Source organism: Dreissena polymorpha, chromosome 14, assembly GCF_020536995.1.
Source record: "Dreissena polymorpha isolate Duluth1 chromosome 14, UMN_Dpol_1.0, whole genome shotgun sequence".
Classification (NCBI taxonomy): domain Eukaryota; kingdom Metazoa; phylum Mollusca; class Bivalvia; order Myida; family Dreissenidae; genus Dreissena; species Dreissena polymorpha.
This window is the reverse complement of record NC_068368.1, coordinates 47,174,680-47,296,575: the sequence shown is the minus strand read 5'-3', so window position 1 is coordinate 47,296,575 and position 121,896 is coordinate 47,174,680. Positions and strand designations below refer to the sequence as shown.

At 36.0% G+C, this 121,896-nt stretch overlaps 3 protein-coding genes and 1 long non-coding RNA gene across 5 annotated transcripts; 2 read left to right on the top strand and 2 right to left on the bottom strand.

Annotated features, from left to right (window-relative positions):
- Nucleotides 1-5,198: 5,198 nt before the first annotated feature.
- On the bottom strand, nucleotides 5,199-6,499 carry LOC127858545 (NFX1-type zinc finger-containing protein 1-like). Its single transcript, XM_052395759.1, has one exon. It carries the CDS (start codon nucleotides 6,478-6,480, stop codon nucleotides 5,257-5,259), a length of 1,224 nt encoding a protein of 407 aa, XP_052251719.1. The 5' UTR covers nucleotides 6,481-6,499; the 3' UTR covers nucleotides 5,199-5,256.
- Nucleotides 6,500-7,563: 1,064 nt separating this feature from the next.
- On the bottom strand, nucleotides 7,564-8,707 carry LOC127858546 (NFX1-type zinc finger-containing protein 1-like). Its single transcript, XM_052395760.1, has one exon. The coding sequence runs from the start codon at nucleotides 8,611-8,613 to the stop codon at nucleotides 7,564-7,566; it is 1,050 nt and encodes a 349-aa protein (XP_052251720.1). The 5' UTR covers nucleotides 8,614-8,707.
- Nucleotides 8,708-35,201: 26,494 nt separating this feature from the next.
- On the top strand, nucleotides 35,202-84,419 carry LOC127858544 (cytoplasmic tRNA 2-thiolation protein 1-like). 2 transcript variants are annotated; one of them, XM_052395757.1, is made up of 13 exons: nucleotides 35,202-35,325; nucleotides 63,129-63,252; nucleotides 63,676-63,794; nucleotides 64,233-64,289; nucleotides 64,753-64,810; nucleotides 69,274-69,351; nucleotides 71,758-71,799; nucleotides 72,579-72,628; nucleotides 73,019-73,149; nucleotides 73,535-73,593; nucleotides 77,070-77,129; nucleotides 79,482-79,606; nucleotides 81,859-84,419. In XM_052395757.1, the coding sequence occupies exons 1-13, from the start codon at nucleotides 35,269-35,271 to the stop codon at nucleotides 82,129-82,131; spliced, it is 1,233 nt and encodes a 410-aa protein (XP_052251717.1). In that variant the 5' UTR covers nucleotides 35,202-35,268; the 3' UTR covers nucleotides 82,132-84,419. The 2 variants fall into 2 exon arrangements, with proteins under 2 accessions (XP_052251717.1, XP_052251718.1); XM_052395758.1 differs by lacking the exon at nucleotides 81,859-84,419 and adding an exon at nucleotides 80,080-81,796.
- On the top strand, nucleotides 37,884-38,936 carry LOC127858554 (uncharacterized). The gene is made up of 2 exons (XR_008038964.1): nucleotides 37,884-38,302; nucleotides 38,771-38,936. It is a non-coding gene; the product is annotated as an uncharacterized LOC127858554 (long non-coding RNA).
- Nucleotides 84,420-121,896: the final 37,477 nt, after the last annotated feature.

The window sequence follows — 121,896 nt, the reverse complement described above, 5'->3', positions numbered from 1 at the left end:
TATTATGATCACTTGATCGAAGTCTGAATCGACCTTCACCAGTTGGGAACAGCTCTCTGATGGAAATTGAAGAGGCTTCACGTGTAGTTCTGAAAATGAGCACGAGCATCTTGAACATTCCACGTGCATGTATAGGGAGTCAGTGCAATGACCTGAGAATCTTATTGATTGGTTGATCGTGCGAAACATCAGAGACCATTCTGGCTGCTCGAATTTGAATTCACTGCAGTCTGTCATCCTGATATTTCGGAATTTCAGTGAAAAGACCGTTGTAAAAGTCTAAATGAGAATGAATAAGGCTGCGCACAAGGACCTCTGCAGTTTTTTGTGATAAGTGCCATCGAATGATTTTAAAAATTTAAAATTGCGCTCGAGCGATTTGAGATTTTCTTTCGATGTGCTGCTCAAAACTTAAGGTGTTGTTCATTTGCACACCAAGGTTTCGGAGATGATCTACACATTTAAAATCACATCAATACCTTTTATAGTTGACACATCTGCATTAATCGATTTTCGAGATATTTGGGTTTGTGGTACTCAATGTTGCTTTTGCTTTTTTATTTTATTATTACCTTCAGATTTATGCTCATATATAAAGTCCGTTTGTGTGGCTTCACAGGAAGCTTCTAATGCCAATTTTGCATTTCTTACTCTAAGTAGATACAATCTCTTTCTTTGCAGATACTCCGTTGTATCATGAATAGTCAACTCTGTCGTTAGATATTTTGGTCTTGAACTTTTAACAGCATTTTCGTCTTTGTTTACCGGAACTACCAAATAATTACTGACGCTGGGAGATATTGTAAATTGTTCATTACAATTGACATGAACTTCCTTGGACATCGCGAATTCCATTGGTGAAACGGTACTTACTGCGTCGGAAAATGTTGCGATAGTTTTAGTTCGTGCATTTCGTGATCTGTCAAGATTTCTTTCAAATGGCACGGAAGTTGAGTGTACATTTCCAAATTCGCTCGGCAGTTTAGATACTACACCATGAGCATTATGAATCCCATCTAACGCTATGTTAGATTTCGGTGTGATTTCACAATAAACTGATTTGTTTCTGTCGGGAACACATACAGGTGTTTGTGTTGCTTCCATCATCGCGACCGCAACTCTTTTTTGTGATGTACCATTATTATCCATAACCGGTTTTGGTCTTGATGGGACGAACCTTTCACAATATTTGTTCTGGTCTATGACATTTGAAAATTGAAAGCTTGAGGCGCTAAAAGCTTCTGGCTTTGTTTCATTTTTCTCTGCTAACGTGTGCTTTTTCCGAGTGCGATCCCTCGTTGTGTCATTCAAACCTCTGTTTCACGTGATTCGCTTGATGTATATTTACTGCTCCGTGATATTGAATCTATATCACGTTTTTGGTCATCCGGAAATCTTTTTGTCACCAATGGTTCAACTGTTTTAGTAGCACACGCTGCTTCTGACAACAATGTTCGAGTTGATATATTGTCTTGCCAATCCGTCGATTGGGATTCAACTTCAGTGATTAACGTTCGCCATGTCGATTTGCCTTTATTCAACATAGCAGCACTAGATTCTGAATCATCAGAAAAGGTTTTCATAAATTTAGAAAAATTCGAAGTTTCGTCAGTAGTTGGTGCTACTGTAACAGGTGGATGATACGCCACAAATTCAGATGTATTTCCAGTGTCTTTGTTAGTTTCAATATTATGTGCGACTTGCTGTCCCAAAGCTGAAAATCTGTTCGTGGCTTCAGTATAAATATTCGTTGCATTGATTGATATTGAATTTTCTTTACCGCTTTGTGGCCTTAAACTCTTCATCGCTTCGTGTACTGTTGAATAATTGCGTGTCGGAAAATGTTCTCTTGTTGTTCTTATATCACTTGGCGCTTGCCAAGACCGTTTGAGTTCAACAATTGTGGGCGTTTTTAAAGACATATTCACGACGCACTGCGAGTTTCGTGTTATGTCAGTTGTCTTTGTTAGAGAACGTGTCACTGGTGTTAATGTTTTATTTTCGGGTAAAAGTGAATGGTCACGTCCAATTTTAAGTGGAGAGTTAGTCGCACGCGAATCTGTTTTCAAATATTCTGGACTTTCATGATAGTTAGCATTATATAACAAGTCAATATCGGATTGTCCAGCAATTTCTGTTTTAGATGGCGATGGGTGCGTTATTGGCATGCAGAAAGTTTTTTGATTACCTGCCTTAATATTTTTTGTCTCGTGGGATGTCCTGGTTGGGATACAATTCAATGATTCTGTAGTACTCTCATCTGTCTGACCCCGTATTAATGTCATAGATTTTCCGATAGAAACTGTACCTGGCTCATCTTTTTGATGTTCTACACGTTTGATATTTTTTGCAATCCCAAGTTAGAAACATTTAAAGGTGTTTGATGAGATTTAACGTCATGATGTGTTCCTATCGGCATTGATGTTCGCGTATCAATACGTTTAATGGTTCCTGAAATTGAATTCCTTGTAGATGTTTGTAACAATGTATTCGTACTTTCGTTTTTTGTTGAAAAACTTTTTTCCTTTTCTGTGACAGCATATTTTGCATGGGAGTCAGTTTCTATATCATATGTACTTTCCAAATATTCACTTTTCCTAACGGCATTTGTATCTACAGGATTTTCATTAGTTTCAAGCTTATAGTTAACCTTGTTAAACAATTGAGTTAAAATTTCTCTCGGTTCCATTCCTAATTTTTCATTTACGGACGTATTTTGATATTGGCTGCTTGACGAGCTGGCAAGATTCGAAGATTGATTTTTAGTTTCCGGATTAAGCGACGAAACAGGACCAGGTCCTATCGTATTGTCAGCATCAGTTGTATCTGACAATGTTCCTTTCATATCACGATGTTTATTAATCCGCGCAGTAAAACTATTTTCTTGCTCAGGCGATCTAGGTGCAACTTTGCTGGTCAGAACTCGCCCTATCGTCGTGCCTTTATGAGCTGCACTGAAGGTATCTTTTGCATTTTCTGAATTTTCAGAAAACACGTTTTTACCTTTCATAAGTTTAGAAAAGTATAACGGTTCGTTAGAGGTTTCCGTTTTTTTAATGATCCGACCCTCCGTTAATCAGGGACTGAATCAGTGGAACGTGACACCACTAATGTATCTTTGCTGTCAGGATGGGTAGTTTCAATATTATGTGTCACCTGCTGTCTTAATGGAATGTTCTTGTTAATGGCTTCAGAAATAATGTTTGTTTCATTGATTGACATTACGGTATTTCGACTGCTTGGTGGGAGGATAACCTTAATCGGTTCTGTAGGCAGTTTTGTTGATGAAGTTGTGACCTTTCGCGCATTTTCAGTTGTCTGTGTGAGCGACCGAGCCATTGGTGATGTCATTTTCGATTTGGGTGAAGGTAAAATGTCTCCATTATTTGCATTAGATTTAGTTTTTCTCATACTTGCAACCTCTGTGGGTCGTGCTGTAGATTCCAGACTCTGGTGCAATGACGGTTTCATTGGTGCGCTTTCTGATCCGTCTAACTGGTCACTCGAGGTATCTAAACATTTCGTGTACTTAATGTGTGTTACTGGGGAAGGTTCAAGTTTCGCTGAAACTAAGAAATCTGGTTTGTTTACTGCACTGGGTCGTTCTGATCCTGCGGAATTCATGACAGTGCTTACAGTAAACGAGGAATAGGGGTTGCGTCAGTTTGACCACGTGTCAAAGTACCTTGCATTTGTTTTAATTTGTCGATGTTATTGTGACTGGACCTCACAGTTTCAACTGATTCTGCATTTTCACTTGGCTTTATGGGTTGACGGTTTGTTAAAGTTTTATTGGCATCTATTACACATGAGTGTTCATCCGTTTTCGTCTTTCTAGAGACGGTTGACTCTTTGGTGTGTAAACTACCGATAATCCCACGTGAATCTCCAGATTCTAATTTTGGCTTCAGTGCAGATATTTGGGAATCGACCTTCTTTTTCAACAGAGAGCCACTGGTGATTGCAGAAGTTAATTCACTTGAAATTGTTTTTAAATATGGGAGTAAACAACCATCAAATAAACGAGAAGAAATCGAATTGAAGCTTACATCTAAAATATTATCAATGTATGTACCATTTCTGCCATATAAGAGGTTCTTCAGAGCAGTGAAAGTTACACTGATTTGAAGACTGTCAATTTCTTTTGATACTTCCGCCCAGAACTGTTTTGTTGAGCTAAATTGGTCGGACAAAATCACATTGCGGAGAATATTTAATCCTAACACCCCATCAACACTCACACTGACATAGGAATGACTTTTCATTTCGGATTTTGTGATACATTTGTCAACTTCAGCTAAATCTAGAAGTTTATTTATTCTCTTTACTGTTCTGTGCAATTCGCGCAATTTTCCAGCTTGAATTTTCTTATAAAAATGTTCGCACTCTTCCTGTGATAATAAACCATCACGCTTGACCTTTCCCAGCATAAGTAAAACTTTATTTTTCTCTTCTTCAAAACTGTGTGGAATTTGTATTGATGTTTCACATATATACTGCCTTATCATTTTCATTTTTGACGAATAACGTCCAATGTCAGTTTCAATCCGTTTTCCACAAAGATTGAAAGGACAATGTAAAGTCACATCTAGCTGAACAGAATGCAATTTAAACGCATTACTTTTATCGAAATATCCAACCTCAAATAAACTACGTCAGCATGAGAATATTGTTCATTCCAATTTCTTATCAAATGCTTATTGCATATTATGCAAATACAATTTTCACCGCATAAGCCTTTGCACGTATGTTCACATATTAGCACTTTTTCGCATTTCTCATTGCAGGGATCAACAGAACATATCTCGAAGCAGCTATTCTCACACTTTCTGTGTTTACATTTATGCGCACACTTCTGCTGACATGGGTTACATGGTTCAGAACATTTCTTATTAAATTTCAAATCATGACTGCAAGTTGTTGTGCATTTTTGTGAACAAGGTGGACATAATTCTTCACTGCATGGAAAAGTACATTTATGACCACATGGGAGCGTCTTGTCACAAGTACCTTTGCACTTTTTATGAATTTTGCCACGAAAACATGAGCCGCATGTCCCTGACCATGGATGTCCACATTCATGAACAGCCTTGCATTTTACCGGGCATTCTTCAGCTATAATATTCGTGTAACACTGTGTTTTCACTTTGTGGCCACAAGGCAAATTACGTATCACGTTCTTTTCACATTTCTGATTGTGTGCATGTGAATTACACGTATTGCATATCTGATCACAAGAGTGACCACAAGGCAAAATTACTTCACAGACTGCATTGCAAATCCCGTGAACGGGTCCAAATGACACGGAAGTTCTGCCAAATGACGACACATCGGAATAACTTTCACAACCACAATTTTACAATCTCCACACTTCTGATGACATTTTTTTGTACATTGATGTCCTAATGTGCAGTTCGGGTTGATTTTCTTACATGGCCTGTAACATGTTACATGTTCGTGTAGTATGTCAACAACATGACAAGACCTTGGGCAGATGTGTCCACAGGGTAGGTATTTTCCACACGGCTTGTTGCATCCACCAATAGGAACGTTTTCAAAATCGTGTGCAGTTGAGGCATATGTATACATTTCTGGATGATTTTCACATCTTAGTGTTAAATATGGCTTGACCAAATTTGCTTTTCTCAACTCTACGATTATTTCCTTCCATAGTTGACTGCTTCTTTCAAGCAGTTTGAAATTTCCAAGAACAAAAAGACCATATTTAGCCCTCGATAGCGCAACGCATATCCGATTTTCAATACCCACAAATCCGATCGGGTTTCTCTTACTGACATTGATTTCCAAACTGCTTCGAACAAGCGACAGCACAATTATGTCATTTTCCTCACCCTGGAAATTATCCACAGCTGTTATTCTTACCCCATCAAAAACTGATTTTGGCATTTCATTGCGCAGTAACAACACTTGTCCCATATATGGAGTAAGTATAGTTATATTTTCCTTTGGATAACCTTGATTTAGAAAATATCTACACAGAGCGGAAATGTATCTAGCTTCATGTGGATTTAAGTAACTTGTCGAATCTCCTGAGAAATATTCTTCCTCTTCATGGGTAATAAATTGTATATTTACATCAACACCTTTTACTTTATCATACCTCAATACAGTTTCGTGGTCGCGTAACGTCGGGTAAAGCTTTTCACGACGCAATAATTTTGATATCTCTGGGCGCATGCAATGCTGCTCTTCAAGAGTTATACACGGAACCCCATTTCTAACCATCCTCTCAAATAAAGATATGTCCATTTCATATTTTTTGGCAAGTTCATATACTGTCGTAGAAGGACGTAGTTGTTTGTGGTCGCCAATCAGTATCAAATGCTTACAACTGTCACCCAGAGTAGTTACTATGTGTGATTCAAGAATTTCCGCTGCCTCTTCGACAATTATTATCTGTGGTTTTACCCTCTGAAGTATTTTTCTGTACTTCGCTGCCCCTGTTGTTGTCATTCCCATAACAGTAGACGCTTTCAAAATTTGAACAGTTTCAAAATCACGAACTTCTTGCAAACTTCGTTTTTTAACGCTCCTCTGTGTTTTTGCAACCAGTATGCATATAGATCCAACCTTTTGTCTTTATCCAAAGACTGAATACTTTTGACATTATTCACGCCGTCTTCAGACATGGGTCTAGCTTTATTCAGCAAAGCTCTCACTCTCCTTGCATTTTTTTTCTGATCAAACACGTGGATCCATTCCTCATTACTAACATTCGTTTGTTCCTCTTTATCCTTATCTATTTCTAAGTTAATATTTTTGTAGTGAACATGAAAGTCATCGTCGATGTCATCTAACATTCTGTCTTCTTCCAAATCATCATCTTTTATTTCATCACTGCCATCAATGGTTTCACTTGCATACTGTCCTTGAAAATATTCGATTGCTTCTGTTATTTTATTTAAATTGTTCATGCAAAGCCAAACGTCCAAAATATTTTCTTTTGGTGATTTTATATTTCCAATTAAAGATTTAAGCTTTATCTGGGTCACTGGATCAGACAATCCGTTTTCAAGCTTCTTTAATGTTAGCAACCTAGACAACTCTTCCGGTTTTATCTTTAACGTGTTGATGCATTCCATGTGCATTGTCTTGTAAATTTCAGCTCTTTTATATAGGTCTTTGTTTCCAAAGTCATCTATTTCATTAAGTTCCGACATTGTCATTGGACGAACTTCATCTAATATGAATTGTATCCATCTTTGAGTTATAGGAGTCCTCGCATCAGAATCTAAATGCATTTGATTTCCAAATGGTTGATATAATAACCAAGTTTGTAGCAATGTACTGTCATCATCACCTTGCTCTTTATTCATGAGTTCAAATTCTTTAACATGTTTTCCATTCATAAACGGTTTAAGAGCAGAAAAATTAACTACTTGATAAGTTGTTCGTTTTATCTGAGCGCTTATTTTTTCAATTTCTCGCTCACTCTCTCTTAGTCGAGCTCTACAATCTCTTTCACTTTGCATCACTGTGAATGAACGTTCTTTCTTCCGACGCATTCTTTCCTTCACGTTGCGAAGAATGAAAGGTTCCAGACTAGCATTTTTTGCACCTCCCGCCGATTCTGATAATACCATTTAGATCACAAACCTTGGCAATGCCTTCCAAAAACTGATCTAATGCATGATTTGTATAACATACCACCAATAGAGGGCTTGCTTCTGTCTTCGTTTTCCAAAATTCACTGTTTTTCAGGAGAAGCTCAGTTATTTTTAAGCCAACAAATGTTTTACCGGTTTCAGGTGGGCCCTGAATAATGGAGAACTCTTTTGTGATGGCAGTTTGAAGGGCATTGTATTGTGAGTTGTCTAGACCTAACTCACAAGCTTTAGGCCAACGATGTGTGTTTAACACGGGGTATTCAACAATATTGTTAGTATCTTTCATGAGCGGTGAAAAATTGTAATGTGGACTACCCAGACAAAGTAAGTATGATGGTGGCTTTATTTCAATTTCACAGTCTATAATGTATCTTGTCATCGGCATTGTTCCTTTAATTTCCTGCAGGCCTTGCAGGACGTATCTGTATGCTTCAAAGTAGGCACTTGTTTCGGCCATAACAAATGACTGATTTCCATGGTTAGCTAGCACACCGTCCTCAATATTTTCCAAATGTACTTCTAGTGTACCTTCTCGTAGACCATTTACATCTCTCTTGGTGATGGTTGCATAATGAACGGTGTCAAAATTGTCAACAGACAAACAAACCAGTGAACCATAAAGAAGTCTTTTCGACGAAGCCCAATTAATCGCGCCAAATTGTGAATTATCAAATTGTATCACATGATTTATGCCTTGTGCAGGACAAACTGGTTGCATTATCTGCACAGTTTGATATATGCGATTATTCCTTAATATTTTAACGCTTATACCGTTTTGTATACATCCCCTATACTCATAGATACCTTGACGTAGAGGTTGCATATAATCTTCGCGCAACAAACGGAACTGAATATCTAAATATGTATCGAGACAATCATACTTTCCTTTCGTCTTGTTTGCTCTTAGAAAAGGTAGCTCATTTAGGTGGATATCTTCAAGTTTTGGGAAAATGCTTATTGTCCTAAAATTATTTGGTGGAGCCATCTCATGATCAACATGTTTGTATACAGGTCTTTTCTTTGCTTGTTCTGTTTCCGTAAGACGTTCATGTCCTGTTTTCACTAAATTGAACACTTCTGTTAAGTTTGTTGTGTCAAAGTTGAACTGTGGATATTTGCTGGCATTGACTTTAAAACAAATATAACTGTGTTGCAGCTTGGCAAGGTGACAGGAAGAATAGTCATAAGCGCTTGAAGGAATTCTGAAATATCATTGAGAAATGGAGCCATCTGCTGTGTATTAGTCCATAAAATGTTTTCGCTTTTGTCTTGCATCTCTATTTTCCCCCAACAATTGGCTGATTTTAGGAAATAACACTGGATATAACCTTTCTAAAAACTCTCTCAAATTGGATGAAATAGATGACTTAAAGTCTTAAAAGACATCGTCTGCATTTTCATGTTCACATATGTCTTTCAGTCTATGAAACCGCATTTCTCGCTTGTCTCTCGGTACATTTGTATCGGTCCATTCAACGCGGTTTAAATCTGTCGCTTCGTGTGTGACATTAAAACAACGTGAGTATCGTTGTCCACGAAAAGCTCCTCGTGTTTCACGATTTTCATGTCGGCCGTATCGACCACGTTCTGGATATCTATGATGTCCATTCGCACTTTGTCGATCGTTGTTATTGCTGCCTAGAAAACCTCTGCTCGGAGCTCTTCCTCTTGGTCTTCTTCCAGAATGGTGTCTGCTTCTACTTCTTCCACGTCCTACTGGAGAATAAACATCTTTTCCCCGCTTATCTGTGTCAAATTCTTTATAGAATATTCGACCCGCTAGTGTTTGTCCGTCATAACCTGTTGCCATTTTGCATGCTTTCTGGAAAATATGTACATGCACGTTAAGACGAGGTAATTATTAACAAACATTTACCAAAAACAGCTTTGTTTACACATCCCGCGATAATATAAGAAAAATAATCTTGTTACTAAACATAAATACTCTTTATATTCAATGCGAACTTACTAAATATACACATGTTCAGCCATTATGTTAAGTATTTTAATAATTGAATACATTAAAATAATACATAAAAAACATATAATGAATGTCTGTTATTATATTGTTTGATGAATGCCGGGTATGTATTCGTATTAATATATTTACTTAAATCCCAAATAAATCTAATTCAACTTTTAAACTTCCTTTCGTTCGGTTATTTTATCACTCGAATTTCACGAGCGTATAATCACATGGCTACTCGAATTACAGTCACGCGATATACTCGTTTGTTCATTCATTGTGCATATTTGATAAACAGCCAGAAAAGTGTCCAATAACTGTTTATACAGCTGCTGTTGAGTATGATACACATACACAGTATTGCACAAATTTTAGATTAATAACATAGTAAATTCTTTGTACATTATTATCTTTTTGAAAACATCCATGTCGTTTGTAAATAAATTATTAATAATTAGATACATACATGATATACTTTAGAATCTATGTAGATCATGCGGACATGCATAGTCAAGCATACTACCGTTATCGATAGTTTAATTTATACTTTAAATGTTCTATTTACATACCATGAGACAACGGTCGAATAAGATCAACAGAGTCGCTACGTTTTTTGAAAATATGATATTAAGTATATTTAATTCATACTAACATGGGATATACAATAATATTTTTAATTTTTTATTGTGCATATCACTCGAGATTAAAAAGTTAAAAATACATGTCGTTGTTCGAGAATAAAAAAGATTAAAGTTCATGGACGCAACGTCGTCGATGTTATTTTGCACTATACATGTATTCATTTATTATTCCTATACTTGCACTGTCAATATAACATGTATCTAATAACAATGTTTGTTTTCTTTTTTGTTCGGTCAAACAACAGATGGAATAGTTTTGGTGGACATTTTACACATGTTGATCGAAAATTTCAGCTCATTGAATAATGTATTTGTTAAATTGTGTGGATGTTCCCTTCAAATCAATGATACATTTTCGCAATGTGGCTCATTTATAATTTGTCCTTGCAAACCAACGCGGCTCACTTTTCGAAAATATACAATATTCCATGTTTTGATTGTTACCTGTACTATGGTGCTGGATCCAGTTTCTTTCTGATTCTATAAAGTCCGCTTCTCCCCCTAATGCTATTCTAATGTTGTTTAGATTCACTTCCGTCAGAAAACCTAAATAAGTAATTGTTTTGAAAACATGGTATACATCTAAAGTGTTTGAGTTTTTTCATCTCACAATTATCCGTGTAAGCTTCTACGAACACGGAATAGTTTTTCAATTTTTTTATAAAAAATCATTTCGTCGGCAGGTATATATGTTATTTTTATAATTTGAAGGTCAACTCAGAGTAAACCATGAATGCCAGATGATAACGAATCCTAAACCGAAAAGATTAATGTAGTTATTATAAAGCAGATAACGATAAAAACATGTCCATCTTTTTGATACAAGTATTAGATAATTAGTTATTTTTATTTTTATAGATTTAACACAACCTTTATGAGCTCGACAATTTTATAATTTCTAATATCGATAAGCATTTTCTGAAAATGCAGATAAGATTGCTTAATACGTGCGGAATAAATTCGAGCATGTCAGCAACGCAATTCAATAAAACAAACCCTAAACTTAACCAAGATAACTGTTGATTGACACAATTTCGTCGATTTTATTCTGCAATATATTATTTAATTATTTTTTGTACTATTTTACAGTGTCAATATGACATTTATGTACTTACAATGTTTGCTGTGTTACAAAATCTAGAGCATAAAATAGATGGTATACTCCACACGTTTTCTTTTAACTTTACACTCGTCAATCGTAAATCTCAGCTCGACCAATAGTTTTTAGATGGTCGCTTTAGCGACCGTCTAAAGTGCTTAGAGTAAAATTCAGGTCGGTACGGCCTATGTACGAGGAGCCCAATTCCCGCTTACTACGCATATCCGCGCAAGAAAGAGTTGTATAATTTATGCAAGAGGTTTGAGTTCTCCAATTACGTTTATTCACAATGGAAACATTATATTAATATCGTATTAAATGCAATAGTTTCGAATGGTGTTTTATAGAAAAGAATAAAAATACAATGATCGTATTGTACGTGTCGCGGAGGAGATTGTTTATGAATGTTTAAAATAGTCCACTTTCTGCTGCGTCTGCGTGACGTAGTATTTTCGCTCATCTCATTCATAAATCTGAGGCTGGCGATAAACAAAGGGGAGTCCGGGTGAGAATAACGCACTAGTATAAGGTTACGCTTGTTTATATTCACAACTCTCAATTAATAATACGTTGACCACGAGTTCAACAATTATTATAGGGATACGATAGACAACATAAAAAAAATGTTTCATTATCGCTGAAACTGAATATTAAAAACATTTCAATATAACAAGAATATTCTCTAAAAAATGTAGTCTTGCTGTTTTGAAATAAGGTTTGGAATTTTGGTTTCTAAATAACTTAATTCAAAACAAAAATTTAATTATAGTGTTTTTTTTTACTTGTTAGTCGCATATTTACCGCATTATAATAAGCAAACCATACATTAGTAAAATTCAATCTGCCTTCGCATATAGAAGGAATGGGTCCATTAGGTGCTGCGTTTCCTTTGCTTACTTCAGTTAGCGGTCAATTCTTTACGTAATAGAAATCACAAGGCCCCCGGCTTCAAAGGAATTGCGGAGCGTTCTTACATAATAAAAGTCGTAGTCGCATGGTATTTGCGTTTAGCGTCCTATTTCGTCACGTGGTTCTTTTTCGCGGGTGTTTTGGCATTCATGATATGAAGCTTTTAATAGATGCGCCTGGCGATAAACAAAGGAAAGTCCACGGGCGATAACAACGCAATAGGTAACGCTCTCACATACAACTCAATGACGTAGTACAGGTCGTAAATTGAGGCTGTTGATAGATTCGGGAAAAAGTTGACGCTTATTTATATACTCAATTCATAAAACATTGAACATAAGTTCAACAATAACTTCAGCGATACGATAGAAAAAAACAAAAAAAATGTTTCATAATCGCTAAACCCGATTATAACAAACAATTTAAAATAATAATACAAATGACCTGTTTCATAACCTCGTTCATGCTACTACAGCAGGTATTTCTGGAAAACGTTCTTTGGTTCTCAACAGATAGCGGCGATCTTTTGTATTTACGGGTGCTAGCAACGCAATAGTAGAAGGTTAATAGAAGGTTTAGCTTGTTTATATTCACAGTTCTCAATACATAGACAGTTGGATATGAGTTCATCAATTACTACAGGCATACTATAGGCAACCTCGAAAATGCGTTATAATCGCTAAAACCGAAAACAACTAAATATATTATATTAAATATATTTATAACAATACATATCTTTTAAAAATGTAGTCGGCGTATACGCTGACTTTGAAATAAAGTTAGCAATTTACTTTTCTGCATAAATAAATACAATTAAACAAAAGTTAAACTAGTGTGTTGTGTTTTTCACTTGTAAGCTGCATATTCACCGCATGAAATGTGTGTTAGCATTGTCAAACCACACATTAGTGTGAGTAGATAAAAAAATATACTACGGGAGAGCGCTTCATATGTGTCCTCATTTGCCTTGTTATGAGTATCTTTCTTCACTATCGAAATATATCGTATATTTATATTTGATTTAAACGCAGTTTTCTTTCGACACATTTAAATCACACGTCAATAGCGCCGTCATGCGAAAATGGGTCTTATGCGTTTCGGCAAGCGTTTGTTAAACCCAACATGTGCTTTTGCGCAGTCAGGCCAAAGGCGATGCTGTTCGCTTTAAAATCACTCAATATGTTATGTTTCTCCTTACCAGAAGGAGAGATAGCTGAGTGGGCTATTTATATGATGGGCGCATATGGAATAAGACCCATTTTCGCATGACGAGGGTCATTACAAATCTCATTGCGAATTGAAAATGCCACATTTAAGAACAATGCTTTTTGATACAAAATTGAATTCAAAATAGCAAATTTCTTAATAATGGCAGCCTATCCACACATTAAGGAATGATTTCTAGACGTGCTGACCAAGTACGGCAAACATTGTGGTATGATAATTAAACGATTTTCTCTTATCGTGACACTATACTATTTCGCTAATAATTGTTTTCTCATCTTGGAGGCGAAAGTGAAATTCTGCGAGATGGATTGTAACGCGTAATTGTAACAGGGCCAAAATTTGTGTCGTTTGAGCATACAGAGAGTAGTCCGGAATTCCTTACACTGAACAGTGCGACATCCTTTGAATTGAGCGCATACGCAGTGATGTAGCAAAAATTCTGAGGTTGTATCTCGAATCAGCTTATTAAATATTCGAAAATATTCATGCGTGTCTGTTGGCGTTATGTTAAAGTCACTAAGATGAAAACTGAGTAAAACAGCTATGCCTAAAAGCGCATTAGTGCTCTATACCTATGTTTATGTCAGCGTTGTTGACAACGTGTGAACTGCTCGGGTAACAATTAAAGCATAAACAGCAATGTTTATATTCTTTTATTCCTCCATATACAAGATACGAAGATTATTGTATATTTTGAATTTGTATATGGTGTCAAAAATCAAAAGTTTTTCATTATGAATTTATATTCTTGGTGAGATAGTCATTTGATATTAGAAAAAATATTCCTTTAATATGATGGTGACTGCAAATTTTCTTTATATTAAGTCACATTACCATTTTCATCATACTTTCTATGCTTTCAGAACTTCCAAAAAGCATATTGTTTTTATTTTGTCTTATTTATTTCTATGAAATAATAAGGATGATAAAAGGTGCACACAAAGCTCGACCCGTGCGCTATGACACACACTTTATAAAGTTGAATGGCGTGTGTTCATTTCAAACTTGCGATTGACTTTGAAAAATGAATTACGTGTTAAATTATGCAATAGCGAACATCTTCAGTGCCTTCAGCGCTTTGATTGTTATAGTGTGTCAATCATATATTTCCGTAATATGGTTCATGTAAGCATGTGTCCGTGTAAATCGACGCAGTTCACTTTTCGAAAAGTAAACAATGTTCCATGATTAGTAAATTGTAAATCTCTCTCTCTCTCTCTCTCTCTCTATATATATATATATATATATATATATATATATCTTTTGCCACAAGGATTGCTACTATCGGTTAAACAACGTATATATTCAACCTTAAAGAGCACGACATGTTTTAATTTCTGAAATCGATTAGTATTTTCTGAAATACAGAGAACATTTTCTAGGACTGCGTAATAAATCAATTAGGATTTTCTGAAAATACAATAAACATGAATAGGTGCGTACTAAATCGATAAGGTCTGTATTATGTCTGCAAACGTATACAGCACGATTGTTTAAATAACGTGTTGCATTCATAATAAGGAAGTGTTTATGTAAAACATTTACAACTGTACAAACACTTTAATCAATAAATTGGTACTTCCTACGTTTTATCCAGCAACGAAATCCCGTTGTTGTTTTGGATTAATAAACAATATACTGTTTTTTTTGTCGTTAAGGCGGGACTGCACGATTTTGTCAAATATTTATGAATTTATATAAAATGTGTAAAAAAAACTTATTAGACATGTATTTCAATATAAATTAAAATAAAAGTTAAGAAGAACATGTGTCGAAAAATGCGAAATAAGAAAGATATTTAATTCTGAAATCGAAAATGTCTGTACAGTCGAATTCGCCAGCATGTATATCATGCATGTACGATCTGAATCTAAATTTAGTTTTACGGATCATTTTAATTTCCTGCAACGATATCTATTCATACGGCACACGAACACTAACTCCGATCCTAATAATAAGTACGAATGCTTCGGTTATTGTAGGAAAATATGTACGAAATATCTTCGTCACAATCGGCTCGGGGCGCTAATTTGTCCTTGCTGCATTTTATGAAATTTGTCTTCAAGGTTTAATTTTTCTTGCCTTTTGTGTTATTATAACATATTTTTATCAATATATTACAATTTAACACATATACAAATCGTGCAGTCCCGCTTTAAAGCAAAATCTTTGCGAATAGGTTCAATTAAACTTTAATGTGTTTAAAGAGAGATATTCATAAATAAGCAATTATACTTTCTGACATATCCCATACATTAAAGAATGATTTATACAAATACTACTAATACACAGGACTACACTGTAAATACATTTCCGTTTATAAATACCTTCCATTTACACGAATACACGTACACATATTTCATAAAGCAAAACGATACAATACATTTATAAGTGTGATGTTGCTTGTGATATTTGATTTTGAAAATACGCAAATAAGTCAAAATTTTATATTTTTAAATTGCAATAGCCGAAATGTTTGTTATCCTTAGTATAAATTTTTCTAATGACGTATGAGAAGTTTAAAGTCTAAACATTTATATGACCCAAGAGTTCTTACAGAGCCGCGCACTGAGAAACCCAGGCTTAATGCATATGCTTAAAGTACCGAATAAGATTTTCTTGTTCCGTGCGCATAGGTTTATCAGGGACGAAACTTTACACGCTTTTATGGTATTTAAAATTGCGTCGCAAGAAAGTATCTACCGAGCGAAAATCCAGTTTAGGCGGAAAGTGTCGTCCCTGCACATGCTAATCTGAGACAACACTGTAAGGACATGCAATCTGGGACGACACTGTAAAGGCATGCAATCTTGGACAACACTGTAAGGACATGCAATGTGGGACGAAACTGTAAAGGCATGCAATCTGGACAACACTGTAAGGACATGCAATCTGGGACGACACTGTAAAGGCATGCAATCTGGGACAACACCGAAAGGACATGCAATCTGGGACGACACTGTAAGGACATGCAATCTGGGACAACACTGTAAGGACACGTAATCTGCCTTATTTCAAGAGCGCGGCTCATATTAATACTAGAGGAAAATGTTATATGTATGGATGATAATTCAATTCAGAATTTTAAATTAAACTGACGCATTAAGTTCTTTCTTTTGCTTTTTATGTTTCTTACAATCTGAAATCGTTGTTTTGAACAATAATAATTTTAAAGACATTTAAAACTTACTTCAATTTTAAGAGAATGCCTTGAACATATTCAACAAAAAACAGGATATATTATCTAGTTTAGAATTCATACTTTCTAAAGTTGTTAAAAAATTCGTGTGAGATATGTTTCATTCAAACGACAACTATTTAACTAGTTGTATTAAATGCGTATGCAAATACGTTCTTTATGTTGTTTTTAATGTCACGGTGATAAGGCGATTACCACAACAATTCCGCTCACCGTCAAAATTTTATACTTCTGACAAGAGCACCGTATCCTTCTGACGAAAAGAAACATGGCGGACGAAGCAATATCAGGTCAGCGGGTGACAAATTGTTTTATTAAAAGACACTGCAAAATGATTGCCACTTGCGAAGCACTCCATCGAATTTCTGAACCAATATGTCGTCTATTTAAACGTTTACCAGTCGTGAAATATTTAGAATGACTTTGAAATAGTGTTTACAAAAAGTCGTGTCGCGCTCGACACCATTCGTACTTGTTAGAAAAATGTAATAATCAGATTATTGTCGATATGTCAGACCTGATGTGACAGACTTAAATCATTGTATATATAAAAAGAACATACCACACGAACCTATTTGTTTCAATATCTGTTAAAGGCCTATTTTTGGTGAAAACATGCATCACTTACATACATATCGATGCATCGCGCGACACTGATTATAAACACCGTATTTATATTCCGTGTCACTGAAATTCGTAGCACCGCTAACTTCTGCACATGGTTTTAATTGATAAGCTCGAACGAGCCATCGCGAGATGAATTTATTTACGATAATCTTATTTATAAAAGTAACATGTCCCAGAATTGATCTTGAAAATGATGGCACTTCACCAAAGAAGGTTCACCGGGATCGATTGTCTTGCTTTCAGTACGTGGAGGGCACAAGTTTAAGTCTCATGTTTCAATTTATCTATATTGTTGTGGTAAAATACAATCATTATTGATAATAATTATTTATTGATTTCAAATTCATAATCTGTAAAAAAAAAGATGTCTAGCTACGATTAAGGAAAGGTTAAAGCAAATGCTGGTGTAAAACTAACCGAAGGAAATAATAAATTTAGTTATATATAGAGTGTACAAAGTGGTGTTGCATTGATTAAATTTACTGAAATATGAATTTTGTGTTTGTGGCCATAAACCAAAGATATATTCCAAAGATGCTCTCGCCTACTTATATCAGAAACAAAGGAGTTACAATAAAAAAAAACTTTTTTGAAACTGTCTATAGAAGCTTGTGAGTGCATGACTCCATAGATAAGACATTACAGCGCGGTCCGTTTTAACGAGATGTAAAGGGTTCGAATCATATACAGTTATTTCCGTCAAGTATTAAAAAAAATCATTGAAAACCAAATATTTTCAAAGTACATTGTAATATTCAGCACCCGGAGAAAAAAGTCTCCTTTTCTTGATTTTTTGGTTTGTTCAAACATATCTTTGAACGTCTCTTCCTTCTGACAGAAAAACTATCAGAATAAAGAGGTGCCAAAAAATCATAACTATGCGGTGCTTTTACGGACATTGTTGAGCGGTGTTCATAGTTCTATAATGTCAGTGTTGAGCGGTGCATACTTGCTAACACGTGTAAATGTAAAAATCACAGTTATATTCAATAAAACATTCCATAATGTGTCGTAAATTTATTCTTCTACCATAAAATACCGTTTAACAAAAAACTCTTTCATTAAAAATGTTTAAAATCTGCAAAAAATACGATTGTTCGCGTCGTGAGTCACTTTTTTCATGACATGCTCAAATTGTTTTCACTATTTTGAAGTTAAAAGCGACTCAATTTTGATGCGGTAAACGGCAATTAGATGTAAAGTATATACTTCGTTCGATGGAATATCTTTTTATTACCAACTTACCTTCTTTTCTCGTTTTTTTCTTTCATTTCTGGACTCGCTTAAAAGTTTGCGGCCATGTTTTTGACAGAAGGATACGGTGCTCTTGTCAGAAGTATAAAATTTCGACGGTGAGCGGAAAAGTTGTGGTATTCGCCCTATCATCGTGAATGTGTGAACACGTGCATGTATGCAGAAGAACCTGCTTACAGATGGGTATTTTCTAAAATTGACAGACTTTTGCAAAAATGCAAGCAACAACAGCAGAGTGCATATATTTTATTTTAGTGCAAGCAACAACAAACAACAACACTACGAAATAGTTAATATATCATTTATGTTCCATTAGAACGTATTCACTATTAAATGACAATCTTTCAATTTTAAAGTCCATTATGTAAGTCATTTCAACAATATATTCCAGTTTATGAACTAGGTACACGGACTTGAAATATTAACTATACTGTTTTTTTTTCAATTACAATAATTATTTACCATTGCTTTTCAGTGGAAGGTTTTAGCGTTTTCCAAAATGTTATTTATGAAACGACTTGCTTAAACGAATATATAAGAATGTCGCCTTTAATATTTTGAGCAACGACTTTTGGTATTAGTCAGTGGTAAACATACAAACCATATGACGATATTAACGATACACATTCACACACTTTTATATATTAATCGGTCAGTGCTATTTAATAAGGTGAAGTGAAAAGAGTAATTCCATCAACATTATTCGCAATAAAACTACGTACTCATACAATACAACGATCTTTTAGGATATAATTAAACATTAAAATGTATACACATGTGTATGCCAAATAAAGCAAGAACAATCACATCAAACAAGCTTTACATTCTAAACCTTAACATATAAATACAAACACGCATACACTAATTGTAAAATATGTATCAATAATTTGGAATGGCGATAATTTAATTAAATTAAAATAAAAGCGATCAAGAACGTAATGTGTTTACAGTAAAGATGTGAGTTCAAATGACATGCACCTAATTCCCATAGTTATCATAACCCATATGTAATCGCTACATTTAGATGCAATGTTTTAAATTCTAATGAATTTGTTTTTAAAGATTCACGTGCTCATGAATTTGTTTTTAAAGTTTCATTACCAAGCAGTCTCAAGTTAAAGTAACAAATGACACAAGTCACAACATATCTATAATTTTCCTTTGAAAGACCACAACTGTTCATAAGTCGGAAAATGTACACTATAATATAAAAGAAGTCATAAAACATTTTCATTTAAACACATTACCATGCTGAATATGATGTTTCAAAGTACCACTCTAGAACTAAAATACCACACAACACACATAAAATAAATATCTACAAAGGGGGCCATAACTCCTCATATAATTGAAAAAAAATCATCAAATACATTTTGACATGCTTATTTATGTCTTAAACTTTCCACACGTCAGCAATTATACTTTCTATGGAAAGATAGACATTCGCAAACCTGTATTCCACTACGACCTCAGTCTGATATTGATGTCATAACAACTATTACACAGTAACTACGCTGTCTTTTAAATAAACACAATTTAAGTATATGCAATAACACAACGAAAGTAACTGCTCTTTCTTATGTAGTAGATAATAATGCAATAGGAAATGTATGCACGTCATGTTAACAAAATATGCTTTACACAAACTATGTACATACACACATTGCAAATGTTCCTACAATAAGACAGTCAGTATAATTTTATTTGGTTCTTATAAAATTTAACACTGACATACACTTCGCATCCATACAAGTCCAAAAGGTGATAACAAACAATATTAACCGAAACAAACTATGTTTGAAATGAAAACACAAATGTACTCATAATCAAAACAAAACAACACACAAGCTTAACTGTTGTGTGAAAGAAAGGTAAAATCTAATATAACTGTACCTTGCCACAGGAATGGCTACTAATTCCCAATGACGCTTGTCATATTGTTAAGTAACTTATATGTAGTAGATGTACTTAAGCTTGTCGAAATAGGTACGAGTGGTCTGAAAAAAACCACACGGAAATAACATGAATTCAGGTTATTTTTCCACATACCGAGTTTCTTCAAACTAATTTTTTTTTTAAGTTTTCGCAGGATCCAAATGTTAGGTCTCACTTAGTTCTGTATTATAGCAACATAATGTTTGTCTGACAAAAATATTGAAATAAACTGTATATCCCAAATGATGTACTATATACACATACCGATTTTAATAAATGTTTTAAATGTATTCATAACAAGCTTAGTTGAAAGGAACATTATACATTTGTATACAGAAAAATCTTCAAGGTTCATATCATCATACACAAACCTTAACTTCAAATGCGCATATATACATAATGGACTAATATAAATTAGGTGAACTAACACATAACTTAAATTGGTCGAGAACGTGAGATATCGAGTTTTATCAGGAAACTATAAAAGTTAGTTTACGATTGGCGACATAAAAATGCGTAGAAATAAATCGGAAGCCCGTGGTTTCTCATCGACATAATTAATCATAAATGAATAAGAAGGCTATGGAAAGTAATTGGTTCGAATAAATGCCTTAATAATAGTTGCGTAAAATTTTGTTCAAAATTTCTTCGGCTAGTTTTGTTCTTTTATGAAACAGACTATATATACCACCATTTGTATTGTGCAAATGACCATAGTTTCCAACAATTTTAACTCAGTACCCAGTTTGAGTTGTTTTTAATAGAAGTAACATACACAAAAGTGTATCAATTACACAACAAAAATTTAGATTTTAACTTTTTTTTTATTAAAAGGAAACAAGTAGAATAAAAAGCTGATTGATTGATATACATGCATTTGTTAAATTTCATATTGAATAATCGTATACATACATTGCAGTTTATTTTCGTATCAATATGAAACATTTGAATAAAGATATACATGTTTGTCCATTATATATTCTACTGACATTAAATGATATAACTTACTTAATGTAATTACACGAAAAATGAATACATAATATGTGTACATGTTTTAACAATTTAATTTGAAAAACGCAGGTTGACTAAACTAAAAAGGTCAAATGAATAAAATGTGTTTTTTCGTGAATTATGTACAAGCCACAGTTAAAAACGTATGATGAATAAAAAATGCGTCTTATTGTACGTAGAAAACTTAAGTGATTTACCTATAACTATCAACAATACCACATTCTCTATTTGATATTGCAGCGAATGTATGCATCAATTTCAATTTCAAATCCAGATCATCAATTCTACATCACCCATTTCTCAATCAATTTGAATTTTAAAAATGCACTATTGTGTGCTTGCATTCTCCAGGTATATTTGTACTGATTTTTGCTTTTTCAATGTCAAAGTGAGCTAATCATGCTTCACGCTTACAGGCGCAACCTCCAAAGGAATTAGCCCATACTTGGCTTTGACATCAAAAGACACTTAAAAACAGCCTGACTCGTTTCACCTCCAATGTAATATGTGTCATTATCAAAAACTTGTCTTTACCTTTACGATTTATTCAAAGTGGATATATCATTACAATAAATATTTTAGATAAAACAAGATGTGTTTGTGAAACACAATGTCCCCCTATATGATGTTTGACCTTGAAGGATGACCTTGACCTTGTGAAGGATGACCTTGACCTTGACCTTTCACCACTCAAAATGTGCAGCTCCATGAGATACACATGCATGCCAAATATCAAGTTGCTATCTTCAATATTGCAAAAGTATTCATAAAATAAGCGATTTGGGCCACATATATTTGACCTCTGACCTTGAAGGATGACCTTGACCTTTCACCACTCAAAATGTGCAGCTCCATGAGATGCACATGCATGCCAAATATCAAGTTACTATCTTCAATATTGCAAAAGTATTTATAAAATAAGCGATTTGGGCCACATATATTTGACCTCTGACCTTGAAGGATGACCTTGACCTTTCACCACTCAAAATGTGCAGCTCCATGAGATACACATGCATGCCAAATATCAAGTTGCTATCTTCAATATTGCAAAAGAATTCATAAAATGAGCGATTTTGGCCACATATATTTGACCTCTGACCTTGAAGGATGACCTTGACCTTGACCTTTCACCACTCAAAATATGAAGCTTCATGAGATACACATGCATGCCAAATATGAAGTTGCTATCTTCAATATAGCAAAAGTTATTGCAAAATGTTAAAGTTGGCGCAAACAGACCAACAGACCAACAGACCAACAGACAGACAAGGCAAAAACAATATGTCCCCCACTACTATAGTGGGGGACATAAAAACATAAAAAGTGAAAAATAATTACCAATATGAATAAATTATACAATAATTTACATTTTTACACAAAAGCTTTTAGAAAATATACTTATTGTGCACGCTGCTTATTCCAAAACTTAAAGTAATTTAAATACTCAAAATCAACAAATATTTCGTAAAATAAAATTAACCCTTATAGCCAAAATGTCAATCCTAGATGTGGTGTGTTAACAAAGATTTAACGAGATTCAAACTGCTCTTTTTTGTGGTACACTTTATTCCAATTTAATTTCCCGCAACGATATCTATTCATACGACACACGAATTCTAACTTAGTACATGAACATGTGTTGAATATATTTTCCCGCGAAAAAGGACATTTTGTCTCTTGTTAAATCTATGTTACCAGACCACATCTGGCGTTGAAATTTTGGCTATTTCTATGAGAAACATTGATTTTTTATGTGTTAACTTTATTTTTCGAAATATTGTAAGAAATATTCGTTTGTTTTGAGGGTTCATGTGCTTTTAAGTGTCAATATTTACTATACTGTATGACTGTTAACCAGTTATTAACCACTTATATCCTAGATGTTAGAGTATCAATGTCCCTTCTACATCAATGTCTTCTTCATTATCATCCACATATGCATCACTCGCAAGTTCATGTTCATTTTGAAACGGATGTTCCACAGGGTAAGCTGTATAACGTTTATCTGATACCGATCCCGCATCTACGAATCCTTCAACGCATTCCTGTCTATTGTAGATCGTAACTGTTTTTTTTTCTTCGGGGGTTGACATTTGTCTATTGAGGGGTGTAACTGTCTCTCCAGGAGATGACACCATTTGTTTTACTTTCAATGATGCTTGCAACTCACAAAGTTCCAATTTTGACTTGAGTTTAAAGAACGCTACGTTTATGTCCAGATTTGAAAGACTGTTATCAGAAATACTCGAATGCAGTGTACTTGAAACTGACATGAGTTCAGCACTTAGATCGTTGTCAAATCCAGGTGAACGTATAGCTCTAAAGCTAAGATCGAGAACTTGTTCTACGGCGCTGTTCCCTTTACTATTCAAGTGTTTCTTAAGAAGACAAAACTTCAAACAAATTTGCAGTCGCTTTATTTCCCTTGATACTTCTGTCCAGAACTGTTTTGTTGTATTCATTTTTTCAGCCAAAATCGCTTGCTTAATGTCATCTGCATTCAACACACCGTCAACACGTATACTTTCAATATAACCACTAGATTTAGCGTCCTCAATTAGTTTTACAACTTTATATAAAGGCTGTAGATTGTCTAGTCTTTTGCCCCAGATAGATAATGTACTGTTGTTTCCTGCTACAATTTGTCGATTGAATTGTGTATATTGCTGTTCGGTTAGAAACCCAACACATTTTAGGATGTTAAGTTGACTACCAATATTCTTTGCCATTAATCTGACATCTGATGCTTGCAGTCGCGTGTTTGTCTGAATGATATCTTGCTTGACATCTTTTAGTCTTGCTGAATAACGTCTGATGTCAGTCTCAAACAGCTTACCACACAATCTGAACGGACAATGAAGAGCCAAATCTTTCCTTTCAGGGCGTGCCTTTGTAGTGATATGCTTATCCAAATATCCTACCTCGAATATGCACTTACAGTCTGGCAGCTGCAGGAAAACAGCATCCTCTGTAAATTCTTCTTCAGACTCATTTCTAATTAAGTGCTTGTTGCATACAATGCAGAGGCATTTTTCACCACAAAGTCCTCTGCATAAATGTGTACATTCCAACTGTTTTCGACATGTATAATTGCACGGCATAACGGAGCATTTCTCGTGACAAATATTCTCACACTTCCCGTGTCTACACTGGTATAAACACTTACGTTCACATGAATCACATGGTTCGGAACATTTTTTCTTACACTTTACATTATGACTGCAAGTTTTTTTGCATTTCTGCGAACAAGGTGGACATTCTTCTTCACTACATGGAAATGTACATTTATGACCACACTTGAGCGTCTTCCCACAAGTACCTTTGCACTTGTTGTGTATTTTTCCACCAAAACACGAGCCGCATTTTCCTGAACATGGATGTCCACATTCATGAACTACATTGCAATCAACTGAGCACTTAACACTCGCGATATCCACGTGACACTGCAATACCTTTTTGTGACCACATAATAATTCGCGTGTCACTAATTCTTTGCATTTCTGACTATTCGCTTCGGATTGACACTGCATAACCATTTTGTGACCACATAATAATTCGCGGGTCACTAACTTTTCACATTTCTGATTGTGCGCTTTGGATTTACACTTAAAACATGTTTGATCACAGGAATGCCCACATGACAAAATAAATTGACAGGCTTCTTGGCATTTCCAGTTAAATGGGTCCATGTGACATGGAAGTTTTGCCACATGACGACATATGGGAATCACTTTCTCAATCTTAACAAAACAGCTTCCACACTCCTGATAGCATTTTCTGGTGCACATATGTCCCATTGTGCAGGTGGGGTTGATTTTGACACAGGGTTTTTGACATGTAACAAACATGTGAGATTTGTCAACGACATGGCAAGCTCTTGGACAGATATGCCCACAAGGCAATTGCATTCCGCAAGGTTTGTTGCAGCCACCATTTGGAACACTAGTAAAATCATGTGCGCTCGAAGCTGTAGTGTACATTTCTGGATGATTTCCACATCGAAGAAGTAAATGACTTTTGATAGAATCGGTTTCTTTCATTTCTGAAATTATTTCTTCCCATAACTGACTGCTTCTTTCAAGTAGCTTGAAATTTCCAATGACAAACATACCTTGTTTAGCCCTTGAGAGCGCCACACATATCCGGTTTTCAATTCCTACAAAGCCTATTGGATTTCGCTTTCGCGAGTTGCCTTCTATACTGCTTCGTACTAAAGACAACAGAATAATGTCATTTTCCTCTCCCTGGAAATTATCAATTGCTGTTATTCTTACTCCTTCAAACAAAGATTTTGGCATTTCATTGCGTAGAAGCATCACTTGTCCCATATATGGAGTAAGAACAGTTATCTGATCCTTTGTATAGCCCTGATTAAGAAAATATTTACACAAAGCTGCCAAGTATTTGGCTTCGTGTGGGTTGCAATAACTTGTCGACTCTCCAGAACAAGATTCTTCTTCTTCGTGACTGATAAACTGCATATTAAAATCAACTCCTCTGACCTGATCATATTTAAAGACAGACTCGTGGTCTCGTAATTTTGGGTAAAGTCTTTCGCGACGCAACAGTCTGGATATCTCTGGACGCATACGATGCTGTTCCTCAAGAGTAACACATGGAACATCATTTCTAACCATTCTCTCAAATAATGATATGTCCATTTCATACTTTTTAGCAAGTTCATAGACAGTTGTTGATGGGCGCAGTTGCTTGTGGTCTCCAATAAGTATTAAATGTTTACAATTTGTGTTCAATGTAGTTATGATGTGCGATTCAAGAACTTCTGCGGCTTCTTCAACTATGATTATTTGTGGTTTAACTCTTTGCAAAACTTTTCTGTATTTTGCCGCACCTGTTGTTGTCATTCCCATAACAACTGACTCTTTCAAAATGTGTGCAGTTTCTAAATCACGAACTTCTTGCATACTCGCTGTTGCTATTCTAAACTGATCTTCGTGTACCTTCACAGCGTCTTTCAGAAATGCTCTGCATTTTTGCAACCAGTAGGCGTAAAGGTCTAACCGTTTATCTTTATCCAAATCTCGTATACTTTTCAGCCTGTACACATTTTCTTCTGTCATAGGTCTCGCCTTGTTTAGCATTGCTCTTACTTTTTGTGTATTCTTTCTCTGTCCAAATACGCTTATCCATTCTTCATCGGTTATTTTCTTTTTTCCCCTTTTGTCAGCTTGAAATGGATTATTTCTTTTATAATCAAACATAAAGTCGTCATCCATATCATCTAACACTCTGTCTTCTTCCAAATCGTCTTCATCTGTTTCACTATTTTCATCAATGTCTCCACTGCGCTCAGAATGTCCCTGAAAATGATCCATTGCCTCTTTTATTTTTTTGACATCATTAGTGCAAAGCCATATGTCCACTATATGTTTAGGAGCTTCAATGTTTGCAGTTAATGTCTCAAGCTTTAATTGTGTAACTGGGTCCAGAACGCCTCTTTGAAGCTCTTCAAACGAAAGTAATCGAGAAGGCATTGCTTTGGCAATAGTTTCTTCCAAATGTGCCATGCATTCAACATGCATGGTTTTGTATATTTTTGCTTTTCTATACAGATCTATATTCAATATATCATCTATTTCATTCAATTCTGACATTGCAATTGGCTGTACTTCATCTAAAATGAACTGTTTCCATGTTTGCATGATATTTGTTTTGGCATCCACGTTTTTATGTTTTTGGTTTTCGAATGGTTGGAAAGCTAGCCATGTCTGGAAACAGGTGTTTTCATCAGTTATGTTCATTTTAATCATTAAATTAAATTCTTTTGCATGATTTTCATTCATGAATGGTTCAAGTGCTTTGAATGGTACAATATGAGAAGTTGTTCCTTTTATCTTAGCACTCATTTCTTCGATTTTCCGTTCACTGTCTCTAAGTCGAGCTCTACAGTCTTTTTCACTTTGCATCAGTTTGAAAGACCGTTCTTGTAGTTCACGCATTTTAGCCTTTACATTACGAAGCATAAATGGTATAAGATTCTCGTTTTTACATCTCCCCCCGATTCGAATGATTCCTTCCTGATTGCATACTTTAGAAATCCCTTCAAGAAATTGATCAAGAGCATGATTAGTGTAACAAACAACCAATATTGGGCTTTTCTCTAAATCAGTCTTCCAAAATGTGCTGTTTTTCAACAACAGCTCAGCTATTTTTAAGCCAACAAACGTTTTGCCGGTTCCTGGTGGCCCTTGAATAATAGCGAATTCTTTTGTTATGGCTGTTTGAAGGGCCTGGTATTGTGAGAAATCTAGACCCAAGTCAGAGGAGGTAGGCCATCGTTGCGTGTTTAACACGGGATACATTATGCCTTTATTTCGATCTTGAAGTAGAGTCTGGAAATCATATTGAGGACCACCGTGGCCAAGTAAGTAGGATGGAGGTTTAATGACAGTTTCACAATCAATTATGTATCTCATCATTGGCATTGTGTCCTTCAGTTCCTGTAAACCTTCAAGAACGTACCTGTATGCTTCGAAATAGGCGGTTGTTTCTGCCATCACAAATGATCCTGAAAGGTCAATTATTCCATCCCTAGCGTTTTCAAAATGTACTTCTATATTACCGTCTTTCAATTCATGAGCATTCCTCTCAGTAATTGTTGCATAATGCATTGTGTCAAAATTGTCATCAGACAAACAAACCAGTGAACCAAAAAGAAGTCGCCTAGATGATTCCCAGTTTAAATTCTTAAGATTTGAAGTATCAAACTGGATAACATGGTTGATGCCCTGTCCAGAACAAACAGGCTGCAAAATCTGCACTTTCTGATATATCCTAATATTTCTCAAACGATTTATACTCAGACCATCTTTAATACAACTTCTGTACTCGTAAATACCCTGCCGTAAGGGTTGCACATAATCTTCCCGTAACAAACGGAACTGAGTGTCTAGATAAGTATCTAGAGAATCATACCTTCCTTTCGTCTTGTTCGCTCTAAGAAAGGGTAACTCATTGATATGTATATCGTTTAGTGTCGGGAAAATGCTTATTTCTCGGAAATTATTTGGTGGGGTCATATCTTGTTCGCCAGTCTTGTATACAGGTTTTTTCTTTGCTTGGTCAGTTTCAGTACGTCTTTCATGTTCTGTTTTAACTAGACCAAACACGGCTTCTAGGCTTTCCATGTCAAAGTTCAAACCAGGAAATAAACTTGAAAATTGTTTTAAAACTATAATGATAGTGTTGCAAGATGGTAGTGTGGAAGGAATGGTCGCCATAAGAACCTGAAGGAATTCCGAAATGTCACTTAGAAATAAACCCATCTGTGTTAGATTACTCCATATAAAATGTGCACTTCTATCTTTCATCTGTACCTTGCTCAAAAGTTGCAATATCTTTGGAATTAAGACGGGATGAAGTCTTTCTAAAAATTCTCTTAAATTTGATTCAATATCAGACTGTAATGCAGGAACAAGTGCTTTAAGTATGTAAAGAGCATTATCCTTAAAATCAAAAGATTTTTCTATCAACTCGATAAAACCGCTTCTAGACTGACTTAACTCCAAGAACACTTCATCAGGATTTCCGTCCTTGATGAGGTCTTTCAGCTTGCCAAACCTCATTTCTCTTTGTTCTCTTTGCGTTTTTGGCATGAATTGTTCTCGATTGTCATCAAAAGTTGGAACTCTTGCATTTATTTCTCCCGACTCTTTCAAAATGGACCCACGAGGTTGCCCACGGAATGCACCTTTTCCTCCCCGATGTCCACGGTGACTATAACGCCCAGGTTCTGTTTTTGTGGCAGATCTATCTACACTTTCAGCTCTGCTCTCTGCACCTTTTCCTCCGCGATGTCCACGGTGACCATAACGCCCAGGTTCTGTTTTTGAGGCAGATCTATCTACACTTTCAGCTCTGCTCTCTGCATCACCTAATCTTCCCCTGCTAGGCGCTTGACCTCTCGGCCGTCTCTTTGGGCGACTGCTACCTCTCCCGCGTCCGCGCCCTGGCCCTGATGCATTGTTTTCTTCGTCGGTCTCATCGTCAAATATTCTTAGCGCCAAGGTCTGATTGCTACCACCAGTCTCCATGCCGTTATTTGCTTCTGTAAAACACGCGTTTTTGTTTAATTGTATGCTAAATAATGGACATTAAAACCTAGCATTGGTACGAAATATAAACTATGTTAAAACCGACAAAAACTACCGGTACTCTTTAAATACTCGTGAAATATAAATCACAATATTCCATATCCAATCCATCCAATATAAAAAAGTGAAACTCCAGCTGCTGGAGCAGTATTGAATTTTCATTAAAAACAATTAGTTGGTCCTTTATTTAAGGCAAGTGACCGATTGCCCAAACAGTACAAAACAGCACAATACAGCACAATACAAACCAACATAAACACAAAATATGAATAAAGCTGGGGTCACCGCCTTGGAACGGTCAATGCAAAGCATTGGGGGTTTAAACCTGGTTATAGAGCGCTCAACCTCACACTTGGCCCAGCAATATTCATAATACATTTAAGTGTAAATAAAATTTAACGTCATAGCATTGTAACTCAAATTAAACAGTAATAAAAGGGAATTAAAACGCATTCAATTTAATTACTATTTAATTACTCAATTGCATTGAAGATACAAGAGTAACAGAATTACAACTTTTTGACGAACGATCAAATAAAACTATTAACAATTGTCAACTACATTCCTTCTTTATAGAAAAGATTTGAGAATGTAGAATCATAGAGTTAATATCTCAGATAATCATCGCGCAAATACAGGAAGAAGCAGCAATAATGGGTGTAAAAATTCCATATTACATAGCTTGGTTGTTTATGTGACTGCTAAACAAATTAAAAATAATTAAATCAAACAAGAAACGCCTATCAGAGAGAAAATATAAATAAAATGGAAAAGGCATGTAACCTGCAGGGTTTAGAATATTTTGAAACCTTGAACAATAACTACATTAACATAGTGGTAGTAACTCTTTTTAATAAAAAATATAATACATTATATATTCGGGATGCAAGAGGTTAACCGGTAAACCTACCGAAACGACCTGTTAACTGAAAACTATTCGAAAAAAAGGTTAACCTGTTTTGTTTTATTTAATTCATGGAATAATCGATTTAACGTTTTGCGTGTGAAATACTGCAAACTTGCGCTGGTGACCGGTTAAATCAACATGCCGCACCATCGATGATAATAAATAACGTTTCAAAAAACAAAGAAGTGAAGCAGTACATCGAACTGCGGGGAGTGCTTTGCATTGACCGTTCCAAGGCGGTGATCCCAGCTTTATTTTCCCCCGCCATAGGCGGAGAGATATTGTTTTGGCGTTGTCTGTCCTTCCGTCCGTCCGGCACTTTTGTGTCCGGAGCCATATCTTGGAAGTGCTTTGGCGGATTTCATTGAAACTTGGAATGAGTATATATATGGATAAGGATGATGCACGCCAAATGGCATTGTACACCATCTCTTAATAACGGAGTTATGGCTCTTTGTATCTTGAAAAAAATGCTTTTTAATCTCCGGAGCCATATATTGGAAGTGCTTTGGCAGATTTCATTGAAACTTGATTTGAGTATATACACAATGTATATGGATACGAGGATGATGCACGCCAAATGGCATTGTACACCATTGGATAATAACGGAGTTATGGCCCTTTGTATCTTGAAAAATGCTTTTTGTGTGTGTCCGGAGTCATATCTTGGAAGTGCTTTGACGGATTTCATTGAAATTTGGTATGAGTATATAAATGGATAAGAGGATGATGTTGGCGTTGCCCATCCGTCCAGAAATATTTGTGTCCACAAGTTTTTTGGCGGGGGATATCAATTCAACGAATTTGCTTGTTCTTATATGTGTTTTATGTTGTTTTGTATTGTGCTGTATTGTGCTGTTTTGTACTGTTTTGGCAATTGGTCACTTTCCTTACATAAAGGACCAACTAATTGTATATAATGAGAATTCAATACTGCTCAAGTAGCTGGAGTTTCACTTCTTTATATTGTTTAACAATATAAAACACTTTTTGTTTGCGAAAAAAAAGTGGTTAAAAGAAACAATTTTATCCAGATTTGAATTCATAGTTAAAAGCTTGTCGAGTTAACGTCGTATTTGTTTTATCATAAATTAAATTATTATTAGTAATGTACGTCACAAACATTTCCACCAGTACGTCTGAGGCAAGTTTTGTTTGAGAAAGCAAATTATTAAACTCATTAAATTAATAAACATGAATAAAAAAGTTATATAAAAATAAAATCATTAAATGAATCACTTATGCAATTGCTTGAAAGTTGCGCGGTACGGAACATTAACAATCATGCGAGTGAATTGTCAACCCGATGGCGACAGGTTGACATGGTGGTGTGAAAATAAAGTTTACAAACAACGTTTCCCAACAATTAAAAACAGGTCGTATTATTATCAAGGCTCGCAGCCGCTTCTGCCACAAGCTAGTGGACAGAGATATGTTTTACCAAATGAACACTGTTGTTTTGTGCATGTTATGAGTATACATGAATGTTTGCTGATCGGTTTGAACTGTGGGATAGTGTTGCACTAGTTTAAACAATTATTTAAAATCATTTTTATATTTTGTTAACTTTAGTTTAAAAAATTAAAACAGAATGAACAAAGAAACAAAACGTTATTGTGAGCAATTCAACCCGAACGTATTATAAGCGGCCCAACCAAGAAGAAATTAATGACACTTACAAATGAACAATGTGCATTTACGCACGAAAAAATAAATACAAAACAAAGTTAAATTTACAAAATTATTGAAATAAATGGTATTGTACATTATTAATAAACGGATATGTTATCAACGCAAGCGATCTTTATACGTACCGGTATAGTACAAGTACGAGCGTTATGACATGTTTAAAATTTACTTAACATTTTTACTACTAAAGTTTTTTCGGTTAACCGGTAAATAACCGGTTTCAGCAGTTAATGTTTTTGTAACCTCTTGCATTCCTATTATATATGTTTTATTAATACATGCTATGCCCCCATCTACTATCTGGTTGCAACGTTTGCTTTAAATGCAACCATGATCTTCGATAAAGTGAGTCAACATTTATTTAAACATGTGTATGCCAAATTGTACGTAAACTGAAACACGATATCATAACAATCTTTTAAGATACACGACACGTCGTGAACTGTGATTTAGTGGTTTATTGATCACGATTGCGGCACCATGTCTACCGTAGTCGCGTTCCCTATTTAATTGCAGCCTATGGCATTTTCCTAACAGTCTCAGAAAAATGAGGTTTCTTCTTCAATAAATAAATATAAATATTAAGCTCCTCAAAATATAATTGAGGCCGCGGCCCCTGGGGCTTCTGCTCCTACGATCATGAATTTATAAAAATATTGCTAAAGGTGTATAAATGCATAACCATAATAATCACATAGTTATTAAATAAGAATACTACTTACATGCCGGCTTTATGTTTTCGACCGATATTTTCCATCGACATGATAACAACCTTCAAAATGGTAGATCGTACAAAATAAACTTTCACGGAGTCGTTATTTCTATGAAATGAACTGCACAATCGAAAGTACCGGGTAGGTGTATTTGTAAGTTCAAAGTCTGATCGTTATATGCCCATCGTATTCCAAACATATCCCCTTCAAACTTAATTATAATAAACTAATTCAGCGATAATCGATAAACATGGCGCTTTTCAACTGATAACACTTCCTGAAATAGTAATGTTATTTTCTGAAAATGCACCGGCGCGACAACGAGGGACGTTACTCGGTACATGTAAACTTACTAGTCAAAGAGTTGTCCAGCCTTTCAATTAACATGTTTTGTATTTATTAATAAATAACTGAAATATTTCATTTAAGCTTGAGGTGTGTACACAATATCATGATGCGTTTATGATTAATGTAACCTAAAGCACGTACGTATGCTTAGCTTGCACAGATATTACATAAACTGTGAATATTTCCGCCTTAGAACGGTCGATGCAAACCATCGGGATGGGGCAAACCGTTTCAATGACGCATCGAACTTTACATTTAGCCAGTATTAATCCCCAACATAGAAGTGTAAATAAAAATATAGCTAATATCATTGTTGTTAAAATTTATTAAAGCAATAAAATAGATGTTAAATTTGATGTAACTGCAATTTGATTACTCATTGGTTTAATATCAAGCAGTGCAACGGAACTTGTAAACATAAACAGTGATTACTGCCTTTTCAAATAGTTTGCTTCTGTAATTCCATACTGAATCGCATTTTTCTTCTTTTTTTATTCGCGAATATAACATTTTATGACCTAGTTATATATATAGTTTCATTTAGATTTATTAAAACTTGCGAACGCGAAATGCATGTGCGCAAACCGGGTTCGTTTAGGTAGCATGGTTATTGTATCAAGTTTGTTAAGTGAAAATACAAAAACTTAAAATAATGCATAAACGAGAATATAATCTATTTCTTAGTATAATCTTATTATTCATTTTATTTTTATTGTTAATCTCATTTATTGTAGAGAATTGTCAATGCTAGTCATCAAAGTCGTCATATTCGATAATTGTTGCGATGACGCAATTGGAATAATCAAGAATGCATCTCGATTTGTTTCTTACTTTTATTTCTTGATCTATCATGACGCCAATGACGAATATGACAACTATGACGACTAGCATTGACGATTCTCTACAATTAATTATATTAACAATAAATATAAAATGAATAATAAGATTATAGTACAATAGATATGCGTTTTAAAGTAAAATATAATAGCAAACTGTACACTCATTAGGATAAAAGGTTTCATAAATGACAATTTGAAACATTTTCAATAAAGATCGTACTTCTTCATAATGATTTAAGTTCGCTAGAGCTACATCTGAATATCTTATACAATATTTATTACATAGAATTAATTCATTGATAATACATATTATAAATACCGAATATGATGTTCCCCATTTTGTGGACATCGCAAACGCCTTCCTTTCATAGTCAGCAATTGACTGTAGGAAGTAACGAAGTAGAAGTAGAACCAAATAATGTTGCTTTTAAAAGTGCATGACGTCGAACGGTGAAGCGTGAACGTGCGACGTCGCGGTAAAATATTATACATGATGGCGACATACAATGACGCGCCTGTTAACAATTTAAGCTTTCAAATTAAATCACATTGTTTATTTTTAAAAGTGGGATTGTTAAAGTGGTATTATGGGCATTTTTTTACTGTTGAATTGGGCTGAAAAGAATTAACAGGTTAAAAGAGTTAGTTAAAATGTGGTTACTGACCAATTATCTGCAATTCATCTTGCTACCAGTTGTTTATTAAAAGTATATTGTATATAATATATTTTACATGACTCGCCCAGTCCTCTAAGTCGAAATGATCCGTAAAACAAAATTGTGTCTTTGTTTCGTATGAACGAATCTGCACTAAAACTAAATTTAGGTTCACATCGTACAGGCATGATCAGTTGTCAAACGAAAGAACGGTTGATATTCAAATGCATTATTTTTCCGGGATATTGTTTAAGTATGTTGATGCTGCATTAACAAATATAAGTGTATATGAAGTGGAAACACCAAAAATAAACAACGGTTGCGATAGACACCTATAAACTGGTAGATGCCCATAATATCACGTTAACACCTCTACCAACGAGTTCCAGATTGCGTAAAATATTGGCTGAATGTAACCGAATGTTACCTAATATTTCCTAAGCTTCCGGTTTGATAGTATACCGACCTCGCATCTAAATGTTGCTCAGTAAAAAATAATAAACGTGATGCCAGCAATTTGCACCGTTTGCTCTAAAGGAGCGATCCTTAAAAGACCGAAAACGGTAATGATTTAATGGTGTTTATATTGTTAACATCTTCATACGACACGTAGTACATATTTATGTTTGAAGTACTTGGTTTTGTGTCCGGACAGCTTAATTTTCGGATATTTATAATCATTTTTTGTTATTAACTAATTTTTTTCAATCCGCATTAGGTCATAAATAACTAAGTTATTAATATATGGGGAATGTTTTTTCTCCTTATATGTTTTCAGATGGTATTATAATAGGAGTATTTAAATTTATACATAAACTAATGTTAAAAGCTGTCATAATTAACATGATTAGGTCACATTAAGGGTAGCAGGCTCTTTCGGCCCCAAGCTTTTTCGTCCCAGTCCCAAATTTCACGCTGATTCGGCCCCAAGCTTATTCGGCCCCAAATCGACCAGGCTTATTTGGCCCTATATTTTATTCAGTGATTTTTTTTTGCTTTATTTTGTTACGGCCTGTGGCATTTGGATTGGGAAAATTAGCGCGATAAACCATGAAATTGGGAAAAATAGCGCGATAAACCATGAAATTGGAAACATTATAAATATAATTATAAGAACAAAATAAAAATTACTAAGTTTATGTTTGACAGCATTTTTATATTATAAAGTGTTGCTTTCATGTCTTCTTACAACGTTTAGTTAATATCCTTCCACATGGATATTAAACTTGCAATAATCTATAGATTCTTCAATATACATGTACCATTATGATTTAATCATAATCTCTTCAAGAGTATGAATTTAATTCAGGATGTTTTTTAAAGCAAAATATGATATGGTGAAAACATTAACAAATTACAACTATTAACAAACACGCATTAGTGTTCTTGCTGTGTTAATGTTGTATTAAATGGAGCTAAAATAATACATTTCAATTGTTTACCTTTCAATATCTTGCACAATTGACATCCTCAGTTCAATGCTATTTCACCAAACTATACAGCGTGACAAAAATAATAAAGCAGAATATGCATATGAATCTGATTATACACAGATTCACAAACATATCAATCAAATCATGTTTGTCTCTTAACATTTTCGAACGATACTCATCTTAAATGCTTTAACTTTGTGAGTAAACTAACTCCAATTTCCCAACACAGATTTCCATGACGCACATTCACTGTGATGATTTCTAATAAATATTTGTTGTTGTTCATCTCAAAAGTAGTATTTTGCGTTAATTGACGCACACATTAAATTATCTCCTAATAACCATGTGATATCCGCTGTTAATTTTAGTGTTATTTATCATTTTCGCTGCTCATCGCAAACTTCTCGTCTGCTTTCCGCCATCTTGGATGTGTGTAAAAACAGGCGTTAACAATCGGGATACATCCACTAGCGCCGGTATCCTCTGCAATATAGAGAGAGATGGTTGGATAGCAACGTAAAATCGTATTCGGCTACATTCGCGAACATTCGTAAGTCGGTTGTCATTCGGCGAAGACTCGACAAGCTCGATCGGCACTCGTTCTACGAAATTAACGCTAAATGACAGTGATTTTCCTCCTTCTTTATAAAGTACCGGTTAACGGTACTTTCCCAATCGAGCGAAAATTCCCAAATTCCCTATCGGCATCTGAAAAAATCCCAATCAGCGTCCGAATTTTTTCTCAAAACGATCGAAAGTTTCGTAACAAAACCCAACTTTCGGCGAGCGAACAAAGAAAATCGTATAGTTGTGTGTAACCACGCGCTCGATTAATATCGGGTTTTATTATTCAGCGCGTTCAATCAATAGAGTCGTTACTGTTTGCGGTTCTTTTGTCAGGCAGCCAGCGTACTGTTTGACGTCGGTTTGAAACCTTATCGTAGTTTGAAATGCCCTCCAGCACTGCCTCTGTGGAAAGCTTGTTCAGTCTAATGAACAATCTTTGCACAACCAATCGGAACCGTCTATCACAGGACACATTGACAACTGTAATGATGCTGTGCAGAGAGGGATGCCAGCAACTGAGTGATGATCAAACATCAAAGATTGTTGAAATTTTCAAAAAAATGAAAGCGAGAGACATTGCTTTATAAGAGATTAAAACAAATAGTAATTGATTTTGTGTCTTCTATATAATATTTTGTTATTTATATCAACTTTATTACTTTAAGTAATGGTCATTAAGGCATGCCTGCAAATGATTATTTTAATGGGTATGTTCAATTAAGTTTGAACTGTATGATGTATTCAATAAGACCCAAACTTCACGACGCGATTTTCCCAATTTAAAGATTTCACAACTCGATTTTTCCCAATTTTGAGGTTTTCATGACTCAATTTTTCCCAATTGGACCGGTACGGGTACTTTTCCCAATTGGACAAGGAAAATCGCTGAATGACATTGTAATCTTATGGCTTTATTGGGAAAATTTGGTCATTTTTTGGGAAATTCTGGTCAGATTTTAGGGAACAAACGTCATTTTTTGCAATTGCGAAGCAGCCGATTATCGGTGGTAATTTTTGGCAAAAAAAATCATTGTTATTACACCTTTAAAACTTAATTCATTACAGCGGGTGTCAGATTAGCTAGCGGTCCGTTTGGGGATATTCAGGGTTTCCGCTGTCGATCGCCATTGGCGCCAATTGCGACAAAATAAAAAATCTGGCGACAAAATTTCGTAAATGGCGATTTTAAAAAAATCGTCATTTTTCTGCATTTATATTTTCTTAAAATGACAAAAGACGCTGTGTTTACCAGCCGCTTTACGGCAGTCGTAATACTATAGATTTCCATGATGTAAGCGATACAGCTGTTTTCAATGGAGCGTGGAGCTGACTGCATACTACCGCAAAGTGGCATGTTATGGTGATAATTGCGATTATCTGGAGTGTTGTTGCAAGTTATCTTAATTGGTCGGCAGTTTTATTGCATCAGAGATAAGGCAATATTGAAATATGCCGACTTTGCGCTTAAATGTGAAGTGTTTGTCACAGTGTTCGAAGCAGATTCAAGACCAGTAAATTGACAACAATGACAATCAAAAAGGTAAGTATCGATTGTTTTTAGAAAAATCGGGTGTAATTATAGAAAATAGTAAAACATTTTACATGTATTGGTTCTATTTAAACAGTGACATATTTCTGTTTCACTCGTCGAAATGGCAAGTTCAGAGTGTAAAACGACTTTTAAAAAGTGAACATTAGATTCTGCTAATTTTGAGACTCATTCAAAATGCAAACGTTCCCCTCCCTAACATTCACCAGCTAACAAACAAAAACCAAACAAAGACAGTTGTTTATCAGAATTTGATTTCCTTCAATATGATTTCCAACACACAATCTATGCTGTGTGAACTCTTTATATCCTCATCACTTATCAATTCACTCGCTACCGAATGTACTGTTTTAAGAAAGGTAAACATAGTTAAGCACATTTATATTATTCATATACTACACATTAATTGATTATTATTAGTTTAATATTAATATTATTTTTCCCTTTTTGTATTTTCAGAATACCATAGAGCTTATGAAGCACCAATACTGTGGCAACATATTCAGGCTGCTAAGAAGGTGTCAATCAACAAGAGTTACAACTGATTGAATGTGCCTTTATTTAATGAACAATTTTTAATGTGTTGTTATTATAAATACTACTGTTATTAAATCAATTCCTTTAACATACTGTAAATGCTCATTTTTTGGTATTATAATAACATGATTTTCATCGCCCAAATGTTGCCCCAGTGTGGCGACAACTTTTTTAATTCGGCGAAAGTAAGTGGCGACAACTTTTGAAAGCCCAGAGGGAACCCTGGATATTATATTTTGATTTTAATTGAAAGAAAGGTGTTTAAAATGATATATTGTGTTGTCGTTTTTTTTTTATTGCTTTTGATTATGGATGATTAAATGAAATTAATTGAAAACCAGTATCGTTTTACAAACTGTTACCAATGTATGTAATTGTTTTAATTGTTGAATTGTGGTGGCTTTTAATTGAATCGATTGTGGGTTTGTGTGTTTAATAAAATCTTTGATTGCAGGCCAGGGTTTTTTCCACTTTTTGGGAAGATTGTCCATGGCTTTGGAATTGGAAATTTTATTGGAATTTCATGTAATTGGGAAAATAACTTCATTAGCCTTTTTTGTTCCAAACGAAAAGTCCACTTATTAGGGAAATACTAAATTTGATATAACTCTTTATAATCATTCAAATTAAAAGAACAAAATCATATAATACTTTGTAAGATGTCATTGAATTAAAATTGAGATAAAATACCATAGACACTTCTTTCTAAAAAAAAATTTTGGGGAGGGGGAATTGGGAATTTTTTGCCACATTTTGGGAAAAAAGTATACTTTTTGGGATTGGGAACATAGCCAAATTTCGGCTATAAAATCGGGCCAAAAAAAACCTGCAGGCCTTTTCCGCCCTTTGCCACGGGTCCGAATTTCGGCCCCATTTCCAATGCAAATCTGGTTGTTTTGTTCCCAATTAAAAAAAATCCAAATTCCAAAAAAAAAAAATTTTTTTTTAACCTTTAAATATATAAGTTAACCTGATCCAGTGTAGAAAAGAGAAAAATACTGCATAATTAAATTATATGTTGCCATGAATTTGTTTTAAAAACAGTAAAATATGTTAAATTGATTATTTAAGACTTTCCTTACCATTTTCCCCAAAATCTGGTGTTTCGCGCATTTTTTGCCCCTCAAAAAAGGCCAGGCCCTTTCCCCAAAATAAGATAAAAAGTCCTGAAATTATCACACATGTTCATAATATTTTGTAAAATTTTAAAAATATATTATCAAAATAGTCGTTATTTACCAGTTAACGGCTTCTTTGAAATATAAGAAACACTATTTACATGCAATTATTTTTCCCAATTGAGCAAGTTTTGCGATTAATTTTTTTCTTAAAATGGGGTTATCACAACGCGAAATTGCCAAAATTCCAGTGTGGGGTTTTCCCAAAATGGAGCGGAAAAGGTCTGGATTACAGGTGTAAATAAATATTACACAAACGTTAAAAAGTGCAATTATCGTGTTCATTGGTATCATACATCATTTTTCTATCTATGTTTTACTTAGGCCAGGGTTCTCAATAAGAGCCGGCCGCGGGCCAAATCAGCCGTTTGACATCAGATTTTGGCCGGTTGAAATTTGCTCAGATTTGGAAAATCGGCAATTGAATTTTCGAAATTTGCATGTCTTTTCGGTAATTTGGTTACTATTTGCTTTTACCGGTAAGCATAACGTCTATTCATTACCTCCCTTAACGCATTACAACAACAACAATGAAAAGGCGCATTTTGGAATCGGTCAAAAAGCAGTAAGATATTTTGATGTTCTGTTCATCACATGTTCAGTTAAAATTTTACAAAAGTAATAAAGAGCTTTTTCCATTTATCTTTATTAAGTAAAAAAAAGCTAATATTCATAAAATGCACATAAAAATGCTCAAATTTAAGTGCCTGGTTGACCACTAAAATAGCCATAAAATGGCCCAAAATGCAGGAAATCAAGTGCTCAATTTTTAAAATTTTCAGGGGGAGCATGCCTCTTGGACCCCCCTAGTAGGCCTGTTGGTTTCACATTTGGGCCTGTTGGCTCAAAAGTTATTGAGAACCCTGCTTAGGCTGCGACTTATATATATACATGTAGTATTTTATGGGCTACTAGTTCTATAATTATGCTGTGAAATTTGGTATGATATTGGATGTTACTTGTGTTAATCGTAAATAAATTATAACAAACAGTGCAAGTGTTTGTGATTGTGAATTTGTGATCAACAAAATTATTAATAATTAGAGTCGACCTAGTTTGCATACATTTATATTTTTGGTAACACATGCTAACAATAGAATTCTAACTTCTCTCCCGAAATATTGTAAAAATGCTTTTTAAATAAGAACTGAGACATAGAATGCGAACATGCAAACATGGATTAATCTAATGGCCTTATTACAATTTGTTAATCTGGTGACACATGTATTTTACAATCTGATAAAGGTCATAAAACCTGGCATAGGTGCGGGTGCTAGTCAATGGCTTCACTCCATAATGAATTAAAGACGGGGTCGTAGTAATTAAGTGTATGCTGTCAATACAAACCTTTTTTTTACTCTGATTGCTTATGCAATTAAATTGATAATTGTTTTGAAAAATTATGAGGTTCGTATGTCAATTCACAAATGAATTATGATAGGGAATTTATTATTATTATAGTCTCATCCAATATTTACAATTTTCACAATTTTGCATATATAAAACATTAAGATAATGATGCAATACGGGTAGGTGTCGATGCAAACTGACTAGCTAAGATTTTCGACATAAAAATTATTTTCCTATGTAAGCTTGAACATATATTAACATAGTAAAATCGTTAACATGGTTATAATTTGCAATTTTTATTGTCAGTTAAAATTTAATGGACACAATTTTTCTGTAAGAATATTTTAATGCTCCAAGATCGGGGGATCGAAAGATCGGGGGTATATTGTTTTTGGCCTGTCTGTCTGTCTGTCTGTCATTGTGTCAGTCAGTCATTGTATGTGTGTCCCAAAACTGTAACCTTGGTTAAAGTTTTGCTATAACTTTTGCAATATTGAAGATAGCAACTTGATATTTGGCATGCATGTGTATCTCATGGAGCTGCACATTTTGAGTGGTGAAAGGTCAAGGACATCCTTCAAGGTCAAAGGTCAAATTTATGGCTTCAAAGCGGCGCAATGCATTGTGTTTCTGACAAACACATCTCATGTTTAATTATAATCATAAATCTACCATTTATAATCTAAAATCTACCTTTTTGTTACCTGTTGATCCGATTACACATCACACATGTATATACAACTTGATAAAGATCATACAACCTGGCATAGGTGTGGGTGTGCTAGACAATGGCTTCATTCAATAATGTATGACGGGGTAGGAGTAATTAAAGAAAACAACATCTGTTTAATGCATTAACGATGTGTATCACAACAGGAACAAGTGTATGATGTCAATTAGAATAAAAATGATTATTATTATGATGATAATTATGATGTTGATTATTATTATGATGGTCATTATTATGATGTTTACGATTATTATGATGATGAGTATTATGATGCTGTTGATTATTATGATGGTGATGGTGATAATGATGATGAATGATTATTATGATGAATGATGATTATGATGATGATGATTATGATGATGATGTAATTGAACTTATTAATAAAATGAACAATTAATGTGCAGTAAATACGATACTGTAGTGTATTGTTAAGAAGTGTGTATACGTAATAGAAATAAATTTATAGTTTGTTTTATTTTCAAAGCCGTCTCAGACTCTTGTATCAAGTTTATAATAACGCCTCATTACGACGACATACCCGGAGCAAAAGACAAGAGAATCTTTTTATGTCCCCCACCCACTATAGTGGGGGACGTATTGTTTTTGCCCTGTCTGTCTGTTGGTCTGTTTGCTCCAACTTTAACATTTGCAGTAACTTTTTCAATATTCAAGATAGCAACTTAATATTTGGTATGCATGTGTATCTCATGGAGCTGCACATTTTGAGTGGTGAAAGGACAAGGTCATCCAGTGCTCCAGCTATGATTTGAAAAGGGCATGGGGGGCTTTTTTGTCAAAAGGGCACTTTCGACTCGCAGTATATTGTCAAAAGGGCACTTTCGACGCGCAGTATTTTGTGAAAAGAGCACGTTCGAGCGCGCGGGTGTTTCTGGAATGCTCCCTATTGCATTTTAATTTATATGTTATAAATAATTGTATTATTCCCATTATTGTTAAACCATTCAAATATAATGTCTACAATGAGGATTAAAATATTGACAATGAAATAAGAGATTTAAAAATTATCATATGTAAAAAAAAAAAATTTTTTTTTTTTGAGAGGGGGGGGGGCAGGGCGGGGGTTCGGGGGGCAGGGCGGAGGATCGGGAGGGCAGGGCGCGGCGCCCTTCGATTTAGGCCTAGCTGGAGCACTGGTCATCCTTCAAGGTCAGAGGTCAAATATATGTGGCCAAAATCGCTCATTTTATGAATACTTTTGCAATATTGAAGATAGCAACTTTATATTTGGCATGCGTGTGTACATTGTATCTCATGGAGCCGCGTATTTTGAGTGGTGAAAGGTCAAGGTCATCCTTCAAGGTCACAGGTAAAAAAAAATCAAAGCAGCACAGAAGGGGACATAGTGTTTCTGACAAACACATGCAGCACATTTTGAGTGGTGAAAGGTCAAGGTCATCCTTCAAGGTCAAAGGTAAAAAAAAATTAATTCAAAGAGGCGCAGAAGGGGACATAGTGTTTCTGACAAACACATTCCTTGTTTCAAATGGAATTATCTTCAATAAAGATAATATAATACTGTAATAAACAATACTTCATAGTTTTAAAGAGTGCCGACCAACATATTTTCAACGATTTATTCAAATTAAAAATAGGGCCGAAAAGGCCTGGTTCTTGGGCCGAATGAGCCTGAAATTGGGGCCGAATGGGCCTTTTTAAAAACGAGGCCGAAAGAGCCGACAACCCAGATAAAGACCAGTTGTTTGTAAATGAAGGTGAGAGAGAGGCGCAGGAAACTGAAAGTGTTGTGTATTTTAATCAGCAGAAACTCGCACTAATATTTTCAATAATTAAATTATTTTCAGTGTTGGTTAACCTGTAAAAGTTCTTTAAAAAAATATTTAAGCATGTAAACTCAGTACAAAAGATTAATATTTCTGACTAGTGAAACGGACACATATTTGGGACAGTTTTTGTAATTCAGGAAGTCAATGAGGCATATCAAGAGGATCCCGGCCTTTACTGTGCAATGTCACGTTGTAATCGATTGAAGGAACACAACATTCACATATTTTATTAAACTTTTCAGTGATACTTTAAATAAATCGATTAAAATTTAGGCAAAACCATTCAGGCTAAAAGGCGGGGAATTTCGGTCCGTGGAGGGGAAATTCGGACACTAAAAGACTTTATAAAAAAAATCCTTGATTAAATGTGCTGAAGCATACAACTTTGTATTATAAGTTATTTTACAGAAATCAAATGTTCTTATCAATTGTAATTTTCATTTAAATACATCTCAGCGACCAAACAAGAAATCGTCAACGTTTCATAAGACTGGTTAACATAGATGAAAATTGTTTCAATTAGGCCAATAAATTGGAGTTAATTGTTATACATATTATTAGCAAACTAACTAATTGACCCTGGCTACAACTGGATCTACAAAGAATAACATCTGATTTCATCAGCAATGGTTAACAAATAATCATCAACACATTTCGAACAAAATCTCAACGCTAATCATACGATACTTTTATCCTCGTCATATTTCATTCGCTCCCAACATTCACAAAGCATGTTAAATTTTATATTGTCTGCGCCATTGTAAATAACATCTGCAAGGTGAACATAAACATCGTATAACAAGTGATGCTCATATACACAGGGCTAGCGCTGGCCCAAAATATCTTTGAGCCACCCAGATCTATGGGGGGTCCGGGGGCATGCCCCCCCCCCCCCCCCCCCCCGAAAAAAATTTGGATCCTGGATTATCTGTGGTGGTGTGTTTTGGGCCTATTGCCACCCAGTTTTTGTTTGTTTAAAATAACAATATATACAAGCACATGTCACATCTCATAATATACAGCACATCACAATTTTCATAGTTATAGAGATATTTTCATACAGCACATTTTTAACAACATGATGAATGGCATGTAAAATACAAGCATACATTTCATTCACAAAATACATTGCAAACAAATCCTGCTATACACAGAGAACAAAGTCATGACATGTATCATTATTATATCATTATTATTCTGCGCTGTTTTTTACAAGGATACAGTTTGTAGATCACTTTAAAGTCAACATCTTTGCAGTCTTTTCCTTCAATTGAGATTTTCATGAGATGTTCCAAATTTTGTAGACGATATGAATTACTGTTCCTATGTGTTACAAATTCGTAACTTTAATTAAACTTTAATTGCAATTAAACCGCGCGTGTTGTTCACGTTTTCCTTTGATTAAAATACGCCGCTGTTAGTTAGCATAGTGTGTGAGTAAAACGATCAAATTAATTAATAATCACCTTTTCATCGGCAGAAAGTTGTAACATCAACGACATAGAACTAATTATTTAATTATCACTCTTTAATTTAGATCGATAGTCAGCTTGGAAATAATTAATTTATGGTCACGCTTATTTTCATTTTTAATCTTATAATACGACATTTGCGACCGGCCGCTATTTTGTTTGCAGACGACAATATTCACTGTGTATTCAAAGCTCCACCCATTTTTACGTTTCATTCAACAACGTTGAACTCAGCGAACTCAGTTTTGATTGGCCAGCTACCATGTGCACTTCAATAACAATAAGGTCAAGCGATGTCTCGATACAGGTGCAGACCGGTTTTCGTTCACTGTTCAAATTGCGAATACTTTCATCGAAACAAAGAGAAAAATATAGAAAACCAGTTTCGGGTTAAAATGGCGGCGGTTTTCAATGAAATTTTACGAGATTTTAGCATTTTCGCAAATCGGATTTTTCTTGAGCCAAATTCTCAATATTTTCGCAAATGGCTCAAGTGGCGAACGACAGCGCGAGCCCTGATATACAGTTTCATGATGGTACAAATGTTTCAGATCGGTTTGCTTCTCAAAGCGTTTTTGCCATCTATTACTCAGCTGACCAGTAATCTCAGTGTTGCATACATTCAGAACAGCTGATCGTTGCATCCTGAAATCAAGCAAAATGATGTTGAATGGTTGCGTGATTACTTTTGTTTGTCTTTGTATCCTGAAAATAAAATAATTCCAAGTTATACGTCAACTTATGTAAACACTCTGTACCATCATAAGGCTTTGATTATGTAATGTGTAAAATAAAACGTTGACTAATTTAAAGAAATCTTGCCAAATATGATTGACAAAGTATGCGTGTTGGGGGAAAGTACAACGTCATTATTTTTGGAATGTTAGGGCCTTTTTGTTTTGCCGTTCGATGCGTCTGTTTTCCTTTTTCTTCAAAATGTTTTCTTTTTGTTCTTCCTTTTCTTTCTTTTTGTTAATTATCTCCGGGGATGTCAGTTATCTGTGCGTGGTCAAACAAGCTCTCTTGGGGGCAGTCGGAGATGTTTCAGTCATGTTTTGTGGCAGAGAAAATAAAGCGTCAACGTCTGCGTTCCAGTTGCATGCTGGTATACCCGTTGCTTCGCCAAATGACGCACTATCATTTATGTCAATGCTCCACGAAGGCACAAGCTCAACAAAGACATTGGGGTCACTGGGAAAGAATTGTGGTGTTAGCATGACGGCACTATCTGTGACATTTGTTGATAGTCTGAGTGTGCCGTTATATTCCGGCGAAGTCGGAGATGGTGTTTCCGTATTTGGTGTTGCCTTGTGTTCTTGGCGGCTTACTTCGCTGCTACGGAGGTTGAAGTTGCATTTTCAACCGGAATGGGTCTTTCGAAAACGCGAGAAGGCATCATTTCTTCATATCGTAATGGAGAGCAAGAATATGGGTTAATGCCACAGGAAGCAAAGCCACTTTTGATGTTGCATGACGTCATAGACCTTTCCCAAGCTCTTGCGATCAACCGCGGGAATGACCATTTGCTAATGGTATTGATCGGATGTGAAGAGAGGTACTCTGTGCAGGCTTCTTTAAAATACAGTGGACCATATACGCTCTTGTCGAGGGGCTGTAATTAATGAGTTGTGTGAGGTGGCAATGCTAAGATGTGTATGTTGTTGGCCTTTGCTGGTTGGATGAGATTCCATGCCTCATGAGAATTATGACTGTCGCATATCAGTAGCTGAGGACGTTCAGAGCCACACTCTTTAAAGAAAATTGCCTCGAACCAGCTTTGACAGAAAGCCTTGGCCATCCATGCGTTCTTCTGAAAAGTCCCTTTTTATCCAGCTGGAGCTTCAGAAGTATTCCAGGAGTGAAGGCAGCGACTGGTTTTTCCTTTGACGATAAACAAAGGGGTCATGGCTCTGCCGTCAGCATTAACGGAGGCTACGATGGTTGTATGTGTTTGCTGATTTGACATTCTGCCGGGAAGATTCTTGACACCTTTACGGGCAAGGACGCGGACGGGATTGTGTTCATACTGCTTGCCAATCTCGTCCATATTCCAAATCTGTGTTGGCTTTTCCAACAAACCTAGGCTCCCAAAAATTTTGCCCAGATTGTTGACATAATTATGAACAACTGTTGGATTTAACATTCTGGCACGAGATGTCCCGAGTTTTTCAGGCTTGCAGATGACAACTGATTGATGCCGTTTTTTCAGACCTTCCAAATAGCCTTTCCCGGGTATTCCATTTTTAAACGGCTTTTTCAATCCGATCTTTTTGCATAGTTGTCCCGTCTTTACAAGAAGCTCTCGTCGCGTTATTCCAAAACCACAGCTTGCGGCAGTTGTAACTTGATCAATAATTTTCTCTTCAATTTCAAGAGGAACAACAGGAGGGTGACCTGGTTTAGCATCCATATAAATTTTGCCATTCAATTGATCACTAAGGGTTGATTAAGGGACTTAGAAGTCTGTCTTAAGCTTAAAGCACCCCCTTTTACTGCTTCCACCGCCTGTTTTAATGTTTTATACTCGTATTTTGTGTATATATTTTTAGCTCATCTATTTTTTGAAAAAAAATTATGAGCTATTGTCATCACCTTGGCGTCGGCGTTGGTGTCCGGTTAAGTTTTGCGTTTAGGTCCCCTTTTCTCAGAAAGTATCAATACTATTGCATTCAAACTTGGTACACTTACTTACTATCATGAGAGGACTGGGCAGGCAAAGTTAGATAACTCTGGCGTGCATTTTGACAGAATTATGTGCCCCTTTTATACTTAGAAAATTGAAAATTTTGGTTAAGTTTTGCGTTTAGGTCCACTTTTCTCAGAAAGTATCAATGCTATTGCATTCAAACTTGGTACACTTACTAACTATCATGAGGGGACTGGGCAGGCAAAGTTAGATAACTCTGGCATGCATTTTGACAGAATTATGTGCCCTTTTTATACCTAGAAAATTGAAAATTTTGGTTAAGTTTTGTGTTTTGGTCCACTTTACCCCTAAAGTATCATAGATATTGCTTTCATACTTGGAACACTCGCAAACTATCATAAGGGTACAGTTAAAGGACAATATGCATAACTCTGGTTGTCTTTTTTACGGAATTATGGCCCTTTTTTGACTTAGTAACTTTGAATTTATGGTTAAATTTTGTGTTTCGATCCACTTTACTTCTTTAGTATCAAGGCTATTGCTTTCAAACTTCAAATACTTTCATGCTATTATGAGGTTACTGTACCTGGCAAGTTGAATTTTACCTTGACCTTTGAATGACCTTGACTCTCAAGGTCAAATTATTAAATTTTGCTAAAATTGCCATAACTTCTTTAGTTACGATTAGATTTGATTGATACTTTGACAAAACTACTCTTACCTGACATACCACAATAGACTCCACCCAAACCATCCCCCGTGCCCTCCCCCCCCCCCCCGAACCTCCCCCCCCCCCCGAACCTCCCCCCCCCCCATTTTTTTTTTTTTTTTTTTTTTAAGATCATCTCACAAATGACCACCACACCCTCACACTATACCCCCAATCCCCACCCCACCCCCCAATTTTTTTTTTTAACAGTTAAAAAACACAAATATTTATTTATATTATTTTATGTTTGAAATACCGTCCAAACATCGCACCCAAGAATCCCCCACCCCCACCCCCCCCCCCCCCCCCCCCCCCCCTCCCCCCACCCGAATCCCCCCCCCCCCCCCCCCTAACATTTTTTTTTTTTTTTTTTTAAGATCATCTCACAAATTACCACCACACCTAGTGTTTTTCCCAGGAGGGCAAAGGGGCATGGCGCATTACTTTCAAAAAGGGCATTTTAGCGCGCAGTTTAGGCAAAAAAGGGCAAAAACGTTCCCTGAATACCTGAATTACTGGGAAACATGTAATCGCATCAGAAGCAGTTGTGGAAAAAATAACATATAAACAAGCACATTAAATGGTAATAGATGTATTTAACTTACTATGATTTATATTAATATATTTACCTTGCAATTTACAGATGAACAGTATAAGTTCCATGCTGTTTCAATAAACTGTACAGCACGACAAACATAATAAAGCAATATGTGCATATGAATCTGATTATACACAGATCCACTAACATATAAATGAAACCATGTTTTTCTTATCCCATTTTCTAACAATAATCTCGACAGATGTTTAAAATAACATTGCGAGTAAATTGATCGCTAACAATATGCAAACACTCGTTTCCGTGACAAACATGTTACATCCACCGAGTAGATCACAAATAAATAAATAATGTTGTTGCTATCGAAAACATTTTTATGCATCGTTGATTATCACAGGCATTTCATTAATTCCTTCTTAATGTATAATCTCCATCGTTAATTCGATCGTTTACGACGTTATTTGCCATTTTTGCCGAGTCACAATTTAATTCTGTATAGTCCGCCATGTTGATAAAATGTCAAATGATGTAAGCGACAGGTGCGCATAGCAACGTTAAATCGTATACGCAATTCGCATTTTGATAAAATATTATACGTCTCAGTAATTATTTCAATAATAAGATCTAATTATCTTAAAGACGAAAACGATAAAGAATAAATTTGTTTGTGAATTTAAATGTAATTATGCGTAAAAATATATGTTTTGATATAACTGAATAATTCATGCAAAGCACAATTGCCTCGAGAATAACATCGAGTTTTTCATTAAAAGTCTCCGAAGTAAGATTATATCGTGGTGGAGTACACATTGCCGAGCGAAAAGTGCGCTTGGTATATCATAGCCTCCGGCATTATCGATTGATACTGACACGGGGTTATTCATGCATGACTAATTCACAGCTTTGGAGCAGTCAGTAAGACCTACCTATAAATCGAGCACTGTTATAGATTAAACCTGCTCAATTAAATACAGTCGATTTGACGTTGACGTCTCTCGAGTAAATCAAGCACAGTCGGAGCGTCACAGACAATCAAGGAAGCTGATTTTGCAGACGAAGTTAGATCGTAAGGCAATAAAGATGTTATCGATAAGGGCGCGTGGCGAAATTTGCCTTTGAAAAAAAGGGCGCGTGGCGAAATTTGCCATTGAAAAGGGCAGCGTGGCGATCCGGGAGGGCGGCTTGGCTTTTCGCCACGCTAAAATGGCCTGGGAAAAACACTAACACCCTCACACTATACCCCCAATCCCCACCCCACCCCCCAATTTTTTTTTTTAACAGTTAAAAAACAGAAATATTTATTTATATTATTTTATGTTTGAAATACCGTCCAACCATCGCACCCAAGAATCCCCCCCCCCCCCTGGAATTTTTTGTTGTTGCATTTTTGCATTTTTTTCGCATTTTTGGAAGATAATGTAATAAATGCCCACACCCCCACACTATACACCCCTCTTCACTTCACCCCTCCCTCCTTTGTGATTGAAAATGAGAGTCCCTTCACCTTTAAAAAGAAAATAGATGAGCGGTCTGCACCCGCAAGGCGGTGCTCTTGTTTTATTTTCATGCCATCTAAAAAAAAAAGTTTGCCATGCCTAATTTATCTTCATTTTGGGGTATTTTAAAGTTGTCTGAAATTCCAGTATGTAAAGGTTCGAAAGTACAGTCACTTGGATCATTGGCGGATGTTAATTTCTGACATTTTTAAAAGGGGTTTTAAATTAGATTTTAAATAGAAAATGATATATATTTGTAACATTTATCAAGTCTTAAAATCAAACTGCACGATTGTTAAGATAATTATGTCATAGATGCAATATACCTTTTAATGTATGTAAAAAAACACAATACCTTTCACATGTTTCAAATTTGGCGCCTATGGAAGTTTGATGCGAGGGTGTAAAGGGAGTTAAATGTGTGCGGCTTAAATAAACATCATGTGACAGACATGTTTTATTGACTGGTTTAATAAATGAAAACACTGTAACATAAATTTTGGTTTAAAATCGCCGAAATTATTCATCTGTTTCAAGCTTGAGTGGTTTATAATCGGTAAAGTGTCCAAAATTTCACGACGTCCGAAATTGTCAGCTTTTACCCTAAACCACTCAGGTAGGCTGGTAACCAATCCTGACTTTCGTCCATGCTTCCAAAACATTCAAGATGGCTACCAAACCAAGGAAACACACACCTATCCTGTTGAAATGTTTGCTCATTATTGTATTGCTATAGTACATTTCCACTTCAGTCAGATCCATCTCCCTGTCATCACAAATCTACATTGATCGGAACAGGTTTGAAAGTATTTCACCCAAAAAACTTCATTTGGCTGCACAATGAATGAATCTAAAAAAAGAAAAACCACGAACATCAAGACAACATGCATTATGACAGTGATGCTACTTATCATTCTATCAGGTCTGGTGACACGGTGACCATATTAGCAAAATCAGTGATTTCCACATCAATTTTTGTTAGGCGCCCCAGGGCTGATAGGGGTGGTTTTTTTTGTTTTTTTTTTAATTTAAAGTGTCAATTCACGTTCTGTGGTGTGTTTTAACTCAAAGTGAAACAGCATCAAAAGACGTCATTTGGTGCGCTATGACTCTTCAAGAAAATCCCCCAGTCATTTTAAAATATATATCTTTTGTTATATTGTTTAATTGTTTTAAAACTTTCCCGCACATAGGTTATTTTAGTAAAATCCCGACTCGAACGATTCCCCAATACAAATGTTTCAACTCGACTCTATTACTGTATTCTTTTCAAGTTTCTATTTGTTACCCGATAATCCCATTTATTCTGTTTTTATAAATCAATTTCTGGTAAATATTTACGATAAAAGCTCTTAAGTATTTCTTTAACACAAACTTTGCCATTTTTCTATAGTATCAAATAAATTTTAAGTGAATATAGATTTGATGAAATATTGCCTCTGAACATGCGTCAATCCCCTGGCATGTTGTGTGCTTGTTAAAACGTTCAATATACGCACAATACACATGTCCCGACGTTGTACATGCTGCATAATTTTTGCGCTCTTTTTGATTGAGAAAATTTTTCGCCACAAAATAAATTTGCACTGCTAATTTGAAGCAAGAATATTTTAACGTTGCGCTAACATTTACATTCAAAGTGTGTTTCAGATTAAAAACGCGTTAACATCGACTTCTGGGAACGTGTTTCTGATTTAATTATTCCCATTTGAGATTTCAACAAATATTAACAGTTGTGTTATGAATTCAACGATAATTTGTTTAAACATAAGAGTCGAATAAATGTTTTGACAGAATTATGCATGAAATTTTATTTGTCCACGAGGATAACATCATCAGTCTTCTAAGTATTGATTATCGGACGAAACATTTACAAGTGTGCGTAATTAATTCAACGAATTTTTAACCAGGTTTTCCGAAGGAAAAAACTGGTTATTAGATTGGCAAATGCGGGCGGCTGGCGGGCTGGCGGAACAAGCTTGTCCGGGCCATAACTATGTCGTTCATTGTCATATTTTAAAATTATTTGGCACATTTGTTCACCATCATTGGACGGTGTGTCGCGCGAAATAATTACGTCGATATCTCCAAGGTCAAGGTCACACTTTGAGTTCAAAGGTCAAAATTGGCAATAAATGAGCTTGTCAGGGCCATAACTATGTCATTCATTGTGAGATTTTACAATTATTTGGCACATTTGTTCACCATCATGGGACGGTGTGTCGCACAAAAGAATCACGTCAATATCTCCAATGTCAAGGTCACCACAACTTAAAATACAGTACAGCCAAAGCGGAACAAACGTATTTCGCGATCCGCGGCGGCAAGGCGAAACGAGTCGATGCCGCGTCAGTCGTTGAAGCCGCGTCAGTATGCGGCGGCAAGGCGCATTTCGCCGCGAAACTTCGCATCTGTCCGCCGAGGCATGCCGCGGTCCGCGACATGATGCCGAGTCGATGCGATCATGAAATTATTTTTTTTTATTATTAGTTACATGTAGTTAACAAATTTTGAAAGAACAATTATAATAATGATTTAAATCATAATCAATTTATTGTGCGCGGACTGTATTAGCATATACATGTAAGCATAGTTAATGTGTCTGGCCAATTATTAAGTTTGTTTCCCGCCCGTAGCGTATGTATTTCACACATAAACAAGGTCACGTAATTTTGTTTTCGCACATACAAGTGGTCAAGGCTCCAGCATATGGTGGATTTATAAATTAATTGCATGTTGATTCCGCTATTATATTTTAGCTGAGAAAATTAGCAGTTTGAAGCCACATCAATAAGCAAGACGGTGACGACGTATTTGTAGTTTTGTTAATTATCAGCTTATTATAACTATTGTTTGAATATGCGTATATAAACACGTTTTATTTTGTTCACATTATACAGTTAATATCGCTACTAATTACCCGATAATCCCGTATATTCCAGTTTTAAAGCAAATGCTGGTAAATATATACGATACACAAACATTCTCGATATTTCCTTAAGGTAGCGCACCTCTAATGGACACATATCCAAATATGATCTAATTAATTATTTTCTTAATCAGCATCATTTCACTGAACTACATGCAAATTTGTAGGTAGGCTTTCCATGCTTTTTAAAAAAATATACAGATTTTTTCAAAACCACCCCCACGCTCGGCTTTTGTCCAGTTTATTTTCACCCCTGGGGTATATAAAAGTTCCATAATTCATTCAAATTTCCAAATATGGGCATGCAGTTGGTGTGTACAGATGCTGTAAAGGTGTTTAAAGTTTAAACAAGATGAAATAAGTATTCTTTTACAGACATTTATTTTTTACAATTTTTTATCTATGGAAGAGCGCCATGAAATGTAAGTGATTTCAGCCAAGTAAAAATTGGGTCGGTTAAAAACAAAGTGTCATAAAATTCAAAATAGTATCATTTAAGTCATATTTTAAACTTAGTTTTTATAGAAACACTATATACAGCAAAAATACCAAGACATAGACGGATTTACCGTTTACTTTTTGAAATAAAAATAAAAATGCAACATGCATGGTTCGTATTTTCAACAGTAAATCACCCAATTTCGCCATAACGTTGTTTTAATTTTAATAATTGAAGAATGTGCACAAAAATTGCAACATATTTAACAATAAATATAGCTTATATGCCATATTAAATCAAATTACGTTAGAAAATAAATAAAACGCGTCGCAAAAAAGTATACGTCGTCGGCAGGATTCGAACCTGCGCGGGAATATCCCAAAAGATTTCTAGTCTATCGCCTTAACCACTAGGCTACGGCACCTAATAGTAGGCTCTTCAACCTTCGAAGAAATCGCGGGAAATCATTAGAGGTGCGCTACCTTAAGTATCAAATACATTTTGGCATTTGTTACTATTTATAGAGATGATGAAATAACGTCTAATCGGGGCGTTTTTTTCTCCACTGAACACGCGATTTACGCATGACGTGATGTTCATGTACTTATACAACACAAAATACACCCAAACTTTCCAAACGACGTTTTACATGTCTGCATAATTTTCGCGCGCTTTTTATGAAACAAAGGATATTTTAGCACTGTTTATTTGACACTAGAATTTGCCAAAGGACGCGTTAGCATTAAAATTCGGAAGTGTGTTTCGGATTACAAATTTAATAATGATAATCGAACGAAACATAAACAGTTGCGCGTAATTAATTCTACGCTACACATACATGTATGTACATGTAGGTGGATATCTTTTCACTCGATCCGCCGCGTACGTATGCGGCGGATTTACTCCGCGAAAGTACGCGTGGTTAATACAGACTCGGCGTCGTTGCGCGGATCGATGCCGAGTGCCACGGCGATATGCCGCCTGAACACACAATTCGGCCGCCGCGGACTAATAATCTGGCCGTGGCGTAGCCGCGGATTATGTTTGTGCCGCTTTGGCTGTACTGTAGATTTATTTTGAAACAAACTTACAAAGGGGGTTAATTTTGTTTGTTCATTTCAAAAGTTCAGTTTGAGTTGTCTCCCTTAATCAGATTTTTTTTCACAATGAAAACCTGGTTTTGTGACAATTTTGTCCCTTGTTTTAAAGTGCATTATGTCTCGAATAAATGTCAGAAAAACCAGATGAATCAGTTCTAAATGGACATGATGAAATATACATGTACTGGAATAAAATTGTTATTGCATAATTGTAACCAGGTGTTATTTGCACAACTTACACGCTATAAGAAATTAATTGTTTACCACTTGCAATTAATTTCTCGTATTAATTATGAGTCATACAACATGTAGGTAACACTTGTTTACAGTAAAAAGGTGTGATGATGATGCCCGAAAACGTCTTTAATGTACTGTACTAGTTACCAGTTTTATATTACGTAAATGGTTTAACTTCTTGCTAATCAAGATGTGATAAACTTTTACTTCGTGCCCAACGTCAATAAAAAATAATGGTCGACAGTTTACTTCGCCCTCATAAGCATTTGCGTAACCGATTGGACGATGAACATCACAGTTTGACGACTGGAAAGTTACCTGATACATCCTTGTCAGCATTTAAATGATTGTGTAATGTGGCTAGAATAATCGATACGCGCGTCTTATCAGTGGATTATCCATTACCCCGTGTGGTGTTTATGGCGATTACTTGTAAAAGGAGGTACCGAGTGCTCTTCTAAAACAGGGAATATTGATGCACTGATAGAGAAACCTTGATTTTGTTTAACAATCTCCACTTTCTTTTACTGAAAAATACACTGATCGGAAAATTTCAAGCGCCCCGGGGACTCTGATTTCGAAATTCAAGCGCCCCGGCGAGGGATCGTTAAATGGCCAGTAGAAAGCCCTGCAAAATAGTTAAAAAGCAAATTGCACTCATAGTTATAGGATTCATACTGAGAAACCTCAAAAACTGCAGGATCAACTTCAGAATAACAGCGTACTTACAGTACAGCCAACACGGCACAAACATAATCCGCGGCTACGCCACGGCCAGATTATAAGTACGCGGCGGCCGAATCGTGTGTTCACGCGGCGTATCGCCGTGGCATTCGGCATCGATCCGCGCAACAACGTCGAGTCTGTATTATCCTCGCGTACTTTCGCGACGTAAATCCACTGCATACGTACGCAGCGGATCAAGTGAAGAGATATCCACCTACATGTACATACATGTAAGTGTAGCGTAGAATTAATTACGCGCAACTGTTAATGTTTCGTTCGATTATCATTATTAAATTTTTAATCCGAAACACACTTCCGAATTTTAATGCTAACGCGACCTTAGCAAATTCTAGCGTCAAATAAACAGTGCTAAAATATCCTTTGTTTCATAAAAAGCGCGCAAAAATTATGCAGACATGTGGAACGTCGTTTGGAAAGTTTGGATGTATTTTGTGTTGTATAAATACATGAACATCACGTCAGGCGTAAATCGCTGGAAAAGAAACGCCCCGATTAGACGTTATTTCATCATCTCTATAAATAGTAACAAATGCCAAAATGTATTTGATACTTGAGGAAATATCGAGAATGTTTGTGTATCGTAAATATTCACCAGCATTTGCTTTAAAACTGGAATATACGGGATTATCGGGTAATTAGTAGCGATATTAACTGTATAATATGAACAAAATGAAACGTGTTTATATACGCATATTCAAACAATAGTTATAATAAGCTGATAATTAACAAAACAACAAATACGTCGTCACCGTTTTGATTATCGATGTGGCTTCAAACTGCTAATTTTCTCAGCTTAAATATAATAGAAAAATCAACATGCAATTAATTTATAAATCCTCCATATGCTGGAGCCTTGGCCACTTGTATGTGCGAAAACATAATTATGTGACCTTGTTTATGTGTGAAATACATACGCTACGGGTGGGAAACAAACTTAATTGGCCAGACACATTAACTATGCTTACATGTATATGCTAATACAATCCGCGCACAATAAATTTATTATGATTTTAATTATCCCCACGCTTTTTGAAAAAAAGGTGGGGATATTGTGTTTATCTCCGCCGTCCGTCCGTCCGTCCGTCTGTCCGTCCGTCCTGGCCACTATCTCCTCCTACACTAAAAGCACTAGAACCTTGAAACTTACACACATGGTAGCTATGAGCATATGTGCGACCCTGCACTATTTGGAATTTTGATCTGACCCCTGGGTCAAAAGTTATAGCAGTTGGGGTGGGGCCGCGTCAGAAATTATCACTCATTTTTTTAGGTTATTTTACATTTACTTCTTTATTTCTACACCAATTCACTTCAAATTGATACTGGACCTCTCTTATGACAATACGGTCAATCTCAACCATGCATGGCCCCATTCCCAACCCTGGGGCGCCCCGCCCACATAGGCCACACCCACCAAAAATTTCCATTTACTATAATTTTTTCATTTCTACACGGATTCACTTCAAATTGATACTGAACTTTTGTTATGACATTAGGGTCAATCTCAACTATGCATGGCCCCAATCCCAACCCTGGGGCGCCCGCCCACATAGGCCACACCCAGCAAAAAATTCCATTTACTATAATTTTTTCATTTCTACACGGATTCACTTCAAATTGATACTGAACTTCTCTTATGACATTAGGGTCAATCTCAACTATGCATGGCCCCATAACCAACCCTGGGGCCCCGCCCACATAGACCACACCCACCAAAAATTGCCTTTACTATAATTTCTTCATTTCTACACCGATTCACTTCAAATTGATATTGAACTTCTCTTATGACAATACAGTCAATCTCAACTATGCATGGCCCCATTACCAACCCTGGGGCGCCCCGCCCACATAGACCACACCCACCCAAAATTGCCTTTTACTATAATTTCTTCATTTCTACACCGATTCACTTCAAATTGATACTGAACCTCTCTTATGACAATACGGTCAATCTCAGCTATGCATGGCCCCATTACCAACCCTGGGGCACACCTAGGTCAAACATTCGGCGTGGGGATACGCGTCGGCCTCTGCCGCGCCATTTCTAGTTATTATTATAATTGTTCTTTCAAAATTTGTTAACTACTTGTAACTAATAATTTTAAAAAGGTTTTTTTATTTCATGATGCGCATTGACTCGGCATCATGTCACGGATCGCGGCAGGCCTCGGCGAACAGATGCGAAGTTTCGCGGCGAAATGTGACTTGCCGCTGCATACTGACGCGGCTTCAACAACTGACGCGGCATCGACTCGTTTGGCCTTGCCGCCGCGGATCGCAAAATACGTTTGTTCCGCTTTGGCTGTACTGTAGCTCTAGTCAGATCATGACTGAGTACAGCTCTGTAGTATGGGACCCTTATCTTGCAAATTGACAAAATTTAGCGCATCCAGGCACAATCATCTAGATTTATCGCAGATGATGAAGGCTGTGTTTCTTCCATTTCTGAACATACTGGGACTTCAATGTCTACAGCACAGATGAAACACGTATCGACTTACTTCCCTGTTCAAGTAGTGGGGGGAGGTGCCAGCTTTACCTTGTCAAGACATACTAACACCAGCAAAAAAAGAAACAAAACATTAACCCATTTATGCCTAGCGTCCTGAAAAAAGGACATTGCAAACAGCGTAGACCCAGATGAGACGCGGCATAATGCGGCGTCTCATCTGGGTCTATGCTGTTTGCTTTAAGGAATTTCTGTAAGAATTATTCTAAATATAGAAATAAATATACTAGACATCCCTAATTTTAGAAATAAATTGATCCAATTTAGAAGGATAGGAGAGTCCACTTGGCATAAATGGGTTAATCATGAAATGACTAACAAGATTCGAACATTCTAGACAGCCAAGTGACTAATAACACATTTTTTTGTTAACTTTCTTGTATAGAACTGAGCAATTTAAAAACTCATTTTTTACTAGAACTGTTTTGGACTGGAACAAACGTAGTGACAGTGTTGTACATGTATGTACAGCCACTGTCAAGGGTTTCAAGACTGCGCTAAATAAATGATCCACTGTTGGATTAATCTCTCCTGTTGCGACCCATCCCCTAAAAGGCCCTGCAACCTAACTATCCAGATTCAGAAAATATATGGAATTTCTATGCACTAATTGTCCAACAACACTTGTCCATAGACTAGTATATATTTTATTCAACATTGCCGCTGTCATGATAAGTATGGATGTTGTGAAATGATTAAAGATTTGCTGATCACATGTTTTAATTATATTGCTTGAGACATTGGAAAGGAAATCACTCCAAAATTTACTTACAGACCAACTGACCAGCAGAGAGACTACAATAACCGGCACTCAAACTTCATTTGCAAGGGTATTAAAAAAAGTAGAAACCAAATCATTTAAAAATTCGAGCCTTTTTGTTCAAATGGAAAATTAAAAGATGTTATTAAGTAGGAAGTGTTACTTTTAACAAAGATTATGCTGCATATTCGACAACACTTTATATACAAGAAAAGCATGATGGCATGTTGACTTTGTAGCACTGAAAACATTGAGAGCTAGGTAGGGAAGGATATAGTGATAACTGAAATGTATTTGTCTTTATGTGTGCATGTAAAGATCTACATGTGATCATGTGCATGTGAAGAAAAAATGTTTTTGATGTCTTCTATACCACCATAATGGTCTTAACTATTGAATTCAACTCAGGGTACACAAATATTAAAATAATGTACAAGTCATAACTACACAAACACTCACCCATATTGGGAAAACCCCATAAATTGCCGATAAGTCTTAATATGGGATCATCACTATGTCTGTCTTTTGTTCAGAAAACAAATTGTGTTTTCATCTCACATATGAAACAAATTGTCTGGGTTATATTTGTATATATTTATGATGAATAACAATATCAATGTATTTGCAAAACTGGTTGAGACAAAACACAATTACTAGGCAAAATGAGGATTTTCTGCAGAAAAAAGTAAAAATTTTAAAGCAATTTTTCTGAGAACAAGTCAATACTTTAAAAGTTTTGGATGTGTATTATTGAACACATTTTGTTGTTTTCTGTTTGTATAAAAAGGAGAAGCTTCTTGATATTTTAGTGACATAAAAGGGTATGTAGGTAAAGTTGCACAAGTAATAGCATTACAGTGTTATTGTCAAAGGTCAATACACCCAACAAGCTATACACATGTGCTAGATTATTTCCATATAAACAAAACCTACATGTACACTACTGACTAGTACCGTCCTCACCAATTATTGATTAACCAGTCAATAAAATGAGCATTGAAAGCAGTGACATCTTGTTTTATTACTTTTGACTTTACAAATTTTGGACTTAAATCATAATCAAATAATATAAACCAATTTGCAATTTGTCAAGAAAAAAGATATAAGCTATCAGAAAAATTCTTTTGATTTATCGGGAAGGTTGCTTGCAACTTTGACCTGCCAGAACTGTGTACTTGCTTGGGAATTGGGATAGTAAGTAAATTCGAAGACAGCAAGTAAAAATGTACATAGCTATATCAAAATAATCAATACATGTATATATAGCAAGTATAAATGCTTGAAACTAAAGTAAATAAACAAACTTACTGGTCGGGTACGTAATTCCGGCCACTTTTGGGACTATTTTAACAAAATCTTTTGTTTTAGGCAACTGGTTGAAACTAAACTTCACATATATAATCCTGGGTTCAAAACTCACCTAGCATGAAAATTTCAATAAAATTAGATCAGTGTATGTTACTTTTATGAACAGTAATTAATGACATATAAACTATCAATTTTCGTAGGGCAATTGTACCTAAAAAATCGGCCACTTTTCAGTTTAATCTGCAGGTACAATTACAAAGCAATATCTTTAGACGAATGTCCTCATTTTAAGAGTATTAATAAAGGTTTACACAAACACAATTTTTTACTTGAAACTTAATATATATGCGACGTTTTTATACCAGTTACTCCCCCTACCTATTTTAATAAATATTAACAGGCCAGCACGGTTAATGGGGAACTGCAAATCCATAAAAAATATTTATTTTCAATAGTTTTAATCAATTTTTACTAACATAGCTAAGAAAGTAAAAACATTTTGTTTAAAAAGTTGACTTTAGTGTCGATTTTTAGTAAACGCTTATATTTAATTTTACAACATGTAAACTAATAATATTCAAATCAAGGGAGGTAATTCATATATTAAAAGTTTATATTTAGGTCCTGATTTTTTTGTTTTAAATGTATGTTTTTATACAATTAATTAAAAAATACCTTAATAAAAGTTTATCAGAGAGAAATAATAATAATTTTATCAAATATATTTGTTTCTTATATAAGTATAATTTTTTGCATTGGCTAATGACGTCACTTTTCCCATGAGAGAAATATCTTGTGTTATGTTTGAGACATTTTAATGCAGACGTTTACAGTGATATGCTTCTTTAATTTACAAAATATTGAGAGCAGGGTTGGTTTTCAAGTTGATTGTTCTAAAAATAATCAAAACATGTGTGTTTAGATCATGAAAATGATTAACTAGAAATGGCGCGGCAGAGGCCGACGCGTATCCCCACGCCGAATGTTTGACCTAGGTGTGCCCCAGGGTTGGTAATGGGGCCATGCCTAGCTGAGATTGACCGTATTGTCATAAGAGAAGTTCATCATCAATTAGAAGTGAATTGGTGTAGAAATGAAGAAGTTATAGTAAAAGGCAATTTTGGGTGGGTGTGACATATGTGGGCAGAGCGCCCCAGGGTTGGTAATTGTGCCATGCATAGTTGAGATTGACCATATTGTCATAAAAAAAGTTCAGTATCAATTTGAAGTGAATCGGTGTAGAAAAGAAGAAATTATAGTAAAAGGCAATTTTGGGTGGGTGTGGTCTATGTGGGCGGGGCCCCAGGGTTGATAATGGGGCCATGCATAGTTGAGATTGACCGTATTGTCATAAGAGAGGTTCAGTATCAGTTTGAAGTGAATCGGTGTAGAAATAAAGAAATTATAGTAAAAGGCAATTTTGGGTGGGTGTGGTCTATGTGGGCGGGGCGCCCCAGGGTTGGTAATGGGGCCATGCATAGTTGAGATTGACTGTATTGTCATAAGAGAAGTTCAATATCAATTTGAAGTGAATCGGTGTAGAAATGAAGAAATTATAGTAAAGGCAATTTTGGGTGGGTGTGGTCTATGTGGGCGGGGCCCCAGGGTTGGTTATGGGGCCATGCATAGTTGAGATTGACCCTAATGTCATAAGAGAAGTTCAGTATCAATTTGAAGTGAATCCGTGTAGAAATGAAAAAATTATAGTAAATGGAATTTTTTGGTGGGTGTGGCCTATGTGGGCGGGCGCCCCAGGGTTGGGATTGGGGCCATGCATAGTTGAGATTGACCCTAATGTCATAACAAAAGTTCAGTATCAATTTGAAGTGAATCCGTGTAGAAATGAAAAAATTATAGTAAATGGAAACTTTTGGTGGGTGTGGCCTATGTGGGCGGGGCGCCCCAGGTTTGGGAATGGGGCCATGCATGGTTGAGATTGACCGTATTGTCATAGGTGAGGTCCAGTATCAATTTGAAGTGAATCGGTGTAGAAATAAAGAAGTAAATGTAAAATAACCTAAAAAAATGAGTGATAATTTCTGACGCGGCCCCACCCCAACCCCTATAACTTTTGACCCAGGGGTCAGATCAAAATTCCAAATAGTGCAGGGTCGCACATATGCTCATAGCTACCATGTGTGTAAGTTTCAAGGTTCTAGTGCTTTTAGTGTAGGAGGAGATAGTGGCCAGGACGGACGGACGGACAGACGGACGGACAGACGGACGGACGGACGGCGGAGATCACCACAATATCCCCACCTTTTTTTGAATTGAATGCAACTGAAATGTTGACTATATCTATTTGCAGGGCAATGCTTTGTGCAAAGAATGCTTCTTTCATGCTTTTGAAGAAGAGATTCACCATACCATTGTACATGCTGAGTTGTTCAAACGTAACGAGACCATTGCAATTGGGGCCTCTGGAGGGAAAGGTACTCACTGCTTTGAAAAAGTCGTTACTTTTTTTTTCTTTGTTGGTAACAAAACACCATGCTCAGCTAGTGAATGACATCTTTGTGAATGTCTGTTTAGATAACCCCAAAAGCAGAATTGGTTTCCATAAGACAGCTTTTACATGTAAACATGTAGCGTGTAATTTGTGTTTGCATAATACTCCACAATAATAACCCAAAAATATTATTTAGTATCAAATGACATTTACAAAAATATATAATTCTGAAGGATATAAGTTTTGGGTGAAAATTATTACATTGATCTAATTTTGTTTAATTCTGTTTAGTTTCTTGATATTCAAGTTAATACATGATTATGAAAGGAATTTTTAAAAATCCATGGCAAAATAACTATTGACTGGAAATTTGTCAGTCATCTTATTAAGATATTTTTGGTTTCAGATTCCACAGTGTTGGCCTATGTGCTGAAGTTGTTGAATGATCGCCATGACTACGGTGTCAATCTGGTGCTGTTGTCAGTGGACGAGGGCATCACTGGGTACCGCGATGACTCACTAGAGGTACAGATATTTAGCTTGTGCATGTTATTTACATTTAAAATGAATTAACATCGATATTACAAAAGTCAATGTTTTTTGTGAATGACATTATTAGAATCATACATTAGTATCATAAGATTATTGTTTTTGAAACTTTAAAACGTCAAATGAAGACTTGAGTTGCTAGGCCTAGATGTCTGGTCTTGCTTCAATCAGATATTACTCTATCCAAACTTTTTATAAAACTTGTAAAATAAAACTAAGCCACTAAAATGCTAAAAAACATGTTTTTAATTATTGTTTTGTTATTCAATAAATTTTATTTTTATTAATTTTACTTCAGATGTATTAACCATGTGAACATCATTACCTTGTATTATATTAAACATTATAAAAATAAATTTATAAATATGATGAAGTTATGTATACATATAAAGCAAAAATCCTATTATTGTACAGACTGTGAAAAGAAATCAAGAGCAGTATGGTTTACCACTGAAGATAATATCATATGAGGTGAGGGAATACATGTAGCATTTGATACAAAATATTTACCAGGTATTTTATTTGTTTCACAATATTCCTGATAACAATAATGTAGTTACAACATTGTTAGCAAACTCTTCGTGTATTTTCAATGTTTGAAATGTAAAATACATTAATATCTATGTTTTAAGTATCCAGTTCACTAACATCTTTGCTTTGAAAAACACTATGTTCCACTTGTAAATTGAATTATTGCAAAATGTAACTGGTCTTTGCATGCTCAGGAAGAAGATGGCCAATTTATACAACAATAGAGTTTGCAACCACTGTGGAAAGTTTGGTTGTAAACTATATGTGTATTTAGCTGCAGATTAATGAAGACATATTTCTAAAGGCTTTGTGGCAACAATTATTCACTCAGTATGCATCTAACAACACTCATATTTTGTCATGCATAAAAAAGTACATGTTTTTAAAGGTTTACTGTTTTCAGGAACTCTATGGCTGGACTATGGATGCCATTGTGAAGCAGATTGGGTTAAAAAACAATTGTTAGTAAAGTTATTTGGCACATATTTTGAGCATGTCTCTATGGTCAGTTGTATCTTTTACTATTTTTAGCTCACCTGAGCACAACGTGCTCATGGTGAGCTTTTGTGATCGCCTTTTATCCGTAGTCCGTTGTGCGTTGTGCGGCGTCAACATTTGCCTTGTTAACTCTCTAGAGGCCATATTTATTGTCCAATCTTCATGAAATTTGGTCAGAAGGTTGGTCTCAATGATATCTTGGATGAGTTTGAAAATGGTAATGTTTGCTTGGAAAACATGGCTGCCAAGGGGAGGGGCATTTTTCCTTATATGGCTATTTATGGCTATAGTAAAATCTTGTTAACACTCTAGAGGCCACATTTATTGTCTGATCTTCATGAAACTTGGTCAGAAATTCATCTCAATAATATCTTGGACGAGTTAAAAAATGATGCCGGTTGGTTGAAAAACATGGCCACCACGGGGCGGGGCATTTTTCCTTAAATGGCTATAGTAAAACCTTGTTAACACTCTAGAGGTCACATTTAATTTGAGATCATCATGAAACTTGTTCAGAAGATTTGTCTTAATGATATCTTGGATGAGTTCGAAAATGATATTGTTTGCTTAAAAAACATGGCCACCAGGGGCGGGGCATTTTTCCTTATATGGCTATAAATGGCTATAGTAAAACTTGTTAACACTCTAGAGGCCACATTTACTGTCCTATCTTCATGAAACTTGGTCAGAAGATTCATCCCAATAATATCTTGGACAAGTACGAAAATGATGCCAGTTGGTTGAAAAACATGGCTGCCAGGGGGCAGGGCATTTTTCCTTATATGGCTATAGTAAAACCTTGTTTACACTCTAGAGGCCACATTTATTTTCCGATCTCCATGAAACTTGTTCAGAAGATTTGTCCCAATAATATCTTGTTATCTCAGGTGAGTGACTTTGGGCCTTTCAGGTCCTCTTGTTATTGTGAATGCCTTATGTCTGCCATCAGGTCAAACCTTGGGCAAAGCTTGTTACCTATATAGAGGCCAAATTAATGAGTCAGTCTTGATTAATCATGGTCAAAATGTTGATTTGGGAAACACAGAGGCTGTATATAAATCTGGGTAATTTGCTTAAAAAACTAGGTGATCATGTCAAATCTTAGAAAAATCTTGTCACTTTAGCGGCAACAGTTATGTCTCAAATTTTGATAAAACTTGGTCAAAATGTTTATCCTGACAAAACTGAGGCAAAATTTGAATCTTGGTCATTAGTGTCTAGAAACAAGGTCACGAGGTAAAATCTTTTTTTTAGCTCATCTATTTTTTGAAAAAAAAAATGAGCTATTGTCATCACCTTGGCGTCGGTGTCCGGTTAAGTTTTGTGTTTCGGTCCACTTTTCTCATAAAGTATCAAAGCTATTGCATTCAAACTTGGTACATTTACTTACTATCATGAGGGGACTAGGCAGGCAAAGTTAGATAACTCTGGCGTGCATTTTGACAGAATTAGGTGCCCTTTTTATACTTAGAAAATTGAAAATTTTGTTAAGTTTTGTGTTTAGGTCCACTTTTCTCATAAAGCATCAAAGCTATTGCATTCAAACTTGGTACACTTACTAATTATCATGAGGGGACTGGGCAGCCAAAGTTAGATAACTCTGGCGTGTATTTTGACAGAATTATGTGCCCTTTTTATACTTAGAAAATTGAAAATTTGGTTAAGTTTTGTGTTTACAATGTAGGCCCACTTTATTCCTAAAGTATCAAAGCTATTGCTTTCATACTTGCGACACTCACTTACCATCATAAGGGGACTGTGCAGGCAAAGTTATGTAACTCTGACTGGCATTTTGACAGAATTATGGCCCCTTTATACTTAGAAAATTGAAAATTTCGTTAAGTTTTGTGTTTTGGGCTGCTTTACTCCTAAAGTATCATAGCTATTGCTTTCAGACTTGGAACACTCACAAACTATCATACGGGGACTGTACGGAACAAGTTGAATAAATCTGGTTGTCATTTTGACGGAATTATGGCCCTATTGACTTAGTTACTTTGAAAAAATGGTTAAATTTTGTGTTTACATCCACTTTACTTCTAAAGTATCAAGGCTATTGCTTTCAAACTTCAAATACTTTCATACTATCATGAGGGTACTGTACCTGGCAAGTTGAATTTTACCTTGACCTTTGAATGACCTTGACTCTCAAGGTCAAATAATTAAATTTTACAAAAATGACCTTGTTATTTATGATCAGATTTGATTGATACTTTGACAAAAAAACTCTTACCTGACATACTACAATAGACACCACCCAAACCATCCCCCATGCCCCCCCCCCAAAAAAGACATTTTTTTATATATTTCTCAAGATCATCTTATAAATGACCACACCCTCACACTATACCCCCCCGACCCCACCCAACCCACACCCCCCAATTATTTTTATTTTGTTTTTGCATTTTTAGCTCACCTGATTGCTCAAGTGAGCTTTTGTGACCGGTCTTTGTCCGCCGTCCGTTCGTTGACATTTGTTCATAAAAACTCTAGAGGCCACATTTATTGTCTGATCTTCATGAAACTTGGTCAGAAGCTTCGTCCCAATAAAATCTCGATCGAGTTCGAAAGTGGGTCGTGCTGGGTCAAAAACTAGGTCACTAGGTCAAAAAAAAGAAAAAACTTGTAATCACTTTAGAAGTCACATTTCATGCCCAATCTTCATGTAACTTTGTCAAAATGTTTGTCTTAATGATATGGGTTGAGTTCAAAAGTGGTTCCGGTCGGTTGAAAAACATGGCCACCAGTGGGCGGGGCAGTTTTCCTTATTTGGCAGTAGAGAAACCTTGTAAACACTCTGGAAGTCACAAATTTTGCCTAATCATCATGAAAATTGGTCAAAACATTGGTTTTATTGATTTCTCGGACAAGTTCGAAAAATGGTCCAGATCGGTGAATAAAAACGTGGTCACCAGTGGGCGAGGCATTTTTCTCTATATGTATATAGTGAAAACAAGTCAACACTCTAGAAGTCACATTTTTTGCCCAATTTTCATGAAATTTTGTCAAAACTTTTGTTTCCTAGATACCTGAGTTAAGTTTGAAAATGGTTCCGGTCTGTTGAAAAGGGGGACGGCGCAGTTTTCCTTATATTTATATAGTAAAAAGGCTTGTAAACAATCATGAATTAAGGTCATGTAACATGCGAGACAACTCTTCTTAATATTGCATTAAAGTTTACAGTAGTTACTCCCCTTTGATTATTAATGTTTTCATAATAATACAGTGTAGATTTGTGTATCATTTATGTGTTAATTGTTATTCGAGGTTGGATGTTATTTTAGCTCACCTGATTGCTCAGGGGAGCTTTTGTGACAGGTCTTTGTCCGTCTTCCGTCTGTCCGTCCACATTTGTTCGTAAACACTCTAGAGGCCACATTTATTGTCCGATCTTCATGAAACTTGGTCAGAAGATTTGTTCCAATGATATCTCGATCGAGTTCGAAACTGGGTCATGCTGGGTCAAAAACTAGGTCACTAGGTAAAAAAAAAAAGAAAAAGCTTGTAAACACTGTAGAAGTCACATTTAATGCCCAATCTTCATGTAACTTTGTCTAAATGTCTGTCTTAATGATATGTTGGTTGAGTTCAACAGTGGTTCCGGTCCATTGAAAAACATGGCTGCCAGTGGGCGGGGCAGTTTTCCTTACATGGCTACAGAGAAACCTTGTAAACACTCTAGAAGTCACAATTTTTGCCCAATCATCATGAAAGTTAATCAAAACATTGGTTTTATTGATATGTCTGACGAGTTCGAAAAATGGTCAAGATCAGTGAAAAAACATGGCTGCCAGTGGGCGGGGCATTTTTCCCTATATGTATATAGTGAAAACATGTGAACACTCTAGAAGTCACATTTTTGGCCCAATTTTCATGAAATATGGTCAGCACATTTGTTTTCTTGATACGAGAGTTGAGTTGGAAAATGGTTCCGGTCAGTTGAATAACATGACGGGGGGGGGGGGGGGGGGGCAGTTTTCTTATATTTACATAGTAAAAAAAGCTTGTGAACACTCTATAAGTCACATTTTTTGCCCAATCATGAAACTTGGTGAAAAGATTGGTTTTGTATATATCTCAGATGAGTTTGCAAATGGTCCCGATAAGTCAATAAACATTGCTGCCAGGGGGGTGGGGCAGTTTTCCTTATGTGACTATATAGAGAGAAACCTTGTGATCCAACACTATGGAAGTCACATATTTTGCCTAATCATCGTGAAACTTAGTCAATACATTGGTTTTATTGATTTCTTGGACAAGTTGGAAAATGTCTCAGATCGTTGAAACACACTTTTTAGCTCACCTGATTGCTCAGGTGAGGTTTTAGGATTGGTCTTTGTCTGCTGTCCGTCCGTCCACATTTGGTTTGTAAACACTCTTGCATTCACATTTCTCAAGCATTCTTTATGATTCCTCGCCTTTGCAGGTACCTTCTGTGGGGTGTTCCGTAGACAGGCCCTGGACAGAGGAGCCTTGATGCTGAAGGTGGACAAGATTGCTACAGGTATCCTAGGCGACTGCATATTCATCATGGTGTTGACGTTATCATGTGTAAACGTGACAGAAATCTTGATATCACCATGTTTTTGAAAGTCAATTTTTGCCTAAAGCTTGCAGGAAATGTTCTCAAAGTGGTAATGCATCCAAATAAAGTATCCCCTATGAATATATGTTAAGTGTAGGTATTGATCATTATTAATATTATTAAGTCAAGTATGAAACATTCAAATTCAAAGTATTGACTGATTACTGGGGGGTTTGAGTTTTACTTAGAGAAGTTTAAGAAACATAAGTACTCAAAATCAACAAATATTTTGCAAAATATTTCGTAAAATTAAGTTAACACAAAAAAATCAATATTCCTAACAGCAAAAGCCAAACTTTCAATAGAAGATGTGGTATGGTTACATAGATTTAACATGATACAAAAATGTGGTTTTTATTTTTGTGTCACAATACAATCCCTGGTAATTCCCAGCCAGGATATCCGAACATTTACTAGCGAACGCGAGACTGGCTTCAGGACGCTTAGGTAAAACCATGTATTCATGAGAACTATGTTGTGCTTTGGAAGCTGCCTGAAGCCAATCTTGCATTCGCTTGTAACTGTTCAGATATCGTAGTTGGAAATTCACATGGAATATATTGACAAAAAATATAAAAACAAGCATTTGGTATTGCGTTTAATCTATGTTACCAGACCACATCTAGTGTTAAAGTTTGGCTATTGCTATAAGGAACATTGATTTTGTATGTGTTAACTTTATTTTTTGCAATATTGTACGAAACATTTGTGAATTTTGAGTGTTAATGGGCTTTTTAGCTCACTGATTGCTCAGGTGAGCTTTTGTGACCGGTCGTTTTCCGTCGTCTGTCCGTCCGTCCACATTTGTTCGAAAACACTCTAGAAGCCACAGTTATTGTCCGATCTTCATGAAACTTGGTCAGAAGCTTTGTCCTAATGAAATCTCAGTCGAGTTCGAATCTGGGTTGTGCCGGGTAAAAAACTAGGTCACTAGGTCAAAAAAAGAAAAAAACTTGTAAACACTGTAGAAGTTACATTTCATGCCCAATCTTCATGTAGCTTTGTCAAAATGTTTGTCTTAATGATATGTTGGTAGAGTTTAAAAGTAGTTCTGGTCCGTTGAAAAACATGGCCGCCAGTGGGCGGGGCAGTTTTCCTTATTTGGCTATAGAGAAACCTTGTAAACACACTAGAAGTCACAATTTTTGCCCAATCATCATAAAGTTGGACAAAACATTGGTTTTATTGATATCTCTGACGAGTTCGAAAATGGTCCAGATCTGTTAAAAACATGGCCGCCAGTGGGCGGGGCATTTTTCTCTATATGTTAATATGTATATAGTGAAAACTTGTGAACACTCTTGAAGTCACATTTTTGGCCCAATTTTCATGAAATTTGGTCAGAACATTTGTGTCCTTGATACGAGAGTTGAGTTAAAAATGGTTCCAATCAGTTGAATAACATGGCTGCTGGGGGAGGTGCAGTTTTCTTATATTTATATAGTAAAAAAAGCTGGTGAACACTCTAGAAGTCACATTTTTTGCTCAATCATCATGAAACTTGGTGAAATTATTGGTTTATATATATTTCAGATGAGTTCGCAAATGGTCCCGATCGGTAAAAAAACATGGCCGCCAGGGGGGGCAGTTTTCCTTATGTGACTAGAGAGAAACCTTATGATTTAACACTATAGAAGTCTCATTTTTTGCCTTATCCTCGTGAAACTTAGTCAATATGTTGGTTTTATCCGCTGTCCGTTCGTCAACATTTGGTTTTTAAACACTAGCATTCACACTTAACAAGCATTCTATATGAAAGTTGCTAAAAGATCTCAGTCAAGTTTGATAATGAGCAAAATCACATAATTCATGCCATAATTATTGCCCTAAGATAGTCCAAATTTAAATTATATTATACAAAATCCTTGAAAACACTCTAGAGGTCACAATTTTGTTTTCGATTTTATGAATCTTGGTCAAAATATTTATTTTTGTAAGCAAAGTTTGATGTTTGGTAAGGGGGGTCAACTCAAAATATAGGTCACCAGGTAAAATCTTACTATAACAAAAACACTCCATACGCCAGAGTTTTGGTTCAATAATGATGAAACTTGACCAGGATGTTTGTCTGGACAATATCTAGGTCAAGTTTGACGTTTGGTAAAGATTAAATGAACCGACTCCTCTCAGGTGAGCGAACTAGGGCCATCTTGGCCCTCTTGTTATAGTCAATAGTAAAGTTGATACAAAATCATTCCTCAATTCAATATATGCAGTTGTTGACCTGTATTACACAATTTTGAAAATAATATGCTGTGTTAATAAATGAATTATTAATGTAAAATTCATCACTATTTTGACAATTTTAGGTTTTGTTTATTGCAGGTCACAATGCTGATGACATTGCAGAGACAGTTATAATGAATGGTATGTAGTGCACATAAAGATTAGCATTTCTAATCTGTATCTAATTAAAAGTTTTAATGTTTTAACTATACATATTTTGAGTTGGATACCCATCTCCCACATAGCATGTGTGGAAATCAGTCAAGATATTATTCCCATGAACCGTCTCTTGATTTCAAATTCCGAGCTCTTTGGGGCTTGTCATGAAATTCTCCATTCTCTCTCTCTCTACTACAGATTCAAGTAGGCAGAAGTCAGTTACTTGCTTCAATAATATTATGTGCATTACGGGTTGATAATATACTTAGATCTTCAATGAATGTCTAGGGAAAGTTGGAGTAAGCTGACAGGCTATTGTGACATGACTACAAAAGTGTTACAAAATGAAAAAACACTCCATAAACAATAGCTATAATACATTTCCCAAATTACCAGTATGTAAAATTAGATTGCTTCATCTTTCTTTTAAAGATTATTTTTTCCTTGAGTTTAACCCATTTATGCCTAGTGGAATCTCCTATCCTTCTAAATTAGATCAATTTATTTCCAAAATTAGGGATGTCTAGTATATTTATTTCTATATTTAGAATATTTCTTACAGAAATTCCTTCAAGCAAACAGCGCAGACCCTGATGAGACGCCGCATCATGCGGCGTCTCATCAGGGTCTACGCTGTTTGCCAAGGCCTTTTTTCTAGACGCTAGGCATAAATGGGTTAAAGTAGATTAAGAGGATTGTGCTATCATGGACTACTAGTAACCACTGAAATATAAATAGAACATTTGCCTTTGCTGTTTCAGTGTTGCGTGGCGACATTGGCAGGTTAAGGCGCTGTACGGCAATCACCACGGTATGTATACATGTGTATCTAAAACGGTAATTGAACTGGCAATTAAGGTCATCCTGAAATTTGAATTAATTGAAAGAATAAAAATCCTAGTTTAGTAAAGCACACGCTTGTCAGTATATGAGCCACCTCATTCCAAGTCGGTTGTACATCACATGAGACCACGAAATCTTGCATGACTTTATCGTGGGCATGGAAGCTCTTGACGAGTCTCTATATAATGCAAGTCAATTTTTCTGGAATTGTGTATCTGGCGACCTCTTGTTATGACATATCACATGAGATAACACATGAGATTAATACTGACCAAATTTTCACATCTTGACAATTAATAAGACAATAGCATCATTGATTAGGAACGGCTGGTGTGTGAGCAGGTGTTTTCATCTGCAGGGTACTGATGGTGCGTTACCTCGCTGCAAGCCTTTCAAGTACACCTATGAAAAGGAGATAGTCATGTATGCATACTTCAAGAAGCTTGACTACTTCTCCACTGAGTGTATCTACTCACCTAATGCTTACAGGTGAGTGTACAGCTCAATAATATGAAGGGTTTTATATACTTTACTTAAGTTCCTTCAATACGGTACTGTGTATACTTATCTTTCTTGTTTATTATTCAAATGAATGACTAGTGTTTGAAATGTTGCACTTATGTATCAAATGATATACGTTTTTTGTTTTAAAAACATACCTCTTTGAAACTACCCACAATTTTTCATCAAAAGAATATTACAAATACATATGATTAATGTGTATTTAGTCTACTCATTTAACGTTGGTTTGATGTAAACATATTTTACATGCGTATTTAGTATTAAAATGTTACATAGGTATTTAGAATACATCATACAATTAACGCTATACCAATTGCAAAGTCTGATTCTACATTTTTATTTTCAACTCCAGAGGTTTTGCAAGAGCCTACATAAAAGATGTAGAGAAGATCAGACCCAGTGCAATCATTGGTGAGTAGAACCAGTAGAGATTACTTGTTCTCATGACCATAGCTTTGATTATCTGAATGCCTGTCCATGTTACTGTCCAGCAGTTAGAGGTTAACTAGATTAAAGCAGTAAGTTTAGACATTATTCTTTAGTGTTGAACAATGCTTACTAATATTGAACATTGTTGTTGCTTATGACTATTTCCATTCCACCCATAACTCCATAAGATCCTGTCACTAAAATACATCTTAGGTATTATCTTTACTTACATCATTTACTTATTGTGGTAAAAAAAACTGTGTTAAAAACATATTTAAGAAAAAAAAGCACAACATAATCCATAATAGATTTTTGTCAGTCCCCTACCGGTGAAACCGGAGGGGTCTTGTGGTTTTCGCTCTGTGTGTCTGTCAGACTTTTCTGGATCCTGCGATAACTTTAAGAGTTCTTAATTTTTTTTCATAAAACTTGGAACATGGATAGATGGCAATATGGACATTATGCACGTCATTTCATTTTGTTCCTACTTCAAGAATTCTGGTTGCTATGGCAACACATAGACAGAGCTCCAGATAATGATTTGTGAAATTAGTAACGGTACTGCCACTGACAGAAATAAAAGGAGTAACGCTGAAAATCAATTAGTACCTGTACTACCATATCCAAAAATACAGGTAGTAATGTACTACCCGTATTCTTGCTTATTAAAGGGTGTATAACTGACTTAACAGAAACATTTGCAGCAATTATAATAAATATATTTAGCTTCTTAAACAGTTACTTCATTAGGTTTTCCATTCTGAATTATGATGCAAATACAACTACTCATTAAAACTCATGACTAATACTAGTTCTTCATTTTTCTTGACAAGAAAACACAAACCAACTAGAAAGCTAAGTTAAGTAAATGAACACTTATAATAATGTCACTGTCTCATCCATTTCCCATCGTGTTTTCTAACGTTTTTAGCCACGGATGCAATCAAATAATTTAACATTGGGGCGTCAATGTATTTTTCTGGATTTACAGATTGAATGTCAGGATGGTTAGACAACCGTATGTAGCCATTATATGACAACAAAGTGTTGTTTTGTACCGCTTTCGGTTAGGCTGACCTTCCATTTCGCGCAGACATATTGTTTTTGACGGGTTTACGAGTTAACGTAAGTCACGCAACAGAAAAGAGAATAATACCGAAACCCAGTCTACAACTTTTCGGTAATTTAAATTAACGAAAAGCGACGTTAGGTTAGAGACCAACAAATCACACTGCGCTGAAGCGGACGTATCGGTAAGGCCAGAGTTTTTTCGTAAATGCGTAAAAGGGATATTAAAGTCGTAATTGTACGTCCAGTTTATAAAAATAAATGCGTAAACCTTCATGAAAAAGCCGTATTTACGGCTGTACGGCCCTTATCAGGAGCTCTGCATAGACTAGAAATACTGTGAAAATGGTGTTTTTTTCTGGATCCTGCGATATAACTTTAAAAGTTCTTAATATTTTTTCATGAAACTTGAAACATGGATAGATGGCAATATTGACATTATGCACGTCACTTTATTTTGTTCCTACATCAAAAACTCTGGTTGCTACGGCAACAAATAGACTAGAAATACTGCTGAAAATGGTGTTTTTTCTGGATCCTGCGATAACTTTTCAAGTTCTTAATATTTGTTGATGAAAATTGAAACATGGATAGACGGCAATATGGAGATTATGCACGTCACTTCATTTTGTTCCTACGTCAAAAATTCTGATTCCTATGGCAACAAATAAACTAGAAATACTGCTGAAAATGGTGTTTTTTTCTGGATCCTGCGATAACTTAAAAAGTTCTTCATATTTGTTCATGAAACTTGAAACATGGATAGATGGCAATATGGACATTATGCACGTCATTTCATTTTGTTCCTAAGATAAAAATTATGGTTGCTATGGCAACAAATATAAACAAGAGTGCCAAACTGTCACAAGATACGCCCGTTCGAAGGTTTTGGACACCATGCTCAATGCTTGAAATGCACTAAGTGACCTCAAGACCTAGTTATTGACTTGGCATGACCCATATTTGAACTTGACCTAGATATCATTTAGATGTAACATCTGACTAAATTTGGTGAAGATCAGATGAAAACTACTTCAATTAGAGAGCGGACACCATGCTAAATGCTTTAAATGCACCATGTGACCTCGTTTTTGACCGGGCATGACCCATATTCGAACTTGACCTACATATCATCTAGACACAACTTGTAACCAAATTAGGTGAAGATCAGATGAAAACTACTTCAATTAGAGAGCGGACACCATGCTAAATGCTTGAAATGCACTAAGTAACCTCGTGACCTAGTTTTTGACCCGGCATGACCCATATTTAAACCTGACCTACATATCATATAGACACAACTTTTGACCAAATTTGGTGAAGATCGGGTGAAAACTACTTCATTTAGAGAGCGGACACCATGAAATCCTTGAAATGCACTAAGTGACCCCATGACCTAGTTTTTGACCCGGCATGACCCATATTCCAACTTGGCCTAGATATTGTCTAGACTTAACTTCTGAGCAAGTTTGGTGAAGATCGGATGAAAACTATTTGAATTAGAGTCCGGACAAAGTGGCGCCGTTGAAAATGCACTAATTGACCCTATGACCTAGTTTTTGACCCGGCATGACCCATATTCGAACTTGGCCTATATATCAACTAGATGCAACTGCTGACCAAGTTTGGTGAAGATCGGATGAATACAATTTGAAATAGAGTCCGGACAAAGTGGCCCCTTTGAAAATGCACTTATTGACCCTATGACCTAGTTTTTGACCCGGCATGACCCATATTCGAACTTGGCCTAGATATCAACTAGATGCAACTGCTGACCAAGTTTGGTGAAGATCGGATGAATACAATTTGAATTAGAGTCCGGACAAAGTGATGCCTTCCGCCCGCCGCCCGCCCGCCGCCCGCCCGCCGCCCGCCCGCCCGCCAAGGGGTTTCACATAATACGTCCCGTATTTTATACGGGCGTATAAAAAGAAAAACAATCTGACAATGTCGGAGCCGGTAGGGGACATATATTGACTGGCAATAGTCTTGTTATTATTATTATCATACCGGATTTATATAGCGCCCTTTTCATGCAAGAGTGCGCGTTCAAAGGTTATGTAATTGATAAAGACAGTATCATCTTTCCAAAGCTTCATGACAATCTCTATGGTTAACATTTGTCATTCAAGTTGGATAATAAAACAAAAGTCCAGCCAAAATTGTGTTTGTTATGACACATTGACCAGAATTATCTTAAATTGATCATGTATTTCTAACAGTTGCAACTGAACATTTTGAAAGAATACTTTTCAGCTATAACTGCTATATGATCAGTTATTGTGCTAAAAACTAAAGTTGAATCAGATAAATGTAAAGATTTATAAGAATAGTGTAAGAATTTTTTGGAAACATTGGCAATATTATTTAGTATATGTTTTTCTTGGCAGACATTATTCACTCTGGTGAGAGCCTCTCTGTGAAGAAGGATATAAGGCTGCCAGTGCAAGGTCAGGGAATCAAGCATTATATTGAAAATCTTCATTATTTTAACAAATGTTATGTATTTATACCCCCATTACCATTGGTAATGGGGGCTATATAGGAGTCACTTTGTCGGTCGGTCGGTCTGTCCTGAAATTTCATCCGATCTTCCATAAACTTGGTCACAAGTTGTATCTTGATGATGTATAGGTCAAGTTTGAATATGGGTCATGCCGGTCAAAAACTAGGTCACGGGTTCACTAAGTGTGTTTTAAACCGAAAGTTTGTCCGGACCATAACTATGTCATTTATCCTTAGATTTTAAAATAACTTGGTACATTTGTTCATCATCATGAGACGGTGTCTCGCGTGAAAAAAGTACGTCGATATCTCCAAGGTCAAGGTCACACTTGGAGTTCAAGGGTCAAATGCTTGTCCGGGCCATAACTTTATCATTTATTGTGAGATTTTAAAATCATTTGGCAAATTTGTTCACCATCATGTGAGGGTGTGTCGGGCGAAAGAATTACGTCAATATCTCGAAGGTCAAGGTCACACTTTGAGTTCAAAGATTAAAAATGGCCATAAATGAGCTTGTCTGGGCAATAACTATGTTGTTCATTGTGAGATTTTAAAATCATTTGGCACATTTGTTCACCATCATTGGACAGTGTTTCGCGCGAAAGAATTACGTCGATATCTCCAAGGTCAAGGTCACACTTTGAGTTCAAAGGTCAAAAATGGCCATAAATGAGCTTGTCCGGGCCATAACTATGTCATTCATTGTGAGATTTTAAAATAATTTGGCATATTTGTTCACCATCATTGGACGGTGTGTCGCGCGAAAGAATAACGTCGATATCTCCAAGGTCAAGGTCACACTTTGAGTTCAAAGGTCAAAAATGGCCTTAAATGAGCTTGTCCGGGCCATAACTATGTTGTTCATTGTGAGATTTTAAAATCATTTGGCACATTTGTTTACCATTATTGGACAGTGTGCCGCGCAAAAGAATTACGTCGATATCTGCAACGTCAAGGTCACACTGTTAGTTCAAAGGTCAAAAATGGACATAAATGATCTTGTCCGGGCCATAACTATGTCATTTATTGTGAGATTTTAAAAATACCTGGTACATTTGTTCACAATCATTGGACGATGTGTCATGCGAAAGAATTATTTCGATCACTCCAAGGTCTATGTCGATAACTCCAAGGTCTAGGTCGCACTTGGAGTTCAAAAGTAAAAAAAAATGCCATAAATTTGGACGGCATGTCATGCTAAAGAATTCAAAGGTCGAAATGGCCATAAATGATAATGGCATTATTATTCTTAAAAATCGCCATAAATTTGATTCTCTTGTTTTGTGAAGACAGCAGGCAATATAGTCTGTGTCAATGCGGTACGTGGGGATATACGTCACGTCTGTGACAAAGCTCTAGGATTGCATGGTTGTTCCAAGGCAGCGACGTTTGGAGACGCACTAGAATCAGTTTCCTTAGTGAAAAAAGGCTGGGCATCTATGGAAAGATCTTGAAAATAGTTGCATAATGGTCATTGAACCAATAACTTCCTGATTGCTTGACACGCTTTTATTTGGCCACTTGACCTCTTCCAAATCTCCTTACACGAACTGCCTATGAACATTTGTTGTGAAGAAAATTTAATTTATTTGATTGTCAATTTAAAAAATGTGTTTACAATTTCATCATGTTAATTACAGTATTCCACTCCATTATACTCAGGATGAAATATATAAAAAAAGATTTGTTTATGTACTTCTTCATCCGAATTGCAAATTAAAAAAGTCATCAACCTAAAGGCTACATGTCAGGTGCCAATACGCTCACCTTGTTAACGTGGTTCTTTGGCACTGATAATAAATTTTATCTACTAATTTCTGTCAAGTGGTAACTAGTTTTTAAACAATGTTCAATATAATTTTTAATACTAGAAACATATTACAAATGCCTCAAAACAAGTAACTGACTGGGAATAGATGTGATTTAAACAGATACTGTAAAAACAGGTTTCTATAATGAAACATAGTATATAATAATTAAAAAGAAACTGGCTGGTTGAACATGACATATTTATCTTTGGCAGCCCAAATATCTAATCAAAGAGTAAAGGAATTGATGATGACGTTTTTCGGGCGTCACACAAATAATAAATGAAGTATACATATGAACATTTTTATTGGTACAAATTATTCATTATATAAAATTGATTAACCTTTAAAAAGTGTATTTAAATATTGTACATAAAGATAGCAATAATAATAAGAAACAAAATTTACAGAATCCTCTTACTTGAATAAAACATTCTACAAACATGATATTTTGAACTCCATGCTCGACCCCTGTTTCTATGCCTACAGGTGTGTGTGAGAGATGTGGGTATATCTCTAGCAACGCTGTGTGCAAGGCCTGTGTGATGCTAGAGGGGCTGAATAAAGGGCTGCCGAGGCTGGGCATTGGAAAGACACACAAGGAGAGGAGAAAGGTATTGCAGCACATAGTGCTATGGCAACAAATGTCTGTTTTCTGTCAGTTATATGGGTATGTTAAGAGACAAAATGTGGTCGTTGATTGTCAGAAAAGGGTTTCATTTATGTTAATAATGAAGATTTTGGTGCATTTGTATATGTTAACAATGTCAACAAGATTTTATATGTAATGAACCTGTTAAGCAAATGAATTATTGTTTTGTATACTAAGGGACCCAACAGAAAAAAACAATGATTTTTTAACTGAACATTAACAAGACATTCAACTGGTTGTTAAAAAACAACTTGGGCTTACAACTTACTGTTTTTTTATGCCTCCATAGGAGGGCATATAGTGATCGGACCGTCCGTCCGTCCGTCTGTCCGTCCGTCCGTCCGTCCGTCCGTCCGTCCGTCTTTCTGTCACACTTTACATTTAGGTTTTGCATTTAGGTTTCGAAAAATGCTCATAACTTCTATGTCGCTTCAGATAACAACTTGATGTTTGGAATGCATGTTTATCTCATGGAGCTGCACATTTTAAGTGATGAAAGGTCAAGGTCATCCTTCAAGGTCAAAGGTCAAATATATGGCTTCAAAGTGGCACAGAAGGGGGCATTGTGTTTCTGACAAACACATCTCTTGTTAATTGTTTATTTTCTTGTTTTGGAATGGTTAATGTACAAATCTGTAGGTCTACAAGGTTTGGATAGGCAAGGTGAACAGAGAATGTGTTATTTTGATAAAAAACTAATCATTTTATTATTATGCCCCCCTTCGAAGAAGAGGCGGTATATTGTTTTGCACATGTCGGTCCATCCACCAGATGGTTTCCGGATGATAAATCAAGAACACTTAGGCCTAGGATAATGAAACTTTATAGGTACATTGATCATGACTGGCAGATGACCCCTATTGATTTTCAGGTCACTAGGTCAAAGGTCAAGGTCACAGTGACTCAAAATAGTAAAATGGTTTCCGGATGATAACTCAAGAATGCTTAGGCCTAGGATCATGAAACTTCATAGGTACATTGATCATGACTGGCAGATGACCCCTATTGATTTTCAGGTCACTAGGTCAAATGTCCATGTCACAGTGACTCGAAATAGTAAAATGGTTTCCGGATGATAACTCAAGAATGTTTACGCCTAGGATCATGAAACTGCATAGGTACATTGATAATGACTGGCAAATGACCCCTATTGATTTTCAGGTCACTAGGTCAAAGGTCAAGGTCACAGTGACTCGAAATAGTAAAATGGTTTCCGGATGAAAACTCAAGAATGTTTATGCCTAGGATCATGAAACTTCATAGGTACATTGATAATGACTGGCAAATGACCCCTATTGATTTTCAGGTCACTAGGTCAAAGGTCAAGGTCACAGTGACTTTAAATAGTAAAATGGTTTCCGGATGATAACTCAAGAATCTTTACGCCTAGGATCATGAAACTTCATAGGTACATTGATTATGAGTGGCATATGACCCCTATTGATTTTCAGGTCACTAGGTCAAAGGTCAAGGTTATAGTTACTCAAAACAGTTAAATGGTTTCCGGATGATAACTCAAGAATGCTTACGCCTAGGATCATGAAACTTCATAGGTACATTGATCATGACTGGCAGATGACCCCTATTGATTTTCAGGTCACTAGGTCATATGTCAAGGTCACAGTGACTGGAAACAGTAAAATGGTTTCCGGTTGATAACTCAAAAATGCTTACGCCTAGGATCATGAAACTTCATAGGTACATTGATAATGACTGGCAAATGACCCCTATTGATTTTCAGTTCACTAGGTCAAAGGTCAAGGTCACAGTGACTCAAAATAGTAAAAGGGTTTCCGGATGATAACTCAAGAATGCTTAAGCCTAGGATCATGAAACTTCATAGGTACATTGATCATTACTGGCAGATGGCCCCTATTAATTTTCAGGTCACTAGGTCAAAGGTCAAGGTCACTGACTTGAAACAGTAAAATGGTTTCCTGATGATAACTCAAGAATAATTAGGCCTAGTATCATGAAACTTCATAGGGACATTGATCATGACTGGCAGATGACCCTTATTGATTTTCAGGTCACTAGGTCAAAGGTCAAGGTCACAGTGACAAAAAACGTATTCACACAATGGCTGCTACTACAACTGACAGCCCATATGCGGGGCATGCATGTTTTACAAACAGCCGTTGTTTCTAGATTGCTTTCTTTATTAATATTGTTTTTATGTTTTGGAGTCAAATTCTTGGTTTTCTTACATTTCAGATGCAGGAAATGCTACAGCAAGAAACTGGTGCTGCTGACTCTACTCCATGTACTGACCAATCACTGAAATCTTCATGTAAATGTGAAAATAAAACTGACCAATCAGAATGCAGCTCACAGACATATGACTCAGACAATGCCTCAGGCTGTTCTACATATAGCAAATCACAGAAATGCAAGGATGGTTGTTCCTCAACAAACCCTAGGACTGTTGCGAAGGAGAAGTTGTCCATATTTGGCAAACTAAAGCAACCGCCTTCCATAGACTTTTAAAGGCATGTTACTTGTTGCTGTTCCCTCCTTGTTTAGAAAACTTTTTGTTATTTTCTCCCAGTTTGCATGCAATCATTCATATATGTTACAAACATCAGTTAGCAGCTCTTTCTGTGGACATTAACTGATGTTAACCAATTTCATTATACAGAGTTTAAGAAAGTATATGAGTTACTTTGTTGGTAGGCTTTTATACCCCCACAAACAAAGTTTAGGGGGGTATATAGGAGTGAACTTGTCTGTCGGTCGGTCTGTCTGTCGGTCCGTATTAAATGTCCGCTCCCTAATTCAAGTAGTTTTCATTCCATCTTCACCAAACTTGGTTAGAAGTTGTATCTACATGATGTCTAGGCCAAGTTCGAACATTGCCCTGTCAAAAACTAGGTCACGGGGTCACTTAGTGCGTTTTAAACATTCAGTATGTTGTCCGCTATCTAATTTAAGTAGTTTGCATCCGATCTTCACCAAACTTGGTCAGGAGTTGTATCTACATGATGTCTAGGCCAAGTTCGAACATAGGCCTTGCCGGGTCAAAACTAGGTCACGGGGTCACTTAGTGCGTTTTAAACATTCAGCGTGTTGTCCGCTCTCTAATTCAAGTAGTTTTCATCCGATCTTCACCAAACTTGGTCAGAAGTTGTATCTAGATGATCTTAAGGCCAAGTTCGAACATGGGCCTTGCTGGGTCAAAAACTAGGTCACTGGGTCACTTAGTGCGTTTTTTAACATTCAGCATGGTGTCCTCTCTCTTATTCAAATAGTTTTCATCCGATCTTCACCAAACTTGGTCAGAAGTTTTATCTAGATGATCTGAAAGCCAAGTTCTAACATGGGCCATGCCAGATCAAAAACTAGGTCACAGGGTCACTAAGTACGTTTTGCACATTGAGCATGGTGTCCGCTCTCTATTTCAAGTAGTTTAAATCCGATCTTCACCACACTTGGTCAGAAGTTGTAACTAGATGATGTGTAGGTCAAGTTCGAACATGGGCCATGCCAGGTCAAAAACTAGGTTACGGGGTCACTTAGTGTGTTTTAAACCTCACTATGTTGTCCGCTCTCTAATTCAAGTAGTTTTTATCCAATCTTCACCAAAATTGGTCAGAAGTTGTATCTTGATAATTTCTAGGGCAAGTTTGGATATGGGTCATGCCAGGTCAAAAACAAGGTCACGGGGTCACTTAGTGCGTTTTAAACATCACAATGTTGTCCGCTCTCTAATTCAAGTAGTTTTCATCCTATCTTCACCAAACTTGGTCAGAAGTTGTATCTAGATGATGTCTAGGTCAAGTTTGAATTTGGGATTTATTTATTTAATTGAATTATTAATTGTTCAACATATTTTATTAGTGTGGTTGAAAACACCGACATGTTTTTACAACCGTTTTATTTTTTCTCTACATGCTCAAAAATGCAAGCAGCTTGAATTCCAAATTAAAAATAACAACATTTCTTGAAAAAAATTCTGGTAATTTAAAAAGCAAGTTTGGACATTAGTTTAGTAGTATTAAACAATATTAAAAGTATATATAACATACATATTATATTTCGGCAATCATACAATAGTAAGATATCAGTTTTCTAGGACCATAAGGGCCCACATCGGGTCTCTTGGCGTTCAGTCCATTTTGTCGCCATCTCTGGACTGTCCTCTTTGTATGGAACTGTTCACCCCTGCCAGCAATTTTTATCCTCATGAGCTGATCGATGTATTAGCAACTAAATGAACACCTCCAGTCATCTCAGTGGATTTTGTCCCTGAAAGTGTTCTGTTCTGCCAATGTAAATTGTAACATCTTTCCATTCAGATTCTGCTGAATCCTATATGGCAACCTGCATTCAACAATGGAACTTTGGAATGATCACATAGTAACTTAATGTTTTAATTACTGTATACAAGTAATTATTTTTGGTCATCTTCACAATGCCAATTCTTGGGATAAAAAACGTAGCAGCTCAGAGATAGTGGATAAATGTAAATATTGAAAAGCCTACTCTTTAAACAATCAATGACTGACTACACAAGTCGTCTCGTTTAATTTTAAACAGTCTCATAATTGATCAAATTTGTCAATGTTCCACCTTCATTCTTCTTTCCATTTTCAAGTACGGTTCTAAAGTCCTGCAGGTTTTCACCATCATGATCAGCAAGATGCCGCAAAGATTAATTTGATGTTTGCAGTTTAGTTACTGCACTTATAAATGGTTACATCTTTCTTCCGAAACTGAAGAGAAATCTTGGAAATATCATTCACGAAGTCTTTCATGAAATGAATTAACCAAACAAATTTAACTTGTATTGTTTTTAGCTCACTTGAGCACATTGTGCTCATGGTGAGCTTTTTAGCTCACCTGAGCACAATGTGCTCATGGTGAGCTTTTGTGATCGCCTTTTGTGCGTGGTGTGGCATCAACATTTTGCCTTGTGAACACTCTAGAGGCCACATTTATTGTCGGATCTTCATGAAACTTGGTCAGAACCCTTGTCCCATTGATATTTCGATGGAGTTGGAAACTGGGTCATGCTGGGTCAAAAACTAGGTCACTAGGTCAAAAAAAAGAAAAACGTTGTGAACACTGTAGAAGTCACATTTGATGCCTAATCTCCATGTTACTTTGTCAAAATGTTTGTCTAAATGATGTGGTGGTTGAGTTTAAAAATGGTTCCGGTCCGTTGAAAAACATGGCCCCCAGGGGGAGGATTAGTATTCCTTATATGGCTATAGAGAAACCTTATGAACACTCTAGAAGTCACAATTTTTTCCCAATCATCATGAAACTTGGTCAAAACATAGGTTTTATTGATATCTCGGACGAGTTCGAAAATGGTCCAGATCGGTGAAAAAACATGGCCACCAGGAGGCGGGGCAGTTTTCTGTATATGTATATAGTGAAAACATGTGAACACTCTAGAAGTCACATTTTTGGTCCAATCTTCATGAAACTTGGTCAGAACATGTGTTTTCTGGATATGACGGTTTGAAAATGGTTTGGATGGGTAAAAATACATGGCCACCAGGGGGGGGGGCATTTTCCGTATATTTATATAGTAAAAAAAGCTTGTGAACACATTTTTTGCCTAATCATCATAATTTTTTTAATTTTTTTATAGATATCTCGGACGAGTTTGAAAATGGTCATGATGGGTGGAAAAACATGACTGCTAGGGGGTGGGGCAGTTTTCTCTATATGTAGATAGTGAAAACGTGAACTGTCTAGAAAACACATTTTTTGCCAAATCTTCATGAAATTTGGTCAGAACATTTCTTGGATACAACATTTGAGTTTGAAAATGGTTTGGATCAGTAAAAAAACATGGCTGCCAGGGGGGGGGTCTTTTTCCTTATATTTATTAGTAAAAAAGCTTGAGAACACTCTAGTTTCCTGATTTTCTGGCAGTTTTGTCTGAGCTTTCCTCTTCCTTCCTGCTGGTTTACCTCTTCCAGACATTTTGGGATGCTTTTGTTATATAACTAAGAAATATCTCTGCAGATTAATGTAGATTTTTTAATTTTGATTTTATATAGGTTTAAGCCTTGGAATCCAATGCCAGAAAGGAAATGCCTTGGAATCCAATGCCTGAAAGGAAGTGATCTCAGATCTGTGTATTTATAGAATGGGCAGTAACTCTTACTCAGGAATTTGAGAGAACTCTTTATTCATCAACATACTAGTGTGCTCAAGATACTCTCCCTTAAAGGGTCCACATTTCTGCTAAAATAAACTGGGTTTTACACTGATACTCCAATATATCACGGTCCGTTATATCGCGTTGTCCAATATATCGCGAATCGGCTATGGTTCCCAAAAATCTGATGAGCATAATCTCTAAATAACATGCTTTAAAATCTGAGAATTTGATGAGATAAAATCCGTTTCAAAGTTGTATTTTAAGAAGTTGTCTCCCATTCGGGAAGGTATCACGAGTATCCCGGTAAAAAAAGCGGTCCGTCTAAAATGCTAATATGACTCCTATCCGCGGATTGACCGAAAAGTGCGGATACGGACGAATACAGGCAATATCGACACTTTATCTGCAATGTTAAATAGAAAAATACACAATGTGTGTTAAATATGATATTATTGTCTCAAAATATAACAATTTAATAGACATTATCATTTTTCTAACATAATATCACTTTAAAATCGATAATCCACCAAATCCAACAAATGTCCTCTATATATTATAGTTTATTAGTACGTACAAATATGCACGTCATTTTATTTATTCAAATGAACAAATGATATCGTAGTGCTACATTTAAATGTTTTAAGAATGATTATTACCGTTATAGTTGCGCTGTTATTGAAAAGCAATGCATGTCCCGCTAAAATTTTAGATTTTTCATTAATATTATGTTTTATAAGTGAATGTAACAGTTTTAATATTGATCTTTAAAATATAGGCTTCGTATTTTAACTTTTCGGATATTGAATATGAACTGTTGAAATATTAACGAAAAATCTAAAACTTTTGCGGTACATGCATTGCTTTTCAATAACAGCGCAACTATAATGGTTATTATCATTCTTGAAACATTTAAATGTATCACTATGATATCCTTTGTTCATTTGAATAAATAAAATAACGTGCATATTTTTACGTACCAATAAAATATAATATATAGTAACAATCAAATATAAGATATTTTACTATGCATATTAAATACATATTGTGTATTTTTCATTGAAATGAACATTGCAGACAAAGTGTCGATATTGCTTATATTCGTCCATATCTGCACTTTTTGGTCATATCCGCGGATATGAGTCATATACACATTTTAGACCGACCGCTTTTTACCCGAGATACTCGTGATACCATCCCGAATGGGAGACAACTTCTTAATTACGAAAAGACAGAATACTGACCTATCTCAGCAATCTTTGCGCTTTAGATACAGTGTAAATTATTTGCTTTTAATTGAGAGGTGAATCATGTTCCTCAGTTTGTCAAACTTTCCATGCTTTTCATGAGGTGAATGACGTCATTTTGTAAATGGGTCTTATTTGTGCATGCTTTCTTGAACAATAACATTAGTTCTTCTTGAATGCTCTGAGCTTTTATGAGTACATATGTACAGCTCATAGTTCTTCTTGGTAAAATTAAAATCAATGTAAAAAAATAATGTCACACATATGTCCATTAAATCGAGTTAAATCAACCTAATACTTTGTTACAAACACAATACCTGTTACAATCGACATCAATTTGCGTCTACTTTGTTGAGAAATGCTCAAAACATAAAATTGATATCAAATCGTTTATGGCGGAAGTTGTTATTGTCGATTAGAGCAAAGGGAAAGAAAAGGTTACACTGCACAAATTGTTTTCACAGTGGTATCTGACAAAATCTGGTCTTATGGTAGCAGTTGAAATTGTATTGTGTATAACATTGTAGTTTGAATTAGGACACATTTTTATGACTGTAATTTCGCTGCGATCGGATAAGTGGCATGTTCCGTTAGTAAGTTGAATAATATCGGGCGTATGTTCGCATTGTAAACAAGTTGTTATTAAAATAAAGATACAATGTGGTGTTGGTGTAACTTTTACTATTTTACTTAGTGAATGAGGGTTGAAATGCTATGAAACACATTCTGCACCAATTAAAATATTTATTGAACATATTCCATATTTGTTTTCGGCTATTAGGCTAGCTTATTTAATATACATGTATACATAGAAAATATTGCAGACATACACACACACACACAAAGTATAAAGAAATGGAAAAAAGAAACACCATAATATAAACTAAACAAACAAAACAAGAAAGAACAAAGAAATGAATATGCATTGTTATAATGAAATATAAACACAAACAGCTAAAAGATTTACAGAAAGCGAAAACTTAAGCACAATCGAGGGACACCACACATAATCAATTGGTCACTGTCGGCTCAGGAACTACTTTATAGTACCCCGTGTACCCTTAGGTAAACTAAATGTTCCCCGGGTACGAATAATACGTTTAAAGGCACCCGGCAATATGACGGGGTTCTTTTAGTATATTTTCTGTACACCGGGAACAGTGTAGTAAACTTTAAAGTACCTGGGGTACCATATACACAGCACATACAGCTGATAAATTTACATATATTTCCCTGTGTGTGATCGTGCTTATTGAAAGCGAAAGCCTAACCACGATCGAGGGACACCACACATAATTTACGCTCAATTGGTCTTGTCGGCTCAGGTACTACTTAAAAGTACCCCGAGTACTCAGAAGTATTCTACAATGTACCCTGGATACGGAAAATACTCACCCAGTCATACTCCAGAATACTTTTTAAAACTGGTATATATTTTCTGTACCCCACATACTTTGCAGTATATTTTTTAATTACACCGGGTACTTGAAGTAGTATCTGAGCCGACAATAACCAATCGAGCATTATTTACTATTGTTTAATTAAATCATTTTATATTTCGAGTCCGCATTGAAGACGTACATAAAGTTGAACGGCGGTAATGCATGTGTTCATTTGTTTACCATATGAGTGTTTTGGTATATGCATGTATTGATATACCTGAATTGTGTATGATCAATCTAGTAGAAGAATTAATTGAGACTTGCAATTACACCGTATGGTATACGTCGAACGCTTCACTATGGTATTACGACCGATGTCCTCCTATCTAAACGTTCTGATAAAAGTTAAATTTTTTCTAAGTACGGGATTTTTTTCACCACAACGTCCTTAAGTTTGCTCATGCCTTGGTGGCACCTTGGCCCAAGGTCCTCACAGAGACGCTCTTTCATTAAGATGTTAACGAGCATCTTCATGTCCTCGTCTCGCCTGACCTCTTTCCTGGCTGGCGGTTTCTCGGTCGCTGTGTCCACCATGGTAGAAAAGTGGTCATCGACCAATCTACCTAGGCCGCCAGCGAGTGCTCCATGATGAGCAAGGGTGGCCGATGTCGCCCTCGAACCGACTGACTTCAGACTTTCTGAAAACACATATATAACACAAATATTGAACTGAAAGTAGTAGACATGAGCGTCTGGTATGTACATGTATATTGAATCCATTTGAACATTGGAACTTGGAAAATAAATTTTTTAAATCGTAGCACTATTTACTGAGTCTTAGTATAAAGTTGAATAAACAACAACAACAGAAAAAACGCAGAACCTACCTTTGAATTCTCTGTTCAAGAATTCGTTTACTAAGTCGGCTTCGAGATTCTTCCCGCGTCCACCATGTAAATTAACTGTCCGATTCCAAGTCAATTCGTTGGCTTATCTGTGTGGTAGCCAGCCGTTGACAGCTGAAACAGAACATGTTCAAACTTCTGTGACTGTTAGTCATTTGCAAATTAAGATCGTTAATTATAAAAAAATAACAACCACGAACAGATTTATTTAAACATAAGCATTTTTAAACATTACAATTTATCCCATCGTATCTCAGCATATACTGACCTGCAATCAAACGATGTCCCAGGATGACATACTTGGGGTGGTGATTTGCATACAGCCACGGCAAGTCGCACTTCTAATACATCAGCATGCCGGGACCATCGTTCTCTTTAACAGCGTCATGGCGGATCATGTCACCGAGTATTTGGAATAGTAAGGCCTTGCTGTGGCGGTAACTCATGTCTCGGGTCTGGCTTCTGACAACTCCTGTCGTCTTGCAGCTACTGCAGCAAAACCAAAGCTCTGCTTCAGTGGGTAGGCTTTGTAGCTTCACACAGTCCATATGAAACCAGATACCCTCTGGCAGATGATATTGCAGCATTCCACCATCGGGATGTCGGTGCGTTTCTTTTTGCAGACGCAATGTGTGCTCTCATCACCTTGCTGCCTGCATGCCGCTGAGCAGAACCATGTTTCAGGCAGGGAGTCATCTGTGAGGCCTACACACCTTAGGTGGAAGAACCGGTTGGGGCAGGCCTCGTTTTCACACTGTACCATCGGCTCGTCCTTCCTCACTTTATTGATGCCTGAGAAATTATGATAATTAATTAAGTACATATTCTGATTTTAGGTGTTTAGATGTCTTAAACTACACACATATTGGCTGTTAAAGGGATAAGTCCCAATTGAACCATATTAAGAAGTACATTTTTCTTTCTTTGACATTTCTTAATGATATGTACCACTACCACATATTATTTTCTAGTAGATATTTATGATATGTGACCAGTAAGATATACATTTTTCTAAAACGCATGTTCAAATGTAAAGGTTAACATTTGAAAAAAGATCATAAGGCCATTAAATAAAAAAAATTCAAACATTGTTTTCGGCCATGATACGTTATTTGCAACAAGAAACTACAATTTAAAAAATCATTTTGTTTATATAAAGTCATTAACACTCAACAATACTTACTCGTTTTGCAAAGGCATACATTTTGGACAGCGTTGTTGTCGTCAAATGTCAACGGAGACCATATTTCTTGGACGATTTTTTTGACAGTTGGTCAAACTCTTCCTGTGACATTGTGACATCGTCATCTAACGATTGAGTGCCCAATTGTTTCATGGCAAAAGCGCAGAGTACCCATTTCCCACAAATTTTAAAAACTCCACCACATACGAAAATGACTCCGAAACGTTTTTCTTCACGTTTTTTTTATGTTATAATGTATAATAATGTCTATCTCAGAAGTCAATGAATTACACTCAATATCAATATTAAAGTGATAAGTCTTATGTTACTAAGAAGTGAATTCTTAATTTATGTCTTACCTTATTCAAGTATCTGATGAATAAGTCATTATCAATTGAAAGTCATACAACTTATGTTACTTATCAGTGATTACTTTTTGTTACTTCTATCAATTCCTAGTTTTCATAATTCTTATAATCCATGCACTACACTTTTGTTACTTTCTATTTTGTTTATGGCTTAAAGCAATTGTATGCTTTAGAGCTAATAAATGTTGCTGCTGTAGATGCTGTTGTGTTATAATTCCCTTACGGCAGATCTAAGGGTCATCGTTCCTTTTGTTTCTTCCTAATGTCTGTTGTCTGAGCGCTATTCATATACAATTAACATAAGAATTAATTAAAATTTGAACAAATTATATATAAAATTTCTGTCCATTTAAAACAAATATTTAATATTTGAAAATAACCTTTCTTAAAAACATAAATTGTATGTTCGGAGAAAAGCATAGGTAAACCGTTTATTGGTACATGTTGTTGTAAACACACCTCGTGCGTCCCTTTAAATTTTCTTTTGGTTAATAAAAAATGGTAGATATGCAAACAAGCTGACATTTACATTTACGCTTGACGTGTTTGAAACTTTGATTAAAATCTTTCTTCTGCGAGCACACCACATCATGTAAGTTATCTTAATTTGCTCATTATAGATATATTGACGATCTATTTGTGTTAATTCATGCCAGAAAATAGTTTATGTTGCTAATTTTACCAATAAATCCCCGCCGGGATTACAGGCGGCGATTTTGCTATGGTAAATGGCAAAACCAGTTGCAACTCCCAGACTCGGATGGTCAATAGCTGGGAGTTGGATTATTGCAACTAACAATAACATTTGACAATGGTGTTTCGGATTACAAATTTAATTATATGCATTTCAAAATACTTACATGGAATAATGATTTGTGTTATACCAATGAATAACATATGGATGTAACACACAAATCAATATGGTAAGTAAAAAGTGATTTTTGAGATTGCCAAACTATGCTAATGCATACATATACATGATGAATAACTTGACTATTTTTATCGCGCTCCGGATATATCACGGTCGCGATCTTTGGATCCCTTCAACCGCAATATATTGGAGTTGCAGTGTATTGTTTAATACAATAACCCAGATTATCAAAGATTTGTGTTTTAAAACGGATTTTTTGATTTTTTAATTGGAAATATAATTGCAAGGTGAGTCTGAAAATATTTTATGTTTTTTTTATAAACAAGGCTCTTTCTTTCTTTCTGTCTGTCATTCTGTCCCAAAACTTAAACCTTACAGTAAAGTTTTGCAATAACTTTTGAAATATTGAACATAGCAACTCGATATTTGGCATGCATGTGTATCTCATGGAGCTGCACAATTTGAGTGGTGAAAGGTCAAGGTCATCCTTCAAGGTCAAAGGTAAAACAAAAGCGGCTCATTAGGGGGCATTGTGTTTCTGACAAACACATCTCTTGTTTTGTATGTCTACAGTTGTTAATAGTGAAACATTGTGAATACTTTTAGTCACATTTTTAGTTCAATCTGAATGACACTTGCTGAGTGCAAATGTAGTTATCATATCTTGATTTAGTTTACTCAATTAGTTTTAATTAGTTTTAATAATACCATCTTTAAACATGGTGACAATCTTTATGAGCATAATATTTTTTGCTCATGGTTAACTTTTGTGATCACTTTTTGTCAATTGTCTGTCTTCCGTTGTGCGTCATGAATATTTGCCTTGTTAACACTGTAGCGGCCACATTTATTGACAGATCTTCATGAAACCTTGTCAGAAGATTTGTCCCAATGATATCTTGGATGATTTCAAAAATGGTTCAGGTCTGCTAAAAAACATGGCCGCCAGGGGGCCATTTGCTGTTCATTCTTCATGAAACGTGGTGAGGACATTTGTTCCATTGATATCTTGGGCTGCAAAAACAGGTCATTTCTTTTTATCTCAGGTGAGTGACTTTGGGCCTTTCAGGCCCTCTTGTTTAAGGTTCCCTGAACTTTTGCATGATACTAGCCAGCATTGCTATCATCTTGGCTATAAACCATCATGTGCATGATAAGGACTTTCCAGTTTGTAATGAGGTTTGATATTGCCCTTCTCTTCGGTCCACCAATGTGAACCATTGCATTGCTGCGGCTTTGTGAAGTGTGTTTCCTTTACATCAGCTTTTTGCTCCTCTTCCCTGTTCCTTTAAGCTGAATCCCTGTAGAAGTAGTAAACACAAGTAAGACCATTAATAGCATTGTCTAAATATTCGCCCTTTAACCTGTCTTTTATTGACAGTTCTAACCTGTGAGCTAAGCACCAGGCAGCCAAGATCCATGGATTAGGACCTTGCTCTTGTATTTGCTGAATTACATGGGTGAAAGAACAAAAAATTGAAAATACTGAAATATTTTAGCAGGCGGCCGCAGGGCCCCTGGTTGGTCCAGGGCAAAGCCTTGGTCAGGGGTCCAGGGGGCCGAAGGCCCATGGAAGTTCCTGAAGGATAGCAAATTGATTTGCAAATAGGAAGCTATCCTCAACATATGTTGACAGTAATTCTTGCAGCTTACTTAACATGTATACAATGGAAAACAAACAATGGTTATGTTTGTACATGTACAATAACTTTATTCAGTCATTTGATCTATTAATTTTGTTTATTAAGCATTCATTACACTCTTAACTAAAAGAATTACTATAAATGTTTAATTATGAACACTAAAAATTGAAAATCTGTCCATAAAAGACAGAGTATCACTATTTAATAACAGTTAGTTCAAAGGCATAAATAGTTGTAAATTTCTGCAAGTTAAATATGCTAAATAGAAATTTCTCACGAAAACTACAGATTTATCAGGGATCATTAGCATTTATGATTTAGATACAAAAGAAAAACAATTATTGTCCCCTACCGGTTTTACCGGAGAGGACTTATGGTTTGCGCTCTGTGTGTCAATCCGTCAGTCTGTGAGTCTGTCACACTTTTCTGGATCCTGAGGATAACTTTAAAAGTTCTTCATATTTTTTCATGAAACTTGAAACATGGATAGATGGCAATATGGAGATTATGAACGTCATTTCAGTTTGTTTCTACGTCAAAAATTCTGGTTGCTATGGCAACAAATAGACTAAAAATACTGCTGAAAATGGTGTTTTTTTCTGGATTCTGCGATAACTTAAAAAGTTCTTCATTTTTCCTGAAACTTGAAACATGGATAGATGACAATATGGACATTATGCACGTCATTTCATTTTGTTCCTACGTCAAAAATTCTGTTTGCTATGGCAACAAATAGACTAGAAATACTGCTGAAAATAGTGTTTTTTCTGGATCCTGCGATAACTTTAAAAGTTCTTCATATTTTTTCATGAAACTTGAAACATGGATAGATGGCAATATGGACATTATGCACGTCGTTTCATTTTGTTCCTACATCAAAAATTCTGGTTGCTATGGCAACAAATAGACTAGAAATACTGCTGAAAATGGTGTTTTTTCTGGATCCTGTGATTACTTTACAAGTTCTTCATATTTTTTCATGAAACTTAATACATGGATAGATGACAATATGGACATTATGCACGTCATTTCATTTTGTTCCTACATCAAAAATTCTGGTTGCTATGGCAAGAAATATAAAAAAGAAAAAAAACTGACAATGGTGGAATTCCTGACAATGGTGGAGCCAGTAGGGGACATATATTGCTTGGCAATAGTCTTGTTTTATTTACAAACAATTCTGCATTTAGGATTACATCAAAAGTAAATTCCAAGTCCTAAAAATCAAAATGCAATTCTTTTGAAAAATAAACATCTTTTTGCATCACATGTTTACAACATTATTATGCGTTTGAACCTATGTCCCTGTCCAGAGTAATTTTGTTTTCTTTTTCTGTTGACGATCTTATTTTTCAATCTAACAAGTTTGGAAATTCGTTTGGTTTTTTCAATTTTTAGCAATTGGATGGAAGTATTAAGCTTCTGAGCACATTTCTCCTCTTCCAACTCTTTCTTTTTTTTTCAAATAATGTTGATAGTTAGCATAATCATTAATGCAGCTTTTGATTATATTTCTGCTGTCATTTTTAGCTCGACTATTATATATAAAATATATATAGTGGAGCTATCCTACTCCTCCCGGCGTTGGCGTTAGCGTCTGCGTTAGCGTGCAAATGTTAAAGTTTTCGTACTACCCCAAATATTTTCTTTGTCCCTTGACATATTGCTTTCATATTTTGCATACTTGTTTACCAACATGACCCCAACCTATAAACAAGAGCAGACAACTGTATCAAGCATTTTTTCTTAATTATTGCCCCTTTTATACTTAGAATATGCATATTATTGATAAATCTATGTTAAAGTTTGCGTACTACCCCAAATATTTCCTATATCCTTTGACATATTGCTTTTATATGTTGCATACTTGTTTACCAACATGACCCCAACCTATAAACAAGAGCAGACCACTGTATCAAGCATTTTGACATAAATATGGCCCCTTTTACACTTAGATAATTGAACATTTTGCTTAAATTGCCATAACTTCTTTATTTATGATCACATTTTATTATTACTTTGACAAAACAACACTTACCTGAATACCACAATGGATTCCACCCAAACAATACCCCACGCCCCAACCCAGAATCCCTCCCCCCCCCCCAACCTCCCCCCCCCCCCCGAATTTTTTTTTTAAACATCATCTTATAAATTACCACACCCCACATTATACCCCCCCTCTCACCCCCAACCCCCTACCCCCCCCCCTACTCCCCCCCATTTTTTTTTTTAAACATCATCTAATAAATTACCCCACCCCACATTATACCCCCCTCTCACCCCCCCCCAACCCCCCCCACCCCAAAAAATTTTTTTTCCTTTTTTTATTTTGATTTTTGAAAGATCGTCTAATAAATTATGTAATATGAACAATTTCCCCATGATAGCTTACGTTGTACTGTCAAGCACTCGAATAGTCGAGCGTGCTGTCCTCTGACAGCTCTTGTTGTTCTTGTTGTTTACTTCATCCTCAGTGCTGTCTTGATGATTGCCACCGCTTCATAGTTGGCCACAGTCAATGCAGTTCTGTCTTTCTCAACAATGTCATCCATTATTTTGAATGTGGATTCAATTAAAGGTCCACTGAACACTGTAAGCAGAGCTGACATCAACTTCTTCAGATTGGGGAAGCACACTTCTGAACTGTTTTTCAGACATAAAACTTTGCCCCAATAGCCAATGTCAATTCTGTCATCATTGTATTCACTGGCTAATTCTGGCCACTTGCTGGCTAACACAGTTTCTGTCAACTTCCACTGCAAATTCACCAGCTACCATGTCATTAAACATGTTGGGCAAGCTTTGGCACAGCCACTTCAAAGATGCTGAGGTCTGACTGTGATTGGCCAATTTTGGATCAAGAGCAGCAAGTCTCCGCAAAGTTTTGTTGCCTAATGGAAGACTCGGCATCTTCTTAGCAGCCATGATGTAGCCAGTGCGCAAATCAGTGTACAGCTGTGCAGTTCAGTACTTGCACGGTTTGTCTAGATGTGCCTTGTTCAAGTCTGTAAATGCGTACGTCCCAACTCCAAGGTCCCTGTCCAGCTTATGTATATTTCTGTCTGTAACATCAAGTTTTAGGACGTCGGTAATGCTGTTCGGAATGTGCTCAGGTCCCAACAGGTCTCTTGTGATGTCCACCATTTGCCCGTGCAGGGTGTGAATGAGAGGTTTTTCAGTGTGAAATGTTTTCACAAACCCTGAACGTGTCTAGTAGTCCTCTATACAAATTTAACAAAAGTTTCCTGCCTATTCTGAAACAGATGATCCACAATGCGGTCCTTTCGTTCAGTACTGGTGGCTGACTTCTGCTGTCTGTCTTGGTACATCTGTAGCAATGTAATAGCTGCCTGGGCCTCCACTATCACATCATGAGACTCAAAGATGTTGCTTATCAGGAGTCTGAAAAAAGTACATATAAATTTTACAATTATAATGACTAATATTTTAGAGTTCAAAACATAGACATCATGTAATTTTTTTAGGATGCATAACTTTGATTTTTTTAATTGATATAAATTATCAATTTTCATTTATACATGTTACAGCATGAAGTAACAAACAGACGTATGCATGCTTCTGTGAAAACAGTTAATACAAACCTGTGTTTTGTCTTTTCCTCCTCAGTCAGATATCCATAGTAGTAGACTGTCAGGAAGTCCATACATTCCATCAGTCTGCAAGCTACGACATTCATCTGCAAAAATCTGCTAGATATAGGGCTGATCAAGTGCTTAGATGTTTTTCCATTCATCAGGTTCTGTATTTCACAGAAGATTTCTTTCACTTTTGGTGATACTTCAATGTCAAGGTACATGTCTGAAGCAAACATTGGCATAGTTTTGTCTACACAACTAAGCAAAGTCTTGGCAACATTGTTAATCATGTGCACCGTATCCCCACTTACATCTAGCAGATTTGGGTTTTTCACTCATATAAGGGTTTCCACACCCCCTCGGACACCTCTCATTGTTGAACAATTGTCCATCAGGACACTTATCACCTGTGACCACTGAAGACGATACTCTGCCAAAATACTTTAAAGAGATTCTAGGATGTTCGCTGCAGTAGCAAAGTTCTGTTTTCTGGACCCATGATGGGTTATTTCTATTTTGCCAGTTTCTTCATCATAATATTGAACCAGGGCATTTAATATCTTGTCATTGTTATGGTTGGTAACTTCGTCAACATTTAATAATATAGCCGGGCCTTTAAGTTTTTTAAGATAATTCTTCTTTCATGCATCTTGCAACACCATGTGTGTTTATGTAAGTGGCGCTAGATCTAGAAATGGTTGTTCTGTCCAGCGCTTCCTTGTCTTGACACAATCTTTTCGCAAATTCAAGAAGTTCTGGGGCTATCGAGAATGGCAGACAGTGCTCACTTATGAATGCATCAGTGATCGCACGTTGTGGCTACCCTGTCTTGCATCGCCTCGGTCTTCGCTGTTGCCTTGCATGATCCTGGAAGAACCTTTAAAAAAAACACATGCACATTATAATTGTAAGAAATAATTAATTAGAACTACTTCAACTAACAATACTAGATCTATCCACAGTATGATGAACATTGGTATACAATTCACAGTAGTTTGAGTAAATGTTGTACTTGTTATTTAATAAAATGTAGAGCATCACTAATGATTTTGTCAGTTATTCCTTAATGCACACATATATTTTCTTAAAATGGGTCCATAACAACTGCCTAAGCGCTGTTACCCTTTAACACAGGCAGCAGTATCATACAAATTTACCGTTCCCCCATGCATTCACCAGAGGGCTCTAAATGTAATGCATGTACATAAACCATACATGATGTGTTTGTACTTCCAACAGATATTGACAGAAATTCAAAGTTTAAAAAATTACCCTATGTTCTGTTATAAAATATAAGTGTATACTGTGTATATATTTCAATTGTTTTTATGCAACAAATAAAATTAAACTGCTATGCTCATCACAAAGCTTCGGAGGCACGGACGGACAAACATTCTTTGAATGGCGGGGCATACAATGATGACTACTGTCGCAAACTGTTCTAGGTATATAAAAATGAAAAAGAATTACAGCTAAAATAATTATAAATAATCAAATCAATATTCCTATTAACGAAATACAAAACTATATTGCTAAAATACTGCTTACCGAATTGGTTTTCACTACATTGGCGTTTTTCTGATGATTCCCATCTTCACAGTGCAGATTCAGAGCTTTCTTTCTGTTGGACTTGTAATTGATTGTTTTCCCACAAAAAGTACAATACGCAACACCACACACATCTATCTTTTTAAGCCAATCCGTCCATTTCATTCCCTTAGAATCACATTCAGACAGCCATATCCATCTCCATTTGTTTTTCCCTTGCTTTTCAAGATCTTGTGTCTTATATCCTACGGGTAAGAACTTCATTGTAATCTTGAACTTTGAATGCTAGCAGACAACGAGACAAAATGGCTGACTATGACAACCGCTTTTTTTTATTCGGCAATTATAGTTAAAGTTCAGTACAAAACACGGCTTCTTGTACAAATCCGCAGAAGACCTTCGTACTTGGAACGTAGATTGACGAAAGCACTGACCGGGCGAATAGTGCCCAGAGGGATAGAACGATTCACGAGACTATAAAAAATGAAAGAGCAATACGCCCAGGGGGATAATCTAATAGAGATGCAATGGCCGCTTTAAATCTATAATTAGATATGGATTAACAGAACAGTGGGAAACCAATTTATCACGTCTGGAATTGATCGTATTTTGTTTATTTTGATTGTCGGCATTGCTGGACACATGGCCTATCCCCCCCCCCCACCACCACCACCACCAACAAAATCTCATCGGATTTACATGATTCACAAAAACGCCCTCTGAGAAGCCAAAAACGGAATTCCGTAATAATACCGAACACTTTCACCCATGCAACTTGCTTTTGCCCCTTCATCTCTTATGCTCCATCAGAGCAGAACCCAACTGTGTTTGGCTTATATTCCTGCATTTTGAATTCATTGAAGGCCAAGTTGATAGCTGTGACAATGCCATCAGCTTTGGTACTAGGGGGTTCTTTCAGTTCCAGTTTCAGTTAACAAATTCATTGTGCATTTAGAGTTTTTAGTTGAATGCCATTCACTTTTTGTTGGAACTGCTTTTATTGAACTACAAGATTAATTCTCGACTAAGGTTACAGACTTAATCATTATAACATGTAGATTGATCATCCCAACATTCCTCCCCACAAGACTTTAACCCATCAAAATTGAAATTCTAACATTGAAATGCCAAAAATCTATCTTTACATATTTAAGATAACCCATTTTAAGAATGTTATGATACACTCATCATTCGTAAATAGTCAAATTTGGAGTACTTTGACCTAAGTATGAACTATAGTTTTACTTGATTTAAACATGATATGAAATACTGATGTAAGTTCAGAATTAGTTACTTATTTGTGACACTAACTCTTAACAATTTCAATGTGACAAACTGTCGATCATCTCACAAGTATTAATTAGATCTATGATTGTTTCTTCAGAAGTCAATAATGCTTCATCTTAAAAGTGTTAAGAAATCACTTGTGTGAAATGATTCTAACTAAAAAGTCTTGATAACGTCTGGTTATACTTTAGCCTTTATACTATAAAACTACTTAAGCAAAAACATGTTTAATACTGTTTAACTAAATGACTAGACAAGACCTATTTAATCTTGATTTCACAGGGATTATTATGCCCCATAAGCAAATTGTAACTCTCCCTAAGTATTATTTACAAATCAAGCCGATCTGGAGGTTTGCCCCTTCTTGCGTGCACTTGGTAACGGCGTGGAGCTGCGGCGGTCTTATAATCCGCTGGTACTGGTGGTGCCGGAGTTGGTTGATCATGATGCTGTGAAACGGAGTCATTGCTCGCAGCTGCCTCGAGACTGGAACGGTGTTAGGAGGAAGTGCAACTGGCAGCTTGGGTGACTGATCAGAGACTGGCAAAGTCCCTCTGGTGATTTGATCAGTATGATGGCGCCACGGAGTTCCTGAGCCTACGTCGACCTTGTACGATAGAGGCCCACTTTGCGAAACGACAGATCCAGCAGTTCACTTGTTGCTGCTGCGATAATCAAGAACACATACTTGTTCACCGTTCATGAATGTACGAGCTGGTCTCTTAAGAGTCTGCGAACATTTTCTCTTGCTCTCTCAACACTATTTTGTCCACATTCGGTTTGATTAAGCCGAGATGCGTTTGGAGTGCTCTTCCCATGAAAAGAGCTGCTGGGGTCTCGTTTGTGGTGATGCGCGATACGCAAGAAGGAAGTTGCTCAATCTTTGGTTGACTGAACCGCCTTTCTTACGCGAAGCTTTCATGGCCTGTTTAAATGTGAACACAAGTCTCTCCGGAAGGCCATTTGTGTGAGGGTGATACAGTGCCGATGTCACATGACGAAAACTGTTCTTTTTCATGAAAGCCTCAAATTCCTCGGAGGTAAATTGAGGACCGTTGTCAGAAACAAGACATTTGGGTTACCCGTTACTATATCAACAGTTTAACCATTTTTCCGGTAACTTTTGACCAAGTTACGTCCCTTTCAGACATTCCCAAAATTATTTTTAGTCCACAGGACATTCGGTCCTATGGACTTACAAAACTTGCAGGACCGAACTGGGATTTATAGGACCAAAACATCACGTCATCGACTCAAAATTTATTTGCATAATGCTTATTGGAAAAATGCAATGGAAAATAAGCAACACAACACTGAACAATAACAAATTACTACACACAGTATTCAACAGAAAAATATTTTAACAAAAAATTAGTTGAAAACAAAGCAATTGTCTCAATTGAAAATTCAATTATTGTATACGGGTATGTCAATTGCTGTTAAAACAAAAGTTTACAGGTACTTTTCATATATTTGTTTCCTTATTTAGCAGGGGCCTTGTATAAGCCCCTTCCCCAAAGAGAAAGGCCCCTTCTCCAAACTTAATTTCTTAAACATCCTGCACATTTTACAAAATTTTAAGTTTTATCTAGGAAAAAGTTCACCCTTTCTCAGTTTTGTGGATAATTTCCCCTGAAATAGAAGGCCTTTTCCCTGCATTGCATGACTGAAGAATGTAAATAAATATTGTTTACACAAAAAATACATTTATACTTGTTTGGAATTAATGCAGTATCTAAAACAACAGAATGCATGTGGGATGTCAATATCATAATTAAACAGAATAACTTTTAAAAGCACACAACAATTTATCGGTATTACGAATATCGCATTGACAACTATTTCACGGTCGCGAAATTATATGACAACTGAGAATTATACTACAAATGTCAATAAACTGGCCACCAAGATATATAATTCAACGAAAATTAACTATTGAGCATAAATTTGTTCGGGAACAAACTGTTTAATTCCCCGATTGCAACGATCTGGGTTGCAGAACGTGTTTTTGTTTAACTGTAAAAACCAATGACATTATTTAGTTGGAAGTGTTCGGTGCGCATGCGCATGAACTTTTTATGAATGTTTAAAAAAATACGACGTACTTTTTACTGCTTATATTTCTTTAAAGCTTTCTTTTATTTTAAGATTTTAATTTTATGAAATAAATAAACAGAAGTCTTTTATTATTTACCGGCCATACGGACCGGAAACATAGAATTTTCAGTCGGACCTGTCTTAAAAACGTCCGTCAGGTCCGACGGTCCGGCCCTTTTGGGAATGTCTGCCCTTTGTTTGGATCAGTTCATTTTATTAAATTTCTACAGACGAAACCAAAGTTTTGACTTTCAAAATGTCATGAAAAAGTAAATGGAATTTATTTCTTAATTATTTGATCATTTTTGTAAATTAGAAGTACATCTTAATGTATTTTTCAAAAATGAGTTATTATTTAGCCGAAATATGACGTTCTATCAACTGCACATAATGTTTTCATACTGCAGGATTTGTACTGCAAGGAAGGCAAGTATTAAAATTTATCACACTTCAGGCTCTGTTGATAAATGTGCTCAATTGGCTCTATGTATTTGTTCCAAGGGTTATTATTATCTTCACATTTATAAAGCTCTCTCTGTTTATTATATATCCAAGAAAATGTCATTGCTGATTCTCCTTAAAATAATACAGACAACACATTCCATAGTAATTTTTTCATTTGACCTTAAACTGTGAATAAGAGAGGAACAAAATAATATGTGCAAAAGTTTACACCATTTTATTTTGACAGTACTGTGAGTCTTTTACGAAATTATTAAAATAAAATACTATTTTAAAAATATACAATTACATAGCTCAAAAGTTGTTTTCTATATATAATTAAATGTTGCGTGTAAAGTATACACAGTCAGCAGAGTAATTCTACTAGAACAATTTAAATCCTTGCTACATGTGCTATTTAATTCTTTATACGGCGTTCACTTAAAAAAATGTTCAATGAAATAAATCAAGGTTTCTAGGTATATTGTGTCTTTTACCTCAATATTTTGTTGGGGCTAATGTGACTACGGAGATTGCCACCATACAATATCATATACAAAATAATTATCACCTAACCTATGCGTTTTGAGAGAATAAGATTGTTTAAGCTCTTTATTAAATAAGTAAATATTAATCATGTGAAACAAGGACGGGTTATTGTTTACTCCAAATGTATGATTTGATCACACCTAGAAGAAGAAAACATGTTACACACCAAATATTGAACCCTGACCCTTGCGGTTTCTGTGTTGCTCTCGTTTCTTAAATGAAATATTCACATTTTATGTACTAGAACTTTCACTACACAAAGTTTGGATCAAGATCAATTCAAGTGCAGTCTGATCAGGATCCAAAGTGTTCGCTTACCATCTTTAGAAGTACTGACTGAATGACAATTATGTTGAACATTTTGGATCCTGATCAGACTGCTCTTTTGGAGCCAAAATGGTCGCAATCGCCCTAAGGTCCAATTTTCTGTTAAGTGGCTCATTTTTTTCTCATAATTGATACAAATTATCATGATATAAAGCAAGTCTGTTGTATATTAAAGAGTATTTTTTAGTGTGCATATTCCACCCATGGATGAAAGTCACAAAGTTGGTTGTTATTATGCCCCCCTTCAAAGAAAAGGGGGTATATTGCTTTGCACATGTTGGTCGGTTGTTCGGTCTGTCGGTCCGTCCACCAGGTGGTTTCCGGATGATAACTCAAAAACGCTTGGGCCAAGGATCATGAAACTTCATAGGTACATTGATCATGACTCGCAGATGACCCCTATTGATTTTAAGGTCACTAGGTCAAAGGTCAAGGTCATGGTGACCCAAAATAGTAAAATGGTTTCCGGATGATAACTCAAGAACGCTTAGGCCTAGGATCATGAAACTTGATAGGTAGATTGATAGTGACTCGCAGATGACCCCTATTGATTTTCAGGTCACTAGGCCAATGATCAAGGTCACAGTGACCCGAAATAGTAAAATGGTTACCGGATGATAACTCAAGAACGCTTAGGCCTAGGATCATGAAACTTGATAGGTAGATTGATCATGACTCGCAGATGACCCTAATGATTTTCAGGTCACTAGGTCAAAGGTCAAGGTCACAGTGACCTGAAATAGTAAAATGGTTTCCGGATGATAACTCAAGAACGCTTATGCCTAGGATCATGAAACTTCGTAGGTAGATTGATAATGGCTGGCAGATGACCCCTATTGATTTACAGGTCACTAGGTAAAAGGTCAAGGTCACAGTGACCCGAAATAGTAAAATGGTTTCTGGATGATAACTCAAGAACGCTTATGCCTAGGATCATGAAACTTCATAGGTACATTGATCATGACTGGCAGATGACCCCTATTGATTTTCAGGTCACTAGGTCAAAGGTCAAGGTCACGGTGACCCGAAATAGTAAAATGGTTTCCAGATGGTAACTCAAGAACGCTTACGCCTAGGATCATGAAACTTGATAGGTAGATTGATCATGACTCGCAGATGACCCCTATTGATTTTCAGGTCACTATATCAAAGGTCAAGGTCAAGGTGACCTGAAATAGTAAAATGGTTTCCGGATTATAACTCAAGAACACTAATGGCTACGATCATGAAACTTCATAGGTACATTGATCATTGCTCACAGATGACCCCTATTGATTTTCAGGTCACTATGTCGAAGGTCAAGGTCATGGTGACCCGAAATAGTAAAATGGTTTCCGGATGATAACTCAAGAACGCTTATGCCTAGGATCATGAAACTTCATAGGTACATTGATCATGACTCGCAGATGACCCCTATTGATTTTGAGGTCACTAGGTCAAAGGTCAAGTTCACGGTGACCCGAAATAGTCAAATGGTTTCCGGATGATAACTGAAGAATGCTTATTCCTAGGATCATGAAACTTGATAGGTAGATTGATCATGACTTGCAGATGACCCCTATTGATTTTCAGGTCACTAGGTCAAAGGTCAAGGTCACGGTTACCCAAAATAGTAAAATGGTTTCCGGATGATAACTCAAGAACGCTTATGGCTAGGATCATGAAACTTTATAGGTACATGGATCATAACTGGCAGATGACCCCTATTGATTTTCAGGTCACTAGGTCAAAGGTCAAGGTCACAGTGACAAAAAACATATTCACACAATGGCTGTCACTACAACGGAGAGCCCATATAGGGGGCATGCATGTTTTACAAACAGCCCATGTTTAAAGCTATTAAACAATGTAAAAAGTTTTCAAGTCTTTTTTATTTAAGTCAAATACATGCTATATTTGTTATAAACATACATATGATATACACTCAACAAAAGTTCAACAATCACTATAATACACTACACACCTGGCGTGTTTTATAGTCTCTATTGAAGCAATATAGTATAATACATGCGAAAGGTGCTTTTACCTATAAATATATATAAAAATATGTTTACTATTATTATAAAAAGCTTCTACAACAGTGTAATGAGATATATATAAAACACGTAAAGGTTAATGCAAGTATACATAAGGTTAAATTGGCTGAATTTTACATTTAAAAAAATAATCAAAAAATCCGGTTTAGACAGTTTTATTTTTATTTTTTTGTTAGACTGCTCACTTTTCATGCTTTTATTTTTCTTTAACCCCCCCGACTCATTTAAAAAAAAAAAAATCCCGTAAAACAAATACAATAAAAATGCTGGCCTTACGGGCTCATCTATCAAGGTCTTTGAGACGCTTGAGCTCATTTTCAACATCTTTGCGTACATGGAAGTGGATGCGTCTATGACACTGTGAGACTGGAGGGACATCACAGTTGATGTGTAGTTTCACAGCTACGTCTTTAAACTTCTCCATCTTCCCCTTGAACAGTGAGGGTACTGATCTGAAATGGAACTAGAGGGAGAGACATAGGAGAAAGCAAACTGAATCAGGTTCAGTGACTGGGCAGCTTTCGCGCCAAGGAGACAACTGGAATTCTCGAGTCTGTATTTGTAATAACATACCTCAGATTTACCCTTCAAATGATAGTTTGCCTATAAAATAACCTTTACACGGCAATGGGTTGGTTGAACCATATGCAAAAATCAATGGTTGTTTCAATACAGGTTTCTGATCTAATTTCTCATACTTTGATTCATTAATAATGTTCAAGCTTGCACCTGTGTCAAACAAAAATTTCACATTAGTGTTTTATATTTATGACCCTAATGTGTATGTGACTTATATAAAAGTCAACTCTAATGAGAATTAAATAATGTTAATAACAACACAACACGTGCTACTGCTAAGACATTTAATATAGAAGTGCGTTATCAGAAAACGGTACAGGGTTAACATTTGCGGGAGACGTAGTCTGTTTCACAGTATAAATAGTGGTAGCTATAGTGTATTTCATAATAGAACATCTCCCTCTTTTTCTAAAAAATCTAAACCAAAATATGATTATGTTGTTATAATACGTTACATATTTGTATAATACATGTGGTATGATAATATGAAAACATTGAAAATAAATCAGAGTTTTCAAAAAAATATTGACGAATAATAAATGTTAGTTTATTATCAAATTGTGGATTCAGATGCCTTTCTTTTGTTAGATTTTAATTGTCTCTATTTCGTCCATTCATTTCCTGCATATTTACAGTTGTCAATAACTAATCGTCCTGCCCGTGTCAATATCCTGTATCTGGGTTTATGATTGGGTTATTTCGGGGATCTGGGATTGACAGTGGTTTCACTTGGGTGTTATTATGAGGGTATTCATCAGGCTGCAAAACTAAGGCGTCGAATGGCTCAATATAGCTGGTATTTTCGCGCGTTTTGTGCAACACTGACCTGTTTCTGCGATACCTGCCACCATCGGCGGTTTGTACACACATTATGTACAAGTGGTCACTGTGAACTTTCATAACACTTCCAACTTTCCAGATTTTTCCAAACTTAATATGAACGCTGTCATTTACTGATAATGGCGCTAACATTCAGGATGTTTTGTCGAAGTTGGACTTATGTTGTGCCTTAGATCTTTGCATTCGTGTGCGTAACTGTTTGTCATTGATTAATGCAGGTGGCAGTGCTTTTTTTGTTATTGGTACAATTGAGTTGGTTCGACGACCAAGTTTATCATTTCATCATTCACTATTGCTGGAATTCGACAGTCAGTAATTTTAAGTTTTAGCCTTGTTATGAATTGTTCAATGTTTTCATCATTCTGATTTTCCTTATAGAATTGGTATCTTGCAAAGACCGGATTTAATTTCGGTTTCATGTGTTTTTGGAATTTGTCAAAATATATTGTTAGTTTAGTTTTTTCTTCTTCTGTCATTGTCCATGCTTGTGAAATATCTTGGCCTTTTTCGCCGACCCATATAAGCAAGAACCCTAAATGTTCTTCTGATTTTTCTTTTAATTGTCCAGAAAATATTAGTTTGATGTGTTGTTCTAATTTCTCCCACGTGGATGGTAGGTTTGAACTGGCCCAGTCCATAACTGGTGGTGTTATTCCAGATAGAGCCATTTCGTAATTGTCAGTAGGTTATTTATTACTAATTAGTTCACTCGTTTTAAGTTATCCAATTGTCAGTAGGTACATATTTCCGTTCTGACACCATGTTTTATATTTATGACACAATTGTGTATGTGACTTATATTAACGTCAACTCTAATGAGCATTAACTAATGTTAATAACAACACAACGTATGCTACTGCTAAGACGTTTAATATAGAAGTGCGACATCAGAAAACAGGGTACAGGGTGAACGAGAAGAAGATCCCTGAGGGACAATTATTTGATAGACAAGTTCATCAAGGAAGCAAAAGAATTGGAAATTTCGAAGTCACCAGCGGCAGTTATGGAGCACACCAAATCAGTAAACACTATTCAGAACGCTCGTATGAACACTTTGCATTGTCACAACACATCTTATAGCAGTACGCAATCTGGTGGATCTTAATCATGGCGTTTTCCGTGGTCGTGGCACTAGTCGCTCCAGTGGCAATCGTGGTCATAACAGCAGTGAAATATGCCAAAACTGTGGATGAGACAGTAAACACAAAGTGTGTCCTGCACATGGACAGACATGCATATTTTGTAAATTTTCAAAGCTCTTTCTTCCTCAATGAGTTCGACTAGCGAATTATTGGCCCTCAGGGCTCTTCTTCTCCTCCTTGACGATGTGCAGCCCTGGATTACTTGCGATAATATTTCATTATCCTTATTGTGAAACTCACATGTGTTTGCAAGAGTCCTAAGCCTAGTATAGAACGAATCAATACTTTCCCCAGCTTCCTTCTTGGCCTGTCTGAATTCGTACACCTCAAAACTGTGATGACGCTAAGACGTGAAATAGTTCTTAAGCAATTCGCACAGTTTGTTATACTCATCTGGAACTTGCACTGTTTCTTTCCGGCTAGTTTCGTCCCTAGTGGCACCAATGCCCTTTACTGTGTCTGAGAAGGAATAAAAAATGTTGTAGACCTCCTCTCCATACTAAAGCAATAACATGGCTTTCTTACGTTTGTCATCTTTTATGTCGATTGCACATAACATATTGTCAAATTTGTCCATCCATTTCTTCCATCGAACACCAGCATAGTTCTCTGTCTGCTCATCGTCAGACTGTTTGACGAATGGTGGGAAATTTGGTAGGTTTGTAGCCATGATTTGTACGTAGTCAGTTTACCTCGTTGCCAGATCTTATATAGTCATTGTAAGGTCAACAAACAATTGAACACAGCTTGTGTGTATTGCATTTTATTGAAGATGTTTTACAATTTGGCAAAGAAATATTTTCTTCAAATGGTACTGTTATATTCAATAAACATGAGAATTACAAAATAGATATAAAATCACTAATAGGTATTTCACTGCTACATGAAGTTGCTTCAACTCTACAGGTATGAACACAATTGTTCTGTTTCGTGAAACTCCATGATTCAGCCGATCTTCCCTGCAGTATTGAAAGTTTGTTTGAATTCTCGTCGCCAGAATATGCTGTGTATTTAGGGCTTTTGGTTGGGAGATTCAACAAGCACCATTCAAGTGGTGGAACTACTTTTATTGAACTACGAGATTAATGTGTGACTAAGGTTACAGACCACTAAATCATTATAACATGTAGATGGATCATCACAACATTGTTCTAGGATAGAAGTCATCAAGTACTTTCACTAATAAGACCATCTTCTCAGAATTTGAATTTTCAGTACTTCCATCACAATTTATGCTTAAGAATGGAGACTTGAGGAGTTTTGTGTTCAGGTCTTCAAAAAAAAACATCATGCACTGTGGCCAATAAATTTAACACCAGCCTTGTCTTTAGGATATGTGTCACCTAAACTTAGGCCATTGTAAATTTGAAGTTTACACAATCCTTCAAAATCAGTAAAAGGCTTGGCATAATAAGTAACATAAAGAGCAGTTATGAAAAGTATATCCTTTTAAAATCTAGCATTTAGTTTCAATAAGCCTCGAATCAATGAACTTGGTGGGCCACATTTTTTCTTTTTCCTCCACAGCTTTTGCATAAATGGACCCTTGATGAATGACCAAATCTCTGCGAAAAGTGACGGACCTCTTCTTGATTAATGTGCATCCAGTCACAAACTGAAATTGAAATGTTTGAAAAAAAAGTATAAGTAGAATTCTGAATAATTTTCCAACAAAATTGTGTATGAATGAATTATTTATGAATATCTTTTATTTTCTTATTTATTTAAGGCTATTCTAGAAAAAGCATGAGATGGGATGGATGGATAAAAATTTGGTTGGAGGGGGTCACAGATGGGATAAATTCGTGTTGGCTAGGCCCTAGGTGTATAGTTTTCAAAATTAAGTGTGTAGTGTTGGGTTCTTAAAACATTGTAAATGTGTCTGTTGGGGATACTTTTGTTATTATGGCTTTTCCAATAAATTTATTTTAAAAAAGCTGTCATACTCCAGAGCCAATAATTTCTTCCATATTTACTGTCGTTCCATTAATAGTATGGCTAACCCAAATCACACTGCGAGCCTCCTTATCAGTAAATGATAAACTAAAAAGGCAGTCATCTTTATCTGTGGAATGATCACTTTGGTGATGCGCCTTCTTTTGTTTCCTGTTAATTGTGGGGTTATATCACCCTTATTATTGCATTCAAAACAAGTGACATTTTAAAATGGCAGTAATTAGCATAATGATTTTTGCGTTTACAATTAATGTATTTTTACTTCGGCGTTGAATCCCATTTCTTCTTATTTTGACATTTATGTTTGTACCTAGTTTTGTTCTGAGTTTCTGTCCAATTTATGTACATTTTAAGACTTGCCATGTAACTCAGGGACATCATGTATGGCAAATTCCCTGGCATATGCTATTTCATGGTTTGTCATAGTCCAGATCACTTTTGCTGGGCAATTTGTTCTGGATCACACTGTCTGACCATTCGGATCTGAAACAGTACAAACTTACCTGTGCTGCCTCCTTTACCCTTTTGTCAGCAAGAGTGATGAAAGAATTTACACCTTAAACGGTTCCAAGAACTGTTCTCTTGCCAAGTAATACATCCTTGTTTGAAGCATTTTCTATTGGCACTTGGACCCTGAATTTTGACCCCCTTGGAACAGTAACTATATGGGAAAAAAAACTAACCCATTCTCAAGAGAGTGCCCTGACCCATTTAGTTGATTTAGCAGGAATTAGACTGTTCCTCTTACCCACTACTGCATTACCATAGTAAGATGTCTCATTCAAGATACTACAAACACTTTTGGCTTTCTCTACAGACAAACAGTTTATCTCTTGTACTAGACTATGCCAAAAGTTATCCCCATTATTTTCCATGAAGTGTGAAATGACGTTAAACCCTTAAATTGGTTTTGAAATAGAATTATGCCGTGTAACAAGAAAAGGCACTTTTACTGAGTCTGTACCTCCAATTGACATAGCTAATATCAGTCTTGAGCGCGGACAGGAGTTTATATGGAATGAGAGACACCTGGGCTCCTGTATCCCATAAGACTGTTAATTGTACTTGATCTAATACACAGTTAACTAAACACTCCTTACCAACTAGATTAATCAGTTTCACTTTTGAATTTGAGGATAAACTAAAAACTGAACCCTTCATGTTATCAATATGCTTGGTGCTCTGGTTTTCTTTTTCTAATTTTAAAATCTTGGATTTAATGTCTTCAAAGTGTTTATTTACTTTACCAGTATCTATGGGGTGTCTCTCATTTAGATTGCTGATCATCGCGTCCCCCGCCCTGATGATCCATTCCCATTTAAAGTTCCCTTAGGCCACTCCTTTTTTTTTATTGGTTTCCAAATTTTTCAGTGAAAGTATCTGTCAGGGGGTCGAAAAAAAAAGAAAAAAAAAGATTGTGTATTTGTCATCTTTCAGATGGCATTACAAATATAGTTTGAAAACTAATTTATTGAATTAAAAACAACAAAACACATTCAATAAAAACAACAAAACACATTCTTAGTCCTAGTCTGGAGCATGTCTTTTGGGAGGTAGGTATAGGACTTCTGCGCAGCCAGTAACACCTGGAACACATCCGTGCCGGCAGGTTGCTGTCCTCCAGTAGTTCCCTGCACCCAAGCTGTCACAACAAAAATAATATTTAAATACACATATATTATAGCAGAAGTTCAAATGTTTGTGCATTCAAACTTTATCATACACAAAAACCATTGTCAGACAAATACAACATCTCACATCAAGTAGAGAAGTGTAGTTGACATGCATATGAAATTGACCGTTGTTAGATTTTATGAGGATGAATTAATATATCAAACAATGGAATCCCATATTTTAATAATGCATCATGACAATTATTCTACCACCATCCTGAATATTAAATAAATTGAGTCAATATTTAATTAATTGAAAATCAACTTCAAGCTTGCAATTGATGATGGTGTGAAGGTCGGGAGTTTGAGAATTTAATATTAAAATAGGTCGTCAAATATTTCGCTCTCAAGGTGTTTCCACCCTCAGGCTGTATGTTTACCCCAGTATTAAAGTTAAATCATTGACGTAATAAATATCCTCTAATTCACTGGGGGCGAAACGACGAGGTGGCACATCCTGGAGCGAAAAGATGAGGGATCTTAAAATAGATAGCCAAAATTTAAAATATTACCTTTTGCTAGTTGTACGTGCAAGTACTTGAATCCGAACTCCTGGATAGCTCGGACGGGCGTGTCTGTTGCCATTGCGATCTAAGAGGAAGACCCAATTTTGGAAGGCTTCGGGTTTGGACACAGTCAGACTTTCGTCATCAAGTATCCTCGCAAGGGCATTTCCAATAGTCTCGGAAATTTTTGCACGCATAAAAATCTTTGCAGGTCCATAATAATTATGACCAAACAAGTCAACTAGCAAAAATAAACAATCTCCCTTGTTGTCCAAGTCAACGCGAGTCGCCATGTTCCCGATAACAACAGACTGGTTTATCACAGTTACTGCGTATTTATACACACAAGAATGTAAAATACCAAAACAAAGTCCAACCCGACCGCTCAATGCGCGATGTAATGTTTAAAGCGCTGAACGTTAGAAAACTGATTACTGTTGGGACCATTTTCGTAGGATTGGAAATTTTTGTTTAGAAAAAAAAGTCAAATCTAATTATTATTTTTTTGGCGTTAAAAAAAAAAACGTCCGCCGGTTTTGTAAGCCAATAAATATAAAAGTAGTCGCCTTACATATCCCCTTGCAAAATGTTCTTCGGACCCACACTTGAAAATATGTGTACATTTTTTATTTGCATCTTGGCATTTCTCACATTTTTCTTTTATTTTCTTTGCAAGACATTACAGGCATACATACATAACATACATACAAGCATATATTATTAAAAGTATTTTACAAACATGTATTTGAAGGGTTCATAAACTATTCTATCCGTAAGATACAACATACATACATGCAAGCATGTTATTTACAGAATATTTAAGTACAGCTATTTGCGTACAGCATACATGAAGTTATAAAACATACATTCATTTTACAATTTATACGGTTTAATATTTCTAGCACTTTACCAACCAACTTGCTTATACATATTATAAGGCTTTTGTTGTAGGTATGTATATATTTTGTCTGTAATGTATTACACATTCGAAAGGTAAATTAATTGCTGAATTGCATAATGTAAAATACATTAAAAATGCAGACTTCACAAAATATTTGGCGGTTTAACAATATTTATAGTATTTAAAAAATGTGTTATGTATGATTAGTGGTGTCATTATGGGAGATGTCTACAAATATTTTTATAAGGGACCAGTCTCTTAATTCATCATCTGTTTTAAATGTGGTTTTATATGTTTCAAAATTGTGCTTCATGCTATTAACAAGTCCAAAAGTTGAGGGGATTGTGTTTTTCTTCTGACAATTAAAAATATACCGTTTAATTTCTAGACACAATGTTTACATCGTTCATTTTGGGGGTCTTGATTCCAAGTATTAGATCTTGACATGTAATATCAATACCGTATTTTACCATGCATAGCGCGCAGTTTTTTACCTTCAAATTTCAAAATAAAAATTCAGTGCGCGTAATACATTGACACAACGCTTTCCTGGTTGCTAAATTGCAAAAAATCCATTTCGTAATCGTAAATCTTCACAATTGCCGCCATTTTTGTTATTGCAAAAAAACTACACCCTATAATGTTATAGACTGAAGGGGCCGTTGTCGAAACAACAAATAGCGGGAAAGGTTAGGAATGAACGGGGTAGTAATTGTTTTGACAAAAATTAAAAGATGAAAAAAAAATGTCTTTGTTGGTGTTTTCACACTTCTTCATTGATTGTTCATTAAAAAAAATCGAGGTATATCGATCCCTGTGCGCCGCGGTATTGTTTGTTTAAGATTTCGTTGTCATGAAAACTCGTTGATTTACAACGCAAAACGTCTTATTTGAACTAAGGCTAATTATTTCAATAAGTATTTCTCAACTTCGCTTTTGCTTTATTTTGATAATTTAATCCAAAGTTTAATGTTAGCATTTCCGAAAATTTGCACTCCATGTGAATTGACAGTTTGACGTCATCAAAGGAAAGCCGCTTCCTGTCTGAAGCAATAAAGCGACAAGTTTCTCGCCGACAAAATTGGCTTCCTTTGTCTAGCAATCAACATGCCGAACCAATCGTGTGTTTGTTCCTCAATGGCAATCGTCCAATTAAATAATAGCACGTGCAAAGCTCCGCCTTCGAACCTTTTGCAAAGAACGGAGGTGGAGTTCAACGGTTAATTGAGCAAGTGTTTTACGTAAGTTGAGTTCCGATTTGCCGAAATTACTAGGCCCTAAGCATTGAAACGACGAATTCATTTATCAATGATTTTCCGATCTCTGCATAAATATGCTACTGTGCGAGTATACTACGTAGGTTACAAACCAACAATAGAGATATAGACTCGTTTTATTTTCTTTCAATAGAGACAAGCAAATGATATTTGTCAAATGGCTTTACGCGGATAACGCCAACTGTATGGAATTGAGCGTTCGGGTGTATTGTTTGTCTTACTATAGTAATACTTATCAACTAGACGCAGTGAAGGCGCGAAATACCGGGTCAAACTGGATTTATTGGGGAGCATCTCTTAATGGGGAAATATTTAAGTCGATGAAAAATAAAATGGGATCCACGACGATTTGCGTAAAATTGGACATTGGGATGTTGCGGGTCTGCAGAAGAAGATGTCATACGATGTTGTGAGCGGCAGGTAATGAAAATGTTACACTGTTCAAATGTGAGGAATAGGTAATAGTGGTTCGAATTTAACGCAAACATGCGCAGCGGAAATAAGGACATAACGGTGTTCTCGAGAGAATAATCTTAAAAATTGTCGAAAATATAGTGCTTTGCAACCCATGCTCCTGATCGTATAAACGCTCCCTACTTTAAAACAAAAAATTAAGCGCCCGAAAAACTCAGATTAAATGATTGCGCAATATAAGAATGGCGGCCATTTTCGGCCAAATTTTCAGGTTTTTGGTCTTGAATTATTTTTTTTCTCCATTTTGGCTTTAAAAAATCGCATGCGCGTTATACATGGTAGCGCGCTATACATGGTAAAATACGGTATTTGCACTTGGTCTTCTTCTATTAATAGTTTCAACAACATATTTAACAATTTATTGGGAATATTGACAGTACCAGAACAAGTACAATACAATATTGTACAATATCGAGAGGTGAACAGAAGACTATTGTAACTCATATTAAATAAAGAAGGAGATACAACAGTTTTCCGTTCAGCCCTCGATATGTTCGAGCCTGCACTGGAACCATCTAATATATGTATCTTTAGTTAGGTTGAAAATGAGCGTGTGTGTGTTTTTCCAGTCAATATTAAAAAATTCTGAATTCCATTTTGTTTGACATGCTGGAATGTCATTGTTTTTTATTAATATTTTATAAATATGTTTATCGTCTTTTGGGCTGCTAACTATTTTCTTTATATATGTTGGTAATATAGGCCCTTGCATGTTATTTTTTAAAAATCGACATATCTTCAAAATGTTTTATATATTTAGTTATATTGTTAATAATTAATCCTTGGTATAATACAAAATTTACGCTTGTTCCGACATGTTTGTCCAAAGATTCTTTGAAAATAAAGCATTTCTCACATTTTATTTGTGGCCTTCATACTGTGTTACTGTTCTTTTCATGTATGTCAGCCTGGCTGTTTGAATCCCTCATATGCAGCACATATCCTTTTAGTTCTTCAACTCGCTCTTGGAGCGCTTTCACTGCCCTATGTTCTTCAGCTTTAATTGCCCCTACAGTAGTCTTAGTTTTGGAGCTGTGCACCATTTCATTTAGTGTTATTTCATTGAGTGACCTTAGAACCTCACTAACAGCTGGAGTAAGTACGGGTCTTAGTCTGTGACGAATGTTATCTTCTTGCAGTACTGTTACCACAGCCTGGAGGAACATCTTTTCCATGAGCACCTTATCATATGCCACTGCCTTTCCGATGATGAGGCAGCCAACACTCTCTGCCATAGATCTAAGGCTCGCATTACAAAATCCGACACAGACTCTGAAATTCCCTGAGTAGCATTACGGAAGTTAAAGGGTAATATTCCATTCAGTTCCTCGAGTGTAAGGGATTCCTTCCCCTCAAAATAATTACTTAAATTCGCTCCTGGAGTGATACATTTAATCACACCCTCAATGATCTCACCATAAGTGTGGCCTGTCTCCAATCCAGCCTTAATCTGTCTATTTAGGGAAACGAAACTCAACCCTCCATTTTCAGTTATAGTCTCTGAGATTTTGAAGTCTTTTCGCATTAAAACAAGTTTCGCTTTTTCTAATGATTTTGTCGATGGTTTAACAGTTTCTGCATTTTCTGATTTCACTTTACATTCTGTAAGCATACGTTCAAAATCAGCTTTAAAGATTCTCTGCGTTCTGCCTCTTCACTTAGCAACGAATCAATCGTTTTCTCCAAGTAATACAGTATCTCATCGGCATTCTTGCATTTGTCTTTCTTTCCAACAAGTTTTATCAGGTTTTGTAAGGCAAAGTCGTCTAGAGAAAATATCTTCCTTTTCAGGCTCATGACATTGTGTCTGGCAGCCATGTTGGAGATCCCTGACGAGCCCCAAAAATGTTACCCGGGATGGGCTTCTGAAACAAACTAAAATAAAGAAAGACTGTTGGTTAATGAATGTTCTTTATTATTGAGTTCTTACACATGGCAATGTGCACCAAAATTAGAGAAAACTACTGAAAAGATAATGGTTCCCAAAAAATACAGGGGTGCCCTAGCACATTAGCACACTCGTCTAATTTAGACTCTTTGTTGTTGAGATATCTATGACTTAACAAGCTCTGACATTTTGGGAAATACTCTTAAGCACCAGTCTCAGTTAATCAGACATGTTTCAACAAATCTGACCAATAATTTAATGACATCTTACCAAACCAATTCATCAGTTTGACTTCATACGTCTTTTTTGGCAATGAGCACAATAGGGCTAGAAAACGGTGCATTCAACGGTTCCATGACATCAAGTTTTAACATCTCATTTACTTCTTCGTCAACCAACTTCTGAGCATGGAAAGGCATTGGGTATCCCTTAACCTTCACTGGCTCTGTGGTTGTCAATTTGACGTCATGCTCGATAAGATTTGTGGTACCAGGCCAATATATGAGGATATCATCATAATCTTCTAACACATTTCTAACCTGTTGCTTCTGATCACAAGACAAATCATCACAAATCACATCATTTAAAGTTTCCTTACCTCGTCCTAATGGGCACTCCATTTGAACATCCATAACACCATCTCCAGACTCCATCAATTTCTTCGAATCATCTTCATCCATAACTGCAACCGACATGATCGACAGTATACCCTTCTTTTCTACACAACTGACCCGAGGAGGTTTTCGCTCGTAATATCTCTTCAACATATTTGCATGGAATGTCTTCACCTTATTCCCCATCTTCACTTTATAATCGAGTCCGTTTCCCATGTAAGCATCAATGGTGAATGGTCCCTTCCACTGCAAAAGAAGTTAGTTTTTGTTAACAGGTAGCAATATCAATACCTTTTTACCACTATTAAACACGCGGGGCTTGGTTCTCTTGTTGAAGTGTCGCCACTGTTTAATCTTTGCCTTGCTAAGTTGATCCTGTGCCAAAGGGCATGTCTCTTCTAGTCTTTCCTGCAATTCAATGACATACTGGTATGTAGTTTTAACTTCAGCGTCGGCAACCTCTCCAGTCCACAACTCTTTTAAAATAGTAGTGGGACCTCTAACCTTGCATCCATACAGCAATTCAAATGGCGAGTAGCCCAAACTCTCTTGTGGCACCTCTCAGAAAGCAAACAATACTGCATTCAAATACTTATCCCAGTCTCTTGGACGTCCATTTTAACAATTGTAAAGCTCATTGGCAAAGGCATTTCATTGCTATGACTTTCAGAAGCGTCCTGGTTTGAGCTACTTCAAGGATGAATGGTGATGTAGTGGCTCAATGGATGTTTGTATTTGTAGTGTGCACACTTAGTTCGCTTGAGATCTTCTGCACTTGGCATGTCACAACATTGGCCCTTCTGGCAAAAAGTCCACCAATTGTGTATAAGTACACTTGACCATTCCATTGGCTACAACACTGATAAATTGCAGCAATGTTTTGTCCTACAGTTCTCTTTTCAACGACTTCTTTGCAAACAAGGCTGTATTTGTTATATCTGCGACAACCCCCGTCACCCACCACCTGTATATGGAAGGCAGCTTTGGATCGTAGGAACAGTAGGTACTTTCTCAAGTTCTGAATTTTCTTGCGCAGGGGGAGATAAGGAATTGACGCTATTGTAACTAGATTCCAGTATGGGCCAGTGACTTTGATGTAAAACAGTTCATTACATTGAAGTATGCTTCTGATTTTGTCTCACTGCAAGTCCACTTTTAATGAACTTTGTGGTGGGCTGTTGTCCTGCATTAAGGATTGTTCTTATTAACCCATTTATGCCCAGTGGACTCTCCCATCTTTCTAAGTTGGATCAATTTATTTCCAAAATTAGGGATGTCTAGCATATTTATTTCTATATTTAGAACAATTCTTTAAGCAAACAGAGTAGACCCAGATAAGACGCCGCATCATGCGGCGTCTCATCTGAGTTTACACTGTTTGCAATGTCCTTTTTTCAGGACGCTAGGCATGAATGGGTTAAGTTCAGCATGAAGGAGGACCTATGCTTATATTTGGATGTTGTTGCAGAAGTTCCCAATTGTAAACCTCACGCCTGCCAAAAAAAGCCAACAATCATTCTACAACATTTCGTCACGTCACGTGGCTTTTTCAAGGGCTCTGATTGGCGTAGAGCTACGACATATAGCACAAAACACGCGCCAGACTTCATATATTCGGAAAAGACGAAAAAAATATTTTGAAAATTTTGGAGCTACGAGGTTTGAGAACGACAGCGACGATTTGCTGATTTTCATTGCTTGCATGATCTGACAAACTAAACAACTAATTGGTCAATGAATCCTTACAAAACACTCTGTATCATCTGAAGTCTTTAATTCCTTTATGTCTTAGAGTTCTTTTATTATGAGCAACTGCCTCACCTATCAAAGTATTCCTTGTTGACCTATTTCATTTTCCATTATGGCAGTCATAATATTAGAGTTGATATGGTACACAACCAATATGCCCGTGGAGGAGGTATGAAGAAACCCATCCATAACCTAAATAAATTTATGTTCCTAATTTAAACTAACTTTTGTCTGTATTTTGCACCAAATAATGTCTTTTGATGTGTTTTAGTTATTCATGTTCAAATGTGAACACTTTCTGTAAAAAAAAATCAGAACTGTTTGTTTCTTCCTTATTTCAAAGCCAGTTAAATTGTTTTCTTTCACTGTCACAGTGCACTGTATGCCAAGATTGTATTTGACAACAGGAATGTCAATAAAGTCATTTATTGGAGATAATGCTGATGCCTCCTTGGTTGGACTCATGTTTTGTGGGCAGATGAGCTCTTCTGTTGGCTGTTCATCCACAGCTTTAACATGGGGCGCATAATGTACAGAATCTTTTACAGCATTTAACATAGATGATTCCAAGTCTGCGAAGTTCAATAAACCTTTCATTTCAGTTCAGTCAACTTTTTGTTGATTTCACTTGCATTTTTCATCTTGTTTTAAATGCATGTTTCAGTTTTTATACTGTCATTTGCATCAGATAAATGTAAATGTCTCAACCATTCAATCAGTTTATTGGAAGATTAACTTTGTTAACCTATGCTCTCAATTAAATAACAATTCCATTTTTTCAGTGACGGGCTGAATTGCAGAGTCATTCAAAGGTTGACAAGTCATTCATGTTGGGGACTACAATACCTCAAAAACATACTTAAGATAATTCAGATACTAATTACAATTAATTAGCATGAACAGTCTGTCCTAATTATGCCCCCCTTCGAAGAAGAGGTGGTATATTGCTTTGCTCATGTCGGTCGGTCGGTCGGTCGGTAGGTCGGTCGGTCGGTCCGTCCACCAGGTGGTTGTCGTATGATAACTCAAGAACGCATACGCCTAGGATCATGAAACTTCATAGGTAGATTGATCATGACTCGCAGATGACCCCTATTGATTTTGAGGTCACTAGGTCAAAGGTCAAGGTCACGGTGACCCGAAATAGTAAAATGGTTTTCGGATGATAACTCAAGAACGCATACGCTTAGGATCATGAAACTTCATGGGTAGATTGATCATGACTCGCAGATGACCCCTATTGATTTTGAGGTCACTAGGTCAAAGGTCAAGGTCACGGTGACCCGAAATAGTAAAATGGTTTCCGGATGATAACTCAAGAACGCATACGCCTAGGATCATGAAACTTCATGGGTAGATTGATCATGACTCGCAGATGACCCCTATTAATTTTGAGGTCACTAGGTCAAAGGTCAAGGTCACGGTGACCCGAAATAGTAAAATGGTTTTCGGATGATAACTCAAGAACGCATACGCCTAGGATCATGAAACTTCATGGGTAGATTGATCATGACTCGCAGATGACCCCTATTAAATTTGAGGTCACTAGGTTAAAGGTCAAGGTCACGGTGACCCGAAATAGTAAAATGGTTTCCGGATGATAACTCAAGAACGCATATGCCTAGGATCATGAAACTTCATAGGTAGATTGATCATGACTTGCAGATGACCCCTATTGTTTTTGAGGTCACTAGGTCAAAGGTCAAGGTCACGGTGACCTGAAATAGTAAAATGGTTTTCGGATGATAACTCAAGAACGCTTTTGCCTAGGATCATGAAACTTCATAGGTAGATTGATCATGACTCGCAGATGACCCCTATTGATTTTGAGGTCACAAGGTCAAAGGTCAAGGTCACGGTGACCTGAAATAGTAAAATGATTTTCGGATGATAACTCAAGAACGCTTTTGCCTAGGATCATGACAATTCATAGGTACATTGATCGTGACTCGCAGATGACCCCTATTGATTTTCAGGTCACTAGGTCAAAGGTCAAGGTCACAGTGACAAAAATCGTGCTCACACAATGGCTGCCACTACAATGGACAGCCCATATGGGGGGCTTGCATGTTTTACAAACAGCCCTTTTTTATTTTGTTGTTTGTTTATGAGATTTATTACTGGTTATCAAAATGTTATGTGTTTATTGCATATTGGGAACAATTAAGAACTTCGTTGAATCATACTGTACATAAATATAGTCTTCACTTAATAACAAATATCAATTATATTCATTTAATATGTAAATAAATAATTATGTTATGCTTTCCGGTTGTTTATATACAAATATCAGTGAAATAAAACTGATATTTCACTTTTTTTTTACAGTAAAAAATATCAGTGAAAATTATCAATATTTTTCACTGTTTTACTGTGAAATGACGTCATTTTTTCGACAAAATGACGTCATAAATCCAGCGAAATTATCAAGTTAAACTCTTTGACAATGTAAATCAACGATACAAAAAGCATCTAATAAAAAGAAAATCTATTGGATTCGATGGAATATCGATTTTAATTCACTCGTGATAAAAAAATACATATTTTACACTCATGTCTACGCCATTTGTGAAAATATTATTTTATATGATCACTCGTGAAATAAAGCAATATTCCATCGAATCCAACAAATATCCTCTATTCATTAAGTGAGAAATCAATGAGAATATGGATATTTATTATTTTTTTTAAACGCTCGTTGAAAACGGGACGTATTATAGTTTCATCCTTGGGCGGCATCCACAGCAGTGTCCGCTCTCTAATTCAAATAGTTTTCATCTGATCTTCACCAAACTTGGTCAGAAGTTGTATCTAGACAATATCTAGGTCAAGTTCGAATATGGGTCAAGCTGGGTCAAAAACTAGGTCACGGGGTCACTTAGTGCATTTCAAGGATTAAGCATGGTGTCCGCTCTCTGATTGAAGTAGTTATCATCTGATCTTCACCAAATTTGGTCAGAGGTTGTTTCTCAATGATATCTAGGTTAAGTTAAAATATGGGTCATGCCGGGTCAAAAACTAGGTCATGAGGTCACTTAGTGCATTTCAAGCATTT

What these genes read in the sequence shown, in the direction of transcription:
- LOC127858545 (XM_052395759.1), bottom strand. Translation starts at nt 6,480, where the DNA reads ATGGGAATGACAACAACAGGGGCAGCGAAGTACAGAAAAATACTTCAG.
- LOC127858546 (XM_052395760.1), bottom strand. Translation starts at nt 8,613, where the DNA reads ATGGCTCCACCAAATAATTTTAGGACAATAAGCATTTTCCCAAAACTT.
- LOC127858544 (XM_052395757.1), top strand. Translation starts at nt 35,269, where the DNA reads ATGCCAGCAATTTGCACCGTTTGCTCTAAAGGAGCGATCCTTAAAAGA. An exon ending in AGAGACAGTTATAATGAATG is followed by an intron (nt 71,800 to 72,578) that starts GTATGTAGTGCA and finishes TTGCTGTTTCAG; the next exon opens with TGTTGCGTGGCGACATTGGC. An exon ending in TATAAGGCTGCCAGTGCAAG is followed by an intron (nt 77,130 to 79,481) that starts GTCAGGGAATCA and finishes CTATGCCTACAG; the next exon opens with GTGTGTGTGAGAGATGTGGG.